Source organism: Colletotrichum scovillei (genome assembly GCF_011075155.1).
Source record: "Colletotrichum scovillei strain TJNH1 chromosome Unknown Contig00001, whole genome shotgun sequence".
Taxonomy (NCBI): Eukaryota; Fungi; Ascomycota; class Sordariomycetes; order Glomerellales; family Glomerellaceae; genus Colletotrichum; species Colletotrichum scovillei.
In genome coordinates, this window is record NW_023336259.1 from 20,588 (window position 1) to 142,483 (window position 121,896).

General features: G+C 49.4%; 37 protein-coding genes across 37 annotated transcripts; 20 read left to right on the forward strand and 17 right to left on the reverse strand.

Annotated features, from left to right (window-relative positions):
* Positions 1-11,518: 11,518 nt before the first annotated feature.
* HER10_EVM0006021 (short-chain dehydrogenase reductase sdr) lies at positions 11,519-12,433 on the reverse strand (the record flags this gene model as incomplete). Its single annotated transcript, XM_035475619.1, has 1 exon — positions 11,519-12,433. The coding sequence occupies one exon, from the start codon at positions 12,431-12,433 to the stop codon at positions 11,519-11,521; it is 915 nt and encodes a 304-aa protein (XP_035338402.1).
* A 2,111-nt stretch (positions 12,434-14,544) lies between these two features.
* On the forward strand, positions 14,545-15,321 carry HER10_EVM0003448 (short-chain dehydrogenase reductase sdr; the record flags this gene model as incomplete). Its single annotated transcript, XM_035473123.1, has 2 exons — positions 14,545-14,988; positions 15,040-15,321. 2 exons carry the CDS (start codon positions 14,545-14,547, stop codon positions 15,319-15,321), a joined length of 726 nt encoding a protein of 241 aa, XP_035338182.1.
* Positions 15,322-17,124: 1,803 nt separating this feature from the next.
* HER10_EVM0007626 (uncharacterized protein) lies at positions 17,125-19,939 on the forward strand (the record flags this gene model as incomplete). Its single annotated transcript, XM_035477178.1, has 4 exons — positions 17,125-18,226; positions 18,314-18,638; positions 18,693-19,803; positions 19,861-19,939. The coding sequence occupies exons 1-4, from the start codon at positions 17,255-17,257 to the stop codon at positions 19,937-19,939; spliced, it is 2,487 nt and encodes an 828-aa protein (XP_035338573.1). The 5' UTR covers positions 17,125-17,254.
* An 81-nt stretch (positions 19,940-20,020) lies between these two features.
* HER10_EVM0001002 (fumarylacetoacetate hydrolase) lies at positions 20,021-20,721 on the reverse strand (the record flags this gene model as incomplete). Its single annotated transcript, XM_035470766.1, has 2 exons — positions 20,021-20,617; positions 20,677-20,721. 2 exons carry the CDS (start codon positions 20,719-20,721, stop codon positions 20,021-20,023), a joined length of 642 nt encoding a protein of 213 aa, XP_035337945.1.
* Positions 20,722-22,283: 1,562 nt separating this feature from the next.
* Positions 22,284-23,830, forward strand: HER10_EVM0008315 (uncharacterized protein; the record flags this gene model as incomplete). Its single annotated transcript, XM_035477842.1, has 4 exons — positions 22,284-22,440; positions 22,523-22,874; positions 22,932-23,247; positions 23,323-23,830. The coding sequence occupies exons 1-4, from the start codon at positions 22,330-22,332 to the stop codon at positions 23,828-23,830; spliced, it is 1,287 nt and encodes a 428-aa protein (XP_035338646.1). The 5' UTR covers positions 22,284-22,329.
* Positions 23,831-24,023: 193 nt separating this feature from the next.
* On the reverse strand, positions 24,024-25,606 carry HER10_EVM0004884 (major facilitator superfamily transporter; the record flags this gene model as incomplete). The annotated part of the gene is made up of 3 exons (XM_035474512.1): positions 24,024-24,517; positions 24,571-25,364; positions 25,440-25,606. 3 exons carry the CDS (start codon positions 25,604-25,606, stop codon positions 24,024-24,026), a joined length of 1,455 nt encoding a protein of 484 aa, XP_035338303.1.
* A 908-nt stretch (positions 25,607-26,514) lies between these two features.
* HER10_EVM0002968 (uncharacterized protein) lies at positions 26,515-27,976 on the reverse strand (the record flags this gene model as incomplete). Its single annotated transcript, XM_035472659.1, has 2 exons — positions 27,417-27,976; positions 26,515-27,365 (listed from the first exon to the last, which is right to left on the reverse strand). Exons 1-2 carry the CDS (start codon positions 27,964-27,966, stop codon positions 26,515-26,517), a joined length of 1,401 nt encoding a protein of 466 aa, XP_035338136.1. The 5' UTR covers positions 27,967-27,976.
* A 1,191-nt stretch (positions 27,977-29,167) lies between these two features.
* HER10_EVM0001211 (LysM domain-containing protein) lies at positions 29,168-31,798 on the reverse strand (the record flags this gene model as incomplete). Its single annotated transcript, XM_035470966.1, has 7 exons — positions 31,613-31,798; positions 31,304-31,555; positions 31,085-31,250; positions 30,536-31,032; positions 30,360-30,476; positions 30,109-30,295; positions 29,168-30,046 (listed from the first exon to the last, which is right to left on the reverse strand). Exons 1-7 carry the CDS (start codon positions 31,750-31,752, stop codon positions 29,168-29,170), a joined length of 2,238 nt encoding a protein of 745 aa, XP_035337963.1. The 5' UTR covers positions 31,753-31,798.
* A 1,242-nt stretch (positions 31,799-33,040) lies between these two features.
* Positions 33,041-36,874, forward strand: HER10_EVM0000679 (putative glycosyl hydrolase family 18; the record flags this gene model as incomplete). Its single annotated transcript, XM_035470449.1, has 7 exons — positions 33,041-33,384; positions 33,455-33,899; positions 33,980-34,097; positions 34,150-34,263; positions 34,325-34,755; positions 34,812-35,418; positions 35,490-36,874. The coding sequence occupies 7 exons, from the start codon at positions 33,041-33,043 to the stop codon at positions 36,872-36,874; spliced, it is 3,444 nt and encodes a 1,147-aa protein (XP_035337920.1).
* Positions 36,875-36,937: 63 nt separating this feature from the next.
* HER10_EVM0013310 (uncharacterized protein) lies at positions 36,938-37,854 on the reverse strand. Its single transcript, XM_035482672.1, has 2 exons — positions 37,128-37,854; positions 36,938-37,076 (listed from the first exon to the last, which is right to left on the reverse strand). The coding sequence occupies exons 1-2, from the start codon at positions 37,827-37,829 to the stop codon at positions 36,975-36,977; spliced, it is 804 nt and encodes a 267-aa protein (XP_035339094.1). The 5' UTR covers positions 37,830-37,854; the 3' UTR covers positions 36,938-36,974.
* A 224-nt stretch (positions 37,855-38,078) lies between these two features.
* Positions 38,079-39,498, reverse strand: HER10_EVM0008787 (uncharacterized protein; the record flags this gene model as incomplete). The annotated part of the gene is made up of 1 exon (XM_035478296.1): positions 38,079-39,498. Exon 1 carries the CDS (start codon positions 39,489-39,491, stop codon positions 38,079-38,081), a length of 1,413 nt encoding a protein of 470 aa, XP_035338686.1. The 5' UTR covers positions 39,492-39,498.
* Positions 39,499-42,095: 2,597 nt separating this feature from the next.
* Positions 42,096-42,578, forward strand: HER10_EVM0000218 (uncharacterized protein; the record flags this gene model as incomplete). Its single annotated transcript, XM_035470011.1, has 1 exon — positions 42,096-42,578. One exon carries the CDS (start codon positions 42,096-42,098, stop codon positions 42,576-42,578), a length of 483 nt encoding a protein of 160 aa, XP_035337896.1.
* A 729-nt stretch (positions 42,579-43,307) lies between these two features.
* HER10_EVM0010837 (uncharacterized protein) lies at positions 43,308-44,462 on the reverse strand (the record flags this gene model as incomplete). Its single annotated transcript, XM_035480285.1, has 1 exon — positions 43,308-44,462. One exon carries the CDS (start codon positions 44,460-44,462, stop codon positions 43,308-43,310), a length of 1,155 nt encoding a protein of 384 aa, XP_035338872.1.
* Positions 44,463-45,032: 570 nt separating this feature from the next.
* Positions 45,033-47,242, reverse strand: HER10_EVM0010228 (uncharacterized protein). The gene has a single exon (XM_035479695.1). It carries the CDS (start codon positions 46,695-46,697, stop codon positions 45,324-45,326), a length of 1,374 nt encoding a protein of 457 aa, XP_035338822.1. The 5' UTR covers positions 46,698-47,242; the 3' UTR covers positions 45,033-45,323.
* A 2,400-nt stretch (positions 47,243-49,642) lies between these two features.
* Positions 49,643-50,374, forward strand: HER10_EVM0000720 (acetyltransferase; the record flags this gene model as incomplete). Its single annotated transcript, XM_035470489.1, has 1 exon — positions 49,643-50,374. One exon carries the CDS (start codon positions 49,643-49,645, stop codon positions 50,372-50,374), a length of 732 nt encoding a protein of 243 aa, XP_035337926.1.
* Positions 50,375-51,328: 954 nt separating this feature from the next.
* HER10_EVM0007316 (uncharacterized protein) lies at positions 51,329-52,657 on the forward strand. Its single transcript, XM_035476875.1, has one exon. The coding sequence runs from the start codon at positions 51,397-51,399 to the stop codon at positions 52,570-52,572; it is 1,176 nt and encodes a 391-aa protein (XP_035338545.1). The 5' UTR covers positions 51,329-51,396; the 3' UTR covers positions 52,573-52,657.
* Positions 52,658-54,729: 2,072 nt separating this feature from the next.
* Positions 54,730-56,250, forward strand: HER10_EVM0003929 (alpha-L-arabinofuranosidase B; the record flags this gene model as incomplete). Its single annotated transcript, XM_035473590.1, has 3 exons — positions 54,730-55,572; positions 55,717-55,926; positions 56,014-56,250. The coding sequence occupies 3 exons, from the start codon at positions 54,730-54,732 to the stop codon at positions 56,248-56,250; spliced, it is 1,290 nt and encodes a 429-aa protein (XP_035338225.1).
* Positions 56,251-58,402: 2,152 nt separating this feature from the next.
* Positions 58,403-59,569, forward strand: HER10_EVM0006585 (uncharacterized protein; the record flags this gene model as incomplete). The annotated part of the gene is made up of 2 exons (XM_035476167.1): positions 58,403-58,636; positions 58,718-59,569. 2 exons carry the CDS (start codon positions 58,403-58,405, stop codon positions 59,567-59,569), a joined length of 1,086 nt encoding a protein of 361 aa, XP_035338465.1.
* A 345-nt stretch (positions 59,570-59,914) lies between these two features.
* Positions 59,915-60,458, reverse strand: HER10_EVM0004890 (uncharacterized protein; the record flags this gene model as incomplete). The annotated part of the gene is made up of 2 exons (XM_035474518.1): positions 59,915-60,159; positions 60,227-60,458. The coding sequence occupies 2 exons, from the start codon at positions 60,456-60,458 to the stop codon at positions 59,915-59,917; spliced, it is 477 nt and encodes a 158-aa protein (XP_035338304.1).
* Positions 60,459-62,799: 2,341 nt separating this feature from the next.
* HER10_EVM0010113 (phosphotyrosine protein phosphatase) lies at positions 62,800-63,860 on the forward strand (the record flags this gene model as incomplete). The annotated part of the gene is made up of 3 exons (XM_035479583.1): positions 62,800-63,264; positions 63,360-63,451; positions 63,543-63,860. The coding sequence occupies exons 1-3, from the start codon at positions 63,123-63,125 to the stop codon at positions 63,858-63,860; spliced, it is 552 nt and encodes a 183-aa protein (XP_035338806.1). The 5' UTR covers positions 62,800-63,122.
* Positions 63,861-66,218: 2,358 nt separating this feature from the next.
* On the forward strand, positions 66,219-69,059 carry HER10_EVM0006641 (uncharacterized protein). Its single transcript, XM_035476221.1, has 5 exons — positions 66,219-67,107; positions 67,265-67,397; positions 67,517-67,583; positions 67,655-67,969; positions 68,030-69,059. Exons 1-5 carry the CDS (start codon positions 66,995-66,997, stop codon positions 68,659-68,661), a joined length of 1,260 nt encoding a protein of 419 aa, XP_035338468.1. The 5' UTR covers positions 66,219-66,994; the 3' UTR covers positions 68,662-69,059.
* A 283-nt stretch (positions 69,060-69,342) lies between these two features.
* Positions 69,343-71,164, reverse strand: HER10_EVM0002815 (malate dehydrogenase). Its single transcript, XM_035472509.1, has 2 exons — positions 70,434-71,164; positions 69,343-70,369 (listed from the first exon to the last, which is right to left on the reverse strand). Exons 1-2 carry the CDS (start codon positions 70,552-70,554, stop codon positions 69,735-69,737), a joined length of 756 nt encoding a protein of 251 aa, XP_035338124.1. The 5' UTR covers positions 70,555-71,164; the 3' UTR covers positions 69,343-69,734.
* Positions 71,165-76,058: 4,894 nt separating this feature from the next.
* HER10_EVM0009997 (metalloprotease 1) lies at positions 76,059-78,468 on the reverse strand (the record flags this gene model as incomplete). The annotated part of the gene is made up of 3 exons (XM_035479467.1): positions 76,059-76,062; positions 77,675-78,201; positions 78,256-78,468. 3 exons carry the CDS (start codon positions 78,466-78,468, stop codon positions 76,059-76,061), a joined length of 744 nt encoding a protein of 247 aa, XP_035338791.1.
* Positions 78,469-79,851: 1,383 nt separating this feature from the next.
* Positions 79,852-81,117, forward strand: HER10_EVM0012049 (uncharacterized protein; the record flags this gene model as incomplete). Its single annotated transcript, XM_035481453.1, has 2 exons — positions 79,852-80,499; positions 80,608-81,117. The coding sequence occupies 2 exons, from the start codon at positions 79,852-79,854 to the stop codon at positions 81,115-81,117; spliced, it is 1,158 nt and encodes a 385-aa protein (XP_035338971.1).
* A 446-nt stretch (positions 81,118-81,563) lies between these two features.
* Positions 81,564-81,844, forward strand: HER10_EVM0011429 (uncharacterized protein; the record flags this gene model as incomplete). Its single annotated transcript, XM_035480862.1, has 2 exons — positions 81,564-81,620; positions 81,689-81,844. 2 exons carry the CDS (start codon positions 81,564-81,566, stop codon positions 81,842-81,844), a joined length of 213 nt encoding a protein of 70 aa, XP_035338918.1.
* A 602-nt stretch (positions 81,845-82,446) lies between these two features.
* On the reverse strand, positions 82,447-83,757 carry HER10_EVM0008894 (early conidial development-2; the record flags this gene model as incomplete). The annotated part of the gene is made up of 2 exons (XM_035478401.1): positions 82,447-82,709; positions 82,764-83,757. The coding sequence occupies 2 exons, from the start codon at positions 83,755-83,757 to the stop codon at positions 82,447-82,449; spliced, it is 1,257 nt and encodes a 418-aa protein (XP_035338697.1).
* A 2,504-nt stretch (positions 83,758-86,261) lies between these two features.
* HER10_EVM0005164 (C2H2 type zinc finger domain protein) lies at positions 86,262-87,150 on the forward strand (the record flags this gene model as incomplete). The annotated part of the gene is made up of 2 exons (XM_035474787.1): positions 86,262-86,834; positions 86,938-87,150. 2 exons carry the CDS (start codon positions 86,262-86,264, stop codon positions 87,148-87,150), a joined length of 786 nt encoding a protein of 261 aa, XP_035338324.1.
* Positions 87,151-88,360: 1,210 nt separating this feature from the next.
* Positions 88,361-88,693, reverse strand: HER10_EVM0000763 (uncharacterized protein; the record flags this gene model as incomplete). Its single annotated transcript, XM_035470531.1, has 2 exons — positions 88,361-88,627; positions 88,655-88,693. The coding sequence occupies 2 exons, from the start codon at positions 88,691-88,693 to the stop codon at positions 88,361-88,363; spliced, it is 306 nt and encodes a 101-aa protein (XP_035337929.1).
* A 2,753-nt stretch (positions 88,694-91,446) lies between these two features.
* HER10_EVM0010374 (uncharacterized protein) lies at positions 91,447-93,792 on the forward strand. The gene has a single exon (XM_035479837.1). The coding sequence runs from the start codon at positions 91,567-91,569 to the stop codon at positions 93,766-93,768; it is 2,202 nt and encodes a 733-aa protein (XP_035338833.1). The 5' UTR covers positions 91,447-91,566; the 3' UTR covers positions 93,769-93,792.
* Positions 93,793-95,097: 1,305 nt separating this feature from the next.
* Positions 95,098-100,011, forward strand: HER10_EVM0003686 (uncharacterized protein; the record flags this gene model as incomplete). The annotated part of the gene is made up of 2 exons (XM_035473351.1): positions 95,098-95,577; positions 95,634-100,011. Exons 1-2 carry the CDS (start codon positions 95,318-95,320, stop codon positions 100,009-100,011), a joined length of 4,638 nt encoding a protein of 1,545 aa, XP_035338206.1. The 5' UTR covers positions 95,098-95,317.
* A 1,154-nt stretch (positions 100,012-101,165) lies between these two features.
* Positions 101,166-101,922, forward strand: HER10_EVM0006333 (uncharacterized protein; the record flags this gene model as incomplete). The annotated part of the gene is made up of 2 exons (XM_035475921.1): positions 101,166-101,814; positions 101,850-101,922. Exons 1-2 carry the CDS (start codon positions 101,309-101,311, stop codon positions 101,920-101,922), a joined length of 579 nt encoding a protein of 192 aa, XP_035338437.1. The 5' UTR covers positions 101,166-101,308.
* Positions 101,923-104,409: 2,487 nt separating this feature from the next.
* Positions 104,410-106,293, forward strand: HER10_EVM0003068 (putative salicylate hydroxylase; the record flags this gene model as incomplete). The annotated part of the gene is made up of 9 exons (XM_035472754.1): positions 104,410-104,574; positions 104,644-104,769; positions 104,853-105,131; positions 105,188-105,378; positions 105,453-105,511; positions 105,570-105,648; positions 105,719-105,828; positions 105,919-106,140; positions 106,214-106,293. 9 exons carry the CDS (start codon positions 104,410-104,412, stop codon positions 106,291-106,293), a joined length of 1,311 nt encoding a protein of 436 aa, XP_035338146.1.
* A 1,751-nt stretch (positions 106,294-108,044) lies between these two features.
* HER10_EVM0006210 (uncharacterized protein) lies at positions 108,045-109,090 on the forward strand (the record flags this gene model as incomplete). Its single annotated transcript, XM_035475802.1, has 1 exon — positions 108,045-109,090. The coding sequence occupies one exon, from the start codon at positions 108,045-108,047 to the stop codon at positions 108,822-108,824; it is 780 nt and encodes a 259-aa protein (XP_035338424.1). The 3' UTR covers positions 108,825-109,090.
* A 204-nt stretch (positions 109,091-109,294) lies between these two features.
* Positions 109,295-111,544, reverse strand: HER10_EVM0004770 (ADP-ribosylation factor family protein). Its single transcript, XM_035474403.1, has 3 exons — positions 110,678-111,544; positions 110,416-110,562; positions 109,295-110,285 (listed from the first exon to the last, which is right to left on the reverse strand). The coding sequence occupies exons 1-3, from the start codon at positions 110,925-110,927 to the stop codon at positions 110,122-110,124; spliced, it is 561 nt and encodes a 186-aa protein (XP_035338293.1). The 5' UTR covers positions 110,928-111,544; the 3' UTR covers positions 109,295-110,121.
* Positions 111,545-113,348: 1,804 nt separating this feature from the next.
* HER10_EVM0009006 (SAGA-associated factor 29) lies at positions 113,349-115,396 on the reverse strand. The gene has a single exon (XM_035478509.1). It carries the CDS (start codon positions 114,708-114,710, stop codon positions 113,670-113,672), a length of 1,041 nt encoding a protein of 346 aa, XP_035338707.1. The 5' UTR covers positions 114,711-115,396; the 3' UTR covers positions 113,349-113,669.
* Positions 115,397-115,866: 470 nt separating this feature from the next.
* On the forward strand, positions 115,867-117,292 carry HER10_EVM0004567 (phosphomannose isomerase type I; the record flags this gene model as incomplete). Its single annotated transcript, XM_035474206.1, has 2 exons — positions 115,867-116,016; positions 116,078-117,292. 2 exons carry the CDS (start codon positions 115,867-115,869, stop codon positions 117,290-117,292), a joined length of 1,365 nt encoding a protein of 454 aa, XP_035338281.1.
* Positions 117,293-119,682: 2,390 nt separating this feature from the next.
* Positions 119,683-121,633, reverse strand: HER10_EVM0011390 (uncharacterized protein; the record flags this gene model as incomplete). Its single annotated transcript, XM_035480823.1, has 3 exons — positions 119,683-121,032; positions 121,110-121,217; positions 121,457-121,633. 3 exons carry the CDS (start codon positions 121,631-121,633, stop codon positions 119,683-119,685), a joined length of 1,635 nt encoding a protein of 544 aa, XP_035338912.1.
* Positions 121,634-121,896: the final 263 nt, after the last annotated feature.

The following is a 121,896-nucleotide window of genomic DNA, read 5'->3' on the forward strand; positions in this document are numbered from 1 at the left end:
ATTTTAAACTTATTCTTTTTAAATCTTTTAATTTATTTAAATACTTACTTTTTAACCTCGTTATATAGTTCTTTAATTATACTAAAGAATCGATTTTTATTTTAATATTAATATTAAAGCTTTTTATAAAACTAATATTTTAATAATAATAATACTAATTTACTTTTTCTTAACTATTTAGGGTTTTTTTAAGTCTAATTATTTAAGGCTATACTTATAGATTTTTTTAAAAGTAATATTAATTAGTATTATAGCTTTAGGTTAAACCTCTTATTATAAAGGTAGTACTATAAATTAATAATAGCTTATTTTAGTATCTCGAGTATTAATTATATATATTAAAAAGAATTAGTAATAATAGCCTATTATAATTTTTAACTTTAATAAAGAAAATGAAATAATGAATATATAATATATATATATATATATGAATAGGAGTTAGAGTTAAAAGCGTATATTAGTAATTAGTATTATTCTTAATAATAATAATAAGGTATTTCTACTACTATATTATTATAAACTATTATTATTTAAAGAAGTAGCGAACTTAGTTAAATACGAGGGCTTATAAAGTAGTAATATCGTACTTAATATTATTATTAATTTATAATTATACACTTTATAAGAGGAAAGTTAAAAATAAAAAAATTAAAAATTCTTTTAATAAGATAATAGGAGTATTTATTACTATATATTAATATTATATACTTAATATTAAGAACTACTTAAGTAGCTAATAAAAATAAAAATATAAAATAAATAAGTTTTTATTTAGTAATTCGTTTTTTATTAGGTTATTAAAAGTTTTTTGTTTTTTTAAACTTATTATAATTATTAAAAATCTTTTGATATTTACTTTTAGATTTTATATTTATTTTTAAAATAATCTCTTATAAAGGGTTCGAACTAAAGGTTTTTTTTAAAAAGGATATTATATAATAAACCTTATTTATTTTAATAATAAAAAGATTTATAATAGTATAAGTAAGCCTTAGTTTAAATAAAAATCTTTAAAGTATATTTAGGATTTATTATAAAGTTCTAGTTTAGAGTACTTAGTTCTAAGTACAAAAGGTCAGGATACTAAGAACTAAGTATAAAGCTACTTATTCTCGTTCTTAAACTTAAATATTATATTATATAATTATTATATAATAAGTATAGCTACTTAAGTAGGGTATATAGTACTATTATTATTAATAATTAATATATTTATACTATTTAGTCAGTCTTTTATAAAATGAATTTATTAAATAAAAGTAATTAAAGTATTATAACTAGCTAGTTATAATAAGTATATTAATAAAATTTAAGGTTATAATAACTAAGTAAATAATATTATAATTATAAATAGTTTTTTAAAGCTATATTTATGAATTATAAAATAAGTAAGGCTTTAATAATTAATCGTAGTTTTATTAAAAGGGGTTTTAATAAAAATAGTTAAAAATAATTATAAAATTTAATACTAAATTAATTATTGAAAAACTATAAAAGTTTATTTTTAAGCCCGGCTTAAATTTATATATATATAAATCTCGTTTTTAAATATATCCTTTATAATACTTTTATTTTATTTATTAATAATTAAATAAATATTAATAATCGCTTACTTAGGATAATTATAGCGATTACCTTATTACCTAATTACTCTTCTTATTTATATATAACTTATTCTATAGTTCTTTTATTTTATAAAATAATTCTTATGTTCTTAGAATATATATATAGTACGCTATAGCTACACGAGCTTATGGTAGCCCTAGTCTTAGTTATATATATTAAGTCGTAGTATATATATATTAATATATATTATTAAAACTATATATAAAGATATATTTATATAGGTGAGCTAGTTTATATACGTAGTATATAAAATAAATAAAACTAAATAATTATAATTTAATATTATAAAATATATAAAGCTCTTTTTAAAAATCTAATATAAACTAAGAACTATAGTCCAAGTAATAATTTTAAGTAGTTTAAAAATTAATAATACTGCTTATAAAATATTTAACTTATATTTTATATAATAATAGTTTTATAATAAAGTACTAAAATAGCTTTTACTTAATTTATTAATTATTATATACTATATATTATAATTATTTTAATTAGGGGTTATTATAAAGTTTATTAAAATGTATTATTATAAGTAATTAAATATAAATAGAAGCCTTAATTCCCTAAAAACTTATTATAAGGTTCTTAAAAATAATAATATATATAATAGTTCTTAATATATTAATATATTACGAAAAGGAACTTAAAATAAGTTAAAACGCTACTATATTAACTTAATAAACATAACTTAACGTAAAAAAAAATAAACTAATAAGTAGAATCTAGGCGCTAGGTTTTTAAACTTAGCGGTCTAATAATTATATAATTTATAGGGGTCCGCTTAGTACTTAAAACCTAGGTATAGGGGCTTAATACTTAATATTATAATATTACCCCCTTTAATATAAAAATACTATCCATAGCGTTTAAATTCTATTTAAATCCTATATAATTAAGTAAATTACAAATTTAACTAACTATTTATTATTTCTTTTATTTTATTTTTATTAATAAAGCTTAGTAATTATATAGTAAATAACTTAATAAAAGATAAATTATATATTATCCTCTAAAAGAGTACATAAAATTATATAATAAACTTTTTAACTTATTTTATAAAAACAAAATAATAATAAGAACTATTAATATATATACTATAATTATTATTAGCAGTCAAAATTAATTTACGATTATAAAAAAGCTATTATAATATTAGTATTTAATTACTCTAATAAGCTATACTTTTAAACAAAATTATACCTCTAAGATAACTTATCTTTATAAAAGCAAAGTTAATAGATAATTAATAATAATATCCTTAGCTAAATTATAAAATAGCATAAACGAAATATATAATATTATTAAAAATATATTTTATAATAATAAAACTTAGATAAGATAAAATATAAATACTATAATAATATACTTACCTATATTATTTTAAAAATAAAATCAATTACTATAATTAAAATAAATATAGGTTAATTAAATATATACAAATAATAAGACGTATTAAAGAATAATAAAAATTTAATTAAGTAGATTATATTATAATTAATAGAATATATAATTATATTTAATAAAAATAAAATATGATTAACTTATTTATTAATATAAATAAAAATAAGTAATTTATAAATTTCTTTTATAACGGATTACGTATTTATTATAAATATAAACTTAAGAAAGATATACTTTAGTAAGGCTACTTATAATAACGAGATTAGTAATTATTATATACCTTTTATAATATAAAAACATAATATAATAAGAAAAAATAAAATTTATCGAATCGTAATTAATATAAACACGTAATAAAGCTTTATTATTATATTTAATTATTACTAAACTAAGATAATATTATAAATTATTATATAATAAAAAGTTATATTTATATTTAACGCTTTAAGTTCTTAATTAGCTAATATTATAATTAAACTAATAATTTATAATACTATCTAATAAAGTCCTTAATATAGTTTTTATTTTTTAAAAAAACTACTAGTATATATTTAACGCTTTATAAATTAATCTTTTTTAAATAATTAATACTTTATCTAGGACTATTAATAATATTATAATTTTAAGAATAATTAAAATATATTTAGTATTTTATAAATCGTTATAATATCCTTAATAAAACTATATATATATTAATATAGCTAAATCTTTTATAAAATTTTAGAGATAGTCCATAGTATATTATAATAGTAAGCTATTTAAAAATAAATAATCGTATCTAGTTTTTAAAAAAACTTAAGTTTTATAATTTTTAAAAATTTTAAAATATATTTTAAAATAATGTTAGCTCTATACGGGTATACTATAGTATAACGTAATTATATACTTTTAATAAGAAAAACCTAGCTTAATACTTTAATTTTTAAACTTAAAATAGCTACATAAGTAAGTACGTACTTATTAAGTAAAGATTATTATAAAATAAGTGTTTAAACTACCCTAAAAAATAAGTATAAAATTTATTATAATACTTATTCTATACGTAAATAAAAACGGTCTTATTATAACCTAGAAAAGCTATTATTTTTAATTAAAATTAATACGTGTTTTTAAGATTTAGACTAATAATTTTCTAACTAAATATTAAATAAGATAGTATATAAATACCTAATAAAGACCTCATAAAAATATATTAAGCCTATAATATTTCTCCTAAATAATTATAATAATAAAAAGTAGTTCGGAGCTATAGAAGTAAAAATAATAATAATAATTTAAGTAATAAAAACTTAAAAACTTATATAATTTAACTATTACAAAGTTAATATTCTTACTAATTACGTAGTAACTAAGGGTATTATTATTTATACGTTACTATATACTATAGACCTTAATAAAACTAATTTCTAACTTATTAACGTAATAAATTACTTTTATAATTTAAACTCCGTATTACTTATATACCTAAAAAGCTTAATATTATCTTTAATACTTTATCTAAACTACTAATATTAAGTATAAATTTTATATAGCGCTTCTCGTACCAAAACGAGCTTAAAAATATTAGCCCTAAAAATTTATAAATATACTAAATATAGTTATATAATACGTAGCTAACAAAGGATTATAACTAAGATAAGCCGTAGGGATAATTATAATTATACTCTAAAACCTTATTAATAAAATTATTTAAAGTTATTAAAATAATAAAAATTACGTAGGTCCAAAATTTTATATAATAAATACGCAACTTAAATAAAAATACTATATACTTATACAAACTACTATAGTTTTAAAATACTACGAAAATAATACTAAGGAGTACATAAACCAGTCTTACCATAATACTTAAATAATAACGGGTTATTCTACTATATTACTAACGACAATAATCATAAGTTATATATCCAAATTAGTTATATAAAATATAATCCGTTTTACCTATAACAAAACTTTCATATAAAAATAAAAATTCTTTACAAAGCTATAATAATTTATTTTTATAAAAAGCGCCTCATAACAAATTATATATAATACTACCTAATATATTACGAGAACTAAACATACTACACCTTACTAATAAGGAGTTTTTAACTTATTATATTACTTAGTATTTTATATAATATTATTATTATTAACTTTATTATTAATATACTAAAACCCCGCAAAGTATAGCTTTAGTTACTACCCAATTTCTAAGTACTTAATATTTTAATAATAATATATAAGTTTTTAAAAAGTTAATACTTATACTAAGAAACGTATAATATAAAGCATATTACTAAGCTAGGTACTACTCTAAGTACTACTCCTATATAACTAAGGATTATTATAAAAATTATTAATAATAAGGACTTTAAATCTGTTTTTATAATTTAGAAAAGAATATTTTAAGTAGTTAGGTTAAGTTACTTATTTTAATTACGTATTACCCTAAATAAACGGGTAGAGCGAATAGAGTAACTAAATAATAAAAATTATAATTCGTTTTTATATTTTTATTTTTAAAAATACTATAAATTAATATTTTACTAGCGTTATAATATATACTTAATAATTTACTAATAATTATAATTAGCCGCTTATTAAATAAATTAGTACTCGGGTTTAAATTACGCTTAGTATTTAACTACGTTAAAACTATAGTATTATTAATAAAAATTTAGTTAATATACTCTAAGATATTTATTAATAAAAAGCCGCTTATTAATATTACTAAGGCTATTTAAAAATAGTAGTATAATAATAAATACTAAAACGTAATATTTTATAAAAAAATAAAGTATTTTTAAAGCTAAGTAATAAATATTACTTTTTAAATAAACTTAAAAAAATAGTTCCCTAAATAAGCCGGGCTTTTTATATAATTTATATAGTTAACTTACTTACTTACGAATTAAACTTTTACCCTAATAAAATATATACCCTATAATTTCTAATATATAGCTTTAAAAATACCTTAAGACTAAAACCTATTTAAAAATCTAACTACTACCTAATCCCATAACTATTAATAGTATTAATAAATATAAAATTAAAAGCTTATATAGTATAAAGTTATATAATAAAAAATACCTATTAATTAAGTATTTTATTAAATAAGCGAGTTAGACCTTAGCCTATAATATATAAAAATTATATAAAAATCTCTTACTAAACGCTAATAACCTCGTTAAAGAATTTAAAACTATAAACCTTTTAATTAAAAAAGAATATTATAAAAAGGTAAGAAGCTATTTAATACGATTATATAACCCTAATATTAATAAAAAGGACCCTCCTTTACTTACTATAGAACTTTAACCTTTTATAAATAACCTTAGCATATTATAAAATATAAAATACTCCTTTATTAAGACCTAGCTTTAATTTAATAAAAACTTTTAATTCTTTTTATAAATAAAAATAATTTTCTTTTAATATATTCTTTTACGATTTTTTTATACTTATAGGACTATAGCTTAATAAAATAAAAGGAAAGTACTTATTAAAGTACTTACTATTTTTATATTATTAGCTTTAGTATTTATATTTACGTATTTTTATTACTTATATTTATATTTACTTACTTACTTAACTACTCATAGCCCTTAATTTTTTTATTTATAATAATATAATATACCCTTTTATAATAATCTAAATAAACTACTTATAATAACTAATTAGCCCTCTTTTACTAATTACCCTAATTTACTACGTAGCTCTTACTAAATTATATACGCTTTTATTAATTATAATAAATCTTATATTATTTATAAATTACGAATACTTATTATATTACTTTATTCTTATATAAAACTTAAAATAAATAAGACTTAAGATGCGTAATTAATCTATTATTAATATACTTAATTTTATAATATACTAACCCGCTCTTTTTATAATTAAAAATTCCTAAGCTTAGTACTAATAAACTTAAAACGCTTTTTATTATTCATAAATAAATAAATAATAACGAACTTATAATCCCCTAGCTACGTAAGCCTCTAATATTAATAACTTTAATAATAATAATTTTAATAATTCTAATAAAATTATACGTAACCCTTTATATAAACTTTTAATAATTCTAATACTAAGCTTAATAAATATACTTTATATATAAATATTATAAACCCTAAGGTTATAAACCCTAAGGTTTTTATATTAAGATTATAATCACTACCCTCTTAATAACTACGTTACTCCTTACGAAATTATAAATAGTAATAATATTATTATAAAGTATTATAATATTATTAATAATTAATAGTACCCCGTTCTATATTATAAAAATAATAACAAAATTAAAATTATATTCTAATTCTCTCTTTTAATAAAAAGAGCTCCTTTAACTTATAGAGGACCTTACTAAAGCTACTACGCACAAACTTAAAGTTATTAAATATATTAAAAAGTCTTCTAGTAGTTTTAAAAGTACCTAATAATAAAAATAAATTTATTAATACGAAAGTAATCTTTAAAACTTATAATAATAATAAACGTAATTATTAAAACCGTAACGACTTTTTAAATTTATTAATATTTATAAAAAGATAAAGAAATACTTTAAAAATACGTTCCTCTTTATAAATATTATTTATAAAAATTACTATATACTCTACGCCTAAAAAAACTCCATAATCCTTAATAACGCCTATAAAACCCCGCAAAACCATAAATATCTATAATAAAGTTTTAAAATACGTTAAGTATAAGTTTAAAAATATATTAAATTCTACTCTTTAAACCAAAATTTATATATAAATTAGAGCTTACTATAAAAATATATGCTAAAATAAACTCTAATAGTAAATAGGTCTTACCTTTAATATAATATATTATAAAATTACCAAGGCCTATACTAAGGCCTATAAAATATAAGAAGTAAAAACCTAAAACGAGTACTCCTTTACGTATTAATCTTTAATAATATTTACATAAATAATAAGAACTATATTAATAATACTATTATAAATACCCTCGTAGTACTAAAACGTTACTAAAACGTTTTGACCTATTTATACCTTATAAAATTAAATATATTAATAAGAATAAAGCATCTATTATAATAATTAAGTATTTTTATTACTATATTAAGGATTATATTATTAAAATTACTAAGCTTAAAGTCCGTCTTAGCAAACTTAAGTCTAATATAATTAATAACGCGTATAAAATAACTATCCCCTAAAACGTAATTAATATAATTAGCAATACTAAAACATAAAAACTATTACCCTATATATTATAACTAAGGCCTAAAAAATACTACTTATATAGCGCATAGTATAAACATAATAACTACTCTCTACTAGGGGACTTATAATAAGTTTATTATTTTTAATAACTACGTCTAGAACTAACTTATTATTATTATAAAAAGCTTAAAAACGATTATATAAAAGAACTATTATTAAAACTAAGTTTATAAACGAGCTCGCTAGCTTAAAAAAGGTTAGTAAAATAACTATTACTAAACCCTTACTTAGTACTTTAATTAAAATAACTACCCCTAAGCTTAAAATTATCCCTAAACGCCTCAGCCAGCTAACATAGGTTTTTCTAAAACTAAAAATAAAAAATTAGCGCTTACCTAAACTTACTAAATAATAATAAATAAAAGTATATTATAAAGTTTTAAAATTAGAATATATAAATAAAAAAAATTAAAATAAAGAAAATATTAATTTTAAATATAACTAGGACGGTTATTTTTATATAGGGGTACTTATAATATTTCTTTTAGTTATTTTATAATAATTATATATAATATATAACCTCGTATATTTAAATAGCTTAACTATATCCCTCTTTATAAAAAATAATTATAAAAATATATTTTTATATTACTTATTTTTACTTCCTATTACTTTTACTTTTTAATTATAATTTTATTTTATATAATACGTTCTAATTATATAATTACCTAACTAGGCCGTAGTTTTACCTTTTACTAGAGCGCCCTTTATTAAAGAGACTATATTAGTAATTATTTTTTTACTTATATATAAATACGTAATTAAAAAATATTCTATTAATTAACTTATTAATACGGGCCTCTATATCTTCTTTATCCTTTTAAATAAGCTAAATATTTATAAAATTATTAAGTCTTTATTTAGAATAATAAGCTTTATAACGCCCTTTATTACCCTAAGTTAGCCTAGAATAATTACTAGGCCTTTATTTAGTAATAAGAGTTATTATAATTACGTAGTTCGTCCTTTTAAAATATTTATTTTTATTTTAAATAGGCTAGTTATATTACTAATAATTATCCTTAAGTAGTTATAGGGTCGATTTACGTAGTCCTATATTTAGTAACTAGCCCCTAATAAGCTAAGTCTTTATTTTTATTTTCTTTATTAATATATTAATACTTAGTATATATATTATAAATATACTGAGCTTCTATTATAATATTTAAAAATTCTTATAGTACTTTACGTTTTTTTAATAAGTACTATATACTCTTTAAGTATATTAGTTTTTAAACTTAAAAAAAAGTTCGTAATTTTAAAATAAAGTTCTTATAAAATTAAATAAGCTATTATTATAGCTATATATCTCCTTATATTTTAATATATTAAAAATAATCTTAAGTAAAAAGCGGATTTTATTAGTATTATGGATTTTTATAAGAGTAAAATAGTTATAATTAAATTACTTTTTAGTTTTTACTAATATAGTTCTAAACTATTTATAGAGCTTTTATAAATTATTATTTACTTAGTATTTCGTAATACTACTTTTTAGTTTAAGGAGCTAGTAATTTTATTAACTCCGTATTACTTTTTATAAACTAAAATAAAAGCTTAGTATAATCGACTTTATAATATATAGGTTAGTTATAAATCCTTTACGATTTAGATTTATATTTTAATATTATAATAAAAAGTTACTGGCTACTAAAAATAAGCTCTAAGCTATATTTTATTTTTAAGAAATTAGGTTAAAAAGGTTTATATTTTTAATAAAAATTATATAGCTAGGGCGTTACGCTACGTACTCTTAGTATACTATTTAGTACTTATATTAAAGTCTTAATAAAGTTATTAATAATTTTATTATTATTATTTATAAGTAGTAACTTATAGTTAGTATTAGGGGTAAGTATATATTAAAGGCTTAGTCTTATTAAGTAATTTAATAAGTAAGGGGGTATTATAATAAATACGCTATATACTAAGAAAAGTACTATTATAATTATTATTATTAATAAGGTTAGTATAGTTAGCTATATAGGTTCGTTTATAAAAAAAGAATAGGTCCTAGTTAGTATAAATAGAAAAATAATTAGCCCAGGTATTAACTTAATCTTAGTAACGCTCTTAAAAATATTAATATTATAGAGCCGTTTAGTAATATTATTATATTAATTTATAAACCTAAGTAATAGCTTAGTAATTTAAGGAACTAAGTTTATTTCTTTTTAGATTTAGTAAATAGAAGGGTTTATAAAAATAAACCTAGCGTAGCTATAGTATATATTAATATCCGTTATTATTATATAGTTTTTAAATATTTAGTTTATAAGTACTATAATTATTAATAAGAAGTAGGGGCAGTTATAATAAGTCGTTAGTAATATAAATTTTTAATCCTTATTACTTATTTCTTTTAAAAATTTTATTTTTATTATATTTAAGCGCTTACTTAGTATATAATAAAATATTATTATAGTAATATTTAGTACCGCTAGGGGTTTATATAGCGGTCTTAGTAATATTATTTTAAAATTATTAATAGTATAGTTAGGTCTTAGCTCGAATTAAAGCTATAAATAGAGGTTTTAAAAAGTATTATAGAGCCGTTTTATAAATATAAATATATCCTGTGCTTTACTAATTACTTTTATTATATTATAAATTTTATATTATAATATCGTATAGTTTTATTTTAATAATATAAGTAATTTTTAAAATTTCAGGTTTACTTATTATTATAATAGGAGAAGTAGTTATTATCCTAATTAGTATAATATAAAATCTTAAAATTAGTTTTATAAAATTCGTTTATTAATAAGTAATACGATATAATATCTAGGTATTTATAAAAATATAATATTAATTATTAATAAGTTTTAATATAGCCCGGCTTAAATATTATTTAGTTTAGTTATAAAAGTTATATTAAATAAAGTATTTTTAGGGTCTTATACGCTTATACTATAAGCTCGTAAAAAAAAAATTTTAGATTATAAAAATATATTATTACTTAATATAATCTCTTTAATAAAGGGCGCTCTAATAGAGGTAAAACTACGGCCTAGTTAAGTAATTATATAACTAGGACGTATTATATAAAATAAGGCTATAATTAAAAAATAATATAGGAAGTAATATAGAAGTAAAAAATAGGTAATATAAAACGTGTATTCTTATAGTTATCCCTCCCTATGGGGAGGGATACGGTCAAGCTGTTTAAATATACGAGGGTTACGTGTTATACGTGACTGCTATGGAATAACTAAGGGAAATGTCACAACTATATACTCGACGGCCAAAACCTACTTAGCTGATGCGCCAGAAAGCCTCTGGAAGAGCAACCCTCCGAGATGATTAGTATCCGTAGGAACAACGTAGTCCTTATCACTAACGATTTGGGCCCAGTTGTCTCGAATGCTCTCTGCATTCCACTCCCCATCGCGCGATCCTTGGAAGCCCTCAGTCTCACCTAAGAAGATGCGACTAACAACACGGCCCTGAGCACCGATAACTTCTCCATTAACCTTGCAATCCTGGTGGACAAGCCACGCCACTGCCCGCGCTGGGTCTTCGGCCGGCAAGTTCGCCTCCATGAATGATTGCATTCCGGCGTCGGGGGTGTTCTTCTGAACCGTGTCGGTGAATCCTGTCGTTGCCACCGAGTTGACTAGAATTCCATGGGGCTCTCCTTCAATGGCAAGCGTTTTGGCCATGCCAACGAGGGCAAGTTTGGCAGCCGCATACGCCGCAGATCCAGCCATTCCAAAAATGGTGTGCGACGTAATCATCACCACACGGCCATAGTTTTGCTTCTGCATGTGAGGCCAGGCTGCATGGGTAAGATTGTACGATCCTTCTACGTGAACAGATAGCATCTCTCGAAAGAGAGCTCCAGTTATTTGCTCAAACGGCGTGGGATCAAAGGTTCCAGCGTTGTTGATGATGATATCAATGCGGCCAAAAGTGTCAATAGCCGTTTTGACTAAGGCTTGGGCGACTGAATCATCCGAGACGGAGCCAACCCAAGCCGTAGCCTTTCCGCCTGCTTTGATAATGTCATCAACGGTTGCCTGGGCTGTAGTAGAGGTAGTGCTGTTGACTACTACAGACGCGCCAAGACTTCCGAGTAGAAGGGCATGTTGGCGGCCTAGGCCACGACCAGAGCCAGTAATAATGACAACACGGTCGTCGAACCGGAGTGAGTTGGAGGAAGGCATGTCGACTTGTTGACAGAAGATGACTTAGTGGAGTTAGGTATAAGATGGTATGCTTTGAGTGATAATGATAGATGGGTAAAGTAAATGAAAGGGTAATGTACAGAATCATCTAGGCTGGCTTGAGGCATCGGCATTACTTATACTTGGGATCATTAGGCATGTGAACCTTTTTGAACAGCATGCGGACGGCTTTATGCCTTGTTTCGGTATCCTGGAAGCAAAGTAGGACAGTTTGTTTTCCATGATGCGCTTGCCACATTTCCGAAAATTACCGTGTGCCCCGCATCCGAAGCGAAGACGTGAAAGATGGCGGCCGGATTTCTCAATACCTAGTGGGGCGTCATGCGGACTTTCTATCTATAGCGATATTAGGAATTATTCCTCAAATGCGGACTTTGTCTGACTTGGGCACTAGCTGTAGAGTTGTAAGTTTGCACCCACGAAAGTGGAAGTCTCCGCGCTTAAGCTCAAGGACTTACTACTAACATACGTACTTTGTAATCCGCGATGCATACCCCGAAAGCTTTCTTCACACATCAGGAATCAGTGTAAAGCAGGCTACGGAATTAAGATCGATAGGCCCGTTAACTCCAAACGACGTAAAGATGTTTAAAACGGAGTTTCATTACCCGTAATGTTCGTAAACTCTGAGAAGCGGTTACTGCAAAGCCCGCTGCTAGATTAGTGGCATCGACATTAAGTCGCCGAGGACGGGGAGATTTTACACCGATCAGGTGGGTCCAGTATCACAACCAGCATCACCCCTGGTCCGTCAGCAGTATAGCAGCTATCTCTACTTCGAAGATGAAGCCCAGCGAGCCCGAAGACTTCTATGCCTCTTGAATTGCCGCCAAAGCCAATCTCGTCACAAACTCCTCTCCTAGAAGTTTTGGATACAACTTCATTACTCATATCGCAGCGGCCAACCCGGGCTATGGTTTTGGATGGCCTCGGCATCTGGGAATCGCACCATGTCGTGGATGCTTTTAAAGTCAACTACCTAGAGATTGTCACTAAGCTTATGCTAACGGCCCAGTATCATGAAAGTAGTTTCTGGCTTCCCCGCCCCTTTGTGAAGCCATCGGCGCCAACTAGTCTCGCACCTAGCTCAACCACCAAAGTTCATCAGTCCAATTTGATATATTCTCATACGAAGAAAATTCGAGGGTCCGTCCCTAAGGTTGACCAGCATGCTCAGGAATATATTCTCATGAAGTTTCTCAACTCACTTGCCTGGACACGACAATGCACTGCGAGCTAACGTAATGAAACACTGAGAGAGAGCAATGTGTTCTTTCATTTCCGAGATTTGCTTGTAACAGTGGGCTTATTGCAAGTGCAATAGCCTCAATGGTTGACAAGTTGATTACGTGTTTTAGGCACCTTAGCTCTACCCACCTCTACCTGACAGACTTCATACAATTCCCCCTCCTCCCCACCCCCCTTCCCCAAAAACGAAGGCTGCGTATCACTACTTAAGCCATTCGTCTAAGAGTACCTACACAATTCCGCCCATAACTCCCTACCAATACTGATAAGAAAGCCGTGTTGCAAGACAAGGAAAAAGCTGGAGAAAGACAATCTTTTATAAAATTTTCTGATGCTCGAATCTGACACGGTCTGACACGTGAGTCGGAGTGTACACTGATTGGCAAATCACTCTTCTCAGCTACGCAGTACGCAGGCTTGCTATTAATGCCCGGTAGTTGAGTGTCGGCTACATACAGTTTCCCTAACTCCGTGCTTACCCACTCCCAATAACAGCCAGCACAATACAACCTTGTACAGAATCCGTAGCTTCTAGGGGGTAGCGACGTTAATCTAATTACAGTATTACGAATTCACTTCAGGTGGTCTATGCTTGTCCTTGGCGTATGAAGGGAGCCTTGGAAGTGTCCGAGGATTCGGGCTAACATAATCCCAATCGACGATCTTAAGTAGCGAGCACTTTGCTGCAGGCTGATTAGCTGGCCAACGACCTTTATCACCTCTCTCTCAATCCCCTGCTCTAGGATACACTTTCTGCGGTTCTCTATCATATCTGTTTTCTTTCAGCACAAGTGTCCTAACGAGGAGCTGCCCCTACGTACCTCCATACAGCAATCTCTTCAATGAATTCCATTTCAGGCCTACGCGTCATTATTGCCGGAGGAGGCTCTGGTATTGGGGCTACCACAGCTCAACTCTTGGGTCGCTATGGCGCCAACGTTGTCATAGGCGATATCAACATAGCTGGAGCAAAGCAAATCGCCGAGGATATAACAAGGTCAGGCGGAACAGCTGTTGCAACAGAATTCGACTTCGAAAACGAAGCCAGCGTCAAAGCACTTATTGAGGATGGAACCAAAGCCCTTGGAGGGCTGGACGGCCTTGTGAACATGGGGGCTGCTCTCCATCAGTCACACCTTGGCAAAGACACCAGTGTCGCTGAGATGGATGCCGACATTTGGCGCACGACCATGAATGTCAATCTTATCGGTTACGCTCTGTCCACCAAGTACGCGCTGCCGCACCTCGTGCGCAATAAATCAGGAAGCATCGTCAACATCTCAGCAGCCGCCGCTTTTCTAGGAGAACCACTCTACCCTGCATATGCAGCTTCCAAGGCAGGGATTCACACCCTAACACGTCATGTGGCGCGAAGCTGGGGACCCCAGAACGTCCGCGCCAATGCGTTAGCACTCGGCCTAATCGGCACGGAGAAGTTCGCTAAAGCCTCTGAGGCATCGTCAGCTCTTCGCCGGGTGGTCAACGAACAAATTCCACTCAAGAGACCAGGGCAACCTAAGGAAGTTGCATCAGCTGTAATCTACCTATTGTCACGGGATAGCGCATACGTGACCGGTCAAGTGTGGTCTATGAATGGCGGACTTGCTTTCCGTGAGTAGGTTGACTTCAGGGATCGGGGCGCGACCAATACATCTTAGATTTACGATCGATCGGCTTCTTTAGCTAGACAGGCATCGCAAATTGAATCGCGGTAGGCTCAGGTGTTTGCGGCCCATTGGGCAGCGGTTATGGCCATAAAAAACCCTCCAGAAACTCATCAACGTCTTCATCTGTGTGCGCAAAATTAAGCGCAAAGAAGCCGCCGCGACCTATTCAGATACCTCGCTGTAGAAACCCAAAGAACAATAGGTCTCGCAGTTTATCGCTTTTGGCACTGGTAAAGTGTAAACCGATGCAGCTGCTCATGCCCAGAGACACATGTCCGCGGACTTTCCATGCGCCTTCGTAGCCGCGGCGACGCCCTGCCTGACTCTATCACTGAGCTTGCCGATCCTCTCGATAGCGGGTGCTGTCACCATACTTGCGCGGCAACAACTGCGCTCATGGTCAAGATATTATTGCTGAAGGTGCCTGAGTATGCTAGCTTCGTCGCGGTGCCGGATCCGTGGTCAAACTGCCCCATGATCGACGCCCAACCTTCGAACGCCCCGAATGGCATACTGCTACCAAGATACTCGCCCGATATGGTCATATCCGGTCGGACATCTAGTCGGTCTTATATACCGTAGAAGTCAAGCTGGGAAGTTACTGCCTCATCGAAGATCAAGACCGAGCGTATCGGCCGCGTTGCGTGAAAAGGCTAAAAAACCGCTGGGCATAGCCCGCATCCCTCCAAACCACTGCATCGGCTCAACGATAATGGCGCCAATTTCATCGCTATGAATTTCATTCGTCTGCTTGATCTTGCCACGTGTCCTAGTAACATAGTCGTGGGGGATACCAACGGCTGGTCTCCATTACTATTACTAAACCCCATTGTGCCGCCTTGGTACCGTGGTCGAACACGACTACTTCTTGCCTAGCCAGTGTAAGCCAGCGTAGTGCCAATGGCGTATACGTTGGCTTCCGTGCCTGAGTCGTAGAAGCGTACTACATCGATGCTGGGAAGCGCCCCTTGATAGTCTCGCTGAGCTCCGCCTCGGGCTCCGTCATGGCGTCCAAGCTGGGATCACTGTTCCCAGCGGCGATGATGGCGTCCCTCGGCGCCTCATTCGACTGACTAAAGAGGCCGGTGGTGAAATCGGACTGAGAGTCAACGTGATGCCCTCGACCGTTGTCAGCGTTGCACCTGCGTCGGACTTGATAACAAACGGGAGAGGGATGTTTTCTAGCATGGAGCGGATGATTCCGCCAAACAATTCGGCGTGAGCGCGGTCGATGGGCTTTTGAGAGAGGGGATTCCTGGAAACGAAGTCGCTCTTGAGACGATCTAGATGGGCTTTGTGAAATGGTAGCGCGTTCTTCGTTACTACCGTCGTATGTATTTTTTACAATAATCTTAATCCTTATCAATGTATTCAATTATAACCAACTATTGAGAATATTATAATATAAATTATAGAATTTCATTTCTCAAGAGACTTTTTCAATGGATCTAATGTGTATGACTTGATCTCCCATGTTTAGGAACGTAAAACTTAAGGTGTTTGCTAATTACTTTCCTTATTTCGTTTCTTTCATTGTCCGTGGCCTTAGTGTTTTTTTTTTTTTTTACACTATTCAACTATACGATATAGAAAACTGAAGGTATTCACGTTTGGGGTAGGCATAGTAGGATTTGGTTAATAAAGTCCGAGATGAGTAAGGCGCCGGCGAAATGGCGTTGTGATCTTGCTTGCATGATTAGCGCCCCACATCACCGCCCTTCTTTGACAACCTCCCTACTTCACTGTCTCCATTTCTTCAAACCCCCACTACCGACTAACTTCGGCCAACTTCACTGCGTCACGTTGAGGAATCACTGTCAAGACTAGAGAACCTTCAAACCTGCGCTCGCTGCGACTATTTCAAGTCATTCAACGGGAGGAAGCGATGGAAAAGCCATTGTTAATGGCCGACAATGTTCTGACAAATGCGCGGTCCAATGAAGTGGACGATGATTTCGACCTCAGTCTGTTCCTTTCCGACGAAGCGTCTTTCAGTATGTTTCCCAAAGACTCGAGGAATCCCGACGATGCAGTGAATGGAACGCAATCTGAAGACGGACGGATATCTGCATCTTCAAGCGTGTCTGGTGGTGTCCCACTCTTCGAAGGCCCTGAGCCACTACAAGACACGCCGAATACTACGGAGGGCGGAACGAAAGTGGGCAGTCGCTTCACATCAGCAAACATCAGAGTCCTGAAAACATGGTTCGAAAACCACGAGCGGCATCCATATCCAAACCCGGATCAGGCCGAGCGATTACTGAAGCAAACAGGGTTGACCAAACAGCAACTAACAAACTGGTTCGCCAATACTCGTCGGCGCAGGAAGATTCGCCCGGGGGGGGCCTCCACGCCGGCCCGGACAGAGGCTGGTTCTAGTCCCATAGACGTGCCCGTTCGACGACCGACGCCCATGGCATTCGAGCAAATGAACCCGATGCAACGATGGGAACACTCTCCGCCAGATAGCGAGCCTGCTTTAGCTGCCGATATTTCTCGCGCAGTCGCTGCATCATCTAAGCGCCCAGGACTCTTGGGCCGCTCTCGGTCTTCGGCAGGATCTTGGGAGAACGCCTGGAGCGTCAGTAGCGTTGGCACATCTCAGTCAAGTGGGGGGTCACGTTCCAATGCTTCAGCATACTCCCACGGCTCTAACAAATCTCCGACCCCTATGGAGGCACTCCGGAAGGACTCAAATCGTCGGAGAAGACGAGCAATTCTAAAAGAACGAAGGGGGAACAGGTTGAGCCTTCGACAGATCAATACCTACCAATGCACTTTCTGCGCTGAAACCTTCAAGACAAAGTACGACTGGCAAAGACACGAAAAGTCCCTTCACCTCTCACTTGAGGAATGGGTGTGTTCTCCGCACGGGTCGACCACACAACACCCTGAGAAAGGGGTGATCTGCGTCTTCTGCGACGAAGCCAACCCAACCCAACAGCACCTCGACGACCACCACCAAGCAGCCTGCTCGGAACGACCGGTCAAAGAGCGTACGTACTACCGCAAAGACCATCTCCGGCAACATTTGAAACTTGTACACAAGACAAGTCAGATGTCTAAAACCGCAGAAACTTGGAAGGTTATCACGGACAAGATTCGGTCAAGATGTGGCTTCTGTGGAATCAAGTTTGACTCATGGGCGACGCGCGGGGATCACATTGCAGACCACTATCGAGACGACGGGAACACCATGTCAAATTGGAAAGGCGATTGGGGTTTTGAGCCCCAGATACTCGCAAAAGTCGATAACGCGGTGCCTCCTTGTAAGTGAAACCTGCCCAGTCTTGGAAAACTCCAAAAACTCATCATTCCTCAAGGCGTAATCCAGTTTGAGCAAAGTGCACCGGTGCCCTACTGCGCAAGTGTTTCGCCGGCTGGTTCCGCACCGAGTGCATACGAACTCCTCAAGCTCGAAGTAGAATACTTCGTCCGTAACTACTTTGAAGAACACGAACGACTGCCCTCGGACGACGAGGTCATCTACGAGGCGTGTACCATCTTGTACGCCTCCGAGTTCTTCAGGCCCAGCGGCACGCCGAATGCGTCGTCCTGGCTCCGAGACTTGTTGATGAATGATACGGAGTTGTCTGAAAAGGCGCGTCTACGCCCAATGAACCAATGCTATCAACTAGCCAAACTTCGTGCGACCCAACTCCAGATAATTGGCAAGACGGACATCTTTGAGGACTGCGAACTGGAGGCTCAGCTGTGCAGGCATCTCAGAGAACACCTCGTTCTAGGTCTCACGCCCTCTGACGATGATCTGCAGCAAGAAGCTTGTGTCATTTTGAACAGAATAGAATCGGCATCGACGAATCCTTCGAGAAGATTTGCTGGATTTATAGTCCGCCTCATGTGGAAGTCAACATCGTGGCTGGCACCACTACGTCAGAGGGCCGAAGCCTTTGTAGGGGACTCCTATGAGGAATTAGTACCATGTCTGGATTCCATGGCGAACACATCTGATAGTCAACTCAGCAGCTTCTTCACGGGGCTACCTGAGCTGAACCAGTTGACAGGAGGGGCAGAAAGGCTGATACCAATATCGGCTGGCGTAGTACGACCAAACACTCAATTGAGATCAGCTTACACACAGATATCTTCAAGCTATTGCGACCCCGTCGACGATAGAGATCACATCTCCCCTGACTTCAGTTTTGATTCCATATCAACAAAGCCCAGTGACTTATACACGCGGTTGCAAACTGCCAAATCAATCTTTGAAGGATCTGGACACTCGCTTAGACGATCTGAGCGGTCAAGAGGCACTGATATGCCGTTCTTTTTGAACGACCCTAACAGATATGCTCGTTTGGAAGGGGAACTGTCGCGGTTTGTTGCGACCACCATTTCGCCTCAGAACCCCAATATGCATATTCCTTCAGATGATGAGCTCAGATATCATGCAAGATGGGTAATCTTCGACGAGTGAGTACTGTCCTGTATGATGTTGCAGAATCACGTAAACTAACTTACCTTTGCCAGTGATGACCCGTGGAATCAAACGGCTGCAGACATTCCTGAATGGCTAGCTGAATTCAAGAAAGGAGTCGGCCTTCAATGAAAACATTCAAAGTCAAAGAAGCCCTCACTTGACCAGAGAATATCATCCCAGATTTCTGCTGTTAGACTGCAAGCACTCTACTTACGCTACATGGTTTCCCTCAAACACAATCTCGTTCTGGATCCTCCCGAGACCATCAATCTCAACTGCAACAACATCCCCATGTTTCAAAAACACACCGCGCGAGTACCCCACGCCCCCGGGCGTGCCCATCATAATCACAGTCCCCTTCCTCAACGTCGTCCCTCGCGACAGATGCACGATAACCTGCGCCACCGACCAAATCATATCAGACGTCTCCGTCTCCTGGACGATCGTACCGTTGACCCTGGTGCGGAACCGCAACGCATGCGGATCCGGAACGACACTCGGCGACCAGATGGCCGGCCCGATAGGAGCGAAGCCATCAAAGGACTTGCAGTAGGAGTACTGGCCGCCCGAGGCACCGGGGATCTGGAAGTTGCGGGCGGTCACGTCGTTCCCTGCGGCGTACCCGAGGACGTAGTCCAGGGCGTTGTAGAGAGTCGCGTTCTTAACGTCCCGACCAATGATGACGCAGAGTTCACCCTCGTAGTCTAGCTTGTCCTGCGCGTCATGGTGGACGATGATCGGATCATGGGGGCCCGCGAGGGCGTCTGGTGGTTTTGTGAAGATGATGGGAAAGGCGCATACGGGAAGCTGTGAGTCGTTGGTTTAGAGAACCTCGCAGAAGACTTCAAATGAGCATTTTCACTCACATTTGATTCTATCGCGTATCGGGCATAGTTCAGCCCCAGGCACATGATGATGGGCGTTCTTTCCAACGGGCAAAGCAGCTACATCGCGGAATTGGTCGAATCAGCATTGGTCTTTGCGATGTTGGAAGGAAAAGTCCACAGACTAGCTGGCCGCAAGCTATCTAACACTCACTTTTACCGCCGTGTCTCTGATGTTTGTCCTCTCTAGTCCGACATCTAGATTCCCGTGCAGTCGCTCGATAGTGTAACCAAACTCACTAGTTCGTACGAGATTGCCGTAAAATACACTCCCTTGGTGTTCATATCTCACGAGGGCTTGGAATTCCATTGTTGCACACTTGACACCATTCCCAATAAGCTCGGGGAATATTGGAAAGGAACTGCCTTCCTCCACAAAGCAATCGCAACTCCACGACGCCGCGGCACCGTGCTTTTAAATCTGATTCCATCAGACTACTTTACTCCAGTACATAACTTTACGGATGGATCGTATTTGATGCAGCTTAAATGGTCGGTAAATGATTATTTTCTTTTCCGCCCCCCTGGCGACCGAAGATGCCGTCGGCAGACTCGGGTGGTCTATCACGAATCTCATGACCTCTCTAGCAATTTGCACGTTACGATTTCGCGGCGCGGTATGGAATGCCACGTACCCGTGCACGGCAGCGCCCGGCTGGGCGATGAGCTGCATGTGGGATGTTGAGATGAAGATAGCCAAACGCCGGTCCGGCGATTTCGGGGAAATGTGGTTTCTTTTTAAAGGTAGTTGAGAAAGTGCAGAGTGATTTCTAACCTTTGGGGGGGAGGGCGCGGCGGATATCGCGGGGGTTGGAGATCTTGGAGCCTGTTCATGTTCGGATGAGTTTTTGCCACGTCCCCATGGAGATGTCGGACACGGAGATATGCCAGTCCAGTGGTCACCGAGAAAGCAGAGAGGAAAATCCGGAGTGGTTTACCTAGGTCAAGTGAGTAATCGAGGACGCCGATGATGGGATGATGGCATAAGGTGTTGATTGATTACTGGAGGGATTTCCTATCCTTTCCTTATTCCCACGTGATGGGCATCTTCGGGAAACCCCGCACCGAAAGCGAAGATTCGGCTATTCCGAGTAAGGTAGATCAAGCTCAAAGGTTCTAAATGAAGTTTCGAGCCGCAGGAGGACAAGAGCGTGAGGGAAATTGGGTTGCCTTTTTTAGCATATTTAGGGAACAACGAAACAATTACCCAAGGTCGGGCGCTAGAGTGAATAGACTCGGGCCGCAAGTAAGAACCCGCGAGGCCGTGAAGAGGACCCTCTATCCAATCAAGTTTCACCGAAAGCGATGTCTACGGTGATTAGTCTCCAGCCTTCGAAGATTTGGTCGTGTCTAAGAGATTGTCACTCTGTGGAAACTGGTTCTCGCTGCGTGACTTGCCCCTCAGAGTTCGGCGCGAATGGCACTCAGCGGTTCGGTAGTGGGGCGCGGCAGAGATCCGGCGCGGGGTTTCCTGCATGATGCAGGATCAGGCCGGAGGCCCTTAAGTAGCGGGGGTGGGCTACGGCCGTGACGGGACATGACAGATTGTGAATGTAGATAACACCAAAGTGATCCGAGGTGATTAACACCTGTACAATCCAATACAGACCTTTTCGTCCTGGGCTAAATGTAAATATGAGAGTCCTCATCATCGGCGCAGGTCTCGGCGGCCTCGCTTGCGCCATAGCGTGTAGAAGAGAGGGGTTCGAGGTAGTGGTTCTCGAGAGGGCGAATAGACTGGTCCCGGTAAGCTCACCGAAGTGCCATTCACGATTCCCATTCCCGCTTTCAGTGATACACTCGTTTATCTAAGCTAACCTCTACCTAGATCGGCGCAGGTCTTCAGCTTCCGCCCAACGGAACAAGAATCGCAAGACAACTAGGCTACCTCGACAAACTCCTGCAATGCGGGGTCGTCATCGACGGGATGGAGTACCGCAGGTACGCCGACGGCGCGCACCTGCACACGCTCTCGGCCAAGGACGCGCAGGCCCGGTACGGTGACCTCTGGATGGTTGTGCACCGGGCTGATTTGCACTACATCCTTTGGCAGACGTGCAAGGAGATTGGCGTGGATCTGTGTCTCGATATGGATGTGGAGAGAATTGATTTTGACGAAAAGAGGGTGTATCTTGAAGATGGGGATGATATTGGCGGAGATGTGATTATTGGTGCTGATGGTGAGTACGATGTGCTGGTTGGGAGTCGTCCTTGTTGTTGCTGATGGTTGATGATAGGGCTTTGGTCTATTTGTCGTGATCAGCTTCTTGGAGCGGCTTCGCCGCCTGTTGAGACGGGGGATCTGGCGTATCGCGCTACGTTTCCGTTTGACTACCTCAAAGCTCTGAATGATCCCGGGGTCGACGATCTCTGCGCGCGGAAGCTGGCTACGGTGTGGATGGGACCCGACAAGCATACCGTGTTCTACCCCGTCAGAGGCGGGCGGGAGTTCAACCTCGTGCTCATCAGGCCGGATAATATGGAACTGGGCGAGAAGCGCGTGCAGGGTGATATCGAAGAGATGAGGGAAAGTTATCGCGGGTGGGATGAGACGTAAGTCTCTGGCAGCTTTTCAAGCTGCCAGGTGAGGTTTTACCCATCGCGTGTAGTTACTGATTTTCTTCTTAGATTGACAAAGCTCATCTCGCTGATACCGAGAGTGCAAAAGTGGAAGCTATGCACGCACCCCGAGTTGAAGACGTGGACCAAGGGCTGCTTCGCTCTTCTGGGCGACTCGTGTCACCCGAGTCTTCCCTACCAAGCCCAAGGCGCAGCCATGGCAGTTGAAGACGGCGCCGTGATCGGGAAGCTTCTGGGCCTCTTGAAGAACTCCTCGGGGGCAGAAAACATGGTCCCACAGATTCCCGAGATCTTGAAGCTATATGAGACGCTTCGGAAAGACCGGACGACGGTGAATGTGCAAGGTGCGACATCGAATCGAAAATGGTATCATGTTCGCGACGGGCCGGAGCAGGAGGCTCGCGATGCGGAGATGACGGGCGCACCGCTGAGGGATGAGTTGTCGCCGACGGGGTGGCGGTTGATGGATGAGGATTATCGGATGGAGTTAATGGGGCGGGATTCGGTAGCAGAAGCCATTGAGGCCTTCAAGGAGTGGAGACAAAAACAAGCCTGACAATGCTTCTGTATGATGATTGACTATTAATTGATTCTATTCATAAAGCTATTGAAGTATGCCTCTCGGTAACGCCGAATCTAAGTTAAGTAGAAAACCCTCCCAAATTGTATAAAGCAACAACGCGTTGTAAATCACTTTTCCTTCCTGGCAATATGCTTTAATGATAGTTGTATCGTAACTCATGACGTCTTCAGGCATCTCTCGTGTATTCGGACTTTTGGCGCCAAGCATGACCGTATCTCATGATAACCACCGGGATGGGCGCCAGGCAAATGCTGAACGCACCCAGCATAGTGAAACCCCAACCATAACCGAAAGACTGCACCATTGGTCCGCTAGCAAGGGGGAGGAAAGTGCCAGCCAGGCATCTCGTGACGATGACACCGGTCATGGCGGAAGCAGAGTACAGGCCTGTAGCGTCGACGACGTAAGCGGAGAGAGGAAGGGAGGCCATGAGAAGAGTGAAGCCAAGCATCGCGACCGATAGGAGAAGAAGGCCGACAGGAAGGCGAAGTTCCGCGATCCAGCCGTAGGCGGTGATGGAGAGGGGCAGGGTGAATGCGCCGATGATGACGAGCGGGAGGCGGTACTCGGGGCGTCCGACGGGGTCGTTACCACGAAGCTTCACGTAGATCCTATCCAGGCTGAAGTTGCTGACGATGACACTGATGAATGAACCAATACCTGTGTTTGTTAGAACGCGAACGTATCGTGCAAAAGTTCAGAGTAGGACTTACTGAAGGACATGAACGAAAGACCAGTTAGGGTAGGCGAGAAGCCATATACGTCATGAAGGATGACGGGCAAGCTGATGGACATGACGTAAAAGTAGGCGAATGTTATGCACCCAAAGAACGACAATCCCATCAAAACATTTGACCTGAGCAAGACATAGAAAGGCCGCTTGATCGACTCCCATAGCTTGATTAGGCTCTTGTGGTCATCAACTCCGGCAGGGTGAAGCGGTGCTCCGTGCTCTTCCGCATGCTTCGCGGCACGTCGTCTCAAAATGGTCATCTTATACGTCTCTCGGAAGCAAGTGAGGAATAAGATCTCACACACGGTCGCCAAACCAGCACTCATCCAGAGGACTTGTCTCCAGCCGAGGGTCTGCGCAATGGCGCCGCTGATCATGGGGCCGACCGCACCGCCGATGAGCGGGGCGAGAGATACTATGCTCATCGCCGAGCCGCGGTTGTCCGGAACGAACATGTCGCCGATGATGGCCGGGTTCAACACATTAGAAGCGACCGCGAGACCGGTGAGGCAGCGGGCGCCGATGAGGAGCGGGGTGCTCGTGCTGATAGCGGCGAGGACGGTGGCGATGATGAAGAGGATGTTGGCGGCGTTCATGACGGGGTAGCGTCCGTAGATCTCGGAAAGGGGCGCGATGAGGAGAGGGCCGGCGGCTTCACCGAGCTCCCAGATTGTGACGAGCAGGGCGCTCGCCGGCGAGTTTGCGCCTTCATTCTGGTCTAGGTCTTGGATGATGTGGGCGGCTACAGGGACGACTGAGATGCAGGTGAAAGTGCTGTGCCATATGTCAGCACAAATGTAGTCACGAGATGTTTGATGCAATACACATCAGGTTTGATGGCTGTCGTACACGGTGAACGCGGTGAGAGCAAGCAATGCGACCAGAGTCCACTTGAAAGGTGCGGGCCATTCCCTGGGGTTCTCAGGGTCGCCATTGGGATCAAAGTCGAGCAAGTGCTTCGAGATGTCTTCCTCGCAGATGGGGTCCTCAACCAGCAGAGGCTGCTCCTCGTTCATGTTTGGCATGTTGTCGGCCGGGGATTCCAATGACAGAATTGTATTAGGAACAGAAACGCAGCAAGTATGTTCAGTCAAAGAAAAAGGTTAAGGCAGTGACAATGAGCGGCGGCTAGATGAAGGGACCACTCGACTAAGGTAAGGCAGTAGGAACCGGCTAACAAAGCGGCATGGCAAGCGCCTTTTTGCGTGATTGCCCCACGCCCTTCGCCATAATTTTTTTTTTCTTCCTTCTGGCCCGGACGAAAATTTGAAAAGCCCGGGGGGTCGGGAAGGTGGCGACGGCGGGGCCGCTGCTTGCTGTTCGTCACACGTGACATCCGCTTATGTACTACGACCGGCTGTGGCATCCGGGTATCTTTCATACCGTAGAGTTGCAGTATCAGAGAATCTTTGGTTCCATCTGACTATCGATCTTGATTTTATCTTTATCTTTTGCATTCCGCAAACGGAGAACACCACGTCAATGAGGGGTCCAAAAAGTCGATCTGAGGAAGCACGGGCATTAACCTTTGGATCTTAAGATTGACTCTTTTGATTGGTTCAGGCCAGCCCCGCATCACTCTTGATTCGGCTTAGTGCGAGGTCGGTACTCCGAGACTCTTCCTTCGGGCCGGCCGGCGGTCTCGGTGAGCGCAAGGTCTAGCAGCACCTACCCACCGTAAGGCGCGAACGACATCTTCGGAGACCGTGCCTTAGTGTTTCTATCATTTTGAACCCGAAAACCATACCGAGGTGGCGCAGGCATGCAACATCGATGCGTAACCTTGAGGTAAAGTGCGGGAGTGCTCATAATACCACAGTCAAATCTTCGTCAACTTGAGAGAATGTCGCACGCGTTTCTGGGTGGGGTCATGATATATTGATATTTTGTCCCTACCTTGCCCACATTGAAAACCTCCTAGGCATCAAGACTTGACCGATCTCGTACACCCAAGTACCTCGCCCCAGTCATAAGAGCCAGGACTCTCTATCCCGTCCTCCCTAGGGGTTTCATTTCCATCACTCATGTAGGAGTCCTCGAGAGCCCCGTCCACAGTGTCCTCACTGGCTTCGTAGTAGATATCTGCGGCATCATTTTCGGCTTCCTCCAGTATCTGAGCCCTAACCACCTTCTTCTCAAAGATGTCATCGACGGCGGCTTCAAGCAGACGGCCGATGAGCGCCTTGTGATCACGATCCTCTCTCACCATGTTTTCAATCACTTGCTTCTCTTGTCTATCAAGTTCCTCGCGTTGACGGCGGATATCGTCGAGGCTGAATAGAGTGCGGTTCTCCAGAACATTCTTCGTCAGTACCATGGCCTTTATTTTCTCATCGACCTCGGACATCAAGTCCTCCAGCTGAGCAGCGCGGGAGACGTCTTGAAGAGTCTCAGCCACTACCAGTGCAGTCCGCAAATGTTGGCTGACTTCGCGGGCAGTCGTGGGCAGTCTGTGCACAGCAGTGTGCCTCAACTGATGTGTGCGGAAGAGAACATCCTTGATGGGGGTGTTTGCCGGTGCGGTTGCGTGCGCAGGCAAGTTTAGGCCAGCTCTGTTGAAGACTTTGGTCCACTTCGTTAACTCGACCGCTGACGGACAGTCCCAGCCTTGTGATCGAAGAACGTGTGGTATCCATTTGGTCGCAAAATCAAAGCAGCATTCCTCCAGAACTCTCTGAGTGGTGGTGAGGATGTCATGTTGAGTCTTGTAAGGGAGACAGGCGGGATACAAAGAAGGTAGCCCAGGGTGCGGCGGTGGACTTGTCAGAGTGACCCCTTATGCCTTGTCAGTGGTCTTGTATAACTGGAGAACTGTACATGACTTACCGGAGTCGATATCGCACATATCTGCGAGATCTTGGGGAGGCGTTATAGCCTTGACTAAGGCAAGAGGCTCGTCGGCGAGAGGTGCGTCGGCAAGAGGTGCGTCGGCAGGAGGCGCGTCTTCTGGGACCTTTTCTGCTATGGGAGTAGGAACTGCTTCCTCAGGATATGATTCGGGAATTCGATCAAGTTCATCGTCATCATCCTCGCCTTCCGATTGACTCATCTCGTCTAAGGCGTTTGCAACTGACCTCACTGCATCGGCCTCCGAAGCCTCGCGATCAGCATCTTGCTGCGGGGTGCTTTGGAAGAGGCTCGGAAACATGACTTTGGCTCTGAGATCGGACTCAAATACCCGGCATTCCAACAGGTGCTGCGACATGAGTATGGTCTTTTCCTCGCCAAAACTGAAGAAAAGTGGTTTAACAGTGGTTGTGTTCTTGATCAGGGCCTCTTTGACCTTCTTCTTCTTTCGTAAGAGAGCATCGTTACCGCTAAAGATTGCTCTACAGGTGCAATACACCCTTTCAAGGTCTTCCTTCTTGTAGGCCATGGTGATACACTTTGGGGAAGATGAGAATCTTTCGATGCAAGTAGCAGAAGGGGGTTGACTGGTGGTTGGGCTGTATTTATATACGGTGCCAAGAAATATCTGTTACAGCTGGTTGGATGCCAGGCTGCATGTCTTTGTTGGTGGTCGGCCTCCCGCAGCGACCGTCCCAACACATGTTCAAGGCACCGAAAAGTGGCGAAAGGACCTGCGGGTGTGTCCTTGGTCCCATCCAGCTCACCACGCTACACCTTGGACTGTTAGGCTCTCATGCATGCCATATGCTTATTCTCGCAATTACGATCATGCAGGTCTACTTTTGGGCTTAGTTTTGACATCGATATGGTTGTTTATTGGCTTGAGTCTTCCAGCCAACTCGCCAACAACGGCGCCTATGTTCCCAACTCAGACCAGTGCTCATGCTGCCAAGTATAGAAACGACCATCGGCCCATCATGCATATTAGGCATGTGTTTCTACAAATGTGAGTGGGGAATCCGGCTGCGGACTCAAGAGAGCCTTATGGGTGTGCTCAAATTGAACAAAAGCCTAAAGCAACACAATAAAAGAAATAGGCGTCTACTGATTCAACTTTGGTCCCATGTCTTTCCTCTTACATTGTTGACCATGCTATTAGATGATTATGGGATAGATATATAAGCGAGGCACAAATATTTCATGACAAGAAATGGCCTTCAAAGGGTACGAAAAAGACGAAAGAGGAGTGCACCCCTCGGTGCCTATTTGGAGGCTGCATTTCTTGGTGCTCAATCTGGGAATCAAACTCGAACTTGTGACCTGTCGTTGATCAGACTCATTTGCGTATCAATTATCGACTATAAATCACTCCACCACTCATCCAAGTTTGACCTTAGCCGCCGACCTAGACGGGTCGCTGCTGGTTGTGGCGACAGGAGTAGGTTTCATGAAGCCCTTACCCGCTTTTTGATTTTACTTATTCAGATGGCAAATGGGAATGGAAGAACTCAACGAAAGAAGGGTTGGAATGGCAGATATGTTCAACATCACTTGCTTCTACCCTATGGCTCGCCCTGGCGCTAGAGGACGCCGCATGTTCCTCCTAAGGCCGCTGCGTAAGTCAGATTTTGGGCCAAATATGCTTCGCTCTTGGGTGTATTTATCAAAACTTATAGCAGTCATTGAACTTGAGGTATTGATCTTCTTCCAACAAAGTGGAGGCCATTCTACTTAGTGATACTGATACAGTAATACTCCTGCGCCCACATCTTTGTGGCGCAATTCTCCCCATTTGCCCCCAAGACCGGATTCCAAGCATACAACTGAGCCAGAGTGACTCCATTGGCGCTCGAGAACGTGGTGCAGGTCGCACCTGAAGGCGCTTCGGCGTATCGAGCACAGTTAGAGTTGATGCCATCTTGCGTCGGGCCAGGGGCAGCCACGGTGATGCCGACGCAGTAGTACTCGTTGGCCCACATGGAAGACGCGCAGTTCTCCCCATTGGCACCGAGGACTGTGTTCCATGCATAAAACTGATCGGTTGAAATGCTGTTGCTGCTCGCAAAGTCGCCGCATACTACTCCGGACGGAGCCTTGGCAAACTTGGAGCAGCTCGAGACGATGCCAGTTTGGGTCGGGCCAGGGGCTGTGACTTGAGTAGCAGTAGTCGAGACTGCAGCCGTGGTTGTTGCTGCGGATGATGATCCGGAGACACCAACACAGTAGTACTCGTCCGCCCACATGGAACCAGCGCAGTTCTCTCCATTTGCTCCAAGTACGCTGTTCCAAGCGTAGAGCTGAGCGGTTGTGATGTTGTTGCGAGAAGCAAAGACGGTACAGACGTCACCAGAGATTGCCTCTGCGTACTTATTGCAGCTAGACGTGATTCCCGTCTGGGTTGGACCTGGTGCAGTTGCGGCAGAAGTCTGGGTTGGCTTCCACGTGCCGATGCAGTAATACTCGCTAGCCCAGAGAGCGGTTGAGCATTCGGAGCCAGCAGTGCCAAGAACTGGGTTCCATGCATAGAGCTGTGTTGGCGCAATCGAGTTGCGCGTGGCAAACGCCTCGCATCCGTCTCCAGCAGTAGCACTTGCGTAGTTATTGCACTGGAAATCTCAGAGTTAGTCTCGCATCTTCATGTTGATTTATTATCAATGGTTCGTCTTACGTTGGTGACAAGCCCGTCTTGGGTTGGGCTAGGGGCTGTTCCTCCCGACACAGGGTTCACAATGTCTGTTGCGGTCGTCGTAGCCGATACTATGCCGCCGGCGCCTCCTCGTTGTTGATTTCCGGCATTGGCTTCTGTGCCTAATGGTGGTGCAGGCAATGTGTATGTAGCGTTGACGCCAGGGGAACTATCCAGGAGTATTGGTCAGTCAACTTCACATTTATCATAAAATAGATCAAAGTCCTCCTTACCTTACGCATACCCACTGGCCCTCTGTAAGACTGTCACAAAGTCCAAGGACGTAGGTATTCCACTTCTTAAACTGCACGATAGTAGTGTCACCGCCGATGGATGCCGCGATACTCGCACTTTGAGGACGTTCATTAGCACTTAAAGCAGCTGGCAGAAATTGGTTCGTGATACTCACCACGTCTCGTTGCTTCCAACTTTCTGTAATGTGCACCGCTGAGGAAGACACACTGAGCCAGAGACAGCGCAGGTTTCACTGTTGGTGAACCACTGAAGTGCGCCAGTGCTTACGCCATACTGAGACGACAAGTCATCGCATGACGATGCCTGCCTAGGCTCTAATCCAGGCGCAGATCTTTTTATCCAGTCCAAAGCATTATCTCTTTTTGATGCAGCGGCAGAGCCAAGAGTCTGACCGACGCATGTGGTCGTGGCAGCGGCCGTGGAGGTGGCAGTGGCCACGGCAGTCGTCGAAGATCCCACGTTTACGGAAGACAGTGTCGATGCAGTCTGATAATCCCAAGGCAGTGCAACAGTGAAGTCGGGAATAGTTTTGTTGCAAACGTCTGAGATGTCAAAAATCTGATCTGCGAGATATTCTGAGTAGTCGGTATCCGGGACGAAGATGGACGAGATGCGAGTGTAAAGCTGATTTATAAAACAGTCATTGCATAACTTGATGTCATGTCAGTGAGTCCTACGTTGACATCACAGAAGTCCGACTCACAATATCGTCTTCGTACAGGTTGGCTAGGCGAACGTTCGCCTCGGGGATGTCCGTGGAGTTGCCGCCGCAAGTGGGATCTGAGGGATTGGCATCACAGTCGACCCGCAACACATCAGCTCCGACCCACTCCTGCGACTCTGTGAGACAGTATGTGTAGTTATCGGATCTTTAGGCAATTAGTATGATTTCACAGAGATGGCTTCAGGCAACGAGACTAACCGAGACGGCAAACATGCAAAGATGAGATTGTCCACAACTCGCTCAGTGACCGTCCATATGGGTACAAGCTTCCCATATGCAGTGAAAGACTGCTCGAAGCAAGGATCAGAGACATTATAGTTCCACGATCCAACGGCTTCAGCACAGCCTGAGTCGCAGACAGCCGTGAGGTTGTCATCGGTCCACCAGTAGTTCTCTACGTTCATCGTCATCTGCAGTAACGTCTGATCACATTCTGGAATAGTTTGGTTTCTATCTCAATCATTAGCCCAGGCATAGTATAAGAGGTAACAGGTTAAAGACACTCACAGTGCTGCAATGCAGTCTGATGTGACGTTCAGTGACTTGGCGAGCTTATCGCCGTTGATAGCTGGGTAAAGGTTGAAAGAGTGACATGTTTGCAGAAAACTAAGTGCAACGAACAGAAGCCACAATGAGTGACTCTCCATGATGAAGTAAATTGGCTAGAGCGGCGGGCTTTGTGCTGGTAAGGAATGGACGGACACGAAATTGGTGCTGCGGCTCATCTCATGTGCGAAGCCTTCGGTATATGGATCTCGGACTCATTCACAATTGACTGGAAGAGAAAGACATCGACAGATGATCAGCTGGTTCGAGTCTCTCATTGATGTTGTCAGCATCAGATTTGGCACTAGTAGGCCGGAAATTGGTCTGACAGCAGTGGTACCAAAGTGCTAAGGGAAGTTGCATTAGGCCGCAGGCTGCAGCTTCTAAGTATGGGGCCTGCAAGGAACGCTCTACCCTGGCCGTGTGATATTGAAGCCGAGGAGATTGAAGAACTGCACGCGACGGGAGCTCATTCTGCAGGGTTGAAATCCTTGCCGGAGTCGGATGTCCCGCAACTGAGTCGGCAATCGCATCTTTTTTCCTTTGAGCGAGCTGCGACGCGTTTTGATAGGTTTGCCTGCTAGTCCAAACTGCAAGGAAAAGGAGTTGTCTCAATCTTTCTTGCCTCCAAGTAAGCACAGCGGCCCGATGCCGTTCAGTAGCCTACGGCACAGCAGTCATCTGGACTCAAAAAGTGGTTCATGTCAGCGGCACTTTCGTGCCGAGGGAAGCCAAGACCGGCCAAGAGTAGCCAAGTCCAGGTAAGCTTTTTTGTGACAGGGGCCGGGGGTTAGATGACATTCTCCGCCCAACAGGGCTTGAAGGGTCACATCGCCAGCTCCATGCAACCAACCTGCTTACTCCCTGCGGCCGTTGGTCTTGAATTTGGGATGGCTTCGGAAGCAGGTGAGATGATAATTCAGTCAAAAGAGGGTCATTTGATTCCATCTCAAGTCAGGCTGACGAGGAAATCCTGCCAAGCCGGTCGAAGCCGCCGAGACAGTCTGATCATCAGAGCCTGGATCAACATGTTGAGGGTGTTCATGGGTGAGGTTTTAGCAATCTGCATCCGTAATTCTATCTGAAATGGGCGGTATTCGGCGCTTCATGTACCCATAGCATCAGCTTAATCTCACTGTGCATCAAATGGTCCGCGTCGAAATGCGACTATGACCCCTGCAGCCCGGGGTGGATCAGGAGCCAGCAAGCGAGCACGCTGTTGTTGCCTGTTGATGAACAACACGCCGGTTCTCGATTATCAAGAGCTGAGTTTGGGTTAACACGATTGCAATATTTGTGTCTTGGGAGCTGCCGTCCTGCTCTGGAAACTGGTTCGCTTCAGAGTCACGCATCATTCCAGACTCCAAAGTGTCGTCCAAGGCCGCGGGGATGTTTCCACTCACTCTACTTTACGCCTTCATGGCAGCCATTCCTTTCCTCATTTCAGCCGTTCCTTTAGACTCTAACAACCACGTTGCGCCTATCACTCCTTATTCAATTCCTTCTCTTGACCACCTTCTTACTGGACGAGCCCTTCCGACTGGCACATGCAATGCAGACACTCCATGTGAGAATGCCGCGTGCTGTGGTTCCAATGGGCTTTGCGGCTACTCTCCAACAGAGTGTGGCAAGGGCAATTGCACATCAAATTGTGATGCCAAAGCTCAATGTGGACAGTACGGCAAAGAAGGCTCTCAGGAATGCCCCTTGAGTGTCTGCTGTTCTGAGTTCGGGTAAGTGATAGAGTTGATGAACCTCTACCTTTCCATATCAACCATGCATTCGCTGATCAATATGCATCAGATTCTGTGGTTCTACAAGTGATTTCTGTGGTAAAGGCTGCCAAAAAGATTTCGGCGGCTGTGGAAATGTCACAAGACCATCTTGTTCAGGCAATTCTGTCTCCAAACGCACAATTGGTTACTATGAGGGATGGTCCAACACTCGCAGTTGCCAAGCAGTTTCACCGGAGGACCTCAACCTCAACGGATTCTCTCACATCAACTTTGCATTTGCATTCTTTGACCCACGGACTTTCCAGATTGCTCCCATGGACACCGAGACTGGCAAGCTTTACAGCCGATTCACAGCACTGAAGAAGAACAACGCCGGGTTAGAGGCCTGGATCTCTGTTGGTGGCTGGTCATTCACCGACCCCGGAGCTACCAGGACAGCCTTCAGCGACATGACGAGCACATCTGGTAACAGGCAGAGGTTCATCTCTGGCCTGATTGACTTCATGGAGCACGTAAGATACCATCAACAGTCCAGTCTGAATAGCGTCATTGAAGGGAATGTTTCCTAAGACTGACATCTATGAACTTGTAGTATGGTTTCGACGGTGTTGATCTTGACTGGGAGTACCCTCAAGCCGACGATAGAGGCGGCGTCACAGCAGACAAGAAGAACTACGCTCTTCTTACGAAAGAGCTCAGGGCTGCTTTTGGTGAGATTCCTATCTAGTTTAATGACATTTCGGCTCGACTGACCTCTGCCAGGCTCACGCTACGGGATTTCAATGACGCTGCCGACGTCATACTGGTATCTTCAGCACTTTGATCTTGCATCTATTGCAGCAGATGTCGATTGGTTCAACTTCATGGCTTATGACTGTGAGTCTCACTCAATCTCCAACACGACATTACTCAATCTTGGACTAACATAACTTGGAAGTGCACGGAACTTGGGACGCTGCGTCTAAGTTCGTTGGGCCTTACCTTGCGCCTCATACTAATGTTACTGAGATTGACATGGGTCTCGACCTCCTATGGAGAGCTGGCGTAAAGCCTGCCAAGGTCATTCTGGGCCTCGGATGGTACGGACGCAGCTTCACGCTTTCTGACCCATCTTGCAACAAGCCCAATGGCGTGTGCCAATTCTCTGGTGGTGCCTTGGCAGGACAGTGTTCCAACGCATCGGGCATCTTGACCCTGCAAGAGATCAACGGAGTCATTGACTACAACGGCGTAAAACCCGTGTGGGACAAGGACGCCATGGTGAAATGGATTACCTGGGATGACAATCAGTGGGTCTCGTACGACGACGACGACACTTTTGAACAGAAGCGCAAGTTTGCCAACTCCCGCTGCTTGGGAGGCACAATGGTGAGCAATACTACTGTTCTACCTAGAGTAATTGACAAGCTAATTCAGTGACTTAGGTCTGGGCCATGGATCAAAGAGACCAGGGAGAAGACAATGGATTGGCTCCCGCTTCTGGTGTCACCACTGGTCAGCAAGAAGACGCCCAGGAAATGGCTCAAGGACTTGCCGCCGGAGTTTCATGTTACACGACAGATTGCGGAGCGAGCTGCAAGAAGGGCACTAACCCGGTCACCCAGATGAATGGGCAGCCCGGCATGCTCTCAACCAGTGATCGCTGCGACAAGAACAAGTATCGCACGCTCTGCTGCGATGATGGCACTACCATGGGCACTTGCAAGTGGCGCGGCTACCGCGGTCTAGGTCTGTCATGCATGGGTGGCTGTGATGATGAAGAGACCGAGGTCCTCCAGGATACGAACAACCACAGCAAGAATGGCGACCAGACGTGCACTGGTGGTATTCAGAGTTACTGCTGCAAGGGCTTCGAATCAGCTCCGACGAAAGAAGAGCTAGAGGAGGAAGCCAAAGAAAAGGCCGAGGAGTTGGCCGAAGAGGCGGCTGAGCAAGCAGCTCTCGACATTGCGGCCAAGGCTTTCTGTCGACTCGCTATTCCTGCTCTCTTAGCACCCTTGGAGTTGATTGAGGCTGCGATCCCGATTATTGGTATGTTCCGCGACTTCCATGCCTCTTTCACTTCGCCCCTGCATTTTACATTCTAACGTGGATGATTCTAGGCGAAATTCTGGATATCGCCGAGATCGCCGCGACACCAGCCCTGATTCAACTTTGTACCGACGGCATTGAGAAAGAAGGCAAAGCGGTATTCAAGGTTTTCGGCAAGGAACACTCCGTTTCGTTCAACAAGCCATCCAAGACAGTGTCACGGCCGCCTAAGTCTACTCATGTATGTTTCTTTCACCATCTTTCGTCAAGTTTCCACATGCAGCCAAATGCTAATATTCCGCAGTCACCGGCAAAGACCTCTTCGTGTCCTTCAAACGCTAAGCGTGCGGATGATGGGAGACCCTGCAAGAGACAAAAGCGCTATATGACATCCCATCGAACCAGTGAAATCGTAGTCTCAACCAGCAAGCTTGCAGGCAACGGCTACAAGATTCCTTGCAATGGCAATGGGGGCGTCTATCCGGAGGCTTGCAAGAATTACAAGTCCATTGTGGACAACTACCCTCAGTACAAGACCATTACCTGCCCTTACCGCAAGATCGACGACAAGAAACGCCCCATCACGGGAGTCTTCAACCAACAGCGATCGACAGCCCTCTGGGATCCCGTCATCGCTGCGCCTAACGGATGCTCCCCAGACGAATACCCGCCAGCTGTCATGGCACCTGTGAACGATGGGTACAGCTTGCTCACCTCCATGATCAAGGATAGTGATACAGAGGTACGGAGATTGCTCAGTGCAAAGCCACCCTCGGTAGATGGACAGATGGTTCGCTATCTCGACCTGGTCGACAACCGAGAAGCCGGAAAGATCTTCGACAAGTGCCGTCAGCCGCCTGTGGCCAGTGATATGCATTCGACCACCACCGTCATCAACCCAGATGCCCGAGTGCCCATCGAGTGGCATTTGACAAAGGTGGCACTTTCACGTCTCGTTTGGGAGCTCGACTTTGATGGTCTCCCTGATGACTCTGACGATTATGGTGTCGCGGACAATATCTGTGTGCCGACGATCAACGGAGTGAAGCACCCCGGCTACGCTCTCCTCAACGAGGATGAATATTTTGATACGCACGCCGCAGAGGCAGCTCTGAGAGCTACCTGGCCGAATGGTCCGGCACAGAAGCGTTGGGTTGAGCCAGCAGGCTTAGTGGTGGAGGGCGTTAACTCTACCAGGGTGGCGACTCCAGAGGAGCTGCGCGATCACCTTGGCTTCGATGAGTGCACAGATAGTAGTTGCTCACGAGAGATTGAGAAGCTGAAGGATGTCGCTAGAACGTTCAGGGACAAGGCCGAGAGGGCGGCCAACTCGCCCGCGGAAGCGCCGGCACCTGAGGCAACGCCTGTCCATGAACACAGCGTCGTCCAAGCCGTTCCTCCGAGCCAACCTGGACGGTCGTTTGACTCTGATATTCCTATGTATACTGGTATCTGATATGTTTAGATCTTGACTGTAGATTCTAATACAACTTCACAAACTCTGCTGTTCATACCTCTGCTCGTGACGTGCCTATGCCGCTTGATTGATCCTTACACTAGATTACTGCCTTCTTCAACCATTCCGCTAGTTTCCTGCGGCCCTCCTCGCCATTGTAGTCTTCTGGCCACCCGTTTTGTATCACAATCTCTTGGAGTGCCTCGGAGAAAGGTTAGTCGGGTTCATCGAAACTAGGTGCGCGGCAGCTTACTTCTGTTTCTTCGGCCCAAAGGCCTTGCGACAGGACACCTGGGTGGTCATGACGGGGAAGGCCAAAGTACTGAAATGTCTTGTACTTGTCGATGATTTCTTCTAGCCACGCTTCCAGTGGAAGAGTGATATCATCGCACAGTGTCTCTCTCCACATCCTAGGGTCGCCCTTTTCATATCTCCCTGCTGGTTCGGGGTAAACAGCGCCCGTAATGATGTACTTGGTCACTGTGCCATCCATCGTGTCCAGTATCCATATGTCGCCGTCCCTGTTGACACTCATAGTGAGGGGGATCACCCAAGCTGGAAAGCCTTCAAATGACTGAAGGTCATGGGACAGAGCATGCAGCCATTTGGGCTTGAACACTCCAACGGCTGGTATCAAAGACACGGCGGTAAGGTAGTTGATGGGGAAAGTTTCCGGAGTGATCCAAAGGGGGTTGCCATCAATGTAGGGTAGATGCTTGATTAAGTCTACCACTCGCTCGTTCAAATGTCTCATTCCCGAGGCCGCGAGCGACTCAGGGGTAATTTCTGGCCAACCCCCCGACGGCGCGCGACGAACTAGGGAGGGGTCGATGTGCGGCAGACTTTGGTAGAAAGTCGCAAGAGAGGTGATGATGTTGTCACGGGAATATCGAGGCTGTTGGCCCGGAAGGCGTGGGTCCGATGGAAGATCTCTGGGGTCCGGAATAGCCTCCATCTTGGCATTCGTCTTGGCATTCGGGTGATGGGTGGTGTGAAAGAGTGATCGGGAGAGAGTGCTTGTTCAATCAAGAAACCCCGCGCATCCTGCAGCTTAGTAAGCCTCCAGGATGATGATCAAAATGTCTCCCCCTGGCCTCCTGTTTGTGGACATGCTGGCGCTTAGGTAATGTGAGAATACAGCTTCATTCAAGGGTGAACAGTAAACGGTCTTTTTCTTTCGACTAACACCTTACCTGCAAAAATATCATGGCCACAAACAAGACGCATACTCGGGATATTTCCCCGGCACGCCATAAATCTGACTCATATCGTCACTGAGCATCTGCGGCCCCTTCAAGAACGAGTCCTTCTCCTTAGGAATCTCCTTGGAAAAGAGATGCCTCTTCAGTGCGACGTTCCATGCAAAACTCGAGTGTCCCACGCCTCCAAACTGCGCCGCTCCCAACATGACCAGAAAGTCAATCATTCCTTTCTGATCCCACGTCAACGCATCTAGCCTCTTGCGGTTCTTCCCCGTCAGCAGGTCCTGCTTCGTCACGACCCGTACCCCACGCGGCACGGCGTCTTCCTCGAGCATCGCCACCTGTGTCTCATTCCCGGACGCGACGTACATGACTGACAGACCCGCTCGACTCGCCTGGTCAAAGAATGCGTTCGTCTGCTTGCTGTACTCGGACCACTCCCACGTCGGGTCCGCCGGATTCCAGTTGTCTAGAGCGTCCTTCTCAGTGCGCAGGTGCGCGCCGAAGAAATGCTTGTTGATGCTGAGGATCGTGGCGCTCGCGAGCTGCCGAACATCCGCGCGGAACTCGAGGATGGTACCAAAGGTGTTTGCGAAGACCTCGCCATCGCTATGGATCGGGTAGGTGAGGTACGACCGGCCGAGGTCCACCATCATCGGGCCCTCTGTGAGGCGCCCTGTCGGCGCGGCGTCAGTGGTGTTGTTGATGTCTTCGAGCCACCGGTATAGTTGCGACCGCCACTTTTGCGGGCGCTCGATGCCCGTGCTGGCGATGTGCTCCTCATCGACGAGGGATTCTGGGAAGAGGCCGAGAGACCATGTTCGCGCTGGTCCAAGAGATTCGTAGACCTCGTCGGTGTCGTTGTAGAGGCGCAGCTGTGGGCACGAGAGATGCAGCGAGTCGATGAAGTGTTGCCTGTCGAAGAGGTACTCCATCTCCTGCCGCCGTCCCGTCCGGATGTGAGAGATGTCCGAGTCGTTGCGCTTGAAGATGCGCGGCATGACCAATGAGCCTCCAGCCAGCATCGTATATCGTACACAGTTCAAGATCGAGTTACGGATGTTTCCGATCCCGCCGACGTTGTTGTCGCATGTGAACACAACTTGCATCGCCTTCCCTGCATCCCACTCTGTCCTGTCGCAAACCCCCCGGATGACATCCGAATTGACCGGCTCAAAGTCAAAGATGTCCTGGTGGGCTAGTCGCGGAATCCACGGCACCATGCTCGAATCCATGCCCACGCGATCGAGGCCCAGCTGCTCACGGAACACCCACAAGAATAGGAAAAAGACGCTTACTGCAGCCGCATTGGTGAAGCGGCCGAAGCGCCGTTTCGGGTACCTTCCGACGATGCCCATGATGTGGTTATTGTGGGTAGACCTGCGATTCAAGCGGCCTCTAGAAAGGATCCCCATGGGGAAAGAGAAAAGGCTTTGGGTGAGGTTTTGAGAGTTTTCCTTCGAGGGAGTGTTCATCCCTTGTATGCCAGCGCTGCGTTCCAGAGCATCGCCCAAGGGTTGTGGCTCACCCCTTTCATGATTAGAACAGACGCGTTGTTGGTGACTTATCGCGTTTTTCTCAATGAACATACATGGTTAGCTTAGTTGTCGCTGTCGTAGATCCCACCGCCGTCACATCAATAGTTCAGCCCCAAGCGGAAGCTAAATCAGGCCGCTCGGACCCTGCTGAATTCGGGGCCGGATAGCCCTTCGAAGAATTTCAGATAAGCGAAGCAACAAAATCATTGCTCTTTGTCGAGTTTTTCCGGGAGCACTGCTTTCTGGAATGCTAAGAGCAGGCAGGTGTAGTCGCCCGCGTGTTACCCCTTACAGGAAAACGGTCATATTTCATCCCTTTTGTCCTACCTCATAGATGCTGTGAGACTGATCGCATCTGATTCGAGAGCAATATTGCAAGGAAACCTAGCCAGCCTAAACCCAATCATGCGCTTCCACTTCCAGAGGGAGGGGCAGACAGCATTGTCGTACAAAATTGATCTATTCGTTCTCACTTACACAATGCATTCAGCTTCACCAACATCGAGACCAGATGACGAAATCGTCGCACATCAGCCTTGGAATAAATCCTTGCCAGCACACACGAACAACATCCTTTGTTTACACGAAAATCTGGAATCGTCCATCAATCTAGAAACAGTAATTGAATCTAGAAAACATTCGGGGCATGACGTCTTCTGGTGCTTGCGGGGGTCAGATCCAGGTTTCCTACTTCTCTCCAGGTTCGGCATCATTCCTCCTTGGGCCTCAGCACAACGTTGCGCCTCAAGTAAACGCTAGATCGGATTGATTGACAATGCAGTAATGCCGAGCCCTTTATTTCTTTCGGGATAATCAACTAGAGAACCTCTCTAACTTGCTCGACAAGCTCTCTGGCAACTTACAAGACAATGGTGAGTGTTTCTACAACCATTCAATGCCGACAAGTCAGTGGCACTGAGCTTTGATTGGCTACTATGTTTTATGAATCTTTCAGAGGAAAGACGCCGAAGGCGTCCAGAACTGGCTTTTCTCCCATCCATGCGCCGTCAGCCAGTCAGAGAATGTCTTCATCAGCCAAAGACATGATTTGATATGCTCTTTGCTTAGTACCTTATTTAGCAATATGTCACTCCACGTTCACAAGACGGAAGCTCCTGAGAAGAGCAATTGAGCGACTGGCTGCGGCCTTTCAACATGCCGTCGGCGGCGGCGTGCTCAGGCCTCGGTCACGTTGCAAACGCCGATGCTGACTCGAGAACCAGAGTGGAGACTTTAATGACCCGAAGCTGGTTCACAGTCGCAATGGAAGAGTCGAAAGGCTGATATGTCCACCGCGGCGATGGTTACAGCCAGTCCCCTTGTTCTCGTGGCACCGCTGCGGTCAAGTCTTCTGGTCTGTTGTTCGTCTTAGGCGCTTCCGGCGTCCGAAGCGCCTTTGTTGCATTGCTCCTTGCCTGTGTTTCAAAAGTGGCCGTCGCGGAGCCAGTCGACATACTTCGAGTCACAACCCCGCGTGAGTGGCTTTCGGGACGCCCTTTTGGATTTTGCTGAGTCTTATTCTGACAATGTGAATACACGGCGATGTTGGTGGTGTGGTCTTCATGCATGTTGCAGATAGCCCACGTTAGAACTTGGGTCGCCTTAGTGTCATATGCATGCAGCTTTCTTTACTGGGTACCTTTAGTGAGGTATGATTTCTCTACGGTCTCGATATAGGTGCGAGCACCGCCTATCGGAATCAATTTGATGCCAGTTTCCCGCACTTTTTGTCATCACCTCAGATTAGTCAACAGGTGTCAAGAAAGATATAGATGACTTAGTCCAGGAACATCTGCTTCGGTATCCACTCCCGAAACCTAGAAACCATGCGCTACCGCGGGCCTTGCTCGGCACTGTGCCGATGGGCTGAGGATCGTCACCAGGGGACCCCATTCTTCAATGCTTCCAGAATCGAGCTGATGCTCCGTCTGTTGCACTTCAGATCGTTCGAATAGTCAATCTTGCAGGACTGAAGTATAGGATCGGACACTATTGCAACACAATTCTGAGTTCTGGGCGATTGAGAGATCACTGTCCTTTCAAGATTATCGTTCCCTTCGAGGCAGCACCAGAAGGACACTGAGTATTCGAAATCCAAGTAATCCCGTCGGCTTTACAAGTAGGACATTATGAGTAAAACGCTCACTAAACCATTGGTCATTCCCTAATCCGACTGCGACTTCCCAGTTCTGGTCATTGCCAATGGTATTGAGCAGGGATCAACAAGGGTCTATAGTATTAGAGTTTCTTAGCATTGAGGCACATGGCGCAGTTTGGATGAACTCCTATCAGTGTTGCAACCTGCTATTTCTCCTACCAAGAGCCATTTAATCTATCTGATTATCGGCATTTCTTTCCTCTGCACTCCGCCTCGTGTATAAGATCATTCCGATCGACACCCTCGAGAACATCGCTGTACACATCTACCACACGGGAAAACAAAACACGTCAAAAGATCGCAACACACAAAACCACAGCACAATGCGTACATCTTCATTACTCGCTCTCGGCGTCAGCGCCCTCGCCTGGACAACAAGCGCCCTCGCGCCGCGTCAAGGCTCCGCGCCGTACTGCCCTCCTCGTCCGGCAACACCAGAGCAGCAAAAGGTCATTCTCGGAGAATTCATGCAAGCCTTCTACGAAGAACGAAACGCAACCAAGGCCCTCCTCAACCACGTCGCCGAAGACTACATCCAGCACAACCCTGGCGCTCTCTCCGGTCGCGCGAACTCTCTTGCCGTCCTCGAGCCTTTCATCTCTCCGAACACGGTCAACTACACCATCATGAACAAGAACTTCCAGGACAACATCGCATTTATTCACTACCGCATGGATCTCGTGGGTGGAGGGCAGCCGTTTGCCGTGGTGGACGTTTTCAGATTCAACGGGACTTGCGTTATGGAACATTGGGACGTGGCGCAGCAGCGGACTGCCAACTCAACGAATCCGATTGCTTTGTTTTAGACCATGCGGGAGTTGCGACGTTCATGACAGTCAGCATATAGAGAATATCCAACCACCAAAATTGGCTCATTTACTTGCGATGAAGCTCGTCAACTCGCTCGCGATCGGACGATACAATGCGTTTTAGAGAGGCCAAATGACTGCACCGCCCGCAAACTCGTGATTTCTAGTTCGATCTCGTTAGACACTCGCTGCCGTGCTTTTCCTCTTTCCTCGTTTAAATGACTATTTAGCAATGATCGCGGGCCATTGATATCGAACAGGTACCAATGCTGCTTGTCACGTACAATCCTTTGAGGAACTCGTCCACAAAGGCGAGGCCCGAGAGCCGAGAGGTGGGGAGAGCGGTGGGAGTCTCGGCCTCCGTGCCGGCCTGATTGCCGGAAGAGGAAGGTAGGAACGGAAGGACAGCAGACGGACGAGCGTGTCTATTCGCTCCGAGTCTCAAGCCGTCGCCGGAGTGTACCCCTATTCCATGCATACGAGTGGGCGCGATCTTGAACCTCCATGTCTGCTTACCTGATTCAGACATCCAGTGACATGGGACAAGTGGTAAGCGTATGTGATATGATGTCTTTATGGCTCAAACTATGTTGAAGTGGGTATAGATAGTAACATCAAACTAGAAAAGGAGACCTCGCTGGTGTAGTCAGTCAATAAGATATCGGCTGGTTATCGCGTATCCTCCCATATCACAATGCGCCTAAAAGCCCAAACATGTACGCACATTCATTTCCAATGAGCCCGCGTTTTGTAAACCTTTGCGATTTGCCCCTTTGTGGAGTTTCTACTCCTCCCTATGAGACCTTGAGTTCCAACAATAGTCGTACTGTTGACGTCGAAACAATTGGTCGTGATGCTACCGGCACAAAAATCGTAGAGTTTCCTCTTCGTGAGATTGCAGTATTTCCTGTCGACAAACGAGACGATGTCATACCCGACTGAGTTGGGGTGTTCGCAGATCTCCCGAGCCGTCTGACCCGGTATCTCGGTCAAGATTAGGTGATCAGGATCCATGTTTGAACCTTGTCTCTTACTCAGGCGCGTGGAGTGAGTTCTCCTCCTTTTTCGATACTGCTTTTCCGATTCGCCCTGTTGCACGTATACGTCCTTATTGTACTTGAAGCGATCTAGGGCTTCGATGGGATTTTCATTTGTACCTTCAAGTTTCGGGTTGATGGAATCCTTGTTGTACTTCAGAACTGGGTAGAAGAATGGTACAACGCCGTCTGGTATGAGATGCTTCCAGAAAGAGTACCGAGGTGTGCTTTTACACAGGTATGACAACTCGCTATTGTACAATTTCAACTTATCAGGCGAAGGCAGCATGTCTCTGAGGTGAAAACTCATAGCCCTGGCGTTGAAGTTGGGATGGGAGTGATCTGAGTCCAACCATACACACTTGGTCATGAGGTTACCACCCTTGAACTTCCGTTGGCTGTAGTACCATGCTTGACCGCATTTGTATCCAGTATCTCCGTAGACCGTCCCACTGAGTCGGCCGTTGGAAACTTGGACCATTGCAATGCATGTTGCGTCGGTATCGTGACTCAACATGACATATTGGGGATCAGATATCTGCCCGTTGTTCTCATCGTTCGGTATCTTGACGGTTCGCTCGCTGCTCTGTGCTACCTTGTCGCCTAGCTTGGTGCGGTATCGTCCTATTCTGTTGCCATTATCGTCCCAAATGGCAACATCAGGAAAGACACCGCCAGCATCCTTGAGATCGCCTCCTGCTCCCGTCACCACGGTCACCCAAGTTTCCGCGATAGGTTTCTCGGGAATAGCTTCTTTGATAATGAAGGCTGCGGGCATAAAGGTTCCAACAGTATTGAGTGTGAATCCAAGGTGGCTGTTCACCCATGTCGTCAGCAGTGCCATGGCAGCCCCAGGGTCCAAGTTTGCAGGATTGGCGGGTTGGTTTTGAGTCGTACCAAGAGCTCAGAAAGATCGACTGCAATGAGCCGAAATGCTGTAGAAGGAGGTCGGAGGCTTAATACCCGCAGTCTTGCAGTAACTTTCCGTGTTGGACACACTCGTCAAGTATTAATCTGGTCGATGAGACCTTGGAGTACACGAGTAATGGTCCTGCTCAATGGAAGGTCTTCCAATTTCCGTCAAAGACAGTTACGTATCATTGCAGATTCTATGGTACGAACCTTCGTTACGCGACGGATTCTGTATTACGTGGTAAGAGAACATTCAAGTGTCAACTGCAATCGGTTTGCCGGCCACACTAGACAGTGTGCATATGGAACTAATTGTCTACAAAGTTACATGTCCATCCGTTTCAATGAACCCTGCATTGTGTGACAATCCAAGGGCTTTTACTTGAAGGTAGGGGGCTCTACTATCCCTTTCATATCACCAGAGTGTGTTGTGCCTTTATCTACTAGTACGTAATGTAGGGCCGTGCCAAGGGACTCGTACACGTGACACTTTCAGTTTGGTGCATGAGATTAGTTCAATTTGATGTGAGAAATGGAACGGGCTTTTGCTTCTGAGTCTTGCATGTTCCCAAAGATAGTGGCATATTGCGGAGAAAGAATGAGACGAATGTAGAGAACGAAAGTTGATTAAATTAAATATGTGATAGAAATCCCCCACTCTAGTTGCCATGACCTTGAAATGTACAGTATTAACGAATGAAGTGACCAACAATTCGGACTATGCAAAGTCTACAACCAACACCATATTCTAGATTAATGAGCGAATAGCAGGCGAATCTGTCAAAAAACCCGCTTATTTGGAGCAGAAGGACCAGGAGCTCTCAATGCTCCAGGAGAATCCAGCGGAGAAAGAAGGAGTGTAAGAAGCAGCAGAGGGGTTGTACTGCTGAGTGAAGAGACTGCAGTAGGTACCCTTGGCAATACCGTTCTGTTTGACCATGAAGGCGTTGAAGAAGTTGCACTTCAGAGGGCTGTAGCCGAGGAAGCTGGCCCAGGAGCTGAGGCCGACAGACTTGGAGTTCTGGGCGTTCTGGGCAGCGGCGTAGGTAGCGCAGAGGCTGGCATCGAACGGACCGGGGAAGAACTTCTGTCCCATGCAGGTGCTGGGGTGGGAGTGGACGACACCGCCGCAGCCCTGGGGGTTGGTCCAGCCGGAGGGAGTGGTGGGAGTGGTGGTGTTGGTCTTCTCGTAGCCGTTGGAGCCGGTGATCACGACCTGGAAGCCATCACGAGTCTGGCCGGTGTTGACAGCAGCAGCCTTGTCGACGCCGGAGCCCCAGAGAGTGCACTTGTAGTTGGAGATGGAGGCAGGGTTGGTGCAAGAGCAGCCGGAGGGGTTGATGGAGGGGTCACGCTCGACGTAGATGTTGATACCGGTGCACAGGTTGGTGGCGTCACACTTGGCAGCGCAGGCGGCGACGTCGTAGCTCTTGAGGGTGTAGAGACCGAGGTAGCTGTTGGCGTTGACAGCAGCGCTCAGGTCCTTGAAGGTGTTGGCGTATCCGGAGGGGTTGGCGGCCGACTGAGCCTCCTTGTGGAACTGGGCGAAAGACTGGAAAGCCTCGACGGTGTCGGGCTGGACCTGAGTACCGTATCCATCGGGCTGGACAGCGCAAGGGTCCTCAGGGTTGATGAATCCGCAGTAAGTGCCAACCTCGAAAGGTTCAGCGCAACCAGAAGCAGTGGTGAACGCGAAGGTGTTGGTCCAGCTGACCGGGGTGCAGGTCGAAGGCGCGGTGGGAGCAGTGGTGATGGTAGCGGCAGTGGCAGTGGTCACGGCCGTAGTTGTGACAGGAGCGGTCGTCTTGGGAGTGGTGACGGCAGCGGGAGTGGTGGAAGTAGTGCAGATCGAGGTAGTCTTGGCGGACGAAGTGGTGGAGGGAGATCCCCAGCAGAAGCCAAAGAAGCAGAAAGTGCGCTTGTCGAGGCCACGAGCCGCGACGGACTGAGTGGCACTGGCAGAAGCGACGCCGGTGACAGCGGCGGCGGCAGATTGAGATGCAGCAGCCGCGTCGTAGACGCCAGTCTGGCCAGTGGCCAGGGCAGGAGGTCCAGTCAGGGTGGGTGCAGCGGCACCCATGATGGCATCGAAGTCCATGGGCGCGGTGGTGGTGGGCGCGGCCGACGCGAGAGCCGCGAGGGCGATGATGTTCAAGGAGTAACGCATGTTGATGATACGAGGCTCGCGTTGAGCTGGAAGCAGAAAGTTTGAATGAATGTTGTTGAAGGAGATACTCTGGCTCAGAAGAGAATGTGATGCTCAAGGTGAGAAGTGATCGAAGCTGCTGAGATGAGGAGAGAATAACTAAATGAGCCTGGACATGAGGGCTGGTTATATACAGTTGTTGTTGTTGCGATCATATGTGGCGGCGTATCTTGACATCGCGGGTTTAGACCACATTGAGCTGACATTTCTTCTTTGGAGCGTATTACGGCACCCGTTGGCCGACTGGCGCCTCGTACAAGCTCTGAGCACCTCCCAGAAGTGTGGTCCATCGTATCCGTAGTTCAGGTTGCCAGAGGTCAGAGCTCTTAGTGAACGGTGAGACCGATCTCCGTGCAGTCCAATCCGTAGTGTCGGCAACTTGATCGGAGTCGAGAAAGGCCAGTGTAAGTGAGGTCCACATCGTCACTCTCCTGAAGCACCGTCCCGCTTACTGCGTTCGCGATTCGCGAGTAACGGCAGTCTGGGGCAGCGGGTATGTCGATCCCACAAAGAAAGTGGAATGTTTCAAGAGGTGCTCTATTGGGATCTGGAAACTTTTCCTTTGTTGCCCTATCCCTGATTCATTGATCGAGCCAACTGTGAAGCGGCTCTAAATGGATGGCTTTGTCCCAATTAGTCCCGAAAACGCCAGAGCGGGTAACTCGGGATCTCCTGTAGCGCTTTGATCCTTGTTCCTGTAAGCTAGACCTAGTCTAGGTCGACCGAGCATGATATGACCCCATTAGCTAGCCGTTAGACAGACGCTGCATCAATTAGCATCTTTCAGGTGAGCTGAGGTTCTATGAGGAGAATGGCCGACTGAGTGCAAAGGTGGGCATCATCAGATCAACCGCGAGGGAGGGTGGAGTCACTTGTGAGTCTCGCCCGTTCTACCTAAACGGTGCAGATACGATTATGCACACATCCACTTCTCGACTATGAGACTCCGTGTAACTCTGACCGGTCAAGGCGATAAACTACACTCAAAAGCCTAAAACGGCTTTTTGCAGCCGACTATCTCTGCGCGTTGCTGAGCTTCAGGGTCATGTGTTGGGCTTGCGGCCGCAACCTGAAGGCCCATGTTCGTTGTTTACCCGCGTGTAAGTGACAGCAAGTAAACATTGTTTGTGCAAAATCCGAGGTATTGGCATCCGTGCCAAGCATGTCAGCGTGCACGGCGAGCTGGCTGCCGATGGCGCCCAGCGAAGCCAAGAGTCGGGGTCTTCTTGTGGCTTTGATGCTCGACGGGCCGTCGTCGTCCCAGTGATGAACACGCGTCAGCGACCGTGCAACAGAAGCCCTCGGAAATCGGGATGACGACTCGGATTCAATGGTCTGTGAAAGCTGCCACAATGGCAGCTGATTTCTTTCATCGAGTAAGGTAGCTTGGCCAGCTGTGTTGATGTTGACCGAAGCTAGACCACATTCATCGTAGTTGCATGGCAAGCCACCACGCTATCTATATTTTTGGCAATTTTGGTCAGGTACCATTGCTAGTTTTTCTCCTTTTTCTGCGGTGCAGTGTAACAATGAACGTATGGTCCGACCAGGATTCACCAGATCTTTTGAGAATCAATTTACGCTACTGGTTCCTGCAGTAGCCCAGAGGCAAATGCACATTAACAAGTTCAAGGTTCGGTCTTCTGCATCATTCATGCTCGATGACCCCACAAGCCCCTTTGTTTTCACAGACCAAGTCCCTCTATTAGGTAACGCCAAACCTCAAATATGTTTTCCGATGGCAGCAGTGATGATGGACTTGACCTATCGGCTCACTAATCATCTGAGCAAGTCTCCTTCTGAGGATGGATGACTTCTCTCGATGCCTCCTCTCTAGGTAGGTCGGAGTTGACGATTGATGGTTCTCCTTAGCCTCGAGAACATCACAATTGGCTTCTGTCATTACGTCGCGCGAGGCTAGGACTTGGCAGCGTGTGCCATTGTCAGACTATTCTAGTTGTCAAGTTGAGTCGACTTGCAGACCCTGTTAGGCTTGGACATTTCGCGGAACTTACCACCACTGTCACGACTGCACGACACTCCCGGTGGGCTGGTTTTGACAGTGACAAATTTTGCCAAGCGTTCTGACTTTAGTTATTGATGGTCATGTCGGCCCGATGACCTAGCACCAAACCTTGTGCAAAGTTGCAAACTGAAAACAGGAAATCAATGGCAGTGGTGCAAATAGAAGCCGGACCCTTCATGAAGTCAAATGGGATTTCATATTTCCAGTGAACAGAAAGGCTCTTGTTTCGTCTCGTTGCAATTCGCTTGCTGCGATCACTCTTCCCCTCAACCCACCGAGAGATGAATAGTTCAGTACTACGGGAAATCCTCTCTTATGCCTTGAAGCATCTCTCTTCGATCTAGCTGAATTTTCAGTGGCATTTGCTGCTATCACTAGCTCGAGAGTGAAAGAAGTCGAGTGCAGAGTACGTTGGCATATCAGAATATACCTGAACCACCCAGCGAGCTTATCCGATTAGGTCTGCGTCAACTCCGAAGGCCCTGTAAAGCTGTCATAAGTTCCACAAAATGATTGCTTGAAAAAAGGTTAGAAGTTCAAGGGCTACAATGAATGCATTGTTGATGATCCTCAGATTTCAGACTGTGCTGAATGGTCTGCGAGTGCGGGCATAGGATGGGCGTCAGAGAGGACTTTGAATCTTACATTTATCAACAAATAGGTAGGTACATTGGTTGTAAATCTGAATGGCATAATTCTACCTCAGGGCTTATGCGACTGGGGTACTTCGCGTTGAGCCTGCTGCCTACTGCACAGCTACCCCGCATCTTGACCTTCTTTTTTCCAACTGCACGCCTTTGAATTCGACTGTGGATTGTACATACTGGATACTACCCTCGCTAAGTTTCTCTTACCACTGGAGCACAGAGTCTTTACCACCATGAGCGATCAAGATTCTAAAGAACCCCAATACAACGTATCAATATGTGCGGTGGAACCCAGTGACATCGATGACCTTGTCGCGATCCACACTGCCGCGTTCAGATCCGACCGGTTTTCGAATTTAATGCTTCTGGGTCGTGAAGAAGGCGCCCATCAAAACCTTATGCGCAAGTCGATCCTTCACTGGCTATCGAACCCCTCTACTACCAAGATCTTCAAAGCGTTCGAGGGGAATGGAAACATCCTCGGCTGGTCGTGTTGGGTTGCGAAGGAACTGGAACGCAAGAACCCGGAGGAGAACAAGTCCTCTGAGGCACCCTCTGATCCAAACCATCGCGAGGAGAAAGCACGCCCTGCCGATGATGCTCCTCAAGACCCTGCGCGAGTGTTGGGTGAGATCATGCATAAAGAGATGACTTCATGGGAATCTCGACACATGGGAGGGTCCGAGTACATGGTTCTGCAAGCCTTGGCGACGCATCCTGAGTCCCAAGGCCGGGGTATCGGGACCAGGTTGGTTCAGCATGGACTTGAGGAAATAAAGTCGCAGAGTCTTGCATGTTGGATCCATGCATCCCCCTCAAGTTACAGGCTTTACGAAAAGGCTGGGTTTCAAGAGGTTGGGAAGAGTGACTATGATCTTGCCGAGTGGGCACCGGTAGGGACAGGCGGTGAACTTGGCTGGGGGACATATACGTTTCGGTATATGCTTCGCTCTCCAAAAGTGTAATTCTGCCGAACGCATTCTCATGACAATGGAAGTATGTTCGTAAACTGAATGTATCAGGTTGTGTGTGGTATTGGACCAAAAAAATGAAATCCCAGCTGTGGCAGAAAAGAACAAAAACCACAACTCTAGTGATGGTGCTCCAAAGACGTGAAGGTGAACTAAACCAGTCCTCTTCTGTTGTTTATGGTCGAGTCCCAAGGACTAAGATAACTCAGTTATACTGCATTAAGCCATTCTGCTTTTTCAGTGCGTGCTAGTAATTCCACACGAAATGCTACTTATCCCATTAACTGTGGAATGGCGTATGTTTAACAATCTCCATATGTTCTCTAACTTCCTTGCATTGTTTTTAAGTAAGGATATGGCAGGAGTAGGCTCGTATAAACGTTTCCTTTGTCCCTACTCTGAATATATACAAGTATCATTTTAGTGACGCTATTCTACGGTAGATGAGATAGGGCTCAGCCGTTGAGACGTGTAAAACTGCCCGTCCCTTATCAATCTTGAATCCACTGATCTACCATACGAAAACTATCTTGATAAGTGTTTTGTGAAGTTAAATTCTCGAGAGCTTGGTTCCGCTAAAAGTCGAAACTGAACTTAACGTTAAGTAAATCCATGGAACTTGAACAGCTCGTCAAAAAAGCTCATGCCAGAATGTTCGATAGACACCAAAATTCTTGTACTAAGTCACACCAGAACTCGGCTACACCCATGTAGATATTTAACTTCCTCGCTACCTCCTCATCCTAACATCCAATGCTCCGCCAGGTACAATGTTGTGGAACCTCTGGCCTGTTCAAAGTACCGCCTTCATCCTTGCTAGATATCGTAGTAGAGAGTATATCCTTCTAACGCGTGTACTAATATCACAATAGTCGCTAGCGCTTACACCTGGCTGCCTAAAGCAACGCACTTAGCCACCTGTTATTTACTTGACGAGACCCGCGTCATTGATGTGACCAGAACGGGATCTTCAACTTCATACGGCACTTTCGCTCATTTCTTTTCTCCGGAATTTCATGATGGGGGACATGCTGGCTTGGTACATTGTCATTTTCTTAGGATCGGCTATTTTGACAGCTGGCTCCATATACAACTCCGAATTCATCACCAACCCGACCACATCGTTCCTCGTTCACCTCACCACCAGCATCGTCCTCTACTTCACCTCCCTCACCGGCCTTGCTCTCACCGCAATCGAAGACTGGAGACTCCAAGCCCGCATCGGACGGAAGAAAGGCCGCGGCCTCGAGCCCTTTCGATTCTTCCCCAAAGAGCATGCAGTCTTCGTGACGCGGGCGACGGGCCTGGCGGCGGGCGCCTACGTCATGGCGCTCCCGCTGCTCATGCCGACAGACGACGTGATTGCCCAGGTCTGCCTGCGCATACCGACATTTTTCTACGCGTGCAAGTGCTGGGACTTGACAGGCGCGCGAGTGAGAAAGCCTCCTGTCCCACGGGATGGGAAAGAGGAAGTGGTCTACGGGCTGACGAGCTGGAGACCTGTTGCTTCGTATGTCTGGCGGCTTGGGTCGGAGACTAGGTATGCGTCTTTCAACATCGCTGTGGACGAGTCGAAGCGAAAGAACATCCCAAAAAGCGCGTTCTGGACTTACGTTCCGCTGCTTGTCGTCCCTCTGACATATCTCTTTCCGATCACGGAGCTCAAGATCATGTGTGGCCTGCTTGCTATCCAACATGGACTAGAGGGCATTCACTTCATATTCCATCCCCACTGCCCCAACAAGCTCTTCTTCCAGCCGTGGGCAGCAGACAGTTTCTCCAGCTTCTGGGCCATTCATTGGCACCACGGGGCACAGCCATTCCTTCAACACCTAGGGTACGTTCCCGCCAGAGCCCTCTTCACACGTCTATTTGGGAAAAATACTGGCAAGGCCGCCGGTGTACTCGCGGCTTTTAGTCTCAGCGGAGTTTGGCATGCCTGGTGTGGGGTCGTCTTGACACTGGACGAGTATGCGTGGGTACAGGCTGTGGGCCTGTGGACTGTGTTCATGGTGCAAGGCTTTGGTTGCCTGTTCGAGCGCTGGCTTCTCCAGAATGAGAGCTGGAGGACAGGACGTAGGAGACAGATGTTGACGGCCCTGTGTTGGATGGCTTCGGTGGAGTCGGCGGCGTTTTGGTTGAGGTACGGAGAGGCACGGGCGAAGAGACCTCAGGGCTGGACTACGTTCTGAGATATGGGGTCAAGGGTCAGGGGCGATAAACCGATAGAGAGCATCCATAGAGGCGGGTAAGCGTATGAACTCTTGTCAAGAGCAGCATGATTCAGTAGCTTTACCCCAAGGGATCGAGAGGTCTGGCCCGAAGACTATGATAGAACCTAGACCATTGAAGGAAATCTTCTATGACTTCAATGTCTGCTAAGCGACACTAGAACCTGTCCCCTGTGCGGTACGTGTTCCTGGTGACTGGTTATTCAATAGTATTCTGATGCGACCTGCATCCTGTACCCACTGCGGATGGCAATGCTACAGACTTGAGATGGAGCGCTTGTCCAAGCCAATCTTTTCGACCCTTCCCGGGTCCCTGGTTCAATAAAATGTCGAAAGGGTGGTCTCGCCAACGCTTTGCTGGATCTCAGCTGTCGAACTCTTCTCAATGCATCCATGATTGGCTCGGCTCCTGCCAAGAACATTCGGACGGGAGATCAGCGCAGGCATGGCTCAGCGCGTGGCATCACTGGCCTCGTCCCATGATACTCCGTCGTGCTTCTCTTGCCGATCTCACGCTTGAATCCAAACGTTTGCATTGCTTTCTGTGATTGCCAATTTGTCACTAGGCAGCAAGAATTCTGAATGATGCTGCTCAATGGTGAGACATGAGGACAGCAGCGGCTACGTAGTCTAGTACCTAATCAAAGTTGCGATGTGAGGTTATTGGATAGCTTAATGGACGCGGGGTAAAGAGCCCCTCGGCATTCGCGCCATGGCGCCGGGACGTGAGCATGGGGATCAGTCTAAATGATCCTTCTCCACTACTAGAAACCGTCCGTCAATCCTACTGAGAAAGCCGTTGACGCAAGGGAGGTCAATAGCTTCATGATTTGCCACCCCAAGTCGCAAAAAGCTGATCATTCGTTGGCTCGCTTGGAACCGTTGCGCTTCTCCAGGAAGCGCTTATTAACAAGCCTCCTTGGTGCGTCAAGGACACGCTGGAAACACCGAGGGGTTCCTTGGTTCGTGAAATAAACGCTCCAACTTTCAGATGCTTCAAGGTTAGACACGTCAGGTAGCGTGAGCTAAACATACAAGGGAGGGAGCTCACGTGAACCTAACCCCGGCCCAGAATACGGGCCGACGGCGGGGTAAAATGGTTCGTCTTGTCTTTTTCCACCCCTGTCTCCGAGTCTGGGGTCGCATCTGGGGTTCTGGGGTTTGTCCGCGCGGCCTTTCTTCTTTCCCCAAAGCCAAGGCTTTACGAGTTTCTGGGGCACATTGACCTACTCACTTGGCATCAACTTGGCATCAACTTGGCAACATGATGGGGAAACCAGGGCCATGGATGACATCTGGACCTTCAAAACGACTACCGCAAAGATGAATGGCAGTTGAAGGCTTGGTACCTGATGCCGAGGCGCGTGTGGAGGACGCGGAGCGGGACGCAACAGCCAAGCAAAAGCCAAGATCAGAGGCTAAAGCAGGTCGGGCGTTCCGGGGAGGTTATCGATGTCCCGCAACTAAGGTGACTGGGCAAATGCTTACCTTTACTAGCTCCGATTATACCACGATTCCATCAAGCCCCCTCCCCTGACGTACTGCGTATACTGCGCAGGACGTGGGAGAAGAGATGTCGCTCTGACCTTTACCGGACAGCCGCACCATATGCCTCTCCATCGGTCCATCGCTTCATTTCCAGACTTACCACTCTCCAGTGCCGGTCATCCGCACTCTTCCCCCGCACTCTAGAACCAATCTGGCCACCCTCCCCGCTGCCCGCCAGCACCAGAGTCTTCATCGGAGAAACGACCCAGACGCATGCCATCGAATCCCACTACGACTCGAAGCGCACGTATAACACCAGTTCGGAAGGTCGTAATAGCGCGGCATTTGACATGCGCTCTCTGCTCATTGGAGGGAATTCTTAGCGCTTGGGGTTCTCGTGCGACCCTTCATCCAGTATCACAGACATTGTCAACGAAATGAGATGAAGATGGATCACAAGGAACGTGCCATCGTGAAGCACCTCACGGTGTTTAAAAGACACACGATGGCCCCCGACTTGTCGGATCATGAGAATTGTCTCCCCAGGATCTCACAGGCATTCACCTCGTCAGTGACAACTCCCCTCTCGTTCTCCGTCAGCAAATTCAAGGTCGTCCCTCCTCCTTCGCCATGTTGTCCAAGCCAGTTCGCGAGCGCGGCTACGCCCTCGGCCTCGCCCTTGTGGCCACAGGCTCCCTCGTCTCCGCCGGTCCCTGCGACATCTACGCCTCTGGCGGCAACCCCTGCATCGCCGCCCACAGCACCACTCGCGCCCTCTACAGCGCCTACACCGGCTCCCTCTACCAGGTGAAGCGCGGCTCCGATGGTGCCACAACCAACATCGCGCCCCTTTCCGCCGGCGGCGTCGCCAATGCGGCCGCTCAGGACACCTTCTGCTCCGGAACGACCTGCCTCATCTCCGTCATCTACGACCAGTCCGGCAAGGGCAACCACCTAACCCAAGCCCCCGGTGGCGCCTTCAGCGGCCCCGATGTCAACGGCAACGACAACCTCGCCAGCGCCATTGGCGCCCCCGTCACCCTCAATGGCCAAAAGGCCTACGGCGTCTTCGTCTCCCCCGGCACGGGCTACCGTAACAACGCCGCCGTCGGCACCGCCATCGGAGATGTGGCTGAGGGCATGTACGCCGTCCTCGACGGCACCCACTACAACGGCGGCTGCTGCTTCGACTACGGCAACGCCGAGACTAGCAGCACCGACACGGGCAACGGCCACATGGAGGCCATCTACTTTGGCGACAACACCGGCTGGGGCTCGGGTGCCGGCAGCGGACCCTGGTTGATGGCCGATCTCGAGAACGGCCTCTTCTCCGGCGTCAGCCCCGCCAACAACCCGGGTGACCCGACCATCACGAATCGCTTCTTCACCGCCGTCGTGAAGGGAGGTCCCAACCTCTGGGCTCTCCGCGGCGCCAACGCCGCCTCAGGAGGCTTGACCACGTACTACAGCGGCGTGCGGCCCAACGCGTCGGGATACAACCCCATGAGCAAGGAGGGCGCCATCATCCTCGGCATCGGCGGTGACAACAGCGTTAGCGGGCAGGGCACCTTCTACGAGGGTGTCATGACCTCCGGATACCCCTCCGACGCGACGGAGAACTCTGTCCAGGCCAACATTGTCGCGGCCAAGTACGCCACCACTTCCCTGAACAGCGGCACCGCCCTCACCGTCGGCAACTCCATCTCCCTGCGCGCCACGACCTCCGGCTACACAGACCGCTACCTCGCACACACCGGCTCGACCGTCAACACCCAGGTTGTTACCTCGTCCAGCACCACGGCTCTCAAGCAGCAGGCCAGCTGGACCGTCCGCACCGGTCTCGGCAACAGCGGGTGCTACTCGTTCGAGTCCAAGGACACGCCCGGCAGCTTCATCCGCCACTACAACTTTGAGCTGGCCGTCAACGCCAACGACGGCAGCAAGCAGTTCAAGGAGGATGCTACCTTTTGCACGCAGTCTGGTATCAGCGGCACCGGCAGCTCGTTCCGCGCGTGGAGCTACCCTACCACCTACTTCCGCCACTACAACAACCTGGGATATGCTGCGAGGAACGGTGGTGTTCACACTTTTGACTCTGCTACTTCCTTCAACGCGGATGTGAGCTGGGTTATCGCTACTGGCTTTGCTTAAGTTGAGGATGGTAATGGGGCGAGAGAGAGGATGGGATTGTTCTGACAGGCGGGCAAGGGGTCAGTCGGGCATACCACTTGTTGGGACGAGCCTGTGAGATGTCTTGGGAATAGTTCCTGCTAGTCTTTGATGCATTCAAATCGACCCTTGGGCTTCATTGGTATCGTACACTTATTTAAATCGATGTCGCAGCGGCCAGGCACCGTGTGATCTTACATAAGTGTTAGAAGGATTGAACTCTAGACTCCCAATGTCGCAGCGGCCAGGCACCGTGTGATCTTACATAAGTGTTAGAAGGATTGAACTCTAGACTCCCAAACAGACTTCGAGTTCACACCACTTGCCTCAAAAACCCCTCAGTGGTGCTGCTGGCTTTAAGCTTCAAGTCAGATGATGGCGTTGGGTTTACGATGACCAACCCAGGCCATCAACTTGATGAAATCCACTCATTTGTGCATATCTTTGCCCCCGGGCACGCTCAGACCAGCGACTTAGAGAGCTTGACGTGGCGGTGTTATATGTTGGTGAAGCATGCGAAGTCTCAGACCCTAGATTCTATGATCTAAGAGCATTCACAATTCAGAAAAGCTCACAGACTCTGCTGTACATGCCAATGGGGTGGCCATCATGCCTCGCGGGAGGGCATACAGCCTCGTTGTTAGGCTTCTGTAGCTCTTTTCTGCACCCATCTTATGGCTTAAAATTGCAGTGAAGGAAGTCCGATTCGTTGATGTTCCCAACCCGAACCCTTGCGGAGTTGACGGGTCCGCACATCACTGCATCAGTGGTGAAACATGAAAAGAAAGGTTAGATCATAGTTGGCATAATGGAATGTAATTACATAGTGAGTTTACTTTGCAATCTCTCGACCTGTACCGGTGTTCCACTCATACAAGGGCCGAAGCGCGTCACATACTTACATGAACTTGCTTTTTTCTCTTGCAGAAAGGCTGTAGGATAACAATTTTCAGTATCCGAATTGGTGTTTTCTGAGTATTATGCGATGTGCTATCGTCATGTATAGGCGTCTAGCATGTATAGGCAGGATGGGGCAATGCACAAGATCGCAAAGCCACAAATGGGTTCAGCAGTATCGACATCTTAGACGCCGACAACTGCCCCACATGTCCCCGGCCGGGTCTTGCAATCTCGGAGCCGACGAATCCTCACCTTAAGGTAGCGCGTGCGTGGGTAGGTAGACACTCTCTGAACGAGACGGGATACTGTAGCAGGAACTGCGACGGTGAGCCCTTTGCCTAGATAAATGAGTATTTTTTCGCTTTCAAATTAGACAATGATATCATGGCTTCGCACCTCTGCCGCAGTGGACAAAGTCTGGATTCTCAGAAAGTGTAGATGATGGGCGTGAAGAAGCTTCAATACCGAGGGATCCGAGTCAGGAATCAAATGCCAATTCAGCCCGACTCTCCGATGGCATGAACCTTGTTGATTCGACCGAGGCCGACTACAGTCAGGCTTCTCTCTTGGCTCTAGAAGAAATTTCATGGAATCGAAACTTTTTCAGGGGGGGTGACGAACAACCTAAAAGGCTGAGCCGAGGTCCAGCAGCTTCGCCCAGACTTTCCATGACAGTGCAGCACGCATCCCACGCTGTGACGCCAGGGCAAACAGGCACCCTGCTACCCAAGCACTAACAAAAAAGCACCGAACCCCGTTTAGGGAGTGGGGGTCCTCCGTCACTTATCGCTGCCAATCGACGATAATTTGCCCTCGCGCTCCGACCCCAACAACACCAACAAACGATCCCAACCAAAGCGACCGGGGGTGTGGGTGCGAGGCCCGCAAAACGAGCTCCGTGGACCCGGTAGACAAGCGCGCAATCCATATCCGTACGGAGTACTTTACATTTCCTTTCGAAATTTAAATCCCATCACCAACCCATGGCGACCTCCCTCCTCGCCCAATGCTCAACCACCCTCTGGTGCCACCTCCGTTCCCTCCCCCTCTGGGCCTTCGTCCTCGTCGTCCTCCTCCTCGGCGCACTCCGCCAGCGCATAGTCCCATCTTCACCGTCTTCTTCTCCGACCAGACGGCGACGGGCAGCACCGGTCGTCGCGGATAAGAAGACGTCCGCCTCCTGAAGGGCCTCTCTTACCCAGGAGAAACACCACCAGCAAAACAGACACACAATATGGCGTCCGCAATCGCAAAGGCCTCGCGCACCGAGGCCGACTTCGATCGCGTCCCCGTCCGCGTCGTCCGCCTCATCCGCCTCGCCGGCGCCAGCGGCCTGGCGTACGCCGCCTACAAGATCCACTGGCGCATCGTACTCGCCAGCTTCTTCACCGGCCCGGGCAAATTCAGCCGCATCCTCATGCTCATCTTTGCCCTGCTGAACCTCAAGAACATGCCCTTTGTCTGGACCGTACGTTAACCCTCCTCTCTCTCTCACGTCTACAGACAGAAGACAAGAACAGCCAAAAAAGACTGACACATCCACAAACAGTACCGAGTATGGCACGCAATAATCTACCACCTCTTCATCCGCAAATCCCCCCGCCTCGGCCCGCGCTCCCTCTTCCGCCCCATGATCTCCCAGTCCCACGCCCCCATCACCGAGATAGACTACAACATCCACAAGTCCAACTCGACCTACTTCTCCGACCTCGACGTCTCCCGCACCCACCTCTGCACCTACCTCCTCCGCCCCGGGTTCCGCCAACTCACCCACAACGCGACAACAAAACTCGTCCTCGACCCCAAGACCTCGAAACCAGCCCGCGGCCCGCTCGGCATCATGCTCGGCGCCGTACACTGCTCCTTCCGCCGCGAGATCACGGCCTACGCCCCCTACGAGATGTGGTCCCGCATCCTCTCGTGGGACCGCAAGTGGCTGTACATCGTCACGCACTTTGTCCCCAAGGGCACGGCGCGTCCTACCGAGTGGCTTGATCCCAAGTTCGGCACCGCGCGGGTCCGGAGGAACACCGGCGGCGACGCGAGCAGCAACAGCGCGGACTGGGAGAAGAAGATTTACGCCACGGGCGTGAGCAAGTACGTCTTCAAGATTGGGCGGTTGACGGTGCATCCGGCCGTCGCGCTTGAGGCGAGCGAGCTGCTGCCGCACAGGCCGACCGAGGGCGGATGGCAGGGCGGCGAGAACGGTGTCGGGGACGAGAGTGTTGATTTGAGTGATGTCGCGGACGACGGCGCGTGGGATTGGCAGATGGTTGAGAAGAGGCGGCGCGAGGGGATGAGGTATGCTGCGCAGTTTGCTGCCATGGATGATCTGCATGGCTGGCTGGACGGCGCGGATGGCGGTGACGGAAGTGCCTTGGGCAAATTCGGACTTGGATAAGACGAGAGGAGATGGCGGGATTCGTGATACCCAATAGACTTGGACGGTATTGACATTGGATGAAGATAAAGAGGGAGGCAAAGACGCGATTGTAGATGATTCAATCTGGGATATAAATGTTTTTTTAGGTTTACATTGCCACTAATCAGCTGATAGAACTAGATATGCATGCGCGTACAACTACAACAAGACTTCCATGGTCAGGTGTGCTGGCTATTTCTCTTTTTCCCGCTAAACTCCGCAGTCCGCAATCTTTCCTCTTGCATTGGATACATCAATTACAAGGGATGAAGTGAAAAATGTTGTTCAAATCAAAGCCACAACTGGTAGGTGAGAAAGGTGAATTTAGAGAGCGAACGCAGCGGCCGCGGCGATGGCTCCAGCCCAGCCAGCGACCTGGGCTCGGCCGGCGGCGGCTGGTGATGTTGTAGTGGTGACCGCAGCCCCTGTTGCGGTGCCGCTGCGGGAAGAAGTGGTTGTGCCGGAAGCCGTAGTCGCGGCAGCGGTGACGGAGCCAGCCGAGGCGGTGCCGGAAGATGTGCCTCCTGCGGCGACCTGGGCGCAGATCTGAGAGGCGAGCTGGAGTACCGCTGGAAGTGTGTTAGCTCTATTGTTCAAAGCTTGAACGTCTTTCTCATGCTTTGTGAGAACACATACTGGCCTGATCTGTCGAGCTGCAGCCGGAGGAAGCAAGGCAGGGCACGACCTTGGCTGTGAGCTGCTCGACCTTTCCGCAAGAGCAGGCAAAGTCTGTGATATCGCAGTTGACAGACTGGGCACCATCACGGATGCAAGTGACCGCGCAAGTGGGAATCTCGGCAACAAGCTGATCGATGGTGTCGGCAGCCACGAGGGCGGCGAGGATAGATACGACAATGGTGTACTTCATCTTGGCGGTTTGCTGTGATCCTTGGAGGCCGAGGTTGGGTCGAAGTAAGTTTGGGGTGTCGAGGTGTGGTGAAGTGGCTGATAAGGCGGGTAGGAGCAAAGGCAAAGTAGAATAAAGTAGCAGACCGGTTGTGAGAGAGGACGAAGTGGTCTTTTAAAGAGCATTGAATGAGACGCCAAGACTGTGGCATCAACAGCAACCGGTCGCCGGAATGGCACAAGCTCATAGAGGTAAACCGCCGAGAGCTCCAAACGTAGCCAAGACGCGGTCTACGTCGGCGCGCCGTAGCTGTCTCGCACCCCGGATCAGGCAAGACGACGGATGGGGATCATGGCACAGTGATGGGAATTATTGGTGAGGCATTCAACCGAGCGAGCCAAAACCCCTCAGGCAGCTGCTCACTCGAGCCTTGTCATCCGTTCTGTGGCAGAACGTCTACTGTCAGTCTAGAGATGATCGGCCGCCACACCTCACTTGGCGTGAAGCCGCTGGAGCTCTCATCAAATGCACCGCTCGGACTGGCTCGTTTTGCAGTGCTGTCTAGTAGTCGTGGCGCAGGTGCTAGTCTTCCCTCTGACCGTGAACAAAGGCGGCTAGAGGGGATTCTGGGTCAGTCGATAGCATCTATCCTCCATCCTCCGGTTCCGAGCTGTGGTCGATCTTCCGCAAACGTCTGCGCGCGGAAACCGAAGCGCAGGCAAGGGCCCTGGAGGCTGGACGAGCCGACCAGCTTGAGGTTTGAGATTCTCTCTTGTGAAAACGCTGAAGTCTAGACTTTTTCCGAGTAACTGTTCATCTCTCCTGACGAATGCGCCCTCAAGGTCTCAGATACATGACGTTGACGACCAGTTACCTGGGTCTTCGCTCTGAGGAATGCAGGCTCAGGGGAAGTTGGTTAAGCTCATCCGGCATCAACTAAGCTTCCCGCAGGCCCCTGTCACCTGCAGGTCGGAAAGAGGAAGATCAGACGCTTGTCCAATCGAAGTGCTCCATTTATGTGTGCAGGGAATGCACTGAGAACACCTGCATTAGCCGTCCGACGCTTCTCGCATGGTGTGTGGCCTGTGTTCCCGTGCCCTCCCGTGCCTCGAACAGAATATCGGACGAGTGATTGCCAGTCTCTGCGAATTATCTCGTCCAGTCGCACTTTTCAGCTATCGGGGCAGCGGCCCTTGGTGGAGAGAAATGCAATCGACCACAAACGTAAGATTGGGGGATCATGAGTCAAGCATGATCAGACGTGAAGAACAACCGGCGTGGTGATCCCGAAGGTGTAGCTATCAACCGGATGACCGAGGCCGTGCGTTCCGGGTCTATTGGCCATGCGAAATTGGTTTCTTGATCCTTTTCGTTAGCCTCGCAGACTCTGGTTGCACACTCTTATCCACCAATCGACCAACATGGAACGTCTAACTCTAGCAGACATTCGCGCATTGTGAGCCGCTAGCTTCATTGTGTTTGCCTAAGCGGTGTCTGCCTTGAGCAGTTCCTTCTTCTAATAGAATGCCATTCGACCTTCAGCTGGAAAAAGCCTTCATCCTGGTGGCGAGTGGGAGGCGCCACGAGGATTCTCTCACGTTGCCGTGCGCTTGTAGGAAACACATTACTCGGAGATATGATGCCAGACGGGCAAGCAATTGGTTGTTCCGGGCCTCGAGTCTCCTCATGTTCAGGAGGATTGGCATGTGTCAAACCGTAGCGACAGTCTCAAGCTGATCGTTGCTCCATACACTCCCGTTCCCGTTACTAACTTGCCCTAATCCGAGTAGCAGTTTGAAATCTTTCGTGAGCTTGGCAGGCGCCCGACCCGGTGGGTTGCTCAGCGATTGTAGAGCATAGGAATGCAAACGGAGTGCCGGGCAGAAGATTGGCGGCGAGATCAGGTATCGAATCCGAAGCCGTTAGCACGTGGCATGTTGATTCGTTCCTCGCAAATCGCCCTCACAGCGGCCGTGGAGGTTCACCTCTATCATCGACGTCCACTTGAGGTGGTCACCGTTCTCAAAGTCGATTGCAGCCACGCATGCTGGACGATAATTCGAAGTCAATGACTGAGACGGGTGCACGGCCGAAGCGGGCGCCCGCCTTGTTGCTCGACCGTAGACTGGAGATTTTGGCTCTCGAATTGGAGCCATCCCAACTTTGTTTCCTCGGCACAGCTATCGAGGCACAGAGCCACTTCGATTTGTGAAATGGGAAAACCTTCCCCAGTGGTGCCACGATTCTTGCCCAGCTTCGCGTGGGTAACATCGGATTGTCTCGTACTGGGGCTCAGAAAGCATAAAGTTGGTTGACGGCGAGCTGCCAGGCTCTTTCAGTCTTACTTGCAGACAAGTGCAAAGTTAAGTTGGCTAGAGACGAATCGCAAAGCATGCGAAATCTGGTAGCGAGCGATGTATATGTAAGTCGGGATGGGCAAGGTGGTTGATGATAAGACGGAATCGCTGGCTCCGCGAAGAAGTCGGTGACGAAATGGCGGACCCACCTACAGTACCTGCCGTGCGAGATCTGATTACTCAGACACGGTAGGTACGCCAGTGCCCCTCCATCCCAGATTGGCGGCCGCGGGGCAGTCGGACCTGAACAAAGTCCACCTTGGCTAAAGGCGCGACAACTTCCACTCTCCTTCACATCACACTCCCCCCAGACAACTACGGAGAAATCATGACGGAACAACCGGTATCAGTCCTCTTTGTCTGCCTCGGCAACATTTGCCGCTCAACAATGGCAGAAGGCGTGTTTCGCAACTTTGCGCAAAAGCCTCAGTACAAGGGCCTCATCTCAAAGGTGGATTCCTGCGGCACAGGTACGAAATATGGCGGATACGTCATGATGAACCCAATTCCTCTACCAATTCTTGTGCGCAAAGCAAAGCTGACGCGGTCTTTTGCGCAACAATAGCGGCCTACCATGTCGGCGATCCTCCCGATGACAGAACCATGGCGACGCTCGAAGACCACGGCATAACGGATTACTACCACGCTGGTCGCAAGGTACGATGGTGCTCCCTCTCTCACAGGGTGCGCCCGGGCGGATCTGAAGAGAGAACAGACTTGCTGACCGTCACGCTTCCACAATGTGCAGGTGTCGCCCTCAGACTTTAACAAGTTCGACTACGTCTTCGCCATGGACCGATCCAACCTACGAGACCTTCAAAACCTACAACAACGAGGCCACACCGATTCAAAGGCCAAGGTGATGCTCTTTGGCGAGTTTTCAGGAGGACCGAGGTCGGAGGTGGTGAACGATCCATACTATGGTGGCGATGAGGGTTTTGCGAAGGCCTATGAGCAGTGCACACGGTTTTCGACCAACTTTTTGAAGCACGTCTTCCCGATGTCGACCCCAAAGCATAGAAGGACCGTGGATTGCGATCAAGGTGGAGAGAAGATTGAAGATTGAGCCAAAAGGCGAGGGCAAACGGTCGGCGACGCGCCGCGAAACACGACTTGGGGGCGGCGGTACGCGTTGCAGCAGGAATCCGACTGGCTGCGGCCAAATAAGGACTTGTCGTTGACGATCATCGCGATCATGGTAAGGCGTCAGAACAGGGCGAGAGGTGGGTAGGCCATTGAGAACAGCTGCGCGCTGCCGAAGTGATTATGCTGCATTATTAGAGAAAGAAAGGTAGAGACAGGAGGAGCATTTAAGCGTGTCTTTGGTTTGATTGATTCCACAGCTACAAGATGCACATAGAAGATTAGATTCCATGCAGTTGCCAGCCAATGCAGGTGCAAAGTGCAGGACAACGGCAAGACGGCCAGATGAGGATGGAGCCGTAGACGCCGTTGAAGACAACTCGAGAGGTCGAGGTGCCTAAGCGAAATGGATTCGGGATGTCGGCTACGCGCAAGCTAGCGTCTTTGGCGGCGGCAGCAGCTACTTGGGCCTTGGCAATCACATACCAAGATTGAAAAGCACTAGGCGGGCCGAGGAAAAGATTTTGGCGTCCGTACTCCGTATTACCTGGACAGATTCGTGGATGAGCTCAGAGGCTCTTCAGCCCTACCAGTCCAGTAGACACGTACAGGAGATGCCGCCGTACCTAGGTATGCTATGGTAGTGTGCTGCCCGATAATGGGAAGAGCAGCTTACCCTACACCGTCGAGGATGACTGCACAAATGACGGCGGACGAACTGCTTACGGCAGATCCCTCGAGGGGCTGTGGTGTTGGATGAGGTGCGATATTTCGGGATCCTGCGCATTAGAAGTAGTGATGCTGACGCATCTAAGCTTACATGATAATGCAGTGGTGCATTCTGACCATGGAAGAGAGGGCTAGCCTAAAGCACACATCTTCAGCAACCTACCTTGGGTGCAGTTGCTTGGTTTGTCTCGTTCAGACTGGTTGTGGATGAGGCGCGGCTGAATCGGCCTTCAGTTCAAAGTTTTGACGGTGCTCACATCTGGGCCAAATGCGGGCCAGGATGAAGGTCTGACAGTCAAAAAGTGTCTCACTTCAAAGGTCCACAGTCCTGGAAGTTCTTCTTCAGCCGGCGCTGAGCCGCCACTGCATTCCAAAGCCCAAATTTTGTTCTTCTTGGGTTGGGATGCAGCATCCAGGCATCAAGCAGAGAAATTGCAGTATTCGTATCCCAAACTCTCTTCCCCAGTGCAGAATCTTGATTGTTGTGTCAGAGCCGGTCATTGGTGCAGGTACTCATGCTGCATATATCTGCGTAGACGAGGTTGTTTCTGCTCGCGTAAAAAGCCGCCAGGCCAGCCTTGGACCCATATTCAATTCTCAACCGGGGATTTGAGTGAGGGTGGTCTGTACGATCCATGGTGATGATTTGTCGCGCGGTTGCGAAAGGCTGCATTGCCAAAAGTCCAGTCACGATGCTCAGCGGTTACTGGCCCGAGGTAAATGGAGCCTTTCATCTGAGGATGGAGCCAATGGGGGCTCGCAGAATGACCCAGGCAGCAAATCAAGTGCGGGCCTGGGGATCGTGGTGTGGATCCCTACGTCTCTTCACGCCAAGTCGCTTCCGGCCTAACGTCAGCAGCAGCTTGTACCTTGTACCTTGCCTTGCAGTTTTCCCATGTTCCCACGCAGGAAGCTCAGAATCTTGAGCTCTTGATGTACCTTATCCATTTGCTTGACTTTGGTTAGACTGGATTCAAGACAGCCGACTAACTACGGATACTTTACTCAAGTAAGGTAGCTAGGCACCAGGTACTACCGTAGCACCAGTACATTGAGTGCTGCGACGTGGTCGGGGCTACCTCGTAAGGCAGAGACACAAGAGCACGGGATTGGGGGGGAGCTTCAGCCCACCACGCAGCACCTTACTCCGTACCTTTCCTTACTGCGTAAGGTAGGTACCCCTCACCCCTCTCTTCCACTCATTCTCCTGCTAGAATCCTATCATCAACCTGAACAAGGTACCATGAAGAAGTACGGATACATCCACACACTTATCATCCAAGGTACTAGGTATTCGCAGTCTACCAATACTTCACCGCACTCAGCCTTGGGCCAAGTCTCATCATCTCCAGGTGTCGAGACTCAAGCATCCAGTGTCCAGTCACAACCCTCAAGTCAAGCCAGCCCACAGATCCCACTTGTCTTCAATGAAATGGAGTGTGCCAATGCAGCTGCTTGCTTGCATTGCCCCCCCATTCCATCTGCCTTTTCCCTTGTTGCTTTCTGTCCCTGTTCAAGGGCCCAGAAGGTCAGGTCCATTTAAGTCCACTATCCAAATGTCAGGTCCATGGCAGTCCCTCCCAAATGGAACCCTTCCCCTCGGCTCGTGCCTTTGACCATTTTATCGCCTTTTCTTGCCTCAAACTGTGAATGCTCCATCCCATAACGCGCTGTCTCCCGGTCTGGCCATCCCATTTGATCCTGTCCAGTCCCATCATCCCCCCTCCCCAATTCCCCTCAAGGCTATTTCCCCGTCGTCCTATCCTACCTAAGACGTAAGGTGAAAGGTACACTCTGTGGTGTGGTACCTCTACTTTATCTCTTGCTCCTGCCCATTACCTGACCTGGCCTTACTTTCCTTACCTACCTTAGGTACCTGAGGAATCGCACAATATCTTTGGACCTTCCTCCCTCTGCTCACTTCCTCTCCTCTCGTCTTTCTTCCTTTCACATCTCATCTCAACTCACCCCTCCACTGCGGGACAAAGACGAGAATTGTTCCGGCGACACCGCATTGTCATCCAGCATATTTCACCGAGGAAAGATTCCGAAGAAAACACCTGACGCTGCTCTGCCTGCCTTTATAATACAGCCTGCTATCCCCTCACCCACTCGTCGAGCGTTGTCACTGCTACTGCTGTTGTCACTGCTTGGACAAGCCGTTCTTTTTCGGTTGATCCCGCTACCCTGTCTGTTCCGCAACTGTCGCATCGCATCGCATTCCTTGCTTGCTTCCCCACCTTTGCCTCGATTGACTCGCCAAAGATACCCCTCGATTTCTCGACAAGCCCGACACGCCAATCCTCCAAGCTCGAAAAAACAACAGCTCCAACCCCAACACCAACTCGAAAACCTCCACCAAACGAGCAGCACACAAACCTCGCAAACATGGCTGATTTGCAAGGACGCAAGGTCTTCAAGGTCTTCAACCAGGACTTCATCGTCGACGAGCGATACACCGTAACCAAGGAGCTCGGCCAGGGAGCTTACGGCATTGTCTGGTGCGTGCGACCTTTTAACCTGCTCTTCCCCTCATCCCATCGGCTGTCGCTGTCTGCGCTGCTGCTGCTGGTGCTGATGCTGATGCTGATGCTGCTGCTGCTGCCACCGCTGCCCCGCCATTTGGCCAAGAAGCTGACGAATACTCCCCTCACACAGCGCCGCCGTGAACAACCAGACCCAGGAGGGCGTCGCCATCAAGAAGGTCACAAATGTGTTTAGCAAGAAGATCCTGGCAAAGCGCGCCTTGCGCGAAATCAAGCTGCTCCAGCACTTCAGGGGACACCGCAACGTGAGTCCTCCCCTCTGCCCGCTCTGGAAGCTGTCCCAAGAACCCCGCGCAGCCTCATCGCCACGCGGCTGCACCACCACCCACGCCAGACAACGATGCTGACTTGCCTGCTTTGACAGATTACCTGCCTCTACGATATGGACATTCCCCGACCCGATAACTTCAACGAGACATATCTCTACGAGGGTACGCTTTCTATCGCGTGCATCCGCCGCCCTGGTCGAATCAGCTGTGCTAACTCTTTTGTTCTGCTACAGAGCTCATGGAATGCGATTTGGCAGCCATCATCCGATCCGGCCAACCGCTGACCGACGCCCATTTCCAGTCCTTCATCTACCAGATCCTCTGTGGTCTCAAGTACATCCACTCCGCCAACGTCCTGCACCGTGATCTGAAGCCCGGTAACCTGCTCGTCAACGCCGATTGCGAGCTCAAGATTTGCGATTTCGGTCTGGCGCGTGGTTTCTCCGTTGATCCTGAGGAGAATGCCGGTTACATGACGGAATACGTTGCTACCAGATGGTACCGTGCTCCCGAGATCATGCTGAGCTTCCAAAGCTACACCAAAGCTAGTACGTATCCCAGAAGGCGTCGCATGATTGCATTTGAGTTAGATGCTAACCGCGCCATAGTTGATGTTTGGTCCGTTGGCTGCATTCTGGCTGAACTTCTCGGAGGCCGTCCCTTCTTCAAGGGTCGTGACTACGTCGACCAGTTGAACCAGATCCTGCACATTCTCGGTACCCCCAACGAAGAGACTTTGTCCCGCATCGGCTCGCCCCGCGCCCAGGAATACGTCCGCAACCTTCCTTTCATGCCTAAGAAAACCTTCCCCAGCCTGTTCCCTCAGGCCAACCCTGACGCCCTCGACCTCCTCGACCGCATGCTTGCCTTTGACCCCTCGAGCCGTATCAGCGTCGAGCAAGCTCTTGAGCACCCCTACCTGCACATCTGGCACGATGCTTCCGACGAGCCCGACTGCCCCACGACGTTCAACTTCGACTTTGAGGTCGTTGAAGATGTTGGCGACATGCGTAAGATGATCCTGGATGAGGTCTACCGCTTCCGCCAGCTGGTTCGCACCGTCCCCGGAGCTACCCAGGCCGGCACGCAGGCTGCTGGACAGCAGGGTGGCGGGCAAGTGCCAATTCCCACCGGAGGCAACCAAGGATGGAGCTCTTCGGACCCTCGACCTCAAGAGTACGGCGGCCAAGGAGGCGGCCTGGAGGCGGACCTTGCTGGTGGCCTTGATCACCGGAGATAAAGCCGTTGAAAGTTGTTCCTGGATTGGTGCGCTGCGCGAAATCGCGCATGAATGACTAGCAAAATCGGTGTTTGGTTTGCAGACTCTGGCGGGCAATTTCAGAATTTTGTTTTGGATGTGATGTCATTCCGCGATTTTACACGTCAGGTGGGGAGGAGGAGAGAGACAAGCGTTAGAAGACGGTGGAATTGATCTTGATGACGGCCGCTCTTCCATCTGGAGGAGAGAGGAGAAGGAAGAAGAAAAGAGGAGGACAAAGTCGAAATACTGGGGGACTGGATCGCCCGTGGGGTTGAATGAACACGACAAAGATGACAGCAGTCCCCAAATTTACTTAATTCCCTATGATGCGATGTCGCGCTTGTAGTGCTATCGTCCTCTGGGCGGCTACTAGTCGGTTCTGAATCTCTGTTCGCGTGTGTGATGTGTCCGCAGCGAATGAACGCTTCTACTCCTCTCAGTCATGTGGAATGGTGCACTGATGGCGGCCTCGATGGCGGCATACCCGTGTAAGTTTCAGTTGAGCATGTCATGCTGGCTTTTCGCAGGTTCCGTCCGATACGTGTTGACGGCATCCAGTCCACCAAACAAGTTTATATACAAACCATGATATAAGCCATTGACGCAGAGCAAGTGGGTCAAGGATTCTCACTGAAAGATAAGGTTCGCGACGACAGAGGTGTGAGATGTAAATAAGTAGTTTGTTTGCCACCGATGAGACTCTATACCGTCAAACGCCAAAGTAGATACAGTTGAAAATAGAAAAGTGAGAGTGACAGCATATGAAGCCCCAACATCTATCTGCGATGCTTTCCCCTCCACGAGTGGAGTAAGTAAATAGCCATATTATGTCTTAAGTGAGCCCGAACCCGTGATCCGTCCGTGCCGGGGGTATATGATCCAAATATGATTTTGGTGAGTGAATGATGAAGAAGAAAAGTATGTTCCGGGGCCTGTGAAAAGAAACCTCGGTATCCGAGAACCGTTGAACGCCGTTGTAACACCGATTTAGATTTTTAAACGCCAGACTCATCCTAGAAAGTCATCCCAGTGAAAGATTCAGGTCTCTCTGTTCATGCCTTGGGACCATAGAACCAGTAGTACGCCGCGTACGGGACGCTGTCGGTGGCGCCGGGGGTGGTACACTGGTGTGCGACGCCGCCGGCCGTGACGACGCGGTAGACCGCGGTGACACCCTTGCTGCCGCCCTTGTCGCCGAGAAGAAGCCAGTCGACGGAGCCAGTCTTCTCCGGGCCGACGTCAGCGGAGGCCGGGGCCTTTGTGCCGTTGAGCTTTGCGCCCCTGAAGAGATCCTCGCCGACCTGGAAGGTGGGCACGCCCGTGTTGTCGAAGAAGTGGACGCCGAGCTGCTTCATGGGCGCGATGCCGGGCATGACGAGGTCGGCTTTGGCGGGGAAGGGCGAGGTGGCGGAGGCGCCGAATTTGGAGGTGCCGTCGGAGGTGAGGGGCAGAGGGGTGGACCAGACTACGTTTGTGGTGAGGCCGTTGAAGATGTCGACGGAGGCGAGGGAGGCGGGGCCGGTGGCGGGGTAGAGGGGTTGCGCGTCGTAGAGGCCTGCGAGGGCGCCGGTTGCCGTTGCGGTGATGGCGGTCGCGTTGACGGAGGTGCAGGTGTAGTTTTGGATGCCGTGGCCTAGGGCGATGTGCTTGAGGACCAGGTCTGCTGCCGGGGCGGGGAGTTCGACGCCTTGAAGTGGGTGTTAGTGATGCTTTTTCTCTTAGGTTGAAGTTGGTATTGTTGGTTTACATACCATTGCCGTTGACGGGGAGGGTCGGAGCCGAGGGTTTGGAGACGCAGCCGGCTTGTCTCTTGGCCGGGGCGGCGGAGACGAGAGCCAGGGAGGCCAGCAACAGGAAGGTCTTGGCGAGCATGTTGGCTGTTGACTGGGTGGCTGTTGGAGGAGGAGAAGAGGGTGGTGATCCGCGGGTGTTGGATGGGTGATTAGATGTGTAAACGCGAGTAGTAGGCGGGAGAAGGGTAAAAGATATATGCAGTAGCAACCAGGCCACCACACCGAAAATATGCACGACACACGCACGAGGGCCGGAATAAGAGATTGGAGTGATTTCTTTTCTTAGATCGCTTCCTTGGAGGGAAACAGGCAGGTTGCGTCGGCTCCGGTTGGGAAATGGGGAACGCGGCGGGCCGTTTAGAGACAAGACCGGGGGACGGGATTGGTGTGTGGAGCAATTCCTTGAGCTGAGAATAGGTACGGCGCTTAAACGCGCTGCGATGGGGTTGGGGTGGTTGAGGTGGTGCTTCTTTGACCGAGACAAAGATGCAGAGCTAACGTGGGTGACGGGTACTACTAAATATGAAATTGAGAGACAGATGAGGATGGATGAACAATGTTTTCTGAAAAGCAGCGATTCGAATCGAGAGTTGGAAACAAGGAAATGGTCGAAGAGATGAGGAAGGTTTATGCTGTGAGACGGGCCGGGAGATTGAGAAGACGGGACGGAACTGGGAGATGGACTTTATATCATCAAAGTCTGTTGCTCGTTGCTCGAAAGCTTGGTAGGAAGGGGGAGAAAAGACTAAAGAGAGTTGTGGATGAGACGGACGGACGACCGAACCCTGCCACCCATCTCAGTGTGAAGGTGAGGGTAGAGATCCATCTATCCACACCACACTTGCACACACACACACGCACCCGAAGGAGGCGCACTAAGACTTGGGGTTCGGGTCTGACAAGGTAGGCTTCCTTTTCAGAATGCAAGGCGGAGCAAGGGGGGATCGTGCCTTTGGGTCCCCTGGCCAGGGTACATGATGGCATCTGGATCATGGATGTAGTCCATGATGAACGAGTGCAGCAGGATGGAGACACTGGAGAGAGAGAGCGAGATAGACAGACCGAGGAAAGGAAAGGAAACACGGACGCAACCCATTGGGAATGTACCAATGCTCAGTTTGTGTTGCTGATGCTACCTACCGTGCCATTGCCCCTGGTCCATGTTTGGAGGTTCATGTCGCTGCCGTCTTGAAGGGTTACCCTGCCGTTACCATCGAGGGCATCCTTTGATCCAAGGTAAGTAGGTGGCTTTGACTCTTGGAGGCAGAACGCGAGGCGGGAGGTTATCTTTTGGGATGAAGATGGGTATGCGTGTCGTCTTCCTGTGCCACCCAGAAGGGGGAAGAGAGTCGGTTTCTCGCAAGGCAGGCCGACAGAATGGATAGACAAGGGTCCTTGGACAAATTCCTTAAGGCAGAAAAGAAGGTTGTCCTCTTCCTGGTTGGACATGAGACGAAGGGGGTCGAGGCCAAGGAGGATGGAAAGAAAACGGCAGGTCGCGGCGGAGGAGGACGGAGCGTGGAAGAAGTCTGAGAGGTACGTACACTTGAGGATAACGGTACGTACACATTGCAGACTGCGGAGATGCCTGGCGCAATGCGCGTCTAAGGTCGCAAGGCACCAAGGCAGCTGACCAACGGACCTGGAGACGGCAGGAGAGAAGGTGGTGGGGTTGCCAGTGGCTGGGAGGGGCCTGTTTGCCGGCCCTTTGCAGCTTCTTCCGTCAACCGTCACTTTTCACAATTCCGACCGTTTCTTCTGCCTCCACGGAGTACTACGTAAGGTAATGTGTAAGAGTCTACGGCCAGGGCACACCACGTTCTCTGCAGTGCTGCACGTCCACACATTGTACACCGTCACGGGCAGTCATTTCTTCCTGCGGTCAACCTGAGCTCGGCCGGCCTATGCGGATCTTGGCCTCGTAGAAGGCGGCCACAAGTTGTGGAATACCAGGACCCTGCACGGTGAGCCTGGCGACCATGAGTCCATGACATCGCATGGCATGGCATCGCATGGCTCATGTCCCATCCGTCTGACTGCGTCTGGAATCATAGAACACAATCCCGAGAGCAGAGTGTCAATCCTACGTGCCACACAGCCACAAGTCAGAACTTACCAACGCCGCGGCAATCTCATCTTCCGAAGATCACGAACCAAGTGCTGACCCTGGCGCGGTGATGCGCGGGTTTAGATCAACTCATCAAAGACAGGAATTTCAACAAAATAGACGGCGCGGCTGACTCACTTGGACGGCGCTGTCATCCAGAGAGCACATGGCGTCTGTCAGCGAGTCGCTGACAGTCAATCTTGGTTGCCCTCTTGGCTCTTGAAGCACGTTGTAATACGTTGCAAAGCGCGCGGGTCTCCAGAAGCCAAGACTCTTGGTTGTCCCTGAGCCCGTTCTTGGCTTTGTGGAATCTTTGAATCCCTCCAAGATCCTGTGGGACTGGGTCCAAGATAGCCGACATGGTGCCAACTCTGTCGCCTGTTTTGCAAACCTTTGCCCTCCATGTCGCTGTCTCGAAAACCCTCGACTCCCACTGAGACGTCCGCTAATACGCATACAGACTTCGTACTTGTCGTTCCATTTCATTCTCGCGTCGTCAAAATACCTCATTTCTTTTACTGCAACCCACCTGGTTCTCTTCAATGTGGCGCTGGTGGCGTGCCAGGGTCGACTTTTGTACCCTCACAGGAGTCGGGTCTGTCATTTGAACGTCTATAATGTCACCTCACCATTCCGTTTTTCCTCGAAGCCGTTCGACCATCGCGGGTGGGCGCGGCTAGGCGGTCTATTCAACCCCTCACGACTCCATCCTCGTGCGCCTCTTCTGCCCGCCGCTAATCCGCATTCGAGCCACGATGACTGGCTGACGGTGGCGGGGGTCGGCTGCCATGCTTCCGCTAAGCAGACACTCGAAATATAGCACGGCTACTCGGAGGACCGAGATCTTGAGAGGTCCACCCTCTTGCTCACTGGCTCAATAAGCGGGCTTCTGACCAAAGGCAGGTCTCTTTATTTTTGGGAAGCAATCACTTTTCGGTCTGTAGGCCGAAAATACACATGAACGCAAAAACGTGGCAGTCGTGAAAAGACTTGCGTTTGGCTATCTGGAGTCATCTCGTTCCGAGAACTCTTCGGCCTCCCATTTGCTTAACCCCGGAGCACTCTACGAAGGTTCTGCCGTTCATGAGCTCCACCGTCCGCAACTTCCGACTCAACCGGCCGTTTCTCCCGTTTCTCGGCGCCCTTCTCCCTGCATCCAGAACGTTTCGTTTCCTTGCAACCTCGCAAAAGCGCACTGTTCACCACGGGGACAGTGGTGGACAGGGCCGTTGCTCCACTGATCTCCTCCGTGCCATCACATCACGACAGCACTTTAATTCAGACGCGACTGGAACAGTGGAACTCCCTTCTCCTGACGAGATCTTTGATCCAACTCCTCCATGGTATCATGGCAACTCCTTTACAGCTCGACGAACCAACATCGCGAACCTGAAACCTCGTACAGTCACGTCACAATGTTTGGGGATCTGCAATGCCACGCCGGTGACATTTCCAGTGCTACCGACTTTGGGCAGCTTCAGTGTTACAGATCCGGCTAGATTTCTCAGGGGCAATCGGGTAGGAAAGTCGCTCTCCGGAACGCAGAATCTGACGGTGCCGGCCACCGGTGCCTATTCAACGGCTCCTTGTGCACGACTCAAGCTCGGAGCAGCCTCGTCCTTGAAGCTGACGACGGGCGCACACGGAGCTCCGTGTCCTGAAGATTCAATACACATCTCCCTCAGGTCTGAACTTTGAATGCGAAATTGTGGGAACAGGGCTGCGGAATCTCCGTTGGGAAATAAGCTTCTCGCACGAACACCTGAATCACAAATGTCGCAACCGTCGTCAGCTTTCGAGGCTTATAGCAACCGCTCTCACGATGGCTTCAGGCACGAAGACTTGTCAAACGACTTCAGCGAAATTTTCGGCAAACTGGGACTTGATCAAGGCTCCAATCCCTCAACCAGGACTTTGGCTGGCCAGCCAGGGAGAAAGACCAACGACATGGTCAGGCAAAGACAAGCACTACCGGCAACCTTGCACGCAATCTAAGCCCCTGAGCCGATCGCAAACATTGACATGGGATGAAGTCCTCGTGTTCGAAGGCGTCTCAAATATTCCGCGCCGCCCGCAGATTGTCTGATCAGGCATGACTTGTCAGAGACGCCAAAGCCAATTCCTCCGGAGTGTCGCGCTGCGGGCGACTGAAAGATGACGAGCTGAGATTCGTTCCCTTTGGCTCTCCAAGCGAGGGGAAACTTCCCGTTTCAAACGGCCACTAAGCCTTAGCCTACGTTTCAGAGCACAGCGCACTGGCCACAGCCTCTGCGAATCCCTTCAGGTTCCCAGCTGTCCCCGTTGCTCAACTCTGTTGGTCTCCAGGAATTCATCCCCAGACGACCCAGCAAATCCACTTGTACGCGGAGGATCACCCTTTTCGCGAAGCCCTACATTTGGGGTTCGTCCATACTTTCGCCAGTGTGTCGGCGATCAAACCGAGCATCACATCCTTGAATGATAGTAATCACTACCTCCTGAACTACAGGGACTAAATGCGACTTTGGAAACCCCTAACAGTTCCATCGTGCTGCGCGGTGCCTTTGGAGCGACGAAGGCGGCAGGTCGGAGTTGAGTCTGAATCATTGATCTAGATGCCAGCCCCTCGAGACAATCGTATTTGGAAAGTCGGCTTGATCAACGAGGCGCAGTCTGCCGAATCAGCTTTTTCTTTGCTGGGAGATCGTTGGACCGTGATCTGCTTTCTTCCGGGCGGTCGACCCAAGAGAGCGGTACCTTGTGTTTGTGACCGTCTGATCGACGTCAAGCATCCAATTCACAATGTCAAATACACCACTGCCTGCGTCGACACACAGCTTCTGGAAACTGCAGTATTTTCGACTTACAAGAATGAGGTTCAAAACGTGGCCAAGAGACGTGCCGCAATCCTGCATTTCTCACCGTTTTCTGGAACTTTGAACACACCACGGATGGGTATGCAAGCTGTCCAGAGACCGATGTTCCCTCCACAAGAGCTCTCGACGCTACGTGCGGCGCAGATGAGGTCGCGCAGAGTAACACACCAGTTTTCTGAACCCGAGATAACACGCCGAAGCGGCTCCGATGGCACTTGGACAGTACTTTCCTCTCCTCTACGTCTTCTGCGTTGCTCGGACTCTTTCCGAGATACATTATTCTGAATCAAATGGCTGCGATTTTTAAGAGGGGCTCGCCCATGAAGCCGTCACAATCATCACGCGATTCTGCGGTCCCAACCCCCTCTTCACAGGCACACCAGACGACTAGTTCATGTCACACAGACAGAAAGTCCCTCGCTTCTAGCAGCACGCAGGCGGACTAAGGCACAGCCTGCCGTAGCACATCTGCAGATAATCGACAAAGCACTTTCTCCAATTTCAGCAGTCTCTCACGACTATCGCGGCAGTGGACCGCGGCGGCCGCATGGCGTTCTTCGAGCCAATCACCCAGGCTCATGGTCTTGAGCATGAGCGCTTACGTCGCATGCCAACGTTGGACTACCTACTGCAATGCTGCATTGCTGCAGTGTAGGTATCACGACAGAGCGTCCATCGTTCCCCAGCGTACGCTATTGACCTCGCTTACACCGCCTACAGCCGCGGTCTGCCGAGCCATTATCGCGCTAGCGATTGTCAGTTGGAATCTCGTCTGTTCCTTTGGCCATTTAGCTTGCTTGACCTACCTGGCCACGAGGAGGGTCGGGCGTGGAATGCGCTTGTCGCCTACGTTGGACATGATGCGGTGAGGCGACGGTCGTGGTGTTGGCGCTAGCGACGCGGATGTCGGATGTTCGCTCATGATTCATAGTCTTGACACTGTTGGAAGCCGAACCGGATGAACAGGAAGGTGGCCAGCATGGCAGTCTGAACCCTGGTTCGACTCTCACATGATTGATTCTACCTGCACCGGCGAGGCGTACTCCGAGTTGCTTGGAGTTGTTGGTCCGCAGTTGAGCAGTGACGGTTGATGGTCACAGAGGCTTCAGGTTCCCTGTCGTACCTATTGTGGCCGGTTAATGGCCGCGAAGCAGTCTTGATGCGTTTGGCACACTTATCCGGCTCTGTATGAGAACCTCTAAGTCATCGAGCAAGGGAATGCCCAAGGCACGTCGAGGCCTCGGTCGCCTCATACGTGGTTGATTCCTTGGATGCGTTTGACGAGCCCAATAGGTGCCGTATACGGGCCACCATCTCCGGCGATGCGTGTAAGCCACCTTTTCCTCTTGACAGATGAGCTTTTGCTATGAACCCCGCCATTTATATTTGGCTCGTCGTGGGACTGGTTGGCTTTTGAAGGATGAGGTGTGTGTGCTGACCGGACTTATTGGCAAAAGGTAAGGGTTGTGAGATGCATGATCCTGGTTACAACACCAAGGGCATTTCCAATCCTGTGAAGGCTCCATGTTGGCTTTCAGTAGAGAACACACTTTTCGTTGCATTCATCAAGAAGCAATCGATTTACCCTGCTGTCATGCGCAAGATTGCCTGAGGGGCGGTAGACGGGTCGCTGCAAACTCCAGGTCGTGCGCTGAGGCCTGTGGGCCCACCATCTGGCGATACTATATAGGGTAGTCCGCTACCTCTCCACCCAACCAACTATCACTGGATGCACACATCCACCAATCCCCGATAGTCTAGTGGTGAGGATATCTGCTTGTCATTGAAGATTCAACGATTCGCAGGGGACCGGGGTTCAATTCCCCGTCGAGGAGTTTCTTTTGCCTTTTTGCATCATCTTTGGATTCCTTCTTGGTCCAGGAGTGCTTTCGGGTGATTTTTTTGACTTGCGGACGACCCGGTGCGGCGTTGTCGAGCTGAATGTTGTACCGCGGATACCTGAGATGCTCCTCAACAAGTGCATCCGTGGCAGGTCCGTGGGGATATGCAAGTATCGAATCAAGTGCAAGATGTTTCTAATTAAGCAGATGTTCTTTCAATTGCAGGGCTGAAAGATAGCCTTTTCACTTTTAGACTGTGCTGTTCGCCCTAAACGTCGCCCACTGCTCATGCATTCGCTGGACTTGTCCAGGCGTAAATTCGTTCCAACAGTTACTACACATCTCGTCAGTCTACCACGCAACTTGGCCCACACATCTCTAGGTGACAAAACTTACTCTGCTTGGTAATTCATAAAGTTGTAAAGAGGATCTACGCCCGGCAAATCGGGACACGTATCCTGCCCAACCGTACAATTCCAAGACGGCGTCGCCTGCGCAGGCGTGTCCTCCACAAAATCCGTCCCCGTACACCCTCCCTGGAAAGTATGCGGCAGCCCGAACCAGTGTCCGACCTCGTGGACCGCCATGTACCCGCGGTCGTTCCCCGTAGGCGAGTCCGCGCCGGGGACCGTATTGGCGTCGATCTGGCACCCGTCCAGGATGAACGTCTCGGACCCGGGGAAGGCGTCGGCTTCCGGGTAGAAGCAGCGGCCTAGCGTCGGGTGGATGGCTTGCACGTAGATGTTGAGGGCTTGGTAGGTGCCTTTGCGGAGGGCGGATTTCATGGCGAGTTCGTCGGTTGGGTTTGTGACTGTTGACCAGCTTGCGTTTACTGTGCGCGAGGTGCCGCTTAGGGTCATTGTGATGCCGTATTTGCTGAAGGTGTCGTGTAGGACTTGGAATTGCGCTTCGAGGGTGGCTTGCTGGGGCGTAGGTTAGTCCGGCAACCTTGATTGTTACACGGAGAGTGTTCTTACACTCAAGAGAGCTGTTTCATTGGGGGCGATTGTATGGAGATAGACCGGAACGGAAATGTTGGCTGCGAGGATGCTGCTCCCGCTGCTCACGTCTCTGCTGGCTAGTGATTTGGCGATTTGCTGGTCACTGGGGTCCGGGGTTCCGCAGAATGAAGTTAGGGAGTGCAGGGATGCCTGTGCCAGTGAAGCACTGAGAAGCAGAGAGAACAGCATCGCGACGGCTTTGGTGCGTTCCTTGCGACGGTGAAGACTGTTTTGAGTCCGGCGAGGGCAGGTTCTCTCAGTGAGCGTCGATGTTTATTTTGGAAGGCGAATAAAGATTCGACCCGGGGTATTAGGGGATAATGGCAGACGCGTAGCCACTTTGCCAAGGTTTTTGAAGACTTCGTATTCTCATTAAGATAGATTGGCGGAGGGGTTAATTAGCACCCCATTGCAAGGATTGTTCGTTAGGGAAGGTGGTAAGAAACGAATCCGAACCGACTTGCAAAATGACGTCGCTTGAGACAGATATTGCGATCCGTACATTTGCATCTAGAGGCTGATGCCATTTTGTACCTAGGATAGTTCCAAGATGATTTAGATGCCTTTGCCATTGTTTACATGGATCACCACCGAGCGCTGCAAGAGATGAGCTATTCGTGGCCTTGAACTCAACACACTAGCTTCGGTGAAGTGCAACGAGCCGGTCGTTCCGTTCCCTGAACAGAAAGCTAGCCTACGTTCATTACATAGAGATGAAGTATCGGTTGCTTTCTTTTTTTTTTTTTTTTTTTTTTTTACATACTCAACTAGACATGGCTGTCGAGTTAACGACAGGTGAACCGCAGAGAGAACCTTACACATGCGAAAGACCACTTGGACGTTCTCTTCTCATTTTCATTGACTAAATTCAAGAAGACGTCGATCCAGTTCGGAAAGTAGCAGACACGCAAGGCAGGGGCGACGAGAGCTTTGCAATACGGTTGCTCCCAGATCGCCTTGAGCCGAAGACCGAAGTTCATCTACACAGTAAGTTCATCCTACCATACATTGATTGGCCAAATGGTTCAGTTCAAATGATGGAAGAAGGACTACAAGATTGGGAATGGGAGATTCAGTGTGTTTTATAGCCAGATACTGCGGAGACACGTTGAACTGCCGGGGTTGTAGAGGTCTCAATGTCTTCCGGGAATAAGAACATGTCGGGTGCAAGCGAGATTCTGTCTGCAATGGGGCTCACTCATGTGAATCCGTTAATACAAACCAGCTGAAACTTATAAGACAGACGAATAAAGCCTCTAGGTCATGATTATGAAGTGGTAGCCGTCCTCTTCTTGTCAGATTGTGTAGGTTTCGATTCCCATAGCATACACTCGAAATATCCTCACCAACCTCGGACTGCCTTACTTCAGCCAAGAGGAACCCCAGTGGACGTAGAAGCTCACAAATGTGTCTTAGAGTGACGCCTCATGAACTCGCTTCGAAGCAGGCTGTGCAAGGATGGGAATCCCTCGGCTTTCGGCAGCCTGCTGCTCATCATCATCATCATCCAGCCTGGTCTCACTCCTTCTATCTCTCAACCTCGCGATACCAACAATTCTAAACAAAGACGACATGGTCACCTGGGATGAGGATATCAACTTCGCAAGCGCTTTGCTTCTGCACAGTTGCCTGACCGTTCTCTTTAAAGAACTTCTCAATCTTGTTACGATCGTCATCAGGCTAGCGCCCTTCCGCCGCAAGACTCAACCTGGAACTTCAAACTCTCGCTCCGTTCTACTAGACGGGTACACCTCAATTCTCTCCAACGACAATGATGGCGACCTCGCCGAGCTGTACTTCACAAACACGGGCCTTCTCCTCCTGAGCGCATCACTTGCCTCCGCCATCGCCATGAACCTCTTCCTGTCCGACATGGTTCTCAATGTCTTCGTCGCCTGCACTTTCGGTTTTTGTTTCATCGTGTCCGTCTTCTCCTGCCGGCGAAGCTGGTTGCGATTCATTCTTGCCCTGCGACGAGCGGGACGGTTCGTGTGGTCTGATACGCCGTTTGTGAACTTCTTCTCCCTCATTTATGTTGCGGTGGTACTGAAGAGTTCGACGACCATGAGGTTGAAGGATTATGTGACGCTGCGGAGTATCGCCATTATCGAGCTGGTCTTCATGAAGGCGTACATCGCGGCAGCCAGCATGGACCGTCAGATTGAGCTGTTGCGTTCTCTGCATAAGTCCCGGCTTGTACTTTTCCAGCATGGAGTTAAGGTATGGCTTCAGTTTCCTCGTGAATCGATATCCTACTATTCTTGAACACTCTCTTCCCGAACCTTTGGTTCCTGAGTAGAAATCTTCATACTGACGTAATCACTACAGGCACAAGATATAGACACTCTTGAGCCTCCTCGTCTCGAGAGAAGCTCGATCATTCCCTTCACCACTGCGCAGAGAATGTCGGTCATGCCCATCAAGACAACCGTTGGACACGACTTCGGCTCAGTCAGGGGTTCAAAAGGCCCCGGTAGCATCCCTGTACCCCCTATAGGCTTCTTTACGAACGATAACGTGGGTTCGGGAGACTGGCGTATCTATCGGCTACAGGACGATGTAATGCTGATTGCCGACAACCTTCGTGCTACTTATCCGAAGGAGTGGTGGAAGAGATTGATCAAAAAGATGCACGGTATTTTCCTCAAGCAGTTGAAGAAGGTTCGGGTTGTTTACCTTCTGAGAGTGGGTCATAAGTTTGTTGGAGGCGATTCCTGCGAGAGGGAAGTCTCGCTATGGGTTTCGAATGTGAATCTCGTGACTGGTGTTAGTAGCTCTGTTCTAGAGTCTTACACATTTGTTGAACACGAGAGCATTGATGGCGGCAGAGTTCTATAGAGTACAGCTAGTCGTACGAGAAAGTTTGGGCTGCGAAGGTTTACGTTGGTTACATTAATTGATCAGCTGTGATGTCACTTCTCAGGCTTCGTCTGGGATTCTGCATTGTATCAACTGAAAGGTAATCAAAATTTTGTTTCCTTCTTGAGCTCGAAAAACTGGTTGCTCGATGATTTATCTATCTCATCGGAGATGAAAGCCTGTGGCTATGCTCAAATATCTACAAACTCTAACCAGGTTGTCGTGTCTGAAATAAATTGAGTGGTACACCAGAGTGGCCAAAGCCTCAAACACAAAGCCGTCCATACTTTCCGAGCTGTAACTCTCTCACAATGCGGATCGTATTTCTTGTCAACAACGCATATAATAACCCATTGAAATTCCCGAGCACCTTGGCGGCTAACCTCAACTAGACTCACCACCACTCTGCCTAATCAGACATCAAAATGCAGGTCAACAAGCTTCTCATCGCTGCAGTGCTTGGTTTTGCAACCACTGCTCTGGTAAGTCGTCAAGCCAGGCACTCCTGTTTAAATCAGTCCACTAATTTGCGTGTCGGATCGTCAAATAGGCTCAGGAGGGTAAATGTACGGCCAAGGGAGAATGTCAGGAGAACACCAGCGGCGTCCGCTTGTTTTGCTCCTCGGGCAGCTGTGACGGAAAGGAAGGACAATCTTGCACGAGGAACGGTCCTGGGTCGTCCAATGTGGCTGACTGCCCCAAATGAAGTATCCATCTGGCATTGGGGTCGCCATGGTCAAATGCGAATAGTGCATCCAGTGGCGCAGGGTTTCTGATCATGTCTGTAACTCTTTTCTGAGAAGGACACAATTTGCGGCAAGATGTCCGCTACTTAGGCTCCTTGTGGTGCCTTAATACCATGGTTGAATTGAACAAAAATTTCCAACAGTGAAACCACTCCTTCCGTGATTCATGCGCTTCAAATAACAAGCAGGCAGTAGCTCGGCTGGATGACATGTTACACCATACTGTTGACACCCCCTCAGTCCTGTCTACTGTTACAAGATAGCATATTCAGTATCTGCGGACAAATTGCCTTTGGTCCATCTTGTCTATAGTGACAATGGAGGAAATCTCATGCTGAGTTACCTGTGCTAATGAAACAAAGTGCTTAAGTAGTATAAGATTCTATCATCTCATGAAAACATGCCAAGCAACGCACGATACATGGCCAAAGTAAGACATAAATTTGACGATGGATTCGAAAAAAGGTGTTACACTACTCAGGCAAGTGAGTTCGAATAGGAGGAAATCCGAATAGAAAACTAATAGAGGAGGGAAAACATAGACGAGAGTGGCAACTAGACATCAAATGGTGATAGTTTCCTCGGGCAGCGGCAAAACCTTCTTTCCACACGTGTAAAACTCATACCCGGCGTCTTTGGAGTGATCCTCCAGCACTGGGTTGGATACGCTGATAGCTCTTGCTCCTCTGACGATCATATCGTCGCGATACTCGCCGATGTACTTCGCCACATCGGGACCCTGTCCTCCAGCGTTGCGGATGCTTGTGATGGCGTCGCCCAGCCTCAAGCCATCGGTCAGTGCACAAACACCGGCCTCTCCTCGGACTATGGGGATTGAATTAGCTTCAACTCTCCTTCAATCCGTGAATGCATACTTACATGGGGTCATTGAGTGAGCGGCATCCCCGGCCAGAGTGATCCTGCCAGCAGGCAGTTGATCGACTGTCATTTGCACACTCTGTAGCACAATACCTGGCTTCTTGTATCTCTCAACAGGCACCTTGTCGACTAACACGCGCAGACTGTCAGGATAACTCTTGGTGTTTTCCTTCGCGAATGCCATCAACTCCTCTCGTGAGGCAGTGACGGTCCAAAACGGCTTCTCTTCCGTGCTCTTGGCAGCTTCCTGGTCGATCCAGTGAAGAATGAAGTAGAAGTACCCCGTCTTCTTATCCGGGCTGATCTTGTTCATGGCGGCGAACAGGCTTGCTTGCCATCGGTTCTCGGGCGATGAGTCCAGGACGATGTAGGCAGAATGACCCAGTTCAAGCTGATGCTTCATTTCATCAACCTCGAGTTCAATCTCGCCAACCAAGGAGCCCACAGGGAGCGGCGTCATGACATCTTGGCCGCCCAAGATGTGCCGACGCACCAAGCTCCGACTTCCCTCCGCTCCAACAAGGATGTCTCCGGTCTCCGAGCTTCCATCTTCAAAGTGTGCCACCACCTTGTCGTCTTGCTCCTCGAGTCGTACTAGGCGTTTATTGAACTGCACCGGCAGATGTTGTAGAAGCCAGTCACGGAGACGCTGACGGTTGGCACGAACAATTTTTCCAGTCTCATCGTCCGTGACACCGACTCGCCACGAGGGCTTGCTGACATCATAAAAGACGAACTGCGCCGGGATATGGTCGAGGGGGCTCAGATGGTTGGTTTGTTCGATGGGACCAAGGTCTGCCGGCATCGACGCTGATAGTTCAGCCAGCAGAGGGCCGTGTAAGGCGATGGCCCATCCTTGAGCCCTGGCGTCAGCCCTACTGTCCCGCTCGAAGATGGAGAAAGAGACGTTGTTCTTGCGGAGTATCTGAGCAAGTGTAAGCCCGCTCAGCCCGGCACCGATAATGAGAACATGAGGATTCGACTTGGTCGACATGGTGTTTTTTCCAGGCGTGAAGTAATGAATGAGAAATGTGATGATCTGAATTGGATTGACTGGGTGTCCTCTTCGTTGTCGACCAAAGATTTATATACATTTTTGAAGACTTGTAGCCTGTCTATGAACTGGATGCAACTCGTAAGCTTCCTTGGCAGTTGCACCGGCCGCAACGTTGAAGAGGTGTACCCAGTGGATTATTCCCGGTCGGATTCGTCCATGATTCGCGCGATACTGGCGGTCAACGCTCCGTCGGCCCACCTTCATGAAGCAGCTGGAGACACCCGTGTCGCTGATCCATGAGTTTTCGCTTGCCGGGCGCATTGGTCAAGTGCAAGGGTCGGAATCATTAAGGTCTTTTGGTTCCCCAGCTTTTGATCGCTTTTTTGTTCACGGCAACTCTCAGAATAGCAGCATCATTACTAACTATACCTCTATACACTTCAAGGCACTGGGCAACACTTCCACTCACAAACATTAACTTCACGTACACCAATGCCATGACGTACAACTCAAGTATCGTTGACAACCCATACAATTTTATGCCATTCCATGTTCGAAACCTCCCCTTTCTATTAGCAGCTTTAATCATGTTTCCACAACGTCGTAGGTGGAAAAGACGACAGGCTAATGTGTAAAGCGTTGACGGCCCGGTCATCCACGATCTACTAATCTGATCACGTCACAAGACGAGCTTCTAGCATTGTTGCCCTGAATTTACTTCTATAAGCTCTGTGTATCCCTTGAAGCCATCCCAATGGCCTTTGGAGGTTCTGTTGGCTTCGAGTCACGGAACACCTATCAGCGTTGTATTTGTGCCACGCTTTTCATCTTCCAAGAACCACGGTATCTACACTTCGCCCATCTACGTCAATCTGGCTTAGGAGCTCTGTTGCGACGTGCCATACTTATGCGTGAAATACCCCTCACCTTGCGACACACCGTCTCCTCGACAGTCCGGGACGTGCCAGTGTTTTTACTCACTCGATTGCAGCATCAATCGCTATGTGTAATTGGACCGTCCAGCTGGTCTCGCGGCATGATGCGGTAGAACAACTATCAGCTTGATTTCGAATAATGAGAACAGGTATCCGGATTCTCTGAAGCAGGTAGCCAGCCTATCTCCCGGAGCAACTCGTGAATCCTCGAATCAGAGCGATGACAGGATAGTCTATAGAGTTATTACTCCACAATCAGTCACAAAGGTACAGGTTGAACCTTCGCCACAGGAATTGTTCTAGGAGATCGGCGGAGGTGACCGCAAATAAATGTTCTGCAGTTCTCCTAAACCAACAAACGACAGGCCAAAAGTCGCACTAAGTCCTCTCGAGAGTAGGATTATCAAGTCTGGGGACCTAATACACCTAAAAGCGTCTCTCTCTATACTAGAGAGTATAGGCCCCAAGTAACTCCAATCTGATGGAAGAGAAGTCGCAAAAGAATCAGAGCACTCCTTGATTCTTTAGTGTGATGGCGAGATATCCTCCGGTGTTCAGACTTTCGTCAAGGTTCTTTATCTGCGGATTTCAGCCCGTGTCTCCCACGATGACAGATCGACGGGATGCCCACCAAAAGCCTCAAGGTTTGAAGGCAGAAAGCAACCTGGACTTGGGCAGTCAATCGAATACCCTGGAGTTACCTCAAATTTGCAAAGCTCATGGCTGAGTATTCTGTAACGTAGGATTTTGACGCTACATGTAGGCACTACAGTAGATGGATTGAGAGCTTAGTTTATTAAATTAGGCAGCAAATTGACTCAACATCATGGTTTGACGCCAGTAAAAGCTTATCCTCGCCGATCATCCTCCATCGTTGTTAAATCATAGGTGCGGGTTTCCATAACACCGATTACGGCTTGTAGGTACGGATACTTCAAGTACTTTATAATTAGACTGAACCAAGCCAACCAATTGTTTCCTTGATCTCGGAGCCCTTGGTGGAGGCTGCGCATTCTATCAATTACCAGTCTCAAGTTGCGGCTATACTTCGTTTACGGCACGCGGCTCATCTGACGGGAATGCCGCGAAACCTGGTCCGCGTGATTGATCCCCCATGCTCATCAACAAAAGGTCCTGCTACCAATGAATCGCAAACCAAGAAACTAAGAGATATCTTCAACCAAAATGCCGGTGAACATTTATCTGTCCAAGTGCCTCTAAGTAAACCAGCCTCTTCTTACATGTACTACGCCGCGTTGTAGAGGCAATTTTCCACGTTCATACGGGTCTTTCAGGGGATAAATCTTCTATTTCCACCATGTTCGATGCGTCATTCCTGAACGAGTACCACTTCTTTGCTGCTACCTTCTCTTTCAATGATGGAGAGTTTCCGGACATAGTTGTACGTACTACTGATCCTATTCGCAACACTGGACTTATCAAATATAGAGAGATGATGCATCTAATCGACACTTGGACTTCCAGACCACCATGGCGCCTGGCCTGGACACACTGCCTGAGCCGCAAAGCTTGGTCAAGGTAGAAACATTCGATCAGATGAACGTAATGAATACTGCCACGCACCACAGTCTTACTGGCAGCAACCTGGCAACCACTTGCGACACAGCTGGAGGGACTCACGACATCACTTATCAACTCCCGACAACGCCAGGGGGTGATGTAGATCCAAGGCTAGATTTCTCCTTCGATCCATCACCCACGACTTGCACCACGGGCTGGGAAGAGAGCATGACTGCTCTGTCTGATGACTGGTTTGACGCTGCTACTGGCAATTTTTACCCCAGTCCGAGCGAGACGACCAGCTCCGAACCAACGGACATCGACGACAACTGGGTCCCTCAGGACGTCTACAAGATAGGCTTTCAAGATGAGAATGGTGACTGGCGGTGCAGCTACGCTGGATGCCGATCCCTCGCTGTGTTTGAGCGTGCCTGCGACCTTCGCAAGCACCATTCAACACACACCAAGACTCTCTTCTGTCCGCGCCCCGAATGTGCGTCATCCATGATTGGATTCGCATACCCCAAGGACTATAGGCGTCATCTTCGCTCTCACAAACCAAGCATTCCATGCCCCTACGCATTATGTGGCAGGCTATTCAGCCGGACGGATAACATGGTGAGTTTTCCGCGATCTTTCAAGAGTCCACCCGGAGGCATTGTCCTATTCAGCTCCAGTTGCCTCTTCTATGAACTCTTCACTGATGACGATATCAACGCAGAGAAGCCACTTCAGCAAAATACATGTGCGCAAGAGAAACACTCTGTTTTCTCGACCATGCCGAAACCGGAGCAAGGGTCGTGTACACATGCAGTCCTCTGAGAGCTACCCGCAGGCGTCAAGCCAGACTTTCGACCCAGAACAAACGGCCGGAGGTGACCTACTGTCTCAAAGTCTTGAGCTCGCAAGTCCAAGCCTGGATGACAATTTGTAGAAGTGCATACATGAAATCATGTGTCATTGTAATTCGAACCAGAGGACATCTTAAACAATATGAAGCTAGGATGTGATGTCCCCAGATGTCTGAGCCAAGATCCTTCACTATGGCGACAGTCAAATAGGGATTCTGTAGCCTGGCCTACAGAAGTATGCCCGTTGGCCTTTGTCTTGAGAGCGGCCTTGAATTCTACCTTAAGCAAGAGAGAACCGGTAGCAATGAGCCAACGAAGAAAAGCTGCAATACAATCAGTGTCCAACGCGCTGCTTTAGTTCAATAATGGCTCCAAGCACTAAGCGCAAACACATTTCACTGAAACAAGCAGAGAAGTTTTCGCAACTGTCAAGTTCGCATCCAGACGGTATCCTGCAAAGTGTTCCGATTTTTGAGTGTTGAGTGGATCTTGTGAGGTGGGATGGCAAACCGTGAAAGATGCTCAGGAGGAGCCGGGACGTGATTATGATCCGGCCTTCCACGCCGCCCATCAATCGCATTGCTAGGATTGCATCCATTAAGCTGAGAAATAGTATGTATTCCCTTACATATTGAGCCATGGAAAAAAGTGTTTGCGCATAATAGTGAGCATAAGGTAGGTCGGCGGATTCAACTCGGGCGGTGTTGATTCCGGACTTTCTAGGAGTGTGCCGACATAGGCTCAAACCTCATGTGCGTTCGTTTGGGGTAAGATACTGGCGAATTTGATTCAAAGAAGCTAAAGTTAAGCTTAAATCGGATTCAATACTTTATGTTATAATTAAGTTCAGCGAAGTCTACTATGACGGGATTTTAAGTTTCAGTGCCGGGAAGTACTTTAGCTTCTACCTAAGGATGCGCAACCCACTTCTGGATAGTTAACTACCGATGCATATGTTGCTAGTATCGTCGGCAAGATCGGACAAGAGAGCAGAGGACAGAACTTGACTATACAGCGTCGGTCGTGCCTTCCGAAATCTTCATTATATGTCAATCAACAGTGAAGGCGAGTGCATGCAGGAACGTTTGTGCTATGTGCACTTGTCCCGGCAACTTGATGACCAGCACAGTGCTCTTTACATGAGTTGATGGCAATGATAAGCCAACACACTGCGGGCTAGTTGGATCGCAAACGACGAGACGGTGCTTTAGTAGAAATGGTACGTTTTTATTAAATAATACCCCAGAACCTTCGCCATGAGAATCATCGAGATTAATGCCGATGCCTCTCCACTCAACAGTAGCCTGCTTGACGCAAAGAGTACCCATCAGGAATGACTTGAATGTTGCCGAAGCTAAGGCCGCAGTTGCTGTTAGCGTTGACGGTATAGCCTGCGCGTCTGGTAGAGTCGTAGATGTTGGCGTAGTAGTTCATTTGCACGCAACCAGTGCCGACAACTGCTTGGTTGATGTTGAGGAGCTCGACCTGGCAACCGGCAGCAGCAGCGAGGCTGACATAGCCTGCAACAAGGCAGATGGCGGCAGTGAACTTCATTGCGGGCTAAGGTAGTTATTTCTGGTATTATACGATCAGCTTCTTGGGACCCGGCGAGTTTTGATGCACCATTGGCGCTGCTCACCTTTGGTTCAAAAATGGTCTATATCGAAGTGACATAGAAAGCTGCTTGGGCGATGGAGATTTCTAGCGTTGATACTGGAGCCTGCTTCTTCTTGTAGTTTTCCCGTGGGGGCAAATACCTGAATAGTGATCACACATACTCATGTCGCTAGACTATCGTCAAGGAGTTGGCGCCAAGGACATGGAGGCTAGCTGATGGGCCCAGCAAGGAGCCTTGATTAATGATGGCTTCTCAGACTCTTCTCACCCAACCAAAATCAGTCTTGCATATTGCAACAGAAGACCTAGTAGAGTGCACGAATCATTCAATTCTCGCGGCTATAATATCACCCGGAGGGAGCCGGTCAACTCGGGTACAAGAGGACCCCGCGTGCTCCGGAAGCATTACACTGTTATCCCAACCTTTTCCTCTGCCACGCACGCAACCGCATGAACAGAGATTGTGGCGACGATATCGGCTATCACGACAAACTCCCACCAAATAATCGCAGTCGTACACCCTTGAGTGATGTATGGGACTTGTCAATGGGCGTAAACACCAGCTGAGCATACAACGTTGAAGTAATTCATCCCATGTGTGTCCAAGGCGAATTTACTGTGTGTAAGTCTCATGGGTCCTCGATGTAGACCACATGCTCGGCTACAGGGAATTGCCTCTTACCTTGCACAAAGTACGAGGAGGTCCTATGGAGGTGAACTAGGGTTGAAAAGTGGAATTTAAACTTCAGATACAACTGCATTACAATCCTGGTGGAAAGCATTGCCGGAATTGGGTAGAAAGGTACGCCAAGGAAATTGTCACCAATTTTGTCGATTACTGCTCCAGCAGCCATAGTCCGCTTGTACTGCAAATCGTTGACTTTATGTGCTAGCGCCAACTATGACCCCTGTGCCCGTACGGATGAGCCGCTCAGCTAACTCATTCTCCTCGTAGGTACAGTGGGGTGCTACTGCACTCTGTACAATAGGTAGACCATAATACAGGCGGGTCATTGTGAAATGCCCCTGAAATTGCAGCCCTGACTCCTGCTGGACGTTGAGCCCCTGTTAGGCGGCCCGGGAACGAGTCAGGGCTAATTTTGAGTGATGCGGACCAGAGTCCAAATGCTTGTAAGTTCGCGGTAATCAACCCAAGAAAGCCAAGGTCAGGGCTTTCAGTCTTAATAGCCTTAGGCTAGGGCTGAGCGCTTCAGGACGAAAAATCGCGATTGGCGGTCTGATCCGGAACTTGAAAGACGTGTTGCTGGAAGATCGTCTGAATACTCTTCAATTTCTACAGAAAGCAATGAGCCGCAACTGACTCCATTCTCAGCAGGAGGCTCAGAACGCCGAAGACCAATCCGTCTGGTACATATATGCTCAGTGCGGGCATGTTCCGAAGTTCCATCGCAAGTTATCATGTACAGTAGCTGGATCTGGGTCTGTTCCACAACATACAGGAGTTGGCAATCAAACTGACTTTCAGGTGATACGATATATTCCATCCGTACGGAGTGCTCCGTACTTGTGGAACCGCTCAGTGCCACAACCTGCCGGCAACCGGGCTTCCGACTTTACGGTAACGAAGAACGCATGCTGCACTGGCATGACACGAAGCTCCATCACCAGGCCGCTACTTCCGCTTGGCTCGAGAACCCTCGGAACTGCCCCGCCGACACTGGCCTCCCCCTTTAAGCCTCATTCAGAAGACGAGACTAAAGCTGTCGAGGGCGGTGCACTGCACCACTCATTACTATCTCCAACGTGTGTAGTTGTTGAAGTCTCATCTTCGGTCCGCATTTGGCGGCAGGCTGGCCACCAGCCCAGCCATGGGGTTCTGTGAGTAGAATAACAAAACCGCTCCTGTGAATGCTTGTCTTAGATCGGCACTATGGAGACTGGTGAAATGGAAACTGATAGCTTAATCGTGCGCGTATTGAGGCTATGCTTCTCGTTCTCGTTCTCTCTTTGCCAAGCTTTGCTGCGTCGTCCGAGGTGGCATGGCTTGCGTTGGTGTAAGTCATCCCCCGCGTGAGGCATCATTGGTTCGAGAACGCGGATCCGATCATTTCTCGGTAGCTTGTTGCTTGTAGGGCTTAATAACAACTTCGACAAAAGAGGGAGCCCGCACCTCAGGCAGTTTCGGCTGTCTGGGAAAAGGGTTGAAGAGACACGAAGGCGTCGATAACTTTTTCTATTTTAAAAATGAGTGTAGACGGGCGTCAGATTCAGGACCATTCCATGTGACCAACTAAGCAACAGGCAGAAAAATATGTGGTCTGGGCAGTTTCAAATTATACGAAAACAGGTCTTCTGGAGTAGAAGAATGAGTTTCCAATGTTCGTCAATGACAATCAACAGTTGAGGCCATAGGTCTTAGTCTCTATTCGCAGTGTCCTTAGAGGCCGCCAATGCACACACCACCTCGTTGGAGACTTTGATCCGGTGACTGGAGCCTGCCTTGTGCCAACTGTTGTGGCTGCATCAGTGCATAGTGCTTACTGCAGCAGTCGCTACCGAAAGATGCATGGTGCGCTAGGATGCTCCAGCCCAACGTTGTGCAGTTGATTGATTTCTTAGTTGCTAGAACAAGACTTTGGGGGAAGCCATCCATTGGCCAAACATCTCGAATTGAGGTGATGATATGCAGGCTGCGAAGGATCGCTGCTAGCTGCATGAGAGGGCATGCAAAGTGTATCTACCCCCTCTTTACCGACGGCCAGCCTGCCTCGTTGTCGCGATTGATCACAGCATGCCGCGTACAGAAACATGCTTGAGGCCAGCCAAGCGATCAACTATTTCTCCTTGCTGCCGCCCAAGCTCTCGGGTCTTCTCTCGATCACGCAATTCTATCGGCCAGACCTTATCCGAATTTTATCAAGATGGAGAGTCCAGTCGATAAACCCAGATACCAGTATCGAGACCTTGACTGGACCGCAAAGGAGATCCGCGTAGTCGAGCTTCTCCCCGGTACTTTCCAAGAGAGAATCCGCATCAAGTTTCACCATGTCGCTCTAGCACCGCGGCGACCTTCCGCAATCAGATTGCCCCCAAGTCGCGATGAGATCCAAAAAACCCTTCCATCAGACTGGATCGTCCGGGTCTGTCTCGATGGTCGCTTCATCTTCGAGCGCATCAAGGATTACAAACCAGAAGAGCCCTACGAGACATCCTGGCTGCACCCCGTGACGGGCGTCGACCCAAACGTGAGCTTCGACGACAACAAGCTCGAGTATGAAGGTCTATCGTACGTCTGGGCCCCTGAAGGCAGCGAAGAAGATGCTCTCGTCCTAGAACCAACAGCCCCGTCCACGGGCGCGGCCTCGTCGAGCCTCAGCATCAGGCCGAACCTCGCCGCGGCCCTTCGTCACCTGCGATACCGCGATATTCCTAGGCGCATGTGGATTGACGCGCTGTGCATCAACCAGACCGACCTCGAGGAGCGCAATAAGCAGGTCCACATCATGTGCGACATCTACCGCCGCGCAAGTCACGTCGTCGTCTGGCTGGGGCCGGAGAGGGAGGACAGCAAGATCGCCATGGCTGCTCTGCGGCATCTCGGCGAGCAGGCCGTCTACACCGAGCGCGGGGCGTGGAGAACAAATCCGCCCGGTTGTAGTAACCCGGAGCTGGCTCGCGCGTCGGTGCCGCTTCCATACGACGAGCAGACCTGGCGATCTATCACGAACCTGTTGCAGCGTTCCTGGTTCGAGCGTCTTTGGGTATGGCAAGAGGTTCGTTTAGCCGATGAGCGCTCTTTCATGCTCTGCGGCCCCGACAGCATCTCGCTCTCTCTGTTCCGTCGCGCAATCTTCTGTGCCAGCGACAAGAAGTACCTTCCGAGCAACGAGGTGCGCGGGCTGATTCTTGACGCTGTCGAGGTGATGCTGCCATTCTCCAACCAGCCATTCTTCCGTGAGCTGCAGACTCTCAACTGGAAGGGGTGCGCGAATCCCCGAGATAAGATCTACGGAGCACTGGGAGCTGCTCCGGCGTCGATCAGGGAGCGTATCACCCCGGACTATTCCCTGCCAGTTGAGAAGGTGTACGGCCAGTTCTGTAAGGCGTATCTCGAGTGTCTGGAGAGGCTGGACTTCCTTGACCGTTGCAACATCGACGCTCGTGAAATTGATGGGCCTACCTGGATTCCAGATTGGTCCGTTCCCGTCGATAGAGCAGTGCGGCTTCCGTATGCCGATATCTTCTACGCAGCCGGAGCTTCAGCGGCAGAAGTCAACTTCAAGTCCGAAAGTGGTGTAAATGAGGACAAAATCATGGAAGCCGCGGGAGTACACTGCGGTACCGTATCGTTCGTAGGACAAAAGTCGCCCCCTGACTCCGACGGTCTTCTCACCGCCGTGAAAACTTGGGAAGCAGAAGCACTTTCAACAGAGCGATACGCACCGACAAACGAGAGAGCCATAGACGCCTTCGTCACTCTTCTCGGGCTGGGATACATGATTGAGAGGTGGCCGCAGTGCAACAGTCTTCTCACGGTGCCCGAAGCGGCAGACCTGTACAGCAAGGAGTTCATCGATGCCAAAGGCGATGCAGTCTCCCATGAGTCGCTTAACTTCATCCGCGTGCGGCATCGGTACTTCATCAAGACGGACACGGGATACATGGGTACATCTCATGCACGGCCAGAGATCGGAGACAAGCTTGTAGTCCTGCTGGGTTGTCCATCACCGTTGCTTATACGCCCAGATCCGGCGTCAAGTTCGGAGGACCAACGGTACAGGGTCGTAGGAGCGACTTACAGTCATGGCCTAATGGATACAGAGGCACTGCTCGGCCCCTTACCAGAGGGTTGGAGGGCTTGTATGGCTAGAGAGTCTGGGTTCTTTGACTCTATGCATTTCTTCTCAACAATCGCGGACAAGACGACAAAGGAGGATCCGAGACTCGGCGAAGACCCGGCAGACTGGGAGAGGCTTGAGGCTGTAAGGACGGGCAATGACCCGTGGAACTTTGCTCGGTATCGCAGTCGGAAGACAAGAGAAGTGATCAACTCGGATCCAAGGTTGACGGTGGACGCCCTGAAGTCACGGGGTGTTCGTGTGGAGTGTTATAGCTTGGTGTAAGCCTGACCACAAATTACACGCAGACTGAGGTCCGATCCTGGACTCCGTATTCTCACCCTTGGTTTCATTCTTGGGGACTTGATTGTATTGCAAAGTAATTATTGGAACTTCAATCCCTTTACGATACCATATTGTACTTGATAGGCATTATTATTACAAGGAATCTTCCACCGTTGTTCGAGCAGCAGACCGGTCTAAGCAGTGTAAGTCGGCAACACAACAGAGGTGAGATTCTAATCATTTCACACACTGCGAGTCTCGAGCCGCTCGGGTTGTTTTTCACACATCGGAAGGTGGTGCCTTCCTCACATTGTTAGGGCGACTGCATGATTGCCTGTCTGGAAAACCTGCGTCTCACTCTACTGAGCCACAGTGGATCATCTCATGTTCGTCACCCATGTCTACACAATAATCTACAAACAAAGCCTATATACTCCCCCTCAATCCCATTCCTGTCACCAGCAACAGCAGGCACCCCTCTAGGTCGGGGGGTCAGGACAAACTGGCTGGGTGGTGGAATGGTTCAACAATCGATTACCCCTTCAGCCTATTCGACTGGCTACGAGTTCGAGTCCGCATACGATTCCAGCATGAGCACCATAATAACCGCCAAGAGATGTAGCCACACCGGTCGTGAACTCTTTTTGATATACTAATCAACCAGCTACTCATATGAAGTCCGCTGTGTCTCTCTTTATACTTATATCCTTGAGATGTTAATTTCTATAGGTTTCATATAGTATACCTCTTATTAGACTGGAGGAAGTCTAAGAGAACCTTAGTTTACTCTTTTCAGTCTCTTCATCAGAACTCTCAAGATCAGCGGTGTGTGGTAGTGACACGGCTCGCGAGTGGAATCAAGTAGACCCAGAGATGAGCCCCACCCCCGAAGATGAACGGCGGACATAGCTCAGTTGGGAGAGCGTCAGACTGAAGCGGGTCGCTCGAAAGAGAACTTGAGAAACTTCATTCAATCAATCTGAAGGTCGTGTGTTCAATCCACACTGGCCGCATCTTCGCTTTTTGCTGTTCTTACCAACAAATAGACTTTGGTCAGGGAAGGTTTACGGCCAAGTGGGTTACCTATTTGCATGCACGGGTGGTGGTGGTGGTGATCATTCGGGCTGAATCAAGCAAGGTGTGTGTGAGTGAGTGAATGAATTGAGGTCGGGAGCCTGGAGAGGTGAGAGTGTTGCTGACTAAGACATCCCGTGGCTCCGCACGTCCCTAGGTAGAGCCGCCACAACGGCCCGGCCCCACCTTCCAGAATTTTGCGTCGGTCGCGGTCTGGAGCTCTCTTTCCCCATGCGCGTCAACTCAACCTGGAAGGCTCTTTCAATCCTGGGCGGTTGCCTTCTTTGCAGAGCTCTCTGATTGAGGTCCCTTTCCCACCGTCAGACCCTTCTTCTTGCCAGCACCACCACTCTTTTGTATTATTTCCACATTCATTTTCTTCTTCGACTCCCATCACATTACAACGCAGCCGGCGAGCTCTACCCTCCATGGAATAAACCAAGCGTAGCGCAGGATATTAATCGACTCGGCGAAGATGGAGAAGGACTTGCGTTTGCGCCTTGTGGTTCGGCGCCACGCCGTGCCCGATGTCAAGCTTCTCTGGAACGTCACCGCCACCGATGACCTCACCATCTCGAAGCTCCTCGCTCTGGTCAACGATGTCGTTCCCCTCGAGAGCGGCGAATGGGGCCTGGAGGACTACGCCGTTGAGCTTAAGGATGGCTCTGGCGACGGCTTCGAATGCGTCCACTATCACCTTGTCTACAAGGTACTTAAGGACGATGATCAAGTCATGTAGGTCCACGAATTCATCGACTTCCAAGTGCCTTTCGAAAGCTAACACTTGCTAGCATTCGCCCCCTCCTGACCGGCGACCTGAAAAGACGGCGACTCAGCGGGCGACACCAGATTTCCGCCGACGGAAAGCACCTTGTCGACGGTCTCGCCTTCGGGCGCCCCTGGCTCAGAGCCCCCCGAGACCGCCCTACTGTCAGTCTTCCCCCGAGAAAGAAGGCTCGAATCACATACGTCAGCGAAGATGAAGAAGGCTCCCCTTCTGAGGCCGAGGCAGAGCGGCCGATGCTGGAGTACGAATCCACAAGAGCACAGGAGGATCCCTCGAGCGTCCAACTCCGCACGCGGTTCTACGATGCAGATCTAAGCAGCGACTCTGAGGCAAGCGAGGACGACTTTGAGCCTGCCGCCGCCGACGATGACGATGAGGGCATGGACTCGGATAATGATGACATTCAGGATGAGCTCCGTTTGCTTCGAGAAGACAATGCCGCCGTTAGAGAAGGCGATATCCTCGAAGAGCTGCGAAACATTAGAGACAGGAGAGCATCCAGTGGAACCGCCAGTAGCAGGCGCTCGTTGGAGACGTCTGATGACTCTCCACTACCGTCAGCGAGCAATGCGCTAGTCAGATCTGGAGGAAGGTCAAATAGGTTCCAGCTAAACTTGGACACGCTCGACAAGATTGCTGCACTGAGAGCCGCGTTCCCTAGCGCTCAGGTCTCGACGATCGAAAGGGCGCTGTTGAGATACGGCGCCAACTTCGCCAGAGTATATCGCAAACTGAATAAGACATTCGAATCCCGTCTCAGCCTCCAGCAGACTTTGGATCATCAGGCGAGGAGTCTGTCCAGCAGTCCAATCCGACACGCGAACTCGAGCACGGGGCGTGAGCTCGTTCTCCGGGAATCGAGTCCACTTGCTCGGTCCTCTCACGCCACATCCCATGACCAGGATGAAGATGAGGAAGAGGAGGAGGATAGCGATGAACCCTCAGAGACCCTGAACCATAATGCGTACGCCGATCATGCTTCGATTGGCAGTGACGAAACCTCAACTTCGGACTCCGAATCAGGTTCCGATCGCGCAATATCTGAGTCTGATGAGGAGATGGGCAACGCTTCCGAAAATGATACAGTTGCCTCTTCTTCCGACGACGAATCCGACAGCGAATCGAGTGAAGCGGGGGCCGGTGGGCCTATTGCGGATGAAGACGATTCAGACTCGGCCGACGAAGAAGCCTCGAGCTCAGACGACGAATCGAGCTCCGACATTTCATCCAGCGATGAGTCAAGTGTGGCATCTGCAAAAGACCGGTTGTCCGCGAAACAGGCCGCGGTCTTCGAGGTCTCATCCGATTCATCGTCAGATTCATCTTCAGACGACAGCAGCAGCGAAGATTCTAGCTCGGATTCCGAACCTGAGGAGCTTCCCAGCAAGACCCTCTCTACCCAACGGATTCGTTTTGAACCCAACGAAACCCAGGAGCTGCAACAAGCAGCACCAGTCGCCGCAGCCCAGACCAAGCAAGATCAGCCCGATGTGCCTCCTGGTCAGGGATTGAGCAAGACGCAAAAAAGAAATGCGAGGCGCAAACTTGCCAAGAAAATGGCCGGCCAGAAGAGGTCCCCATCGGCTCAGAATAGCGAAGAGTTCTCCCCAGCGGAGATGTCTGAGATGCAGGCAGCATTCTTGGCAAGAAAGCAAGCCTTACTGAACGCTATTGCATCCGACGGCCCAGCTGAGACTAGCCAAGAGAAGTCCCTTGAGGTACCCGACTCTGCACCTCAAGATGTGGGAACATCAATTGCTGATGCCGACATGATGGAGACTTCACAGAGCCCTGTCGCGCAAGAAGCTGCCTCTCAGCGGCGCATGAAGCCCAATGTTGGAGCTGCCCGCCGCATGCTCATGGGATCTTTGGGGCTCAAGAACCCGAAAAACAAGGCTGACGAAGACAAGATTCGTCAAGATCTGATGAAGGGTGTCCGGCCTCACACCAACGCTCGTCTGTCAGAAGGGGCTTCTCAGCCTAGCGAATCCGCACAGATCCAAGAATCGGTACAGGAAGACCCCGAAGCCTGGCGCGAGAAAATCGCTTACCGAGCCGTAGAATGCTGCCACGACGGGGTCGAGCTGTCCGAACCGCCCTTCCCTTTTGTCCAGCGTTGGGACCCCCAACAGCAGGTGGAAGAATGGTTCGGTTCGAAGAATAAGCGCGGGGGCAAGCGTAAGCGCGTACAGCGCGATCAAGCTCAATATCACGAAAATGCCGACTCTCAATCGTCGAAGAAGCGTCGCGTAACCGATGACAGTTTTGGTGTGACCTTCTCCGACGCGATTGAGTCTGCTCAAGAGGGAGACACGACACTCAATTACGACGATTCGTCTGACGATCCACCAGCACTCAAGAAACCAGCTGAAGAAAGCCAGGCGACGGACATTGACGATCTCCCTTCACTTCCATCCGATCTGTCCACTCTTCCGGACCTTCGCCCAGGAGAAGCCAAACTAGGCATGGTTGTCACTTGGAAGCAACTGGTCTTGTCATCACAAACCAACTGGCAACCCCAAGTAGTGAGCTTGACCGGCGTTCTAGTCAGGATCTATGATGAGGACGCATCCGATCTTGAATTTATATTGGCTCATCGTGATCGAGGCGTGGATCGGACCGAGAAGACCTACGACGAAGAGACTGGGGAGAGAGTTTACGATCGCTTTGAAGCCCCCGATGACGACGAGGATGATGAGGATGCAGAAAATGAACTCGAAGAAGGACATCGACGCGTGAAATATCTGGAACTGATCGAGCCCAAGATTGTGCAGTTTCCTCTGGAAGATGACACAAAACAGGGCGAAAACGAAAAATCGGGCGCCTCGGAGGGCGAAAGTGGCCCTACAGACAGCGTCATTCACGAAACCATATACGACGGCCAAAGCCAGCCGTCTCAGGTTAATGGAGAAATTTCCGGTCAGTCCGAGGTGGGTGAAGTTGGAAGTCAGTCAAAAGTCGATGCAAAGGGAGGTCGAGCCAGGGCTAATACGGATGAACAACAGCCTCAAGTCGTCGTGGGTAGTGACCCTCATCTTGATGCATCCGCGGACGGCGATGATTCTAATCAACTCGATACACACTTGAAGGGTGATGACAACAATACGGACGAAAGCGATGTGCCCACCCCGCGAGCCAAAAGCCAATCGAAAGACGATAATACGGTGCCGACAACAGAAGACGACTCTCAAAACTCCAATGGCAATGCCCTCTCCATCTCATCGGATCGTCGTCATGAGATCAGCATCATGATCGAAGAAGCAGGCTTTCGCAAAGATGTGTCACCGTCAGTCAGTCGTCACAAAACAAGCAGCCCATCCCGCCAGTTGCTCGACCAGCTGCAAGCTGCCAATACACCCCGAGTCATTTCAAAGTCCCCGCTGTCCCAAGACAGCGTTGCGAAGAACGTTGCGCCAGCGCCGGATAATAGCGGAGATGCGGCTACTAAACTTGCCGCTGAAGAGGTCATTCCGCCGCCCTCATCTGTGAGTAGCATTCGCAGTGGTCGGCAACTCGACCCGGATGACTTTAGCTTCAATATGGGAGGCGACGACACCCAGATGATGAGCGACGCTGGTCATGGTTCCCCTTCTGTGGATGCATCGACTCCGAGAGCTCAGGTCCGCACGCCAACCAGAGATAATGACACACCTGAGCCAAACTCCGGCGACAAGTCGTCTCTTCCGTCACTGGAGAGCCTGTTCAAGACGGCTTCGCAGCGAAATTCGCAGAAGAACACACAGAGCCAAATCAAGTACCAGGTATTGTCGGCGACAGAGTCACGGAAGTCCATTGTTTCTCGCAATGAAGAATACGACGCCGCCATGCGCCAAATCGACGAGGCTAATGAAGACGGTGAAATCGAGGTAGAAGAAGATGAGTCGCCCAATGAACTTGGGAAGACACGGAAGAAATTGTTCCCCAACTCGAGCCAGCCAGATGGAGTGACTCTCTCTGAGTCGCCAGACTTGCCGGATCTCAAGCCGACTAAGTCAGTGCCCTCATCACTCGTCGAGGTGGAGGACATCAAGCCCCGTCGACTACGTGAGCGGGTCCGGACAGCCTCTCCATTTGTGGTTCCTCCTGGATCGCAGGTAGTTACATTATCCTCGAGCCCGCCTAGCTCGCCGCTGGAGGAGAATTACGCGGAAGACGATGTTGACGAGGACTATGAGGGGAACAACAGCAGCAGTCTTCCGCGTGGATCCGGCTGGGTGCAGAAAAGCAAGCCCGCCAAGGCCAACCCGCGGGCGAAGAGTGTGCCGGCAGCGAGAGGCACGGCCAAGACGGCGACTGCGGGTAGATCCGTTCCGTCGAGCTCGATGCCCGCGAGATCCGCCGCAAAGGGGAAGGGGCCACGCAAGTCATCGGCAAGGTTTTAGGAAATGTTGTCTGGTAGGAAGCGTTAGGCAGATGGTGTGGCGGGGCGTCTGCAAGTGTATGTAATAGGGGGGCGAGAAGGTCGAGAAGTTCTCTCGACATGTTTACTAGCTTTTTCTTGCTTTGAGAAATGAGGATACCCGTACCCGGCAGGGTACTCTGCATCAATGGAATATATTGTGCAAAAGTCAATGTCCGCTATCCATTCACGTCGTTCTTGCATGGGCAGCGGTGCAACCGCGCAAGTGACCCGTTTGATCGAAACAGGTTTTGTGGAACTCCAGCCTAGTAGGGTGTAGATCTACGGGTGTGCTTGCCGCTGTAACATCGCGTCGGACGCTGTCGCCTGCATCATTGCGTGTAAATCACTCAATGTGGGCGTCTTGTCAGCTGTATGCAACGAGTCCCGCTGTAGGGGCTGCGGATCGGGTCCGAAATGGACGGACCACGGAGTTTGAGGGTGGCCGATGGCCGAGTCTGGGGAGATAAGTCCGTTGGTGGTCGGTGGTTGGGGCCGGTTGTTTCGCCGACTTATGTTGAGCTGATGAACCTGTGCGTGCCGCCCGTGAAGCAAAGGATCCCTGAGCTCCGTAGTTCGTCTTGACCTTTTGCTTTTTGACGACGAATAAGCTTATTCTTGGCACTCTCATTAACTTTCACGTTTGCGAACCTTGGACTCCGTAAATCGGTCAACGACAGGGGTCTATATCCCGACCATACTGGACCATTTTACCTTGCCAATCTCGAAAAAGATAAACGATGATAACTGGCAGGAAAGCAGGGAGTGAGGAACAGGCTCTCTACCAGTGTTCCAGATGTCGACGCCGCTACCATCGTACGGAGCATCTTGCGCGCCATGTCAGGTCTGTGCATACCAAGCAGAGGCCGTATACGTGTAGGGCCTGTGGGAAGGGGTTTGGGAGATTGGATGTCTTGAGAAGGCATGAGACAAATACCCATGATGGCGGTGGTAGTCGATCTGAGTCTGAGACGGCGGTGATTGTCGTGGAAGGGGAGAGGAACGGGGCTGATGAGTTACCGAGGGAGGTTGATGGGGGCGAAAGAGTTAGATCGGCGTGTAAGGCGTGTAAGGCTGCCAAGGTAAAATGTTCCGAGAGAAAGCCTTGTGCGAGGTGTGTTGGACGGGGAGGTTTGTGTGAGGTTGAGGGGGACAGCTGCGTTGGTGGTCCTGGTTCTGGTTCTGGTTCTGATTTTTTGGACGAGGTCCAGGCTGGACCGGAGATTTACACGCAAACGCGGCTAACTATCCAAGGGACCCTCGACGAGACGGCACCGGCGATGATGACGATGGATGACTTTCCCTTTGGCGCGGAGTGGAACATCGCGATGTCGGATTTGTCGTACCTGCAGACACGGTTCGACGAGGCTGGGCCAGAGGGGCTGGATGCCATCGCATCTGATAGGCCGAGGCAGACACAGGAGAAGGAGCAAGAGCAAGGGCAGAACGGCGGTACCGATATGTCCATGTCGCCACCCATGACGCCGGAAAGCCATAGGACTGGATCTTGGGAGCCGTCGAGTGATGAGAACAGCGAAATGGAAAGACCGCATCTCGCGGCGGACGAGGAGAGTTTGAAAGCAGGGGGAACATCCTGGACATCGAAGACGCCTTGCTTCGGTGGTTTTAGTGTTGGAAATGGCAGCGATGTTGTCGGTTTATCCATCTCGCCAGTGGCACGGAACGCTATTGTCGGTATGATCCTCGACAACACATCCCGTGCCAACGCCGGACCTGTTTTGGCTGCTTTCCCGTCGGTGGAGGCGCTCAATGCGCTTTTGGAGGTGTATGCTCGCGACTGCTTGGGGAGAGCTTCATCAGTACATTGTTCTTCGATGGCGACAGCGAAGTATGGGATCATCGACGTGGTACACCTCCCTACACTGCGTCTTGACCAGCAGAGGCCGGAGTTGTTGGGTGCCTTGATTGCCGTGGGCGCCACTAATGTTGGTTCGGCTGTAGCAAGGAGGTTCGGGTACGCAATGCAGGATGTTGTGAGGGTTTCTTCTTTTCGGAGTGTGAGTGTCTTCCTCGGCCGTCTCCTGTGTCTCTTTTCAGTTTTCGAAGCCGGTGGGGGGTGCTCTTACCTTTGTGCTTCAGTCACTAATGAAAACGACAGTGGGAGAACAACCACGCCAATCTCTGCGACATTAGCCTATCCCAGGCCTTTTTTCTGCAACAGCATATCGCATTCTTCAGCGGCATCCAGCGCAAGGTTGCATTCGCAGAAGCCTGTTCTGGGTGTATGCAGGTGATGATGAAAAACGGCGGGCATATTCAAGGAGCAATGGAGACTGATCAGACCCTCTATCAACGCGAGAATCTGTACACCCTGAATGATGGAGCTCTTGAAGAAGTTTGGCGGAGGTGGTCTGTTCGTGAGGCAAGAAGGAGGTTGGTGTATGCTGCGTACATCATGGATAGCCATGTCGGGATAGCGCATGGGACTAGGGGTTTGGCTAGGTACGGAGACATGAGTATTCCGTTTCCTTCGCCGGGGGGGTTATGGAGGGCTGAGTCGGCGGTGGAGTGGAGGGAGGAGATGATGCGGTTAATGCTGAGGCCAACAACATCTCCTTACTCTTCTTCCTTCTCCTCCTCGCTATCGCCGACCCTGTCTTTGAAGGACTTGATGGGTGATCCGACGCTGGTTGCTAGATCCCTCCACCACAGTACGGTGAACAAGGACTTCGTCACTCAAGGCTTCTATGCTGGTCTCTGGGTGCTGGTTGAAGAATGCCGCCAGCTGAGGGCCATCAGCGGCCACGGACAATGGAGCGCCATGATTTTATCCTCACGGCGGCTAGAGCTGGGTTCGACGCTCAAATTGTTTGAGTCTTCCTTGCGAGCGGCGGGGTGGACGATGTCCTCTGGTGCGGAGATGATGTATGAGGTTCTTCATATGTACATCTCGACGTCGCTGGATAGGGATGAGTTTCGTGGTACTGGTGCGTCACCCTCACTGCCTCAACACATCCACAGCGAGGTCTCAATAAACGGGGTTGAAGAAAGCCCGGAGGACCGGAGCGCGGTTTGGAGAGCGGGCAAGGTTCTTCGAACGGCAAGGAGGCTCGAGCCTGGGACGTTGAGCGGGGTTCATTGCATGGCTCTCCGGGATGCTACTGTTCTTCTTTGTCGATTTGGAAGGGGTATTTCTTTGCGTGAGGAGGCGGTGATGGGGCAGCATCATCCAGGGCCGCGATGTGGTATTGGCGCGGCTGCTGTGTTGGTGCTGGATGGAGAGGAGGATGTGCCAGAATATCAGGTATTGGACAGGAACGTCCGCCTTATGCTGCGTGGCACCGGAACGGAAGAGGATACTGTGGCACTTGCGGATATAACGGGTGTGATGAAGCTGTCGCGGAGGATCATTGAGGGAAATTGGAAGGGCTCGAGAATGCCCGGTGGTGCGGAGGAAGTTTGTTGTTTGTTGGATGGTCTCGGGAAGGCGTTCGGTCCGTGAGACGTTGCCTCCGGGGGGGAGAGGCAATGGCGAAAGACGAACTTGCATTTGTTGATGAGGTGTGGCGTAAATCAGCAGGAAGTCCGTATCGATACTTCCTTCTCGTCTTCTAGCTAAAAACGTCAGTCAGCAACCCACAAGACTTCCGTGGGCAGGACACAGGTGATCGGCTTCACTCCACCAGCCGATTCTGAGCCCCAGATCTTACATTGTTATCAACAGCTCTCTGAGCACTGTTTAATTACTTATGTACTATGTCTTGAACTACCTTGGTATTACCGCCTATCCTTCCTCCTCCTAGACCGCCTTCCCTTGCAATGCTTCTGCCCTATGCCGGGTTCTGGAACAAGTTGATGTATACATTTACTGACCAGCGCCATGATATCCGAGAAACACATCATAGGAACCAAAATGGAAAACATTGTTACTGTAGTTGACTGCATTCCCCCTCACAATCAAGCTGAATGAGGGAACGCGATACAACCTTGGGGCTGCTCATCAATCCACTCGTTAAGCAGCGGCTCAAACGACACACGTAGCACCTTCATTCTTCTGTCGCTACTTGTCCTCCACTTCGCCAAATTCATACATATTGGATCAGTTGTGCAAAATGACGCTAACGGCATCTGCGGAAGGTGGTGCAGCTGAGCCGAACCAGCTAGCTAGCCTCCGTGCTAAGATCGCCGGCTCGGCTCTCCACCTCCGGGTGACCCCTCCTAGTTGAAGGTAAGCAACATTCTTACGTCAACGTGTCAACGTGTCAACGTTATAATCCTTCGAGAATTTCCTAGCGATTATGACTCCTTACTGAACTCCAGGTCAAGCTTTATATGAACTACCCCATCTTCCAAGGAAATCCTCGTGTGTGGGTTCTTGAGTTACTCATACCCGCCAAACATACTCGTACCTTTCACCAGCATGACGTCTTATTGCAATACTCGAGATAAACGATGGAGGCTTCCGCCTCGAAAGGCCCTCCATCCGACAGAAAAGAGCGAGAGGCTTCAGATTGGCATCATTGGAGCGGGAATTGGAGGATTGATGGCCGCCATCAGCCTACTGGAGAGTGGCCACGATGTCGAGGTGAGTCTGTGAGACCAAAATTTGTTCCCTTCATTAAGAATTCGCTGAAACCTTTGGATGATTATACAGATCTATGAAAGGTCACAGTTCAAGAGCGAGGTAGGAGCTGCGATCTCAACACCTCCCAACTCCACGAGAGTGCTCAACTATTACGGTTTCGACTTCGAGCGGGCCAGGGCCACCACCGCGGAGAAGGTATTTCTATCACTACGCCTCAAGTCCACATATACAATGAGGAGAGCTTACAACTGTTTTGATTCTAATTCGTATGAAAAAAGTACATCTACTACGACGACCCCGACAACATTGCCAAAACGCGAATGATAACATGCACCGACTACACACCCAGATACGGCGCCTCCTGGCTGTTCTTCCACCGCGTTGATCTCCACAACGAGCTCAAGCTCCTAGCCACGGAGCCTACACCAACGAGGAAGAGCGTTGCTCGCTTGCACCTCGGCGTCCAGGTGTCTGATATCGACACCGACGGGACCATTCACTTTGAAAATGGCGAGAGTGTCCAGAAGGACGTACTCATCGCGGCCGACGGCATACGAGTAAGCCTCACTCACCCTTACACAGGTCGGTCTACAACGACTGATTATGGTCACAGTCTTCCTTCATCTCAAAGGTCGTGGACAACGCCCCGCAAGCACAGCACTACATGTCGATGCTCCGATTGATGGCTCCAGTAGAGGACCTCCGCGACGACCCGGAGGTCGTAGCTCTTTTTAAAGATGGCTTGACTTCTATTCGCATCAGCTATGGGACCATGCGAAGTGCCATCATCTACGGATGTCGAGGGTAGGCGTCACCCTAGTCAACTCCGCCCCTTGCCCCTTGTATTTCCCAGAAGCTGACAGGTTCACGTACTACAGAGGCTCGCTTCAAAACATCGGCTTGCTGTACCATCCTGACCTTGCCATTGATTCAGAAGGTAAGCGACTCAGGGAAAATTTTCCATGAGAGAGCTCTCTGCTCACCTCATTACCAAGGCAACGACATTTCGTCGAGAGAGGACTTTGTCTACAAAGTCGTCGAAGAGTATCCGAAGCCTGTACAATCCGTCTGCATGTAAGTTTCAAGCTTCTGAGACATTCCACCAACAGAAACAGGTCTCATTAACCAATCTCGTGATTCTTAGCAATGCAAGAGGCGTTGGACAATGGAAGGTCTTCACCCGAAAGCCGCTCGACAGGCTCGTCCGGGGCCGAGTAGTCCTCATAGGAGACGCAGCACACCCTATGCCCCCAGGTGAGCAGAAGAAATCTTACACCAACATAATCATCAATCTCCCCCAGGCCAGAGTCCCAAGAAGGTCTGATAACGGCTAACTCTCTATAGTGCGCGCCCAAGGTGCAGCCATGGCGATCGAAGACGCCGGAGCGCTAGGCGTGCTGCTCTCAAACATGACATCTAAAGACGACATCTCAAGCCGGCTGAACATGTTCAACCAGCTGCGGGTAAAGCGCGTCGCCGCAACGCAGACCGCGTCTTCGATGCACCAGTGGGATCCGACTCGTGTTTCCGAGGAGCAGAGACAGTACTTTGACGGCAACGTCCCGCGTAAGGATACCCCCCCTGGATCTATGTCGCTCGAGTACCTGTGCTAATCACCGCTTCTTCTCGGGAAATCTAGAGACTATTGAGGACATTGAAATATTCAGTTACGAGAACAGTGTCATTCGCGACGCATTTGACCTCTTGGAAAGGGCGTGATGTAGAATTGGTAGCATCCGGTGATTCAGGCACGATGAGGTAGTGAGGCTTAGAAGGATTTGCATCTCGTGGTCGGTCGACGATTTCATCCTATATTTATTTCAAAGCATCACACAATCCACGTGACTATCCTGATATTCCGAATGAACACACGAGAAGAGTATATACCCCCCCTCAACGCCGTTCCCGTCACCAGCCAGCAGGCGCCCCCTTGGGGGTCAGGTCAAAACTGGCTGGGTGGTGGAGTGGTTGAAGTCCACGAACAGCCTGATCGGTGAAGGCTCAGAGGTCCCGAGTTCGAGTCGAATATATATATATATATATATACCGTAGATATAGATATGAGCGCCAGAGATGTAGCCCCCGTTCGCCACCGGGGGGGTGAACTCTTTTGTCTTTTTGGAAGTACTTCAGCATTGTGGACATCATTAGGAGTATGAAGCTACTAACTAGACTACCTAGTATCTAGCAGAAATGGGTCTTTGATTTCGAGGTTGTGGTTGAATCATTCGAGGGAAGCACCGATGGGCCAAGAATTACGTGCTGCCTGCCTGGCTTGCAATTGCACTTCCGGGCTTTCAGATTCAGCAGGCGACACTGGGCCGCTAAGTACTTTTCGCATTGGGCGAAGCTACTTAAATATCTTGGGATTCTCTGATTCTCAAGAGTACTCTATCGCGTTGCTCCCGTTTTCTCGGCGACTGAGTCCTAGTACTTGCGCTGCAGTGATCGAGGCACGTTTGTCTCCTTCTCCCAAGACGGACCGGGACCATAGTCCGTGTGGGGCCCGGTCTTTCCGTCGCCGGTGGGGCCCACCCTCCCGCCCCGTATTCGCAGAGGTACTCATCCCGAACGGAGGTGAAGATATCGGGCACCTGCCCAAAAAACCCATCCTGAACCGGTTCGTCCTCGGTGGCCCAGATGCTACATGTAGCTGCATTAGAGCCGTCTCCAATCCAAAGTAATCACTTCCAATAGAGCAAGAACCGCAACCCATCGCACTAGCAAATCCTCCCCTCCCCCAAAACCGCACAGTGACCTCCCACCCAATCATTCCCGACAACACCAACACCTTCAAACATGCACGCAAATAGAAAAATGACGAGACACCACGCAAACCCCCAATGCCATGCAATCACCAAACAAGAAACATGTAAAGTTGGCATTCACCTTCTAGAAAAGGCACGGGGGAAGAGGTGCCTGAATGACACCCCACCAAAATGCCAAACGCGCTTTAGTCCAGTCACACACACCCCAATTCATCCATCCATCCTCTGGAACGCGAACCCCAGTGACTCCTCCTGCATACCAAGCGCAGGACAGAAACCTCCCAATCCACCACCACCTACCATCCATCCATCCACCACTCTTTTTGCTTCCCGCGTCACGACTCACCGTCAATCAAAATGTTCCAGGTGCTTCTCGCCCCCAAACTCAGTAATCACAATGACGAAGAAAGTGATAAAGGCACAAACGTGGCCGGTCGAAAATGTACAACACCTTGTTCTTTTGTCTCATTGACGTTGACACTTCAATGTTCAACCACCCATTGTTCAACTAAGCATTCCAACATTCTCTTCTAAGCCGTACACATACTTGCTCAACACCGAAGAGCCTCAAGGAGCTATTCCTGTTCATTTCTTACCTGACTTATATCAAAAAGAGAGCCGGTCTGACTCACCTCATCTTCAATCCTCCTAATATCCCATCCCCTTCTAAACCCAGTACATCCACTTACAACGAAACTCACAATGCATCCCCTCTCCCATCTCATCCTCTCCCTCATCCTCCTCGCAACCTCAACCTCCGCCCTACCAGCAACACCAGCAACACCCACAACCCCACCACCGACATCAACATCCTCACCAGACACACAACAACCTCCAATCCAGCCCTTCCTCCCCACCACCGGCGCGGCCCTCCTCCCAACAGGCATCCCCGCCTCCCCACGCCCGAACCCGAACCAACCTCAATCGCAATCACCAGCACCATCACCAATCTACACAACCCTCACCCCCAAATTCCCACCTTCAAACTCGTCCTCCCCCTTCCCATCGGGACACCACAACTCCACATCGCCCTGCGCATCAGGCCGACCCCTCCGCCTGGGCCCAGCCCGCCTCCACAAGAAACCACACAACCAAACCTCCTCACCGTCGTCCCCTTCGCCGTCAAAAAACACACCCCAAACCACAATCCCCGCCGAAGCCACCGCAGCCGCAGCCATCGCCGCCGCAGCAGCAGCAGTAGAAACGCCCACAGACTCCGGCCCCCGAAACTATGCCTCCCTCATCCCCCCCGCGCCCGGCGTAACCCCCCGTCCGGAGCCGAACCTCGCCGAGATGGGATACTACCAGACGACGTACTACTCCTGCGCGACGCAAGGCACCTCGACTCACTGCGGCTGGCACAGGCCCATCATGGTCGCGCCCGCGAACAACGCTGCCGCCGACATCGCCGTCATGGACCGCAAAGCCGGCATCGGTGCGTTGGTCGTCGCCTTCGTTGTCGGTGTCTTCGTGGCTAGATGAGCCGATCGAGAAACGGTAGATGTGGTCCACCCCAAAGGTCGATCTATCTCTACCCCGGGAGACATTCACCTATACGCTGAAGCCGGCCGGCTATCGGCAAGGCTCTCGGGGACCGGTAGCGTCCTGTTCCCACCCCCTGAACCTCCTCGGAGAAAATCCGACTAGCGCGCCTCACGGGGGCTAAGACTTGCACGATACAAGCGGCAGGAACCGTGGCTGAGGCGCCAGACAGATGTCGGGCGGAGATGCCAACGATGGTAGTAGCCTCGTGCGGCTGGACACAATGTCAAAGCGGGTGGGGGAGGAGATGAGTGAGCGAAAAAGCTTAGCCTCCCTCCCTTTGGGCCCCCCTGACAAATGATGATAATGAATGATAAATATGACCGATTCGCCCAGCTGGCTGGGCTAGTATGAACCGAATAGACAGTCCACATGCCTCACGGTAATGGCACACAAATGCCGAGGGAGACCTGCTTCACGGGAAAGATGGAATGGACGAGGATGGGAACCGCAGACGGGCATTTTTGGACAGTTTCTTGTACATCATTTGAATACAGCTTATGAAGATAAGGGAACACAAAAATAAAAAAGGGAAGAGAGAAAGAACACTCACTACCTGCCTGTTAGGCCCCGCCCCAAAAAAATCCCCACGTTCTTTTCTTTCACCTTCTAAAGCTCGGGTATTTCAGAACAACATTGGAACAGAGAAACCAGAGAAACGAAAATGTTGGAAGGGGGCGACAGAAGAGAATAAGCCAGCAGCCCGAGGGGGGAAGAGAAAAACGTATGATGATATGTTGGAAAAGCCGCCCCTTTCTCCCTTCTTTTTGGCTCTTTCTCCTATTTCCCCCTTTCTCTCCGTCTTTTTCTCCATATCAGCGTAGTTAAAAAACGTTACATCAAGAGGTTTGGTTTGGTAAAAGAAGTAGAACAAGAGGTCTCCGCGTGGTTGATGGAAATCCGTTGCTGCTGAGAAATGGATTATGAGGGATGAGTCGCTCTGTTTTTCGAGGTAGGTCCCTGGCAGCGCGTCCTTGCGGAGACATCTTTTCCTGCATCCATTACCCGGGCCGCGGTGGGTGCTTGGACGTTTGTTAGGATCTAGAACGTCCCCGCCGTCGAACTCGGTCCGGGATCGTTGGATGCCTCAATACGCGTTCTTGCGATGGGAACACAGATCGGGAAAGGCGAGATGGGGTAGACAGGCGATGGGCTTGGTGGAGTTATCGGTGAGTCGGTGAATCATGAAAGAGTCGGATTGGTGGTCGAGAAAGGCGTTTGCCGCTCGTCTCGTCGTCTACTTCTTGGCTGGGGCAGGTGGTGCCTTGACGTTGTTGGACAGCCAAGCCAGGCCCTCGAGTAGGCCCTCGCCCGTCGTCGCGCAACTGGGCACAACGTACCAGACCTTGTCTTTCAGTTTTGATAGGTTCAGGGCCTCGGTGACTTCTTGCGGCTTCATGGCTGTGTTTGCAGTCACGCATGGTCAGCCTTCCAAACGTGTCCTGATGAAAAGGGCCAACGGGGCAAAACCCGAGCCGTTGGGCAGTACGGCCACCTGCTGGAATCGAGGGTGCGATTTGTGTAGACTTACCTCCGTTGACATCCTGCTTGTTGGCAAAGACCAGCAGCAAGCTGTCCTTCATTTCGCGGTCGTTGATGATTCTGTGCAATTCCGACTTGGCCTCCTCGATTCTCGCGCGATCCGACGAGTCAATGACGAAAATAAGACCCTGGGTTCCTGTGCGAGGGTAATGGTATCGTCAGCACAACTGAATCACATCAAGAACAGACTACCCTTGGAGGGTGGAGGGGCATGACGGAGGAGAGGAGAGGATAGGGCAGGAAGAACTCACCGCTAAAGTAATGTCTCCAGAGGGGACGGATCTTGTCCTGACCACCGACGTCCCAGACGTTGAACTTGACGTTCTTGTAGGTGACGGTCTCGACGTTGAAGCCGACGGTGGGAATGGTGGTGACGTCCTGGCCGAGCTTGAGCTTGTAGAGAATGGTGGTCTTGCCGGCGGCGTCGAGACCCAGCATCAGCAGGCGCATCTCCTTTGATCCGAAGATCTTGCCCATCATCTTTGAGAGTTGACCACCCATTGTGACTGCCGGGGGATCGTTATCGTGGGTATCGTGGCAGTAGGGGGCGAGTCGGTCGGTCGACGTTCTTGTCGTGGGTGGGAGGGGTGGCTGGCGGTGGTACGGTGTCGGGCTTTAAGGGGACGTCGTCGCAAGGTATGATGGATCGTTGACTCTGGATTTCTTCGTGTCCCCAAACTTCGGGAACAACGAGCGGGATTGACGGTTCGGAGGGTGTCGCGCGCAATTGAATCCCGAGACGCAGCGGTCGTCGGTGGTGGGAGAGGGTTCCGGGGTTGGGCGAAGGAGAGTTGCGGAAGAGAAGGAGTGTGTGGTGAATGGCAGAAGCTATCACAAAAAAAAACGAGCAACTTTGCGACTTGCTGGAGTAAGGTACCTTGGGCAGTGGTGGTACTAGTTGTTGGTGCAGGCGCTGTGCGGCGTACCTGACTACCTGGTCGGGGATCGGAGGTTGGGGGTCGAATGGAGTTGGGCACTTTCCACTTTCCACTTTGTAGCGACCGGGCAGCCTTTCGTTCGCTCGGGCGTTGCGTGGGACGTTGGAGTACACCACACCGTACAGGTACCGAGACGTGTGTGTGTGTGTGTGTGTGTGAGTGAACACTGAAGGATGGCTGGGAGACAGATGCAGAAGCAGGGAGGGAGCAACGACGCCAAGACGGTATCGAAACGGGCCAATGGACAGCTATATTTGGGCTATGATTAATGCTAGCCGTCATCCGAAACGAAGTGAGTGCGCTCACTCATGTAAGGAAACGTACAAAGTAAGGTCAGGTACCTTCTTGTCAGATACTTTAGTACAGATACTTTAAACCATCCGTGCTTCAATGGGTACGGGAATACCTGCAACCTGCCATGCTACAGAATATTGGCTGCTGACTCCAGATATGAGGCATGAGCGTACGTACAGCCTGCCTCCTTTCCGAATTATCTGACAGAGGCCAGACTAGACTAGCAAAGAGCCGCCTTGGGCTGTTGTCCGGAATACCTACGACATGGGCAATGGCAATGGGCATATGCGGCTCGGCTTCTCATGCGTTTCAACCGTTTGCCCACCAGCTGGTTGGCGGTGACTGGTCAGGCGGGCAGAACCACAGACCGAACCACAGACCATCAAACACTCCTCACCTCACCGTCTACTAAGTATGGAGCCATGCCACTCACCATGGGTAGTTACATCAGCAATTCAACACTTGAAAGTTGCCTCGGGTCCGTAACTTGAACCCTCTCTGAAGCGAAGCGGGGGACCCGATTGAAGCGAGAGGGGCCGCATCTGTACGAAGTCATCCGTATGGATGTAAGGATATTCGCAATCACGTTTAGATGGAAATATTGAATCTCGAGCAATGCAGCGCTCGCTCTGGGGCGCATGCACATTGCACATGACATGACAACTCCATCCAGCAACTCTCTCAACCGTGATCCATTCAGTCATCATCATCAACAACAACAAACGCAGACTCCATCACCCCATGCCTTTTCCAAAGATTTTTATTGTGGAACATGACAGCCTCTATCTCTTTCCCTCTCTTCCTCTCTCTCTCTCTCTCTCTCTCTCTCTCTCCCTCTTTGAGTCTCTGCGTCTCCCTCCATGGACATTGCCCCCCCTGGTCTATCCATCTTAGGCAAGGTACGAATAAAAAAGTACACCAATTCTCGGAGATTCAAACGCAGGTACGTACCCGCTCCCGCTCCCACACCAGAACATCTCCAGTCCAAACGGAGACATGCAAGCCGCTCCGGAGCCAATCAGCCTGCTCGTGTACCTTTTTTCGAGGTGGATCCCAAACAGCAAGGGCCCCAAGGGGTCTTCTTTCCCCCCTGTGCCCTTCAGGTTGCCTCTCTCTCCTCTCTTTCCTTGTCATCTCTGATTGTTCGACTTGCGATCTGGTTCCTCTCTGCAAGACGGACCAATCCATACCTATCTCAATCGTCCTTGACCACGGAATCTGATATCTTTCCATCCCTCCATGACACGATGAGACTACCTTACCTTCATGCCCCGTTATCGTGGCTGTCGCTCTACCTACCTAGCCAATAGGCGTATTTAGCGACCTGCAGGTACGGATACATACACCACCACCTCACTCCATATCTACCATGGCCAAGTCACGGCATTCGAATAAAATATCTATGCACGTGCCATGCCGGAGTCAGGGGGCGAAATTTGACATTCTGAAGCCAACCTCTGAAGGCTCTGATAGTTTGATTGCAGCGTCTCCTGCCTCGCATATCGGTGCATGTACACATCCGAGTCGCATATCACGAGTGACAGACTCAAAAGCCACCAAACAAGAGATGACTCGTCTGTATCTTACGTAATACACTCGGAACGGCACAGAGACGCAAAGCATGCAAACGTTGATAGTCATTTCTATCCGTACTACTAATACTGCCAGCCTGTCACACTGGTACGGATACCCGCTAGCTGCTACCCCTGCCTTGGATGCATAGTAAGCATGTTAAGTTCCGTTTCGACCCGCCATGTCATGTCCCCTTTTGTTTGTTTAATGAGACCTGGCGATAGACACACCAGATATCCCATGTCCGGGCCGTTGATCTCTCGGCCAATACACACTCTCTCAACTCAATACTTTAAGCGAACGCCCGCTCATGGCTCTCGCTAAAACTTCGCTAACGTCATGCACTTCCCAACTTGAGCGTTTGGCCCTCTCCTTCTCCGCATCACCAGATCTGGATCATCTGGTGCATCTGCATCTCGGGGACCTTGTCCTCTTGGGTTCAGGGCCGGTACTCCAGCACGTAGCGCCGCTCCACCTGATGCGTAGTCGATGAGTCGTTTTCGCCATGAAACTTGAGGTTGACCGTCTTGCCGTCCGGCTCCGTGCCGACAACGTCTGCTGCGTAAAATGCCGTTGTCTGCGGGTAGAGCCCGAGGACCATCCTGCCCGCCTCCAGCTTAGCGAGATTGTGTGTCTGGTTCTCCGCCGGGATCGGTATCATGCCCGACGCAAAGGTCTTGTACTCCTTCGGCTTGACGTTGTCCTCCGGCTCCACATCCAAGCACTTGTACCGCCGGCTCTTGCCTTCGCCAATGACGCCGACCACCTCACCTAGTATCCAATCATATGGTGCTTCACCCTGCTGCGGCTCATCTTTCTTCCGCTTGAACGCTACCTTGTCTCCTTTGGAGAACGATATCTTGCTTCGAGCTGCAGAGGAAGCGCTTGACCCCAAGGCACCTGACGATGAACCTGCCGTGTTGGAGCCCGTGGAACCCTGTGGCTCGACGCTATCTGCCTTGGGAGGCATACTGTCGCGGTTGCTACCCCGGTCGCCGTACTTGCGCGAGCTTCCGCCGATGGGGCTAGGCACCGGAGAGTCACCGGCTCCGTCAAAGTCGTAGAGTGCTGCCGCGGCGGCGTCCCGATTGCGGGTCGAGCTGCCGGTCCGTGATGAAGCGCCGGTTGTCGCCGGAGCCTCTGCTGCTTCCTTGGCCTGCTGCACAGCCTTGAGAATTTTAAGCTGTTCAATGAGGTTCTTGATGTTGTTCGAGTTGTTCTCCGACAGCTTGACACCGGAACGGCAGTTCTGCTCCATCTTGTTAAGATCGCTGCCTGATGGGTTTCCACCGTCCATGCTGGCCATTGCTGCCTTCTTGTCAAGCTTCAATAGCTCGGCCAAGTTGTCATTTTCTTGGTTGACACCGTTCACAACCTCGTGGAACTTTTCCTTTGCAGATTCCCATAGCTGCACCTCTTCGCCATGGCCGCTGCCATTGTTGCGGTTTGAGCCGCGGCCGCTTCGGTTTCGCTGAGACATCTTGGCTTGCAAAGACTCCAAAGGGCTGGGCTGGACCTTGGGCGAGTCGCGCTTCTTCTAGGTGGACTCGTCGCGGGCAGCCGAGGCAGAAGATGTGCTCGTAGGTATGCTCGAGGTTGAGCTCCCAGGCTTCGGTTCGGTAGTGGTAGGCTTCTCAGTTTGACCACTGCGAGGCGGCTGCTCAGTTTTGGTCTTCCGTTTCTGCGTCATATTGATATCAGTCCTGGGTTGAGCTGATGATGGGAATGAATAAGTCGGGTGTAGAGATGATGAGGTGGAAGAGGAAGAGTATAGAAATGCGGGAGGGGAGAGTTGAGATAACCAGGTTTAGGCAAGGTAGCTAGATGCAAGCAGGGAAGGCGAGCATGAAGGCACTTACAGGGAAAGCGCAACGTTCACTTGGTTGTTGCTCCGCCAGCTGTCGCAGGCAGGTTGGGGGTCACGTTCAGTTCCAAAGCTAAGGTAGGTAGAGCTTGCCTTGAGCTCTTTCTCTCTGGTGTCGCTGGGGTATCTAGGCGCAAAGACGCTATTTAAGGAAACAAGAAAAGAAATCGACCAAGAAAACTTAGCCCATGACGCGACCAAAAAGAGAAAAGGCAATGATTTAAGCTTTTGAATTGGCCAGGTCTCTGAATGCCATGGCAATCAAGGTGTTTGGAGATGGGGGATGGATCATGGAGATGCTGATGGCAGAATGCGGGCGGTATCGGGTGACGCGCAGGAAAGCGGAGTGCTGAGAGCTTCATTGGCTCACTAACGCGACTACTCCAATGTGCCGCTGCGATCCGCCGCGGTAGTGTATAAAACCGAAGTGGGTCAACTGATAAGATACCTCGTACTTTCGGCCAACCACACAGCCAATCAAGACGGGATTCCTCAAATGGCCCTCCGCCATGCGGCCCGACCACTTGCCCGGGGCCCGTGCTCCGACCTCACGGGATGATCGTTTGGAGGGGTCCGGAGGTATTGGCTCCATTCTGCGGGGTCCCCCAAGTGAAGCTCTCCCTGACGTCAAATCTAATGGTGGGGTGAGCATACGCACTCCCAACTTTATTAGTACGACATTGTCGTCGCATCTTTCCTCTCCCTTGGAACCTTTGTTCATCGTCTTCTTTCAATTGCCTTGAGCTGATCTGGCTCCATCACCTCAGTCGCAATGGTCCTACAGGTCCCTCTGTTCAAGCTTCAATGCGGAGTGAACTCCTATGAATGGGGAAAGAAGGGAGGGGACTCAGCAGCTGCGCGCTTTGCGGCGACAACGCCAGCTGAGGGTTTCAGCATTGAGTCAGAGAAGCCTTACGCAGAGGTGAGCTTAACCTTGTTTCTGTATTATCCCCAAGAATCGCATTGCTAATTGGTATTTGCAGCTCTGGATGGGCACTCATCCCTCAAACCCCTCAAAAGACCTGCAGTCTGGTCGCACGCTCCTCGAGCTCGTTCAAGACAACCAGCAACTTCTCTCCGCGCCCATTTCCTCCAAATACGGCTCAAAGCTTCCCTTCCTCTTCAAAGTCCTCTCCATCAACAAGGCCCTCTCGATACAGGCCCACCCCAACAAGAAGCTCGCCGAACAGCTACACGCTCGCGACCCCAAGAACTACCCCGATGACAACCACAAACCCGAGATGGCTATCGCCATTACCCCATTCGAGGGTCTCTGTGGGTTCCGACCCCTTTCCGAGATCTCACACTTCCTCGCTACGGTTCCTCCCTTGAAGAGCCTGGTCGTCGAAGACAAGGCCGACGAATTCATCAATACAGTCAAGGGAGAGGAGGAGACCGAGAACCCCGAGACCAAGGACCGGAATAAGAAGGCTCTGCAGCATGCCTTTGCCGCTCTTTTGTCTGCCACACCCGAAGAGATTGAGAAGCAGACCGCGAAGCTTGTCGAACTCGCCAAGTCAGAAGGCAGCAATTTCGCCGGCGGCGGCGTAGCCACGACAGACGGCGAGACCCTCTCGGAGCTGATCCTCCGTAACCACGCCGAATTCGGCGCAGACATTGGTCTCTTCGTCCTCTTCTTCCTAAACTACGTCAAGATGGAGCCCGGTGAGGCCATGTTCCTCGTCGCCGACGACATCCACGCCTACCTCTCCGGCGACATCATCGAGTGCATGGCCGCCTCAGACAACGTCGTCCGCGCCGGCTTCACCCCCAAGTTCAAGGACGTGTCCACCCTCGTTGACATGCTCACCTACAACTACGCGCCCATTGACGAGCAAAAGATGTCTCCGTCCGAGTACCCTTACGCCACCCTCAATCGCGCCGCCTACAGCTCTGGCTCTGCCGTCATCTTGTACGACCCGCCCATTGAGGAGTTCAGCGTCGTCCGGTCGCTGCTGAACGGCGACGGCTCAAAGGTCACCTTCGAGCCTATTGAGGGTCCCAGCATCATCATCTGTACTTCTGGCAAGGGCACCATTTCCGTTGGTCCGACGGTGCAGAAGATTAGCGAGGGTAACGTCTTCTTTGTCGGATCGACGGCAGAGTTGGTGTTGCAGTCCGAGGGCGACGACGATGACGAGTTTGTCACGTTCAAGGCGTTTTGTGAGATTGAAGAGAAGCCGGAGGAAAAGCTGTAAAGAAAGGGATTTTTACAGATGTGCCAGCGCACACACTATCCATGTTGCCCCCTGTGTTTGAGACGATGGGAGCAAGTTGTTCATACCCAATATCCATATGAGAAGACCACGAAGAAAAGCATCCTAAGAGAGGTTATTTGACTTTTACTTGATTCCTGCCCATCGTACAACGCATCAGTCCGATCCTGGTCTAGACTATTTGTCGCCAACGCCGGTTCAGATTAAATGCTTCTTAGCCTCAATGACTCTTCTCTATCTCTCGTAAGATAGCCCATGCCACAGGACCCTCAGCGTATTGCACTGAGGACACTCACGCGCTGGATATGGGGGCTTCACGAGCAGGGCACACAAATGGATGCGTTCATGTGATTTATCTGGGGATTTTTTGAGGGACTGGATCGTCCGATTCGATTAATAATACTGACCCCTGCCTATGATAGTGACAGGGAACTACAAAGGAATAAGCCTTGGGTCGAGAGCGACGAACAAGACTTCGGCCATCCCAACGCCCCAAGATGTCATCCGGCAGCATGAAAAGAGCAAGAAATGACTAAACAACGACCCCTAATCATCCTCAATTTTTTGATGAAACACCATGCCCTAAAGCTCCCTGACCCCATATCCCTCGGTTCCCGTTCTCCAGGTATCAATGCTTCTTAGTTCATCCTTCCATTCTTTTTTTTTTTTTATCCCCGTTCTCATGAGATTACTGTCATAAGGCCCCGCGCCCCCCGAGATGATTCTAAACATCCATCCCTTTCATTATCCGAATGCTTCCCTTCATCACCAAGGCGTTACACTGTTTGATTTGATAACAGTATCAAATCGCTCGCAAATGAGGGAAAAAAGAAACCTGGAAATATGCAGACTGGTACGACATTACCCAACGTAGACCACGCGAGAGCGATGAGGTAGAAAAGACCATGAAAATTGAGGAAGTGACTGGGGGAAAAGGTAATGAATGATGGATGTGTGAAAGTAGAGAGAGAATGATGACCTGCGTGTAGGGACGCAGTGTAGGATCGAGAACCAAGAACATAGACAACCCAAAGAGACCATAGACCTTGCTCCCCTCTCGGAACTTGAATCCCTCGCCAATGACCCGAGCCGTACCGGAAACGAGATGCGGTGCCATTGAACGAGAGGAAGGCGAGAAGGCACTTCATCCTCTCCGGGAACACGAAATGAGGGGCCAAAGAGGGGAGGGGGCTCATAACTCCGGTCGAGAGGTATTGATCCAATATTGGGGAAATCTGACTTCGAACCTGCGAGGCGGGAAATGGAGGGATGAAACGGGACGGGACTGGACGGGTGTCAGGGGCGGGCGTCCCGGGTTCGGGTAGCCGCATATGCCGCCGGGATCTCGAGGTGAGATCCTATTCGGCTTCTTGCCTCCCCCTCTTGTTCTCAATGACAGCCACCACGCCACACCGAAAGACACGAACGGAGTGTGTCCTGAGATGTCATTGATGGATGCAAGGCCACATTGGGTAGTCTTTTCCAACGGCTTTAGTCCCGGAGGGGTATGGGACCTCTCTAGATTCTCTTGGCCTCCGGTAACGGTATGTACGTTGGCGGCGTAGACGTCGTCATTGTCGTTGGGTACCGTCGATGATAAAGGCAAGCAAGGCTGAGCCACACAAATGCAGCAGACCACACCCTCTTCACCGGGGAAGAAAGGAACCCCCAATTCCGGTTCCTGGACTTGCGTACAAAAGGGCAAGCCACGTCTTGCTTCCTGCTGGAGAAGAATGGGGAGCGGACGATGTACCACCCCTGCCTGACAACGAAAGCTTCTCCCCCTGTAATGGCGTCTTCTGTTTCGAGGACGTACGAGAGGGGAAATAAGGCTGTGGTGTACTCTGCTTCGACAGCATACGAACAGAAGGCGGTTTTGTTTTCTCAATGACAATCTGCACCTCCCATTCATCGTTGGAGTATGCATATGTTTCGTGTTGATGAAAAGGCGTGCAGGAACCCAGCAAGTGGAGAGTGCGCCACGGCTTACGCTGCAGGTTCTCTCACATCCCAGAATAGCATCTGGGAATATGAAAGCCGTTTCTGGAGAACTCGGTGACGTACGTTTATTCCCCTTTCATACCCTGTGCTCGTATTCCGCTTTCACCGAGTTGGGATTCCCTCTCTCACCGGTGACTGTCATAGGATTTGTCCTCATTTGGCGAGAATGAGCGTCGGCAGCGACGTAATTATTGAAATCGAAAAGTGCAATAAAAGGAGTGGACGAATTAAACAAAAATGATTGCGAAAAGAATGTTGCAGCAAGCAGTAACTGCCACGGCGGAAAAGGGGGCCCCCGATTCCTTTGCTGGCACCACCAATGAGTGAGCATCAAGCGCCCCAGCCGGCCGGCCGGAGCGCAAGGTTTCATCCTAGGAAGCGGACAAGCCACCCGCAGACCTACGACCCGAGTGGTGATGGTGACTGCTGTGGTGGTGGCTATGACCGTGACCATGGTGATGATCGTGATGGTGCTGGTGATGGTGCTGCTCGGCCGCGACTTCCTCGGAGAGCATGTACTGCCCGATATGATGCCGTCCATGGTGACCCACGGAGGCGTACATGCCCGGCGACGGTGTGGTTACGGTATACTGCTGCCCGTTGGAAAGCGAGCCGCCTCCACCTACGGGCGTAGTGGACGACGAAGAGGAAGTGGAACTCGTGGTCTCGCCGCTTCCGCGACGGCCGCTGCCGTCTCTGCTTACCCCCGACGGCGCGGTGGAAGAATCAGTGTACTTGTAGCTCAAGTCGGAATCAGACGCTGATCGAAGACTCGTTTCCGAGGCGCTGAAGATGGGTTCGCTGCCACCGCTCGTGGTCGTGGAGGGCGGGTATCCCGCCATCTCAGCGTTGGAAATACGCTGCTGCTGATGCGCCATAGACGGAACGGTGTGCGACGGCGGAGGGTACGCAGACACGGGCGACGTCTCGAAGCTTCCTGAGCCGCTGGGGCCCGAAGTAGTGTAGCTGGTCGTCACGTCTGAGATTGGGGAGGGCTGGGACGTCGGGCTACCTGAGGACTTTGTCGACGTCGATGCCGTAGAGGATGTAGCAGCAGCGGCGCCTTCTGTACGGTAGGCTAGGACGTTTACGTTGGCGACGGGCTGACGCGTAGCCGGGTCGGGGAGTCGACGGTCGCCACCGGCGGGAGGCAAAGAAGCGGCGACGCCAGTGAAGGAGAAATTCTGGCCCTCGCTCTGTTGCACCGCTGCTGCTGCTGCTGCCGCCGCTGTCACGTTTGCAGCGGGACGGTGAGGAAGCTGCGTTACGGTGCCGGCGTTGCTGCCGTAGGCGTATCCCGCCGCCGCTACGGCGTCCGCCGTGTTGACGTACAAGTCACCCGCACTCGGTGTCGCTGCGGTGACCTTTGCGGTAGGGTTTACGCGGTAGTAGTAGCTCGTGTCTGAGGGCTGCTGGTAAGAGTACGGGTATCCCATGGAGGCCACCGCGGCGGGGCTGTAGTCCACGGCGTCGTCTGAGTAGCCCGGCGTGGCAGACCAACTCGGCATGGTCGCGGGCGAGGCGTAGTACTTTCCGCCGTAGTAGCTGGCTGATGTTGAAGAGTAGCGGGGGAGGCCGTCGTGGATGTCGGAGGTGTAGTGGTGAGGCGGGGACGAGTTCAGGGGCGAGGCCATGGCGGTGTGGGCGTATGCTCGAGCAGCTTTGAGATCGTATGTGAATGTTTGATCCGTAGATACCCAGGGAGCTTCTGTTGAGGCGACCTTTGGGAACCTGTGTTAGTCCGGGACTCCAAGAGGGCAGGCAGCATCGAGGCCCCCATGGACATTGTTCAACTTACTCGTAAGAACATGCAGGACTCGGCGCCGGCGGCCTTGCAGTTCTGGCATGGGAGTCCATTGCCCGTATCTCCGCTGCAGCGAATCTTGCGCTTCCGGCAACGGCCACACTGTAAATCTTGTCAGATCTTACTTTTTTCCCCTTTCCCCATCTTTATTACATCAAACAACGGGTATGCAAGTTCCCTTAACTCCTACGGCTTCCAGCATTCAAGTTCAACCTTTCGAGAATGGGCTCGTTTTTGATATAGAAACCCACGTGAAAGAAAAGAGACAAACAAGAGTTGTAAAGCATATCCAAGCTAATGGGAAAGGAGTGGAATGACAAAGGAGGAGGAAAGGAACTTACAGCAACGGCAATGCGCTTGCGGGGAGGTGTATCCGTGTCAGTCTCTCGTTCCGTCATGTTAGATGTCCGCGCTTCAGAAGAATGCGAGTGATGTCGTTGCTGCCGTTCCGGATAGACGTATGTCGGGTCGACGCGGCTATATCGTCTTCCGTCTGGGTAGTATGCCGGGTTGACCATCGTTGTTGTATTAGCACAAAAAATTACTTCGTTCTCGAATAATCTTGGCCCAAAATCAAGGCCTAAGACGTAGCGAGGAGGCAAGGTAGTGTAATAAACGATGACGATGAGGTGGGTGGTGGGCTTCGATCGTGTAGCAATGTCTGGTAGTGTGGGCAAGAATTGGCGCGCTTGTCACAGGAAGCGAGGGGCTGGACTGGGCTTTTTTGGTTTGTTTCTTGTTTCGGTGTGTGTGGTCAGTCTTTTATTTGGAGAGATGTGGG

Excerpts from the sequence above, each read along its gene's own strand:
- HER10_EVM0013310 (XM_035482672.1), bottom strand. The coding sequence starts at position 37,829 with ATGGAGGCTATTCCGGACCCCAGAGATCTTCCATCGGACCCACGCCTT. Across the intron at positions 37,077-37,127 it reads TTTGGGCCGAAGAAACAGAA|GCACTCCAAGAGATTGTGAT; the intron begins GTAAGCTGCCGC and ends CCTTTCTCCGAG.
- HER10_EVM0010228 (XM_035479695.1), bottom strand. The coding sequence starts at position 46,697 with ATGCGTTACTCCTTGAACATCATCGCCCTCGCGGCTCTCGCGTCGGCC.
- HER10_EVM0007316 (XM_035476875.1), top strand. The coding sequence starts at position 51,397 with ATGATGGGGGACATGCTGGCTTGGTACATTGTCATTTTCTTAGGATCG.
- HER10_EVM0006641 (XM_035476221.1), top strand. The coding sequence starts at position 66,995 with ATGGCTGATTTGCAAGGACGCAAGGTCTTCAAGGTCTTCAACCAGGAC. Across the intron at positions 67,398-67,516 it reads ACTTCAGGGGACACCGCAAC|ATTACCTGCCTCTACGATAT; the intron begins GTGAGTCCTCCC and ends CTGCTTTGACAG. Across the intron at positions 67,970-68,029 it reads CCAAAGCTACACCAAAGCTA|TTGATGTTTGGTCCGTTGGC; the intron begins GTACGTATCCCA and ends ACCGCGCCATAG.
- HER10_EVM0002815 (XM_035472509.1), bottom strand. The coding sequence starts at position 70,554 with ATGCTCGCCAAGACCTTCCTGTTGCTGGCCTCCCTGGCTCTCGTCTCC. Across the intron at positions 70,370-70,433 it reads CCTCCCCGTCAACGGCAATG|GCGTCGAACTCCCCGCCCCG; the intron begins GTATGTAAACCA and ends ACCCACTTCAAG.
- HER10_EVM0010374 (XM_035479837.1), top strand. The coding sequence starts at position 91,567 with ATGGAGAGTCCAGTCGATAAACCCAGATACCAGTATCGAGACCTTGAC.
- HER10_EVM0004770 (XM_035474403.1), bottom strand. The coding sequence starts at position 110,927 with ATGGGTGGTCAACTCTCAAAGATGATGGGCAAGATCTTCGGATCAAAG. Across the intron at positions 110,563-110,677 it reads CTGGAGACATTACTTTAGCG|GAACCCAGGGTCTTATTTTC; the intron begins GTGAGTTCTTCC and ends ACCCTCGCACAG. Across the intron at positions 110,286-110,415 it reads CAAGCAGGATGTCAACGGAG|CCATGAAGCCGCAAGAAGTC; the intron begins GTAAGTCTACAC and ends CTGCAAACACAG.
- HER10_EVM0009006 (XM_035478509.1), bottom strand. The coding sequence starts at position 114,710 with ATGTCTCAGCGAAACCGAAGCGGCCGCGGCTCAAACCGCAACAATGGC.